The sequence below is a fragment of the Crinia signifera genome, chromosome 2, assembly GCF_055691185.1.
Source record: "Crinia signifera chromosome 2, ASM5569118v1, whole genome shotgun sequence".
NCBI classification, from domain to species: domain Eukaryota; kingdom Metazoa; phylum Chordata; class Amphibia; order Anura; family Myobatrachidae; genus Crinia; species Crinia signifera.
In genome coordinates, this window is record NC_139218.1 from 292,543,127 (window position 1) to 292,687,305 (window position 144,179).

General features: G+C 42.9%; 1 protein-coding gene across 3 annotated transcripts; it reads right to left on the reverse strand.

The window, feature by feature from the left end:
* Positions 1-22,141: 22,141 nt before the first annotated feature.
* Positions 22,142-116,073, reverse strand: NDFIP2 (Nedd4 family interacting protein 2). 3 transcript variants are annotated; one of them, XM_083168807.1, is made up of 9 exons: positions 115,821-116,073; positions 80,413-80,569; positions 76,710-76,837; positions 62,743-62,835; positions 52,538-52,625; positions 43,232-43,356; positions 40,008-40,074; positions 28,682-28,787; positions 22,142-24,216 (listed from the first exon to the last, which is right to left on the reverse strand). In XM_083168807.1, the coding sequence occupies exons 1-8, from the start codon at positions 115,860-115,862 to the stop codon at positions 28,684-28,686; spliced, it is 804 nt and encodes a 267-aa protein (XP_083024933.1). In that variant the 5' UTR covers positions 115,863-116,073; the 3' UTR covers positions 22,142-24,216; positions 28,682-28,683. The 3 variants fall into 3 exon arrangements, with proteins under 3 accessions (XP_083024933.1, XP_083024934.1, XP_083024935.1); XM_083168808.1 differs by having other exon boundaries at positions 62,743-62,802; positions 115,821-116,071; XM_083168809.1 differs by lacking the exon at positions 62,743-62,835 and having other exon boundaries at positions 115,821-116,067.
* Between the last annotated feature and the right edge of the window lie 28,106 nt (positions 116,074-144,179).

The window sequence follows — 144,179 nt, forward strand, 5'->3', positions numbered from 1 at the left end:
ATAATAATGATGATATTTATATAGCGCTTTTCTCCCAATAGGACTCAAAGTGCTTTACCATTGTCTTTACAGCTCAAAATACAAAACAAGCTTAACAGTGGATGTCAGTGAAATGCTTGAGTAAAAAGATAAGTTTTTAGTCTATTTTTAAAGGATTCTACAGTGGGGGCTTCTTGCACTGTGCGAGGAAGAGAGTTCCATAGAGTTGGAGCAACAAAGTTGAAAGCTCGACCCCCAGATGAATTCAGGGAAATTCTGGGTACTGTTAGTAGTCCTTCTTCAATGGATTGTAGTATTCGAGTAGGAGAGTAAGGAATCAGCAGCTGCTGCAGGTACCTTGGGCCTTGGTCATGTAGGGCCTTGAAAGTGAGTAATCCAATCTTGAAAACAATTCGCCATTTATAGCCAGTGAAGGGAGTAGAGAATGGGATTTATGTGGCAGGTGCGGGGCTGGTTAGTTAATAGTCTGGCAGCTGCATTTTGTATCAGCTGCAAGCGGTGCAATTCTTTTGATGGGAGACCCAGGTAGAGAGCATTGCAGTAGTCTAGGCGTGATGATATAAATGCATGAATGACTTTAGGAAGGTCTTCTGAGGGAATTAAGTGCTTGATTCTGGCTATATTCCTTAGATGATAGAATGAGGATTTGATTGTGGCAGACACCTGATGTTTAAGTGTCAGGCCACTATCCAGTACCACACCAACTTTCCGCACATGTTCAGAATTTTTTAATGCTGTGCCCACCAGCATAAGACCTGTCAGTTGGCTATGCTGCCATCTTGTCCTTTGGTTTATCATCGGGACTTCTGTTTTATCTGGGTTCAGTCTTAGCCAACTGGCACTCATCCACACATTAGACACCACTACTGGTGCACTATTTTTTGTGCACTATTCAGGAAAATAGTGCACAAAAAGTGGGACTGTGCTGCTGCTATCTGTGTACTGGTGACTTTGTAAATACCCGGCCAGCGGTTATTGGCCATATACCGCTCTTTCAGGTACTGCAATTTTTGTTATGTCACAGGTTATTTTTGTGCATTATTTCCCTGAAAAAAATTGCTTTTATTGAGAGAATCTCTCTTTGAGAATCTATGCTCAACACCAATTGAACATCTCTGAATATTGGGATAACCTCATGGGAGCATCATAAAAGATACTTTTTTAGGAAAGATCTACCCTGAACCAGTGTGAGTACGGTACAGGCTTTCCCTGTATGCAGTAGTGGTCTCTAAGGTGATAGTTACTACACACCATCGGGGACCCCTGACCTGCAAAAGATACCTTGATGCGCATGGTCGCCCTCCACATTGTGTGAGTGATACGCAGTTATATTATTGGGATACCATTCTTGCTCTGATTGTATAGATATTCTAGTCATTGCTACTTTTTCTTTTCTTCAATCCCTCATGAGAATCACTATGTGAATCCCCTACCATTGGATCCGTTTGTACTTAGATGGCTTGGAGGAAGTATATGTGGACTAATAAGATTCCAGCTCCTACACACATATTGGGTGAAATTTAATAGGATGAGAGATTCCGAAAGTGAGATATTTGGTAAGAAATCTCCAGTTTTTTAAAGCGGCAATCATTTGCACTTCAAAATCTAACTGGCTTTGCAGCATAAATAATTGCTGCTTTAAAAAAAACCGTGGAGATTTCTTACCAAATCTCTCACTTTCAGAATCTCTAATCCTATTAAATTTTCCCCATTGTTTCTTTTTTCCTTTAAACAATATATGCCAGTGGTTCCCAAATGACGTCATTAAGGCACCTTAACAGTCCAGGTTTTGAGGATATCCATGCTTAAGCACAGGTGATTTAATTATAATATTGGTCAGTTTGATTATGCCATCTGTGCGCAAGCAGGGATATCTCTAAAACCTGGACTGTTGGGGTTCCTTAAGGACTGTGAAAACCATTGGTATTTGCAACTTGCAGATTAATCAGGGTTGCCTACCTGACCCTCTCCTTCAGGGAGAAAATGCTCTGTTCCTACACTTCCCTGGTAATGTATGATTGCCATCACCTGTGGGGAGCTAGGTCATTGATTAGAAAGGTGTTTCACCACAGGTGATGGCAATCACACATTACCAGGGTAGTCCAGGAACAGAGCATTTTCTCCATGAAGGAGAGGGTCAGGTAGGCAACCATGAGATTAATGTCACATCACTGTCATACAGAATTCTGATCTTATATTAAATATACTTGTGAAAATATTTGTTTGAGTACAGTAAACAATCATCAGTGATAACATTTGATGTGATGTGCTTCTAGTAGCAATGAGCGTCATATAGCTTAGGTGGTTATTTATAGCTGATTAGTGTCAGTCAATTAGCAATTAGTTTTGAGTAATCTAGAATAAATGAAGACAATTAAAGTACAGAGTTAACTGGTTACTTGGACTACTGCACATTAAAATAATTTGTTACACATCATAAAATCAAGTGTTGAGGCTCATTAAATAAGTGATTTGTAACTATGTTTCATATTTTTTCTTCTGTCACTTTGCAGAAGGAACACAGACACTGTACAAGAAAAATCCCAATTCTGCCGGCAAGAGATTCCTTGGTCCCTACACTGAACGTCATGTGCTGCTCGCTGAAGGATTTACACAAAAAGTGTAGACAAAGAAGCAAATGACTATGCATGCTCTATTTTTTATTTTAGTCCATACCATACTTAACATTTCTCTAGATATGTGAATAACATACGTTATAGCATAGGGATCAATTCTACTTCACTTTTTCCTGTGTGCTTTCCCTGTATCATCATTCCATCTGCAAAAGGAATTGCAAAATAGAAGCTTGCAGAGCACTTATTTACATGAGCCTTTATTTTGCTCTTGTCAGAGACCTCTACATAACTGTATCTAGGGACCATTACTAATAACCAATTAAAAGTATCTACTGACAACATGTGTTCTTGTTTCATTCTTTTTAACACATTTCAGCAGTAATGATGCATTAAACAAACAGCTGCTTTGATTAGGACTATGTATTGTGCCTTGTACCAAAACACACAAGTGGTTTATAAATGATTATTTTTATACTTTAAGGACCGTTAAACAGAATAACATAACATACAACATGGAATCAGAAGAGACCTATATGTGAGGACATTTGCCACATATCAACAGAATTAGAAAACTGCTGTATTAGGAAACTGTACTCCTACGACTCACAGATTTTGTCAGTGCTGCCATTTAAGCCTTTGTGGAGAACGCGGAGAGTTTGTGAGACTGATGCCGAGCTGAACATATGCGTAGCACACATTGCATGATGCACAAACTCAGCAAATGAGCCCATACAAATGTGAAATGATCTGCATTTACAACCATAGAGATAAAACAGAAGTCTGGAGTATGTTCTCATCTAGGTAAGGTTCAGTTAAGACATATTAATACAAATGCATGCCAGCTTGTAAGCATATCGTTTGCACCTACTATAGTGCAGGTACAAGTACACAGAGATCACAACTGGCAGTAAACCGCAGAGGTGGTCTACCATAAGAAGCCATTCAAGCCAACAGTTCTGCATATGTCCAAACATACATATATTTATTAACATGGTTATTTCCATTTTCATCCAAGGTTGGATGGACTCTCCGAGATCTGCAATGCGCACTGAGCTGAGAGGTAGTGCTAATGCATGTCCGAGTCCAGCCATCTGAAATCCAGGAACTCCGGTAAATGACTACAACTGAGATTCAAGAACTCTGTGTAAGACCAACTGGCAGAGGTGGTTTACATGTAAACATATCAGGCATACCCCCTTCTGCCTGTCAATACAAAATAAATTAGTAGAATGCAAAATAAACCTTAACGTCATAACATAAAGCTTACACATTATTGAAAAAATGTATGTAGCATCAAACAAATAGTACACATCATATTTGATATATGCAGGACACCCTTCAGACCTTTCTCAAAATATATAACCGCTCATATATTTTCTATTCTTATTGCAGATATTGTAAATAGTCCAAAATTTGGGCCAAGCAAAGACAAGTATAGACAACCATAATGTTCTCATAGGCAGGCCATAACCAATTTTGTGCCCACAGTGCCCATAACGGTCCCAGTCCGTCACTGATAATTACATAACAGAAGTCCCTTTTTTGGTGGTACACAGCAGTGTACAATACACAAGGCTGGAGTGTCCAGACAAAGGGCCTTATTCTAGTTCACTCTTTCTGACAAATGTCCTGACATTGGCAAAAAGGGACATGAACTGTCAAAACGTGGTTGTGAATTTGACAATTCACAGCCATTTCCGACAAAACAAATCCAACTTAAAAAAAAAGTCGGATCTGACAGCCTTCAGTGTTGTCTGTAATGGCAGAATTGCTGTCCTTAATGACAGCATTGAATAGGCGAGTTCTCCTTCTGCTCATATTTATGGTGGAAACGCAGGTTTGACCTTAGCTTGAAATTTGACTCAAGATCTAGAAAATGAACTTAGAGCGACCTTAAATTTCTTCTCTTTGTTTTCTCTTTGAATTTTACGTTAAAAGCTGATATAAAAATAAATGTGTCTAATGACAAACAAGATACACACTTGAAATCAAAATTTCCATCCAGAACTTACATAATCACAGGGACACAGATGGGACAGTGGGATTGCGGGATGTGCTTTGATTGACAAAAGACCAGCAGAAGTAAAGGGACAAAACCCTCCCCAGCAGGCATTGTGATAAAGAATAATACAGGGAAGGGGCTTTCTCTCCAGAAGAGCAAGGTCATCCAAATGATAGGAATAAAATAAACAATGTTTGTGAAGTGCGCTTTTCAAAAGCATTGTGGGCCTCCTGCTTCCATGGTGTTTGCAGTGCCAGGAATGTTTGATATCTTGCTCTTTGAAATTATGATATATTCATCAGTTTCTCCTGTATACTCATGAAGAAACTTTCTAAACAGCATCAAAGACCAAATCAAAGGGCCAGATCGGAGGCTTTTAAAGGTAATAAGGGATGTTCAAACACAGAACTGAGTTTAGATATTTTCAGGCGTCCATAGAATGAAACTCTGCAGGAAATAGCGTGAGAAAGGATTTCAGTGTTGGATTGCTTGCTGCTTATTATGAATGATGCTGCCTAACTCATTATGTGCTTTTTTTTCCTTTACTGGTTTGCAAGGACACTGAGCTGTACATGAAAGGACTGTAAGCTGAAAAACATGTCAGTCTTCTCATCAGTGAAGAAAAGTACAAAATGAGCTAATTTTCTTTCTTTTCCTTTTGTGGCGGAGGTAGCTCTAAATACCTCTGAATAGCTAAAAAGGCTGGTTGTTTTCTGAAACAGGGTCAAGATGTCTCTGAACCCCAGGTAGCGGTCTGGTTTTCATCCAATACATCTGCATGTGGCACACATCAAGGCCAGAGAGGACTTATATGTTGTGCTGTGTTTGTTGTGTTTTACTTTAGTCCTTGGTGTCTTCCTTATAGTACTGAATCCAGAACAACTAAGATAGAAAAAGTAATCCAGTAGGGAAACAACCAAACATATTATTTATTTATTACCAGTTATTTAGATAGCGCACACATATTCCGCAGCACTTTTACAGAGGATATCTGGCCATTCACATCAGTTCCTGCCTCTGTGGAGATTACAGTCTATGGAGCTAATTTAGTATAGCCAGCAGAAGTGTGAAAATCGCAATCAGGTGACTTCTGCACATGTGCAGTGGATGCAGTGGGCATGCTCGATATGTCAAACTGCGATCGCATCCCAGATGGATGCAATCACAGTTTGATTGACAGTGGCAGGTAACGACAGGGTGGCGACATAGCATGGAAAATGCAAGCATGTCCGGACTGTTTTCGGGCAGCTGCGTGACGTCACACAGCAGCTGCAACCCAAACCTTGGCAGCGGTGCACCTGCCTCCACAGCATATTTTGTTGGGAGCCAATTAACCTACCAGTCCGTGCTGCCAATATGCTTATATGTTTAATTTGTATAATTATGCCATACATTAAAAAAAAAAAAGAAGCGCTAATCAAGGAGATTAAATTAAAACTTGTACAAGTCAATAATACCTGTTTAACAATTCTTCATGTAGAAATATAAAATGTATTAAAAGTGCTAAAACTAGTTTAAGAAAGAATACTAATTTAAACACAACTGTGTAGCACAGCATGTAAATATGGTATAAACATACATATGGGAGAACCCAAACTGGAACATGTGTGTTTGCAGATTACTAGAAAGAAAAGGGTAATGGGGCCTATATACGTGGCAAATTTTGCCTATTTTCTAAGCGATCTGACTAGATTTGACCAGATCGCTTCGAAATTAAGCACAAATCTCTGTGGGTGTAGGGCGTATAGCAATAGGGATCTGCTATTGCCGGGCTGGATATGCTTGAAATATCTAAACATCACCTGTGTTCTCTCTATTAAGAACACAAACTGTGAAAGATCGCTTAGCACACATCGCTGGTGAAGCGCTGGATGCTGAGCAATCTCTGCTGAGTGATCTGAGCTATGGTAGATCACTCAGCACAAAGCTCCCGTCGCTACTTGTGTAGGCCCCCATTATCTCATAATAATACAGATGCCACTGCTTAGGGTTCCATTCTCAACAGATTCCCAGCTGATGAACACTAGATGGGATATCTTCATATATACAGTATGCACAGATCTCCTTATTTATTTATTTACAGTTTTTTTATATAGCGCAGCAGATTCCGTTGCGCTTTACAATAGTAGACCGTGATAAAACAAACTACAGGTAGGTAACAAAAGACAGACTTGGAGGTAGGAGAGCCCTGCTGAAAGCTTTTAATCTATATCTCCTTCCCGTGTTTCAATCCTCACAGAAGTGGTTCCTTCAGAAGCTAATGAACGAATACCTATTATTGTTTCCCTATGTTGAAGCTATAATCTTTTTTTAGTTATCTGTGACTCTTTCTTTTCCTTCATATATTTTCCTACCTCTGGATATTACTTATAGGCATATTACCTCAGATATACTCCTGGCCCCTAAGTCAAATCCCCAAGATCTTGATCTGATTAATGCGCAAATACCTATTCATAATTATATCCATTATAGTGAGAATTGTCCTGGTGCTTATTCCATTTTCAGAATGACAGTATTTGCAATCCTTATACAGTATGTGTCCACACATTTCACATACTTTACTCTTGCATTGCACTGTGCCACTCGGGTTTGGCTTGGTTTGAGTGTGCTGCTCTTGGTCATCATTATTAAGCACAATACCTTAGCCATTTTTCCTTAATTCTAGAAACATAGAATTTGACGGCAGAACCACTTGGACCATCTAGTCTGCCCCTATTTTTGTTACCTCAAACCATATTTGATCCTTTTTCTTTGTGAGGATATGAATATGCCTATCCTAAGCAGGTTTACGCTACTCTATTGTATTTGCCTCTACCACCTCTGATGGGAGGCTATTCCACTTACCCACTACCCTTTCTGTGAAGTAATTTTTCCTCAAATTTCCCCTGAATCTCACTCCTTCTAATTTCAGTTAATGTCCTTGTGTTCTGTTGCTCCTCTTCCTGTGAAGAATGTCTCCCACCTGTACCTTGTTAAAACCCTTGATATACTTGAAAGTTTCTATCATGTCCCCCCTTATACCATTGTTTATGCAATAAGGTTTTGAGGCTTTCTTGTTCTTATCTCATAGTCCAGTGGTCCCATGTGTGCCTAGGCACCCAAGGGTGTCATGAGGCTCTTGCAGGGGTGCCTCTGTATGGTGGACAAGAACGAAATCAAATTATTTATGGTCAAAATGAGAAGCAAAACCAGTGATAGTGGTTGCCAATTATAAAACAAGTGGACAATCAGAAACACAATTGTTCATCACCACATAACTGATCCTAAGGATGATATATAGGCACAATTTACTTAATTTTTTATTTCTTTCTAGAATTTATCAATGAAAAAAACTTTTATCCTAAGGGTACCATGGAAATAATTCTCTAAAGCAGTGGTTCCCAACCCTGGTCCTTAAGTACCCCCAACAGTGCATGTTTTGCAGGTCTCCACACAGAATCACAAGTGCTATAATTAGCTCCACCTGTGGAACTTTTCAAATGTGCCTGAATAATGAGTGCACCTGCCGGGTGAGCTGGAAAACGTGCACTGTTGGGGGTACTTGAGGACCAGGGTTGGGAACCACTGCTCTAAAGCCCCATGACTGAAGAAAGTTTGGGAACCACGATAATAGTCAAAAGACAAGACTACATCTTAGCCAACCAACTGGACTTACTTTTGGGAATACAGAACGAAGACATAATCATGATATTGTCTTGTAATACCTCCACCGATGCACAAGCACTTTTCTTTGCACTCTCAATATAAGCATACAATTTATTTATTATTTTTTATTACTTTTATTATCTATTAAACTCCCTTTTAAATATATTTTGGCATTTAATTACCATTTTATATCTGCACATTACCACACTGCACTGAAAGAAGGGTCTCGGAAGGAACACCAACGGGAGGGGAAAATCTAGCAACATCCAAACAAATTCTGGTAAACCCACAGCTGTGAGAGGGAGAACATCCGAAAGATCCCCTTTTTTGATGAGCTAATAAAAATCACCTCTACTGAAATACAAAAGTATTACACTAGAGAGCGCTGTTTCTCACTTCTTTCCAATATATATATATATATATATATATATATATATATATATATATATATATATTTATATATATATTTATTAGTGGCAGAGGCAGCATTGTTTCACATGAAGGTAATGTGGAACAACAGACTTTATTTCCATCCAGTGTATGGGATTCTTTGTCACAATATAGATACCACACACACACACTCCATGAAAAGGATTTTTAATTCTTGGCAACATTACAAAACTTCCCTTAAAATGTATGCATTTAAAGTACATTTAAAAAACTAGATTTTTACATTAAAAAGAATGATGGGTAGATTTTATTAAGGAGCAGGGGGGTTTAAAAGGGCAAAATTACTTCATGCAAAACCAGGATTTCAAGAGTATTTCACATTTATTAGATCTTTTTTAATCCAGAACCTTTAAAACACTGCTTAGAAAATATACCCCAAAGAGTCAAAGCAATGTACAGTAGTGTTAAAAACAGCCGTGCAATTCTGTCATATACTGCTGGAAGTGCCAAGTGCAAATCTTGCGCCTGATAGCTCCATTGCTCTTGCCATTGCCTGTGGGAACCTCAGCTGTACATTATATGGGTCAATCGCCCTGATTGCCCTCTTTGGATCCACTACTGGTGTGGGTGTGGCCAGCGTCATGTGGGCCTTTAATTTTGTACACTATCATTCTCAATGTCTCCCAACATATATACAGTAGAAAAGAGTCTGGCCAGTTGGACACCACCATGCTGTTAACTTATGATAATGTGCCTATTTTTTTATAGAGGCCTGGCACCACTGTCCCATCTACCCCATTGTCAATCTCAACCTGTTTGGATGCCTGCATACATTACAATTAAACGCATTGGACTCAACAAATCCCCTTCCTTCTCCCAATTGCAGGTGCAGGAGCTGGTTACTGCTGCTATCACATTAGTTTGATCTATAGTGGAATGCACAGTAGGACATAACTAAAAACCCATATACAGCAGAACATTGCAGTCCTTGATGACTTATGTACATAAACCATACACGTTCTAGTGCACCTGCATTGAAAAAAACAAAAGTAGAAATGATCAATGCTTTGTGTTTGATAAATATACAAAAAAAAATAATAAAACCAAATGCATAAATTTTACAAGCCTCTAAATATCAAATATTCCAAACTGATAGAGTTTCTATACCTTTCTAAGGTTTGCAGGTTTAGGTATAAAATGAAGATTTCTACGATGTGAGCTTACACAGACAGCTCCTAACATTAAATTACACCATGTTAACCTTATGTCATTTGTTGGTGCTTCTGAACAAGGATTTATTGTGAGGCAAACCCCTGTAAAAGGCAGTTCTGGGAAGATCACCAATTACTTGCATAGCAGGAGTGTCTTCAAACGGCCTAACGCAGCCTGCTCACAGCGGTGGATTCATTTCATTAATGATTTCCTGTAGAATGAAGATAAACTAAATGAATGCAAACAAAGCTCAGACTCATTTACAAGGATGTGACAGTCTGAAACACAAAGTTTTACACCAAACTATTAAATATCTTTCATTACTAATTACGTTTTATCTTCATTACATTCTTTCTTCAGTTAAGCCCAACAGTAACCATGCATTTTAGAAATTAAAATGTATTTCACTTAATAATTTCATGAAGGATAATTTATGTTTGTCAATATGTATATTATAATCATTTGGTGACAAGATGAAAGCTATTTTATTAAGTGTTACAACAGGTGAGCATTATTTAAAGCAACACTAATAAAATTACATTATTTATTTATTAACAGTTTCTTATATAGCGCACACATATTCCGCAGTGCTTTACAGAGTATAGTTGAACATTCACATCAGTCCCTGCCCCAGTGGAGCTTACAATCTATATTCCCTACCACATGTACACGCACACACAGATATTCTAGGGTTAATTTTTGTTGGAAGCCAATTGACCTACCAGTATACTTTTGTATTGTGGGAGGAAACCGGAGTAAACCCACGCAAGCATTGGGAGAATATACAAACTCTGCACAGTTAGGGCCATGGTCGGTTTTGAACCCATGACCTCAGCGCTGTGATGAAGTAATGCTAAGCATAACACCATCCAAGAAATTAAGAAATATCCATTAGAGATATCAATTATGATGGATTTGAACATTAGTTTCAAAATGAAAACAAAGACTATAACAGCTGGCACAGGTCCTGCATATTGGCGCATCGGTATGGTATCTATCGATTGTCATCATCAGTGGCGTCTCCAGAGGTGGGGCTGTATTGCATTCAAAAATTGAAAAAGGGGAGGCCAAGCTGGCGATGTTTGGCAGGGTTTGGAGTGGCAGTTGGTGTGTCTCTCCTATTGGAATTGTGGACTGCGCTGTAGTCCTACATCTGGGGCTTCCACTCGATGGCTTACCTTGCAGAAGTCAGAGGTCCCATGGTCCTGCAAACACATAGTTCTTAACCCCAACTGCAGAACACCAAAGACAAGGGGAGAAAAGAGGAACAGTGGGATAGGAAGGAAAATCTCTGCACAACAGCTAGTACTCAGTCTGTATTTTGGAACATTTGCACACGGACTCTCATCCAAAAGTATCCGCCATTCTAATAAAAATATAAATGATTCCAGAATACTGTAACTACTTATTAAATTACTGGATCAAATTTTAATATGATTTCATATTCTGAGAATATTGTGTACTTGACTTTATGGTAAAGTTGGCCTTTGCCTTCTCTAAGAGAATGCAGATTAGTATATATTATATGCTCCTTTTAAAGTTTAAGGGCATTTTTCCGGAATTTATAACATTACTATTAAAAGTGAAACTTGAATGCTCTAGTCTAATATGATTGTGGGAGTTCAATTCAGTCTGTCCCCCTAAGTGTTTCCAGAACAATTGGGCAAAGGTTCCTGGAGGCACAGGACAAATGATGATGTTTACCTGCCATATAAAGTGTTATTGGGTGCAGTTGAACATTGCGGCAATATGTCATACTGAATTGAATTTCCCTGTGTGTATATCTTTGTCATTTATATAAACATAGAACAAGAGATAAGGTGTATACACAAAGTGCTCGCTATGAGCCTTAATACCATACAGAATCTTTCAAATTGTATGTGATTCCTTTTTCAATAGTCCAGACCAGATGGAGATCTGAAATGATAACCACCTCCTAACACAGACAACTTGTGTGGGGGTGGGATGACAGAAAAAGGCAAAAGTGCAGATTATCTTTGGTAAGAAAAGATCTAATAACAAGTCCACACTTACAATAGGTAGACGGTTAAAACAGCATTGGAATAATTTCCCATATGGCAAAGCAGCAACTGGTGAAGATGGAAATCAGGGCAGGCTCAGTCCAAGGATCCAGGCACAGGACTGAGCCTGCCCCGATTTCCATCTTCACTTTGGTGTTTGTACTAGAGCTACACGCTATGTTTATCACGCACAATTGTCACCACCTTCTCTATCTTTGTACCATTTATATAAACATACTGTACTAAACCATTCAATCCCATTAACTCTGTATAAGCTTTCCCCCAGAAATGTGTATGTGCTTCTAGATATTACTCATTAATAGAAAAAAGAAAAAGCCTACAACTTCTTTAGCATCTCTTGGGAACCTCCAGTGCCCATGAATGTTTAGCTTAATGCAGATGTGCTTCGAATGAACATTGCTTCCGCTAACTTGTAAACAGCAGCGATGCAAAAAATATGATAATGCAGCAGGAGGCATAGGATCACTTGCAACCCCATCAGCCGGCTGAGTGACCCATGGACCACAAGCTGGCCAAAATATGTCCTACTAGGAGGCCATGAAGTCTCAGTCTTAACGGAAGACCTGGCTTCGACACTCCCTCAAAAGGCTGTCAGTCACTTGAAGTTTACAGCCTTTTGCCTCCTAATGCGCAGTATGGATCCTGCACATCGGAATGCCCAGTGCTGGTTCCTAAATCAGGCCTGCCGTGATAAACTCCCTCACCTTTATACCCACATTTGATAATAATACTTTTTGGGAACTTAGCAAAGAAATCTAATCCCCTATCATTATATGAAGCAGATATCATAGCGGACAGCTCTAAATATTATTGATATAGGTTATCGGCTTGAACTCAATATTCCAAGAATTTGAAAGACTGGGTTGATTTTGAGGTGGCAGAACCTTCACCAGTCAATCAGACCAACTCTTTCTAACCAATGATTGAAGAAAGTAAAAACAAACAAATGCAGCAAAGAAAGTAAAGAAAAGAAAAGCTGCCAACCTGCTCTTCTCATTATTTTAATTTTTGGGACCACACTATAGATGAAACCTTTTAAAATCATGTGTGTTTTGTTCCCCATTACATATAAACTTTTACAAGTATAAACCCCTATACACTTGTTGCCCTTATACAGAGAACACAGTGTACTATAGTGACAAGTGACATATCTCTTTGCATGATACATGAATTAAGTATTTTCTGAGCCCTCTTTAATCCCCAGTTGTAAGAAATGATATACAGCATTGTTGTACTTTACAGAAATCCTTATCATCCTAGGTAGAAGTATGAGTTTCTAGCCTTCCTTTAAGAAATCTGAGCATATTGTGAAGAAGTCTTGCCTAGTACTTAAAATCCCTATAACAAATATTTTATTTCTTTTTCCAAGCGACGGTCTTCTGCGTCTTATAAACCAACCATATAGTCACTCTGTGGTTATAACTCAGACATATGAAATTCTCCACTCTGTTCTTATCATCCCCATAATCCCACAAAGGCCCTAATAACTCGGCACTCTACACTGTAACGGAGCCATGTTCCTATATATTATGTTAGACTTTTGTTAGGTCATTTGAAACAAAGTCCATAAGTAAGGAACACACATCTGTCAGGGAGTCCCATCAGTCTGAAAATATTTCTTCTGGGCCTATTTTGTAAGTCATATTTTTTTTTTCCTTTCAACTGACTTTGATTATTGTGTAGCATAGCAAATACAGTAGTTTATTTATTGTAGACATTTAGGAAAATATCTGCTTTATTCTGTCCTCACAAGCTAAGGTTTTAAATCTTTACTTGTTGCTTTAACAAAAGCAGCACAGCCTCTATAGTTATTTTGTTTTTTTGCATTTTAAACCACTGGCAGGTCTTCATAAGGGTTACTAGTCAGCGGGTGTTGTGGGATCTGCCTGGTTTTCTCTGCATCTTCATTTCTGACACCCCACTGTGGCCATAACAGAACGTTCATACACGCTGGCATTACAGATCGAGAAAACCAGGAAGTTGCCATTCAACTACTGTAATAAAAACCTCCAAGCGCACAAGTGACAAAATACAGACAGTTCACATGTTCTTCTTACATTTATTATTTAAATATGGAATTTAGGGGAAACACAAAAAAGCTGCAAGTAGAGAGGAGGGTGGAAAAAAACTGCAAAACCATTGTATTTATTTGTGGTTTCCATCACGTCAATTTTATGGAGTACCTGCAACACCGGACATTTAGGCAGATTTATTTTTGGGGTCAACTCCATGTAGCACCTTAAATTACTGTAATCAGAACACTAGGGTTGACACACTGGCAAAAACATTTCAGGTCCACACAGTCTGTGGTTTGTAAATTAACTACTGGCATTGGGTAATATACAATGTATACAATGACCAGCATATTTTGAATGAATAGGCCGAGTGAGCATTCCCTATACCACTAGGTGGGAAGTTGGGTTCTCTACCTATCGCATGTATTATAGATCGGCTGTAGGGGAATCGTAGCCTAAAATGTTGCTATTGTTGCTGCTCAAGCGATAACCATTGCATGAGCTTGTGGACTGAATTAAGCCACTTGCATGTCTGTACAGTAAGTTATCTCCCGTGATTACACAGCCTTCAGCGACTGTCTCATGCCTTCTAAAGAAAACCCCAAAAGAGTGTTTTCGCATATGAGGGAAGAGGTGAGTTTGCATGGCAATGGCTTCTGCAGCAAAGTGTGGTTTCCACCAACAGTGCAATTACTAACTTTGCCAATCCATAAAATACGTCACTGGTGATATATACCTTCAACTATTTGGCTGTCATTTCTTTGTTTTTTTCCAAGTCTCCTATTTACAGTATATATTTCACACTTTATCATGCATATTTACACAAGGTAATGTAGGTACTGCTTGTAAGAACGCCCACTGAATTCACAGCACCACTTATTTGGTTTATATTTGTTTTTTGTTTATAGGTTAGTTTTATTATTGTAATTAAAAGTATTTTATTATAATAATTAAATACAAGAAAATACTTTCAGGTTATTGTTAATTTTATTTATAATTACTATAAAAAGTTTGGTCGGTACTTGTTCCTAGAACGGCGCCCACTAAGCTATTTGCTTAGTGGGGTATTCTGCGCAGGGAAATCGTATCGCATCACATGGGCCATTTTAGTGCCATGTGATGCGATTTTTGAATATTAGGTATACAATAATATGATTGTATGTCATAAAATTAGGTTTTACACCCCCCCCCCCACTATCTACGCCACCCCGAAGCGAGCCCCGCGAGGGGCAGCGGTACGAGTCCTACGAGTTTTTCATACCCCCACTATCCACGTCGGTTTGGAGTTGATTTTATATAGTGTGGCGAGTGCAGCGAGCCACCGAGCCCGAAGCGTGGCGAGCGGACGCGGAATACATGTAAATTCGGGGTGGCATAGATAGTGTCATACAATGATATCATTGTATAGCTAATGTAATGGCATCGCACACCCTATAAAATCGCATGCGATTGCATGCGATTTTGCGGGAGGTGTGATGCGATGCGATCCCCTGGAGCACACAGAGCAGTGAATAAATTACATTAAAAAAATCACATCGCATCGTATCGCACGGCACTAATATGGCCCATGCGATGCGATTTCCCTAAGTTTGCGTACGTAGAAAATCTGGGCGCCGTTCTAGGAAACAGGTACCGTTTGGTCTATCAATGCGTTAAGTAATTTCTAGCACTATTAATCATCTCTTTTTAATGCTTTGCTTTACATATTGGGACGTAACATCCCATTATTTCAAATGTCACCTTATCACGAGAATCTTGCATTTTGTGCCGGAAACCACTGGGAGGACTGCTAGAATGGCGAACAAGCAGAAAAAATATCAGTGAGACACCAGAACAAGCTAATGTACAGTATTAAGGCCCGATACCAGGGGTATTCATTAAACAATAAGAGGACTACAGTAGTTACAATGGTATTTGGTCATGTGTAAATGATAAGAACATAGATGTTTTATGAGTATTCTGTGTGAGTTCTGGATGAATAAGAAAATTAACAATGGGACAGAATCAATAAACAAATTATACTTAAGTGGTGACACTTACTAGAGGTACTATTAAAGAAATTGTGAACCTTTCTGCACTGTTTTTTTTTTTTTATATTAAACACTACAAACCCCAAGAGTTTAATTTGCATTTAACACGACACTTGGCTAAAATTCTTGGTTAGTTACACTCTCCAGTACTAGTTTCTTATTTTGCCATAAAATGACATGGTATTTCTTGCTTAGGAGTTTAGCATGTCTGTACACATGAAATCCACCACAGTGGGTGCATCATTTACCAAACACATCTTCAGCTGAGCATACACATGTATTCCAATCAGAAGGACTTCACCAGAGGAGACCTGCTGCATTTCTAGCATAGAAAGGTGTATGCACCTTAACATACACTAACTATGAATCTTTAGAATGTGTCAATTAGGATTTGAGGGCATGTGTTCATAAATACTTGACCAGTAACAATAATTGCTTCTGTTGATGAATCATAAAAAATAAATGTTTTTTTAAAAGGAAGAAAAGATATATTATATATATTTATTTGCAGAATAAAGCATAATTCCAGGACTAACAGGACTAATATTGTGCAAAACGAAACGGTTTACAGGTTTACGGTGTTTCGGCCATCATTCCATCTTCAGGACAAACAAGCAGTGTGTATTTAATATATTTTATCTGGAAAAACCCATAATCCAATTTACAGAATATTGCTATAATTCACATGCTGCGAATACTTATGTACATGTGATTTCTTAGTTTTTACGGTACTTGTTTCCTAGCACGGCCACACCGATTAACATCGGGGTGGTCGTGTCGGAAAAATCGGGTCGATCGCATCGCATGCGATTTGGTCGCATGCGATGCGATCGTCGCGACCGACCGATTTTGGACCAGTTTTTTTTTTTTGAATTAAATGTAAATCGGGTCCATGGGACCCGATTTTACATTGGATTCAATGTAAAATATTCCCAACCCCCCCAAATGTCACGGCGTACACCCCACCCCACGATAGACGCCAACCCGAAGCGTGGCGAGCGCAGCGAGCCCGCGAGGGGCGGCGGTGCGCGTCCTCCGACCTTTTCATTCCCCTACTATCCACGTCGGCGTGGAGTTGAGAATAGAATAGTGTGGCGAGCGCAGCGAGCCACCGAGCCCGAAGCGTGGCGAGCGCAGCGAGCCCCGCGAGGGGACGCGGATACCTTCACAGGTAAACGCGTCCCTTCGCGGACTTCACAGGTGTCCGCGTCGCCACGGACACCTGTGAAGCCCGCGAGGGGACGCGTATAACTCTGAAGGTATCCGCGTCCGCTCGCCACGCTTCGGGCTCGGTGGCTCGCTGCGCTCGGCACACTATTCTATTCTCAACTCCACGCCGACGTGGATAGTAGGGGAATAAAAAGGTCGGAGGACGCGCACCGCCGCCCCTCGCGGGCTCGCTGCGCTCGCCACGCTTCGGGTTGGCGTCTATCGTGGGGTGACGACGGGGACATCTAAAATGTGAAATGGGTCATATTGGCCCATTTCACATTTTTCACATTTTTTCAGGATTTCAATGTTAAAAATCTTTTAACATTGAAGCCTATGTAAAAATCGGGGGCATCGCGTCGGGACCTATGTTAATGGTCCCGACCGACGCGATGCCCCCGATATTTTACCTTTCCCGACACGATTTCAATGTTAAAATATTTTTTAACATTGAAGCCTATGGGGAAATCGCGGGCATCGCGTCGGTCGCGTCGGGACCATTGTTAACGGTCCCGACCGACGCGATGCCCCCGATATTTTGTCCTAGCCGGCCAAATGGACCTGATTTCAAAGGAAATCGGGTCCATCGTATGGATCGTGTACCTTAACTAAAGGTACACGATCCATAAGATTTGTGGCCGTGCTAGGAAACAAGTACCGTTTTTACTTTTAAGAATTTAGCAAACATTAAAAAAAAGTTTTTTTTTATTTCAACATACTCAGCCCCAAAATGGGGTTTTGGACATTAATGTCCATATCAACTGTAACTAGGTCTACAGTATTGGAGCATACATACAGTGAGATATGCACTCTTTTTCTATTCGATTTTTCTTATAGAAGCAAAATCAAATAGAAAAATAGAAATATGAATAGGAATCAAATGGTTTTTCTACATTTGATGCAGATTTGATCCAAAACCACGCTCCCGTGTAGTATAAATCGAATATAAAAATAGTATTGGCAGCCAAGACTATATAGTAGAAATCTTATAGTACGTAGTGCAAATCTAATGTGTTCAATGCAGCATTCGATTCGATGCCCATCTCCTGCCTGAAGCCAGTTTTGATCTAATCGCAAATCGAATGCACATCAAATAGAGAATTGAATAGAAAATAGTGGAAATCGAAAAGGAGAGGAAAAAACTTCAAAGCAGGTCAAATAGTCCATATTTAATAGAAATCGATTATAAAATGGAATCAAACCGTGTGTTCAAAAAGTCACACTATGCACAGAATGTTTCAACAAAACAATGTTTTATTGAATTTTACTTAGCACATACAATGAAAATAGAAACATAATAGTAGTATTACAGATGAGTTTCAGAAAAAAAAGTGCAAATCAACTGAGCCTTTCTTCGGCAATCCAAAATGAGTTAGTAAATATGGTCATTGTTTGAGAACATTTACTTTTTAACACAATGTCAGCTTGTACATGTACATCGGAGTTCAGAGAGAAAAAAAAAAACAGAACACAAAATAGGTGAAATGTCTTTTTTCTCCGTTTCATATTGACATATGCATCTGTCCAACTGGAATAACAGACAAATAGTAGCACGGGCCACATTTTACAGGGGCTGGAAATTGCAGGTAAATGCTCACTGCCCCATAGGGGGCAGTGAGCCTTGGCAACCCTATGCCAACCCTACCTTGGCAATCCTATGCTACTGAAAGCAAGGTTAAAAAAAAAATCAATGTATATCCAATCAGAGACAGGACTTACTGTGCAGAGAAATTGCTCCAGATTTCACGTCCAGAACTATTCTTCAATTATTTCACTTTTTTTCTAGTACAGTAACAAAAATAGATTCCACATAAAATGCAGGAATCTATGGGCTTCAATAAATCCTGAGAGTGTAGACTCAGGAGCTTAGTTTTGAAGGTTGATTGGACAGCGACAACTATAAGCCACTTGGTAAACCTCGCGGTTAACAGGCTAAGCCCCATGATGTAAATTAAACCTGATTCAAAATGCAAATAATTAAATTTTTAGCAATCATTTAAGGTTTGTCAGGTATTCCTCCCTCTTAGTAGGTTTACTTTCACATTCTGACAGTCTCCAGATGCTATTGTTTCTACTGATATGCAGACATAAGTCTCTACAGACAGCAGCTTAATAAGAGATCATAACAAAATATATATTATTAAAAGCGCACTTCTCATTCACTGAAAACATTTTGATGTACATTTCGTTTTGTTGCCACACATTGTCACATTTTATTGTAACCATTTTCTTTGATGAAAAACAAGCATGTTTGTCAAATGATATTAAGTAGTCACTCTTGCATAAACCCTTTTCCCCATTGTACATGGCAGGATCTCTTTTGTAATGTAGTGCTGCAGATTTTCAGCACTACAAATAAATGTATTGCCCAAAGCACTTAAGGTGTGTACACATTAGACCAGGGGTGGCAAACCGGTCCTCGAGATCTACAAACGGTCCACGTTTTCCAAATCACGTAGCTGGTGCACATTCCTTCCTACTATAGATCCACAGGTTGCCTGAAAAACGTGAACTGTTGGTAGATCTTGTGGACAGGTTTGGCCACCCCTGCATTAGACGATAAAATAAATGATATGCACGACATTGAACACCGCTAACAATATTTTAGTGCATATAATCTAATGTGTGCGCATTATATCGTTACCTATGTGTGCACCCGCATGTTGTTACATGCAACTCAATTCTGACAATATTGTAGACAACAGCATACTCCTGGATGTGTCCACTGAACGATACCATGTGTAGCATTGTTTAGTGGTATGCACTATGTAGTTTGTCAGGAAGTACCAGGCAGTTAAATTTAAAACGTTAACGGCATCACATTGTTTGCGGTGTGGTCTAATGTGTAACCAGCTTTAGACACAAAACATGGTTATTCATATTAATGAAAATATAATTTTTAGTTAGGAGACTATGGTCATTCTGATTATGTATTGTAGTTCTTCTTCCATTCCAAGCTAGAGATGATATTTTATGTAGCTCTTAAAAATGAAAAACGTTCCCTTTGCAGAATCACTTCTTCACACAGACTATATAAAGAGTGACAACTCCTACAGGCATTATTTTTCATTGACGGAGTTATGGCTGTTTTAATGTGTAAAAGGAAGACAGAAACACCACATTTCAGAACAGCTTACAATGTGAATAGATTTAAACACGTATAATTAGCTGCTCGCTTAAAAAAAAAAAGTCAGATAAACATGAGAAACAATATAATGCAAACACAAATCAAATTTACACAAAAGATAAGCATTGGACTTTAGTGCATATATTTTAGTATTGTTTATAGGCTATGTATTTCTTGTGGTAATGCATAGATTTGATGCTCCATGTTGCATTACTTGATATCACAGATAAAAAAAAAAAAAAAAAACGCAAATAATATACGTATAAATTATCTTGAAAATTTAAATGACATAAGCACAGTCCAAAGATGACTGCATACTGTATACAGACATAAGTGGAAACCATTCATCCTAATGTTACAGCTGGCGCTATTTTGTAGAGATGTGCAGGTTCGGATTTTCCCGGAACTCAAAACGGGATCTTATTGGCTATCGGCTGTCACATGTTTTGACTCCAAATCATGTGACAGCCGATAGCCAATAAGATCCCGTTGTGAGTTCAGGGTAAATTCGAGTAAATCCGAACCTGCACATCTCTACTATATTGGAGTCTTTAATTCAGGAGCAGTGGGCTGTATGTCCATACAGGTGTCAATTTATGGTCAGTTAATTAATTGAATTAGTTGTCCAAATTGCCGTATTCATGGGCAACTTTAAAAAGTTATACGTTTACAGATTTGTCTCACCAATATTTAACTGCAAACCATTATATCTGTATGAGTACAGATGTAAAGAAAGAGGTAATAATCAATACATTCTAAAAAAAAAAAATTCTCATCACCGAAAGGCCCATATTTTATTATCGTTTTTTAAAGCACAAACTAAGATTTTCAAGAAGTATATAAAAATGACATGCTAGTGTATGCAGTCACAAATCATATCAAGCATTAAATAATGTGTCATTCAGGCCCAGTCACGTCCCACCAGTTGTTCATTTTAATAAATAAAAACTATACTTATCACACTTCACAAGATTACAGTTAGTATCAATACATCCAATAATTCTTGGTTCATAATTTGCTATGTTTATTGTTCAACTTCCTGCTAATTAGTAGAATTTTTAAACATATTCATCTAAGGACTGTTCTGGAGGCACTTCTCAAAACTCCACAGAGAACCAAAGAAACAACACAGCCTAACCATGAGAAGGAGGTTAGGTCACACAAACCGCTCTGACTTATGAAATAACATTTCCCATAATTCATAGAAAACTGATCATAGAACCAGCTATTGGTAACATAACTGTGTTCAAGACGCTCAGTCAGAGTGGGCTTTCCATGGGCTGTACTTTACAGAAGCAAATGAGGTTGTCCAACTAAGGGGGATATTCAGAGCTGATCGCTGTTGTGCAAATACGCAGGTCAATCAATTATAGAATGACCATGCACATGGAACATAGTGCGCAAACCCGAGGCCAAACCGCATCAAAATTCAGCGATGATTTTTTTCGAGTCCCCTCACAGCTTGAATGACAGAAAGCCGCCGTTTGTGGTTGGTAACCGGACGTCTTTTGGGAGTGTCAGGAAAAACACAGGTGTGCTCAGGCATTTTCAGGGAGGGAATGTGACGCCAACTCAATCAGCCGGTCGCAGAGTTGTGGTAGACTCAGACATACTCACACTTGCACAGACTGGAAAATCATTGAGTGGTGAGTGAGTTGTGTATGGATTTGAAGTCCAGGGCAGGATTTCACTCTGTCTGGGAGGTGAGTATCTGATCTCAGGGCTCCGCAAATTCGCACAGAAGCCATTAGGTCTGAATAAGTCAAACAGATGTGTGTCTAGAAATGTCTTCCTTGAATTTTTTTATATAAATAAAAAAAAAATCCTCTTATTTACAGTTAACTGTCTGTTACACTAGAAGGCTGAAAAAAGGCTAAATAAAGCAGCAGGGCACTAGATCATTAGAGATTTGTAATGAATTAGTGACAAAGGGAAAAAACCCATACACATAGGATGCAAGCCTATATCTATTCCAGTTGCAATACATTGTTTACCCACATCACACACAGCCACATCCTTGGCACATCATTAGAAGGCAAATTATAATTCCTATGACTTTCACCAAGCCATTGGGTCGCCTTATTCACATTATGCAAGTTTGTCACATCACACAAAACAGCCATTTGCAATCATGTGCAAATTAGCTCATTAGTGTGCAAGGGATTAGGAGATCATATTAAGTTTTCCAGAAATAGCATGTGAAACCGCTTAAGTCACATTAATAAAAGTTCTAATTAGACACTATCCAGGAATACAATACATTATATTAACATAATGTACATATGCTTATCCTTTACAGAGGACAATACACTTAGCTCCATCATACTGGATTACATAGTATTGGCATTTGCGGTGATCCCTCAGTAAAACACTAAACATGGGCATTACAATGTTTTTACACATGGGGCGATTCAAGCCGTATTTCTAAGTGATCTGACCAGATCGCTTAGAAATTAAGCACAAATCTCTCCATGTGTACAAACTATAGCGATGGCGGCCATTGCCAACAGAGATAGATAGTGCAAGCACGGTCTATCCTGCTTAGATTGCAGTGTTTTGCCTAGAAGCAAAACATTGCTCTGCACAGATATCTCAGCACACATCACTGGTGCATCACATGTGTGCCGAACGATGTGTGCTTAAGGCAGCACGCTCAGCACGGGGCACCCGTCACCCAGTGTGCACTGGGCTAGAAGAAAGTGTTAATAGTTTTGTCCATTTAACTGGTAAGAGATTGGGAGCTTACTTAGAGTACAGTCCGTCAATGTTTTAATGTGTAACGCTCCATTGCCTGCTACGTTAACTGGTTTCTGTCCTTCAGAATTCCCTCAAAGCACTCTGGGGTATATGTACTAAACCCTGGAGAGAGATAAAGTACTACAACCAGCACTGCTTTTCAAACACAGCCTGTAACATTGTAGTTAGGAGCCGACTGGAAGGCACTTTATCTCTACAAGGCCTATTGCATCTTCTCTGATACACTTAATGTGATTTGCTAATATTCTGAAATCTGAAACTACTGTTTGTATGTGGTGCTTGGACAGTAGCTTTGTAGGACTAACTAGTATGCCGCCTGGTTTAAAGGCTTAATAGCAGACAAGGGAATTTGCTGAACAAAATTAATTGTTATTTTTGTTCCAAACAAGATTGGCAAAAACGCAGTCTACAATATAGTACTGAGGTATTCTAGAGATCAAGACACTTTGGTAGGAGGAGAACACACTGTTGTTCTAAACCACTGTACTGAAAGTAAAGATGCATCCGATACTTAGGGAAGGTCCATTTGGGAAGTGCATTTGTTCAAACTTACAGATCACAAGATGATAAAATGATATTGAGACCACAAATGATTATATGGCACATTTTATACAGTATCAATTACCTTTGTTCTAGTCATTCATACAAAAAAGGCTAATGTTAGTAAAAAATAGACATTATTCATATTTAAATTAACTTTGAGCTAGTGTTTGGATAGAATGAGGGCAAATGGTCATATGAAGATGCATATTTACAAGGGGGTTGGGTGGGTTATCTGCAAAATGAATGTTCTCCTTTACGGTAAATTCTAGCCATGCTGAAGTTTACACAATGGGAATAGTATTCTGCGGTCTAATCCAAAAGAGGTTACCACTGCAAACATTTGCTAATGAGAAAGAACAAAATGGGCAGTACAATAAAAACTTGCATCTATCCACTGATGAGTTGGAATGGGAACAGGTCTAACATGCTACACGTCTATTTTTGCTCCAAAAACTGTCCGTCTTGTAGAGGATTTGGGAAGTCCTCCATTTGCCACATGTGCAATGATAAAGGAGATATTTACACCGATATTTTATGAAGATACCCAACAAGAGCTGCTGGGATCCAAATGACTCATTTATTCGTATAGTAGTCTTCTATTCATGTGTGTTCTTGTACACCTTGTTGATTCACATTGGTAACATAAAGGAATGTCTGCTTGCTTTTGCCTAAAAAAAAAAAAAAGAAAGATGGTCATTTAAAAGCATCACAAACCTGTGATCAATATTAAACCATGCCTTGTAAATGGTTGCTCCTTTAAAAAAAAGTTTGAGTCCCGAACAACTATTGAACTTGGACACTATTACATTCGCCCAATGTAGCAGTCGACCACATTCTGTTTCAGTGGTAAATGTATTAGGGTTAAGGGGGAAATGTGGTATCAGTGCATGTTATATGCACAGATACTACTTCTTCCCCATGTTTGACAGCAGCGGTACGTGTGAACAATGGGATATTAGCATAGCATCATGGCATAGGGCCCCCATTTCATATGCAGATACAGCCATAGTCGCACACAAAATCTAAGCATGCCGAATATCATTTTAATCAGCAATGGCTGGATGTGTATCCCAGTGGCCTAGCTTTGCGAATTTAACACGTTAATGGAAAAAGTGGCATGAAGAATGCTCAGTGCTACCAAGTCATATCACAGCTTAACATGACTAGAACCATACTTCCCAACATGACCCTCTCCAGGAGGGACACATTTTTCTGCTCCTGCACTTCCCTTTATAATTGCAGTCACCGGTGTTGAAGCACCTTTCTTAGCAATTTACCTGTTCAACACAGAGGAGGCTAATCATACATTAAGAAGAAAGTCCAGAAACAGAGCACTGTGTCCCTCCTGGAGAGGGTCATGTTGGGAGGTATGTAGAATGGCTGTTTAATGTTCACTGAGGCTACATGTATGTGGACACATCTGTAGGCAACGCAGGAGATATCAGTGATATCTTACCTTGCAGCCCTGATGCTGTACATAGTCCCTATTCATTAGTATGGAGGTCATCTAACTCCGAAAGTTTTTAGAGTTTCACTATGGGAACCTGTGCCATCTTTCTATAATGGGAAGGAGGTCTCTGAGTTACGAACATTTCCATCTACCAAAGAGAATACAACTTGCAGCAAGAACGATACATTACTAATAACAGCAGCCTTTGAGGCTAAGAATTGTGGGATGTGTAATTTGTGTCTTGTGACTGAAGGGAGACTAATTTAAAATTGCTCTGTTAGTTTATTAACTGCAACTTGTGTCAAAGAGATACATAACAAAAGGGAGCTAGATGGACTACAGCAAAATCATAGGGATGCATTAAATAGCTATTCAAACTCTTTATCCAAAATCAGCAGCAATTGTATATGCCATTTGTTGCCTGCGACTGAAAGTGGGCAAAGTACTAAAACAGAATTATAATCTGCCATAAGTGAATTAAAAAACAGGCGAGACTGAACAAGGAAAGTATTTGCACCACCACTACTATTATTTTGTATATTATTCATTTTAAAAATAGCCTTAATGATTCAAGCAAATCTCAATGTGGGAATCAGAGGATAGCAAGGCCAATCTAGGAGCCCATCTTTTACTGAAGATAAGCAATCATTTGAATAGAAATAACTCCCACCTTTTATTTCAGAAGCTCTAGTACACCTACCTTTACATACTACCCGTGGCAATCAAATAAATTCTGGTTATTATTTTGTAGGATGAAATAGAAAAATATACCTAGAATCTGATTGGTTTAAGACAAAATAGTGAAAAAATTCTATGTTTTTGACTATATCGACATATCTCAACAGGAGTCTCAACATATGTTACACGTCAACATTAGAACATGTGGACATTTTGGTGCTGACATATCATGTCATATTCTCAGGAAGTGTTATGGAGTGTCTACATGGGCCAATCTGGCGGCCGCCGATATCGATGCGATATTGGTGCCTGCCGGGACCCGGAAGGAAGGGAGGAATGGTGCGGCGGGGAGACCAGGGGCCCTGCTGCATTGAGCATCAAGGCACTCATTCTGACATACTAGAAATAGGGGCATATTCAATCCCAGGTCACAACTGTCAGGACATCTTGACAGTCGTGACCCTGGCCCTTTCCACGTGACTGTTATTGGATGGCCATGGATCTTTGAGATATGGTCGTGATCTCGACAATCCATGGAAGTTCTCGGCCAGACTGCTTTTAAAGTTGGGTCCTTTTTGCCAAGATGCCTCTTCAATGCTGTCGGGAAAGACAGCATTGAATAGGCACCCTCCGCTATTTCCCCCGTTGGAAATAGCGGCAAAGGATTGAATACCCCCCATAGACCGTGCTGCACAGTCTTTTTCTACATTCGATTTTCATGCAGTGGGGCCGCACATCGAGATAAAATAGGGATCAGGTGCAGCATAGTGCTGTGCGATTTGCACTATGTGGTACGTGATTTTGACTAGTCAAAATCGATAATGCAAAACACCCAATGGGGGTTATTAAGGTTGATTTGTAAAAGCAAACTCCTTCTTTAATGGCCGAAACCATGTGCACTGCAGATTGGGCAGATGTAACGCGTGCAGAGAGTTACATTTGGGTGTGATGTGTTCAAAGTGAAATCTACAATCCAGTGTAAAAATAAAGCAGCCAGTATTTACTCTGAACAGAAACAAAATAACTCCGCCAAATGTAACTTTCTCTGCACATGTTACATCTGCCCCACTTGCAGTGTATATGGTTTTGTCCGTTAAAGGAGTTTGCTTTTGCAAACCAATAAGAATCACCCCCAATGTGTACACAACATTATTCTCAATATGTATAGATTTAAAAAATGCACTAGAATTGAAACCTTTTATGACACTTAACACATATTAATTTGGACAATCAGGTTCAGTTTGAAGGAAACTCCATAGAAATAGTTGCTAAGGAAAAAAATTGCATTCTACGTGGCATTAATTTTACATTTTACATTTATGAAATAGAAAGAAATGTTCAATTTGTATTAGTAACTTAAATTATAATTTTGTCCCTATGGGAACCACTTCTGAACAGAAAGTACATATGTGTCTCTCTACATTACGCAAAATGCTGCTGCAAGTTTGGTAAAATAAAAACATTAAGCAAATAGCAATTGAAGGAACGACATGGAATTAAGGGTGTCTGATGAAACTAAATCTAATTTAAGATTTTATAGAAAGCATTTAAAATGTGCATCAGATGTCAGCTAATACTAAAAAGCTAAAAAGAGGGTTAAGACATCTGGAACATCTTGCACTGATTAATAAGCCTGCCTGGCAAACTATTCGCATGTTTTATAGATTGTGGGTCTACATGGCGGGCTGTATTTTTATATTAAACTAAAGGTTCAATTAACCAAAAGTTGCATGTAGATATTCCTCTACAAGAGCTTGGCCAACTTCTGGCTCTGCAGCTGTTGTGAAACAACCCTTACCTGTATACTCTGCCACAGCTTTAGCATTTACTAACTGCAAAACTGTGGCAGGGCATGCTGAGACTTGCACTTTCACAAAGCTGGAGAACAACAGTTTAACCAGGTTTGATCTACAATTTCCTAAACTAAATCCTTTTAAATAACCTTTGCTTCAAAAATACTTTTATCCAATTTTTTTTTTTAAAACGACAGTTTCCAGAATGTATATTTTTTCTTTTTTTGCTAAAAACCTACTGGGGAAATGATATGTAAATTGATTGCTTGCCATTTAAATTCAGTGCATGAGATCGTACACAAACTTGTTTCATGTTTTAAAACCTTGTTTCATCTACAAATAAAATATATGTGTGTGCATTTCATGCGTGTGTACAACATAAATGCAAGATACCTCATTGAAATATAAAAATAATCTGTTATATAAAATGCTTCTGGTCCTGAGCATTTTGGATAAGGGATATTTAACCTTTACTACAGTATATATTTGGATAAGGGATATTAAACCTTTACTACAGTATATATTTGGATAAGGGATATTTAACCTTTACTACAGTATATATTCTAAAGATCAGGAATATCATTAATTCCGAAGAAAGATATGTTCAACATCTGTATGTTCACTATTTATCAAATATAGTTCAGAATGAATTCATCCACTTGTATATATACGCTACATCACATAGAGTATATGTCAACACAGAGTTTTAAGCTTATCATGTGCATTTTTTTTAAAGACTAATACCCCGTTCTCACTGCAGGCAATTTCCCGGGTCTAGCATGTCCACCCGGAAATGTGCCTTTTAACACAGGTTTTTTTTTGCAGTGTGAATGGGTCGCATACCCGGATCTCATACACGGAAAAAAACCTTATTTTTACCCGTGTTTGAGATCTAGGTATGCAGACACGGGTTGACCCGTTCTCACTGCGTAAAAACCCGTGTTAAAAGGCAGATTACCGGGTAGAACTTCTTCACCCAGGAATTTGCCTTGCTGTGAGAACGGGGGGTCCGTCCCTGCAGTCCCTGGCATTTTAATGCTGGGTAAAAGCCGTGTATATCCCACTCGCAGTGAGAACATGGTATAACTGAACAAGAGGTTCTGAAAAGAAAATGCAGCAACATTTTCAAATTTTCACAATTTACAGAAAACATTTAGTACACGAAGTGTACAAAAACACAATTTGAAGACAAATGAAAACATGGGTACTTACCTCTAGTACAAGAAGAAAAATCTTGTTCTGTGAGCAGCTGCCATACTTTCAGACATGTTTCGCACTTTGAGATAATTTACAAATCCTCTAAAGAACAGCAACAAACCTAAAACAGTACAAAAAAGATAACAAAATTATGCACAGCAATATTAAATATACATCTTTTAAAACTAAAATCAAACTAACTTATTTTTTCGGGAAGAGCGGTGTTAAAAAAAAAAATGTAATACACCATTTCACACTGCCATCAATATACAGGGCTATTGCATGTGAATGCGCAGAAACCAGTGACATTGTGCATTGTGAAAACACCCAGTTGAATTAAGATGGGTCGATCAATCAAGCATTTCAACTCGGCAGCAAGCAGGGTTTAACATGGTTCGAATTGGAAAACAACTAATAGACCAAAACATTATAAAAGTGGTAAAAGCACAGACAGCATACAACATTTTCTGTGCCACAAAACTTCCTCTGACCTTCTGAAAAGCCTCTAAACACAATGTATCTTCATATCAAACCCTCTACAAAGACAAACCACAGCAGTGCCTACAAAAGGTATTAAGGTTTTTTCTTGTACTGGAGACCAGTACATGAAAATTCAATTAGCCATGTAGGGACTTGTAAATCTGAGCAGCAAATGTGGAGTTGTAAGAGAAGATTGGTCTAGTTGTGGCATTGAAGATAGAATTAAGTAGAGATAGATGGGATGGGAAATGCCAGTTAGCAGTAAGTTGCAGTAGTGAAGAAGGAAGACTAAGGGGGTATTCAATCTGAGGGTCAGGGCAGTCGAGCTAGCTCGACCGCCGTAACCCAGTCCCGTTCTTGGTCAGCTCGACCGAGAACATGCAGGCAGGATTCAATGTCCCGCCTGCTGGGGAACGAAAAGGGGGCGCGGTCGCGAGTTGCGGCGGGGAAGAGGTGAGCTGCAGCCGGCAGCTCGTCACTTCCCGGCCGTTCTCGGCAGAACGAGCCCGACAGCTTGTGATATCGGGCTCGTTCTGCCGAGAAACCCTGCTCAATGCTGTCAGGGAAGACAGCATTGAATAGGGCCCGGCGAGCATCTCCTCGACGGGAGATGCTCGCCGGGGATTGAATATCCCCCTATAAATGGTTAGAAATTTGGTAACACCTTGGGTAAGAAAAGCTTATGGTTCTACAGTATTTGTTAGGGTGGAGGCACAGGAATGGTGGAATAGACTGGATGTAAGAAATAAAGTGTACGGCATGTCCTGTGTTGGACATGTTGAGCGTTAGGTAGCACTTTGACATTAATTGGAGATGACAGAGACAGTAAGTTACACAAGACAGGCCAAAGGAGTAGGGTAGTTAGAATGGAGAATGTATACATAGAAGCAAATTGGAACTCCATGAGTACAGGGCCTTATGGGACCCCCAACAGGTAGTGGTGATGGAGGGTAGGATGTGCAAGAGGTGAACACACCAAGGAAGGGTTAAAAAGGGACAGAAGGAACTGAACCAGGAAAGGCCATGTGAAGGGAGTGCGGAATTACTGGGAACATGGAACACAATCTACAGCTACAAAAGCTAGAGCTACAAAATACTTCTACATTTATCCTTCTGTAATCATAATTAAGCAAACATAATTTTCAGGGTCGGGTAAGATTAAAAATGTTTTGAAAAATAAAATGTTACATTTTCCTACCATTTAGTTATTGTTGTGTGTTAATAAACACAACATAATCTGGTCTTTCTTATAAATATAGATTTTTCAATTAGAAAGGATACAATTTCAATCCCTCCACATATTGAACCCACATATTTCGCAAAGAGTTTTTTACGTGGAAAACAAGAGAATTTCATTTCATTGCTACTTTTCTCATTAGCTACAGCCTGCTAAAGCATAATAATGTAATTTTTTGAGGTTAATGTGGCCAGGAGTCACTGGGCGGTATTCAATGATGATTTTGGCGATGTGCAGCGAATCCTGTTTAGGATTCGCTGCACATTCGCCACTGGTCGCCGCGTTCCGGAGCCTCGCCGGCTCCAGTATTCAACAAGTCAGGGGCTCGCTGCCCCTGACCGGCGAATTTTAACTCCTGCGGCGATGCCGCAGGGAGCCTGAGGACGGTGGCAGGCAGGGAGATGAAAGTCTCCCTGCCTGCCCCAGAACGTTTGTGGGGGGGAGGTGGGCTCCCCGGGAGCCAGGCAGCACAGGCTGCCCCCCGGGGGTCGGGTATATTCACTACACCCGATCGTGCATATGTAATGATCGGGTGAAGTGAATATATGAATATCTAATGAGCGGCTCGGCTCCGGCCCTCTGCTGGCTGGTCTGTGTAAAAAAAAAATATATATTCATGTGCTTACAGCACATGAATAAAAATAGCATGCCCCGCCTCAGAATAAAATTCCTGATTTTTTGACACCAAATGTAAAAAACAAAACACTTTATTTTAAAAGTTCACATTTCACTTCACCATAAAAAGATAGCGATTGCTACTCGGTGAATCATGGCGAAAAAAAACCTTGAAATGTATTCGCCATCTGGTCATTGAATAGGGTGATTCACTGTTTTAGTCAAAAATTCGCCTTACAGCACAAAATCGCCATAAAAACCTGGCGAATCAGCCTCATTGAATACCGCCCACTGTGTCATAGTAGAGTTAATTAGTATTAATGAAAAGAACAAATCATTTTCAGCACCTGATTTGTTTTAAGAAAACAAATAATATTTCTTTGATGGAGAATACATTTTCAAGGTTTTACAGAGTACTGATAACTAAGCAATTTAAAAACATGCATTTATTATTCAAAAACAAAATGCTAAATTAAGACAAAAATGAAATGCAAAAAAACTGAGAGATTTGACTTTTCTATTAAATTCAGAGGCCAGAAAAAAGTTTTTCAAAATTAGCAGGAAAAGAGTAGCGAACCTTAACAAAATTATCCATATATAATATTAATATTCTAGTCATAGGATTTCAGTAATAATACAAAGTGGAACATTCTATGATGGTTATAGTGACAAAATAAACCCACATATTATAAAATATTGCCTATGAAATAAATGGCGATTACCATGACAACAAGAGAGGATGCTGCTTAAATTCAGATGCAGACTGAATAAAGAAAATGGATCCATTCCTTTCAATGTAATGACCGTGGACAGATTAGAAACAGGTGTTGGTCAGACAGCAGATTAAGAAGGTTAATGCAATATTTCCTAAATCATCGTTATGTGGGGTAGATAACTTTGTAAAAAGTAATCTTGTTAAGTGCAAAGGATTGAGAACTATTATTGCTAAGTAAATATTCAACAATATATTTTTGAAGTAAAGCTGATACAACGGATGTGCTGTGATCTGGAAGCATGAAGGCTTTTTCTATGCCTGGCTGAGCATGGCATAATGTACTATGCATTTCAAAGAACAGTTTCCTGACTCGCAGACCACCATACAGCCTTAGGGGTCTGTAGCACTCTTGCATTCCCATGAATGCTGTTTTTTGGAAACAACGATATATGAGCAGAAATAATCTAAAGTTTAAATGAAGGAATGCTGCAAGCAATACATGTCAAAGTAACATTCTAGAAAACTTTTAAACTGATATTGCCTAACAAATGTATTTGGCCTGAGGCAGTTTGTATACTGTATAAGTTACATATAAAACAGCAAATTCCTTATTTGTCGCATAAATTTAGTTAGAAAAAAATAAATAAAAGGGCCACATCTTGGAATTTACTACTGATACAAATAGAATCGATGTGAATACGATTAACCCAGTTGCCCAAAGGCAAATTGGAGTCTAGTGCCCACCCTTATTTAAAAAAAGATAGCTAAGGCTCTCAGCCTGTTTACAGACTGTAGTGATTTGGCATGGCTCTAGCTACACTGTGTGACAACTAACAATGGCTGTTGGGTCAGGGTCAAATCACCCATCTGCATTATGCATAATCAGCGTTCACTGGCTTGCTCCATCTCATAGTCCAATAGCGGGGGTGGATGAACCGCTGCTTGCTGCAGAGCAGACTGAGCAATATTTGCCATCCTGTGCCCAATTGCAGGTGTTAGCAGGGCTCCTGGGACACAGTTGATTAACTATGCATCATCATAGTGTGCTGCAGAGCTCCATTGGAAGAACAGCAATCACACTTGGATCCCACTGTGAATCATACAGATGCTGCTGTACATGCAGGTGCCCCTTCAGGGCTTGAAGCCCGGACGCAGGCCATTGCCTCTGTAAAATCCACTATAAGACCAAGACCTCACCCAATTTTTCCAATATACTTAGAAATATGCAACACACTTGCTAGTTTTTGAAATTGGTAAAGAGATGGAGCACCCAAGCCCACTGTATCTTTAGTCTGTGCCCTCTGCATTATTATATACACATGAGGGTTTGAAGTCTATTAACATTTTGGTTGAGCCGTTTTCACATTCATTATTTATTCAGGAAAATAACTAGTAAAGTGCATTGTGCAGGTAGAAAATTAGAGTAGACATTCATGATGATTAATACACTGAAGTGCCAAAAGTCATGGGATAGCAGTATTTTATGGTAACGGCAGGTGTTATCATTGTACTGTAACATATTGGAAATGCCCACACCTACATCAGATGTAATCTGACATCTTGTGATCAGTTTAAACATCAGCGAGGCTGCCGATGGTAAAGTCAGGGGATTTATCATACTTCAAACGGGGCGTGATAGTGGGTGCTCGATGGATGTGGACATTCAACATTTCAGGTTTGTACTGGGAATACTTCATGGAAGACATTACCACTTGCAGTGGACAGAATTGCCTATGATAATAGAAAAGAAACACTGGCTCAAATCATATCCACATTCAATGCAGGTGGTAGCAGACGCATATTGAGCAGAAAAGTGCAGCTTTCTTTAGCTTCCATGAAATATGAGAGCAAAAACACCCATCAGGAGTGATCCTGATAACACTAAGAAGCAAGACATTGCTAGTTGGACCCTGAAAGACTAGCAACATGTGGTGTGGTCCGATGAGACATGGTTCCAGTTTTTTTCAGGCAGATGGTAGGGTCTGGATATGGCGCAGACCACATGAGACCATGGACCCCCAGTTGTCAACAAGGCAATGTTCAGGCTTGTGTCGTTTCCATAATGTTTAAGGTGTGTTCCCCCGGAACACGAACAACTTAAAAAAGTGATCAAGTGGATAGTGATACACAACAAGCTCCTAACTGTCATGTTACAGACTGGGCTTGAAAAATAACAGATGGGAGATGATTGGCTGGTTGTTTATCACTCTCCACTGTATCACTTTTTTAAAGTTTAGTACATCTGGCTCACTGAATGGTAGCTGCTATTTTGCAGTCCTTGGTAACCATCTGCAGCCCTTCACAGACTTCATGTACCAACACAAACATAGAATATTCCATCAGAGTAATGCGCTGTGTCATTAGTCAGACATTGTCCAGAAATGGTTCAAAGAGCATTCTGGAGAGTTCATACGAATGTTGTGGCCACCTCTTGCCCAAGATAAACCAATAAAACATTATTGGGAGTGGTAGAGCGGTCCATTCACACCCAATATTCTGCATCTACAAAAATCATGGAGCTGTGGGAAGCTATACACACACACAGCATGTGTCAACATCTCTCCATGAGTTCTCCCACTCGCTTGTGGAATGGATGCCACATTGACTTGCTGCACTTCACCATGTTTGAGAGGGTCCTAGGCACCTATTCCATTACTACTGGCACTTCACTGTGGTACAGGTGTGCCAGCAACTATTCATGAGCCAATGAGTACTCGTCTGATCCCATGGACAGATAGCAGGTGATTATATGCAGGCTTATCCAACTTTGATGTAATGTCCTTAAAACAAGTAAAAATGAGGCTCAGTAGTATGTGTGGCCTCCATGTACCTGTATGACCTCCCTACAATGCCTGGGCATGCTCCTGATGAGGTGGCGGATGGTCTCCTGAGGGATCTCCTCCCAGGCCTGGACTAAAGCATCCGCCAACTCCTGGACAGTCTGTGGTGCAATGTGGCGTTTGTGGATGGAGCGAAACATGATATCCCAGATGTGCTCAATTGGATTCAAGTCTGAGGAATGGGTGGGCCAGTCCATAGCATCAATGCCTTCGTCTTGCAGGAACTGCTGACACACTCCAGCCGCATGAGGTCTAGCATTGTCTTGCATTAGGAGAAACCCAGGGCCAACCGCACCAGCATATGGTCTCACAAGGGGTCTAAAGATCTCATCTCAGTACCTAATGGCAGTCAGGCTACCTCTGGCGAGAACATGCAGGGCTGTGCGGCCCCCCAAAGAAATGCCACCCAACACCATAACTGACCCACTGCCAAACTGGTCATGCTGGAGGAGGTTGCAGGCAGCAGAATGTTCTTCTTGGTATCTCCAGACTCTGTCACATGCTCAGTTTGAACCTGCTTTCATCTGTGAAGAGCACAGGGCGCCAGTGGCGAATTTGCCAATCTTGGTATTCTCTGGCAAATGCCAAATGTACTGCATGGTGTTTGGGCTGTAAGCACAACCCACACCTGTGGACTTCGGGCCCTCATACCACCCTCATGGTGGTATGTTTCTGACCGGTTGAGTAGACACATGCACATTTTTGCCCTGCTGGAGGTCATTTTCCAGGGCTCTAGCAGTGTTCCTCCTTGCACAATGGCGGAGGTAGCGTTGCTGCTGCTGGTTTGTTGCCCTCCTATGGCCTCCTCCACGTCTCCTGATGTACTGGCCTGTCTCCTTTTAGTGTCTCCATGCTCTGGACACTATGCTGACAGACACAGCAAACCACCTTGCCACAGCTCGCATTGATGTGCCATCCTGGATGAGCTGCATTACCTGAGCCACTTGTGTGGGTTGTAAACTCTGTCTCATGCTACCACTAGAGTGAAAGCACCGCCAGCTTTCAAAAGTGACCAAAACATCAGCCAGAATGCATAGGAGCTGAGAAGTCTGTGGTCACCACCTGCAGAACAACTCCTTTATTGGGGGTGTCTTGCTAATTGCCTATAATTTCCACCTGTTGTCTATTCCATTTGCACAACAGCATGCAAAATTGATTGTCAATGTTGCTACCTAAGTGGACAGTTTGATTTCACAGAAGTGTGATTGACTTGGTTATATTGTGTTGTTTAAGTGTTCCCTTCATTTTTTTGAGTTGTGTATATGTGTGTATATATATATATATATATATACCCCCACACATATACATACGTACATACACTTTCTACAGAACTGTTTAATGAGTAGAGCAACAAGTAGAGTGTAACACAGTAGTACGTGGTACATGTCAAGCACAGATTTAATTGGGGATGCTTCTGAGACAATAATGGAAGTGTCCACATTTGACATTGACTATTTAGCAGCCAGGAACTAACACCGCAACAAAGAAATGTCAATATTTCATACCTAAAGAAAGATCTAGATGAGAAAAATGTACTGCATGTCACCACAGTGAGGATTCAGTATGGACCTCTGACTACTATGACTTATGATTGCATGAGAAGTGACCACTAAGCACCATAAAAACAATACCACAAAATAGTTATGCATATACAGGTGGTTGGTGCTTTTTTGGAACTTAATTTTAGTTCGCCATTTGCCAAAATATACCAGATACTCAAATTTGAAGGGGGGGGGGGGGGGGGGGGGGTGCCTCATTCATTATATTGAGAGTATTTGCGACTAATAGACTTGCCAACTACTGTATCGACCGCCATGTGTCTAATACTGTACTAATCGGATAGTTAATTATGTTTTACATTATATTAACCCTTTGAGTGGCAAGTGAATTTGTCAATATGCAAACAAAATTTTTATTCGTCATAATGACCTGCATTTTTTACCTGATATAGGAAATATAATCTTTTTTTACACAACATTTTTATTTGAATTCATTAACAAAAGCAAAGCTGACATTTTTAGCTGATATTTTGTGCATCTCTCATAGATGTTGGCACTTAAAGGGTTAAACACTATATTATAGTTTTATTTTAGTTTTTTACAGTGTAGCAATCCCTTTTTAAACATTGAAAGGCTTAATGTAGGCTAACATATAGTTTTTTTCTCCACTATAGAAGCACGTACAACATGTTGTGGCAGTAAATGCATAAAATTGGTCAACATATACTGCCGGTATATATTAAACATATAATTGTTTATTGGTTTAAGGTAATGATGTCATTGCTGCAATTAAAGCACTATAGGTTGTATTTGATATAAAAAGCAATCATTTTTTATTATTTTGTTAGGTGTTGCAACTCTACAACAGGTAGGCATAAAACAGTAAACAGCATAAACACAATTCACAACAGTAAAACTTCAGTGGACTACAAAACAAATACAAACAAAAGATTTAAATTAAAGGGGCAAAGATGAATAAAAAGAAACACCGATTGTCATTTGAGCTATAGAGTACATAAAAAAACTCATGTTTCATCTGCATTAAACAATACACATAACATACTATATATGCCTGATGATGTGTACAGATAGATCAATACTATTTCGTTTTTCTAACTATAACCAATTATTAGTAACAACTAACTCTTACGTTTTATTTTCTGCTTTCAGGATGCAAGGACACCCAAATTCAAATATCTAAGATATAAAGACAGGAGCCAAGCCTCAATTTCTGCTATATGTAGTTTATAGAAGGAAAGTGACATAATGTGTAAAAACTTTTCATTTTTCATTTTAACAGCATTTCGAAATTCACTGCATGCTGTACATTTCCTGGCAAAAGCAGGTTGTATAACTTGTTTAAAACATATAAAAGTTCTCATGAATGTGTTTTATTGCCACTGAACTATGACTGCTATAAAGATTTTATCTTTTTTTTTTCTATTCTAAGGATAAGATATGCCATATGCATCTATCTTTTTGATTGGGAGCAGACATTACAATACCCACATTGATGACACTAACAATGTCAAAGTAGACCAAAACCTATTTACATAAGGAATGCGTTTCCCTGCTTGCGGAGTCCTGCACAGGCCACAATAGCGCAAAAATCCAGAAGAAGGGGACAAAAGTAAGGGACCAGAAATGTCTAAGTTGCACAACATACTAACAGCAAATATTGGGGCTATTATAAAAAATAGTTCATAGCACAAGCGATCTGGAGCGTATGTTATACAACTGCGTCCCACCCATTACTTCAATAGTACTTCCTCATCTGTAAACCAAAATACCCACCCTTACATTGTACAATAGACAATGTCAACCTCCCCGGAACTTTATAACATAACAATCAGTTGCCCTCCACAGTAAGGAAACCATGGTTCCCCATGCCACTCACAGTATGACAGCCATGGTTTATTCCCACTTTACGCAGTAAGTATCCATGTAACCATCATTCCCACATTACCCCACTATATCTCCTATACCCTCAAGTATAAAAGCCAGAGTTCAATGTACCCTGAGAATATAGCAGGGTTCTCCTCCACTCTCAAAACAGTTAGTGTGCCCCCTCAACTCCCAGTATAACATTCAGGGTTCAATTCCAGTCGCAGTATAACAGTCAAGATCCTTCCTCCAATCACAGTAGAACAATCAAGGCGCCCCATCTACTCCCAGTATAACAGATACCCATTTCAACTCCCAATATAACAATTAGGGTTCGATTCCACTTGCAGTATAACAGTAAAGGTGGCCATACACACGCAGATTTATCTTTAGATCTGTCTGGTTGGAACAAAAACATGGTTATGGATGAGAGCAAATGACAGTTGACCATTTGCTTGGAAATGCTGGAAAACTGCCACTCATCCATAACCATGGTTTTGTTCCAACCAGCCAGATCTGAAGATAAATCTTACTAGTGTATGGGCACCTTAAGGGTTTAATTCCACTCACAATGTAACAGTTGGGATTCAGGGCCCATACACATTATGTGATATTGTGCATGATTGTTACAATTTAGTTCAGTTTGATATTGTATAATGTGTCGTAAGATGTGCACACCTGTGCATCATCTAATAATCCCGCATGCAGACTTGATGGTAAGATATTGGGTGATGCTATGCACATATTATGACCTTATGTCACATTTTAAAGTGTGTACATAACAGATCTAGTGTTCCTTCTAGGAACTTCGGCGGGCAGGGCGCCACTTCAAAGGGGGCAGCATGAAGGGGATGGTTTAATAGAATCTGTGATCTTTGAAGTGTTCTACAAGTGGAAAACAGTGTGTGTGTGTGTAGTCAACAAATACTTCATCTTTTCCCATCCCCTGTAATTCTCACCTCTAGCTATTGCACAAATTATACCTGCTGGATACAATTGAATAGCTTTGAGCACTTTATTTGAAAGTTAAAAGCCTGCAGTTTATTGAATTGACCCCATACATAGAATTGACCACATATAACAGCTGAGAACCATAGCTTTCCCGCCTTTGCCCATACAGCTTGCACAACTTTCAAGCTAATACAGCTTATACAATATAATACTATACTTACTTACAGCATTAATCATTGTGGATATTACACTCAAAATAATATTGGGAAAAAACAACAAAAATATACTTGCACTAAAAAAAAAATAAAAAAAAAATGCCCTTACAGTCAATCTGGTAGTACCCTGCAGCGTTTTTAAAAAGGAATGGTCAATCCTTAGAAATGACAAACATAACAAACAACATATAAAAACTGCGCTGCGGACAGCCTTAATAGAATCAGTGTTATATAATCTGGCCAGTGAACATTTTAAAAAATAGTGCATGGACATACATAAATAAACTAACATAAAAAAGCGATAGTTATTTGGTTAGCAACTAAGAGGTTATTAAAGTGCCTTGTGATAGGTGTTAATACTGTAGTCTAATTCCTTTTGCTTTGTTTTTGTTTTTTTATAAAAAGCATGCATATTAGTTGCTATTGGTATGTTAGTAAATGAAAAAAATACTTTTATTATTATTATTATAACGTTACCAGTCATGACTTGTCTGGCCAGACAAAGAAGGTACCTCTGTAGGTCCTGTTTAGTGGCGTTCCCTGGGTAGTGTGATTTAGTGCACACAGCACGGCACTGCTTTGCATGCTGGGGGAGCAAGCTATAAATAGCTTTCTTGATGTATATTCAGGTACCAATGAGAGCCTCCTGGTATTCCAAATGGATATTGGAAATAAACCGATAAGTACTGGTTTTAAACGATGACGCGTTACCCAGCCTCCTCTCCGGTATCAGCGGATTCCTCAGATCGATCTGAGGAAGTCGCTGTTATGTAAATAACAGATTTAGTCTAGAAACTATCAATATAAAAGTTGCATCTCATTCAGCACACACATACACTAATCTATGAATGCAAATAATTAAATGTATGTGAAAATAAAATATTTTACTCCAAATGCCAACTTACCAAGCACCAGAAATATCCACCAGAGCCAATATTGTCCATTGAAATACCCAGTAAAATAGTCCGAGAACTGAAAAGAAAGTTGAGCAGAGTCATGAACTGATATAGGCAGAAACATCCAATCATATTGCTTTGCTTGTAGCTATAAAAACCCTAACTCTAGAGTTCCGTAGGACTACATAAACATCTGTTCAAAAAAACTCAGTGTTCCATATTCAATCTTGATGCCTATGGAATTTCTATTTCAATTTGGCTTCCAATATGCTTGGGACCCCCACACAAAACGGTGTTCCAATATAGTAAACAGTATTGTTATTTACTGTATAGTGGGACCACACACTTTTTGCCATCTACATTCCTGCCTTGTCACTCAACATCACACTTTAGGCCCAGAAGATGCTATAGTTCTGTCCTACTGTATATTAATTAGACACCCAGAAAAAAGTATACTCCTTTTACCTGTATCAGAATGGTATGTACAAATGGCCCCTGAAAAGAACAACTTTTGATCTTTGCTAAATCCCCATTGCTATATACACTCACAAACCTCATACTTATTAAAGTCTTCATTATCAAACTATCTGCGCCTGCATTTGGTTCCCAGCAGAGAGCAGAACATGGCTAAATGAACCTTGAAGTAGCGGTTCAGTCCTGTTACAGGCCACGCTAGCTAGCTGTGTTCTCCTTGCGATAAGGCAATATGAATAGGCACACTGATTGCTCCTGCAGGAGGCTGTATACTTCACTGATAAAACTAACCATCAAAAGTCTTTAGTATTCATCATTCTCAATATCCAATTTGTGAATGGTTTTTGTTCTCGGTCTGTACAAATTTGCTTTAAATGAAATATACGCAGTACAGAACACCAAAGATTATATAATCTGATTTAGTTGATACAGTTTGATAGAGGTTTTATTAATATGGCTGGATAGCTGTTCTAGCCTAAATGAAAGTGCCTGACGGCTTTAGAACGTCCTTGGTGCTGTACGGTCTTGTGTAATGATAACTATGAAAGCAGCAGAGAGGTCTCACATTGCTTATTACAGTTTGGAGCAAATAAAAACAAAAGATGCAACTGCACCCAGATTACCATTCTGCCTTGTAAGCGATGCAAATAATGTTCCTCTACTTGCAGAGACCATACTGCCCGGTGTCACATGCAACATAAAGATACTGAGAAGCTTAATTTAGCACACTGTAAATTACAGCTGAGCTATAATGCACCTGTCTCCCAACTCTGTAAATCCAGGTACCCACTGGGCGATTCACCGCACCTGGTGATATCGGACAACTACATCGGTAGTGTCGAGGGAGTCACGATATAATGCATAAACACTAACCGAAATCAGTAATTATATCAGTCAATGATGTCACCTGCCCCCTGGACTAGATTGCATTGCATCAAAAAACAGATGGGATGCGATCTAATCCAAATTGCATACAATAATTGTACAGTGTATGGGCACCTTAAGACAAATAACTTAATTTACTTCTTCTATACTGGTGGAGTGTCCGCTGAACCGACTAGTCACTACAGAAGGACAACGACCTTAAGGCCCCCATACACGCTGCGATAGCAGCGTGCAATGCAATATCGGCTGGATCGCATCGCATTGCAACGCATGTGTTTTGCAAGCGATGCGATCCGCAGGCAGTACAAAAAGTATGTGCATCACATACTTTTTGGACTGTGCGATGCCTGCAGGAGCGCGCATCGCATCGCAAGCTGCTATCGCAGCATGTATGGGGGCCTTAAGACTAGTGTGTAATGTGTTCTGCGGAAGAAACAATCCGTGACTGTCCATCAGCACCACATCAGCCTTTGTATCCAGTTCACAAGTTACCTGAGCACTAAACAGTGATCCCAGCAGCCAAGCATTAACTTACTATTTTATTACTGCGGAGAGATATGGCAATTTTTAAGGAAACCCATTCTTAAGGAGTGGATGGCTGTTATTTAACAACAACAACAAAATCTAAAATAAAAGCTGGCTCTTATTTTATAGACCATATCAAAATATAATCTTCTGAAATCTCTTTCTTTTGAAGGAACATAGGAAATCTAAAAAAAATAAACTGGTAAATGCACTCAACCATTGGGTTTAAAAGTACAGGCCACACCCAATGGAGGGTGTGGGCCTAACCTATATTAGAAAACTGCGTAGGACTATTTGGGGCCTTTAACTGTTTTGTGGATGCCCATTGGAGCAATTAAATTGTTGCCCCACTGGGTGCATAACTGGCACTAAAGTACTGGTTTGGGAGACTGAAGGCATGTTTGGGCATTCAAAGTGAAAGGTTATTGCATATTTCAGCTCATTACCTCAGGATACTGTAAGCTGAAATGTGCTCTCGCATTGGCTAAACCGCACCCAAATGGAGCAACAACTGAATTGCTTTGTCGGGCACCATATAGTGACAGTCGTGGGCAGAAAAATGTATCATGTACATATATAGCCATGCTCATTGCCCCAGCAACTCTGATATATTACGCTGTGTGCGGTCTTATGCTTTTCATTGAGCCGCGGGAGCGTGAGGGCATGTTTGCGCCTTTTGCCCTCATGTCACACGTGCGACATGGCAAATACTCAACGAGTGTGGCTAGATCTATATTATGTATATTTAATATAATCTATTGAAACTTTTTCAATATAATAGCAAACTCTAATCCTTACATGCTGGAACTGCTGCCGGTCTTTCTGTCAACCTTAATGTTATACATTGCATTAATAACAGGCAATATCAGTGCATTGGGGAAAAAAATGAGATACATTGCATAATAATAACAACTCGCATCTATATAAGTGCTTTCACTATAATGCCAATTGCCTTGGCATATTGTGTGCAAGGACAAACAGCTTATCCAATAAAAGTTTCATAATCAAAATAGGACAAGCATATTTGTATAGACAGTGCATACATGCTTCAATCCTAGCTAAACCCCTGCCATTTTCATGCCTAAGTACAGACTTTTCCAGAACACTGAAGAGAAAAAGAAAAGAAATAAGAAACCACGGTGAGATGATTGGTGCAACAGTGACACCCAGTGGCAGAAAAGATGTATTACCTGTAAGTGTATGAAGCAGATACTCATTACTGTCATATAAAGACTGCAGCATTTTGTAAACAAAACTACATAAAGTAGCATGTGGATGAGTAACAAATTCACCAACAGAAATTGTAAATACACAGCAAAGCCCTCCATACACACACAAAAACCACTTACCCGCACAATTAAAATCCATTTGATAAGTGATAATCCAAATCCACAGATTGCTCCGTAACGTCCTGCAATTGTGTTGGTTATACAGAAGGACAAACAGAACCCAATCCAGTTGAAAATGAATGCCACTAGAAAGAGAGGAATAACTTAATAGGTGGCCACTAGATCATGAGGATGATATACAATAAAACATGTACAAGGACAAATGATTGTATGACATTCTTAAAATAAGTGGATTCAAATATAGGGGGTTGATTTGATTCCTTACACGTAGTGATGTGCTTTTGGGGCCCCTTCCATCGTGCACTACCAGAAAATGCATGAGGTTTGGCTACCGTATGTATGAAAGCAAATAATTACATGTATGCAGTAGAACCCAGCAGATGGCATGTGATTGATTTCCCCTCTACATCTCACAAAGCTGGACTTTCCAACAGATGTAGCACAGGAGCAGGCAATGTGTGGTACTCCAGCTGCTAAAGAAATACAAATCCTAGCACACCCGGTCACTCTTTTGCGGTTAAAGAATGCTGACATTGTGGTGGGGCATGCTGGGATGTGTAGTTTCAGAGCAGCTAAAGTGTGACACATTGCCTACCTCTAGGGATGCCAATCCCAGGGCATTTTTTCAATCCCGGGAATCGGGATTGAAAAATGCTCAATCCCGGGATTCCCGGGATCCCGGGATTGGCATGCCTAAAAAAATAAATGCCCCTGTACCCCCCACACTAACTGACTCTTGGGGAGGGGGGCAGGTGGCAGCGGTGTGTGATGCGGGTGGCCTGGCGACAAGCAGGTGCCGGGGCCACACACTTATTTTTGGGGAGTGCCAAGCGGGGGAAGCAGGCGGCAGGCGACTTCGGTGAAGAGGCAGGCAACTGCGGGAGGCCCGGCGGCTAGCAGATCCGACGGTGGGGATGTAGTGCTACTGCCTGCGCAGCGTGACCTGTGACCTAATCACGCTGAGCAGGCCGCACGCCGGGACGGGGACAGCCGGGCAGCGTCTGAGCGAGTGCTCAGACGCTGCCCGGCATTAGACTGCGCATGCGCAGTCTAATCCCAAAATCCCGGGATTGGATACTCCAATCCCGGGATTGAAATCCCGGTCATTTTGGGGCCAAATCCCGGGATCCCGCCGATCCCGATCCCGGGATTGGCCACCCTACCTACCTCCAATTTAGGTAACCGTGGGCCTGATTCAAAGCAAGAATTGGTGCACCTAGACGAAACCATGTTGCACTGCAGATGGGGCAGATTTAACATGTACAGGAAAATTTGGATTTGAGAAGGGTGTGTCCAAACTTTAATTTGTATTGCAGGGTAAAAGTAAATCTGTACAATATTTGTTTTCTACATGCAAAATAAGCTGCTAGTATTAACCTGCATGCCAAAAAAATATATGTAGTTGCATCCCTTGCATTGCAATGTGGTTTGTTCAGGAACCGTTACCTGCTCTTTCTGACTTGATTCCCAAAATAAAAAAAATCAGGTCTAGATTTGGAAAGGTCTCTTCCAACTGAAGGAGAATATACAATCTATCAGTGTAAAGCCCTGAACACAAAGGGTGATGGGAGCCCCATGTTGAGCGAGATGCTTAAGCACAGATCGCTCAGCACACATCATTGGCACACATGCAATGGTTTCGTGCTGAGCGATCTGTGCGGACCAGTGTTCTCTCGTGAGAACACAGGCGATTTTACTCAATTTTGACTGCATGCAGTCAAAATGTATTCAGGCAATGGTAACATGCGGGACCGTGCATCAGCGTTGCAATGGCCTGTACACTGTGCGGCCTGTGTCAGCAATTGCACCCATATCATCAGGGACAACACTCTCAAGACCACCTTTGATAAAGTTGCATTTGGGCAGCGAAATAAGTCAATCCAGACCTTTCATTACAACCCACAGCCATCATTTACACAGACTGCCTATCCAGCTGGTCCAGCACACCACAGAGAAGATTTCCTAATACGAAGCACCTTTCAGGACATCAACAATTCCTCCAGGAGGGCAGGTCATTGTAAATTGTGGATGTTTCTAATGAGCTCCAATTGTGTTTCTATTAAATTGTTCACCTTTTATGACATCTCATTCTTGTACATATCATTAGTTATGCTTTGAGCGCAGCTATTTTCTTGGTTTATATGTTTTGTTTACTGTTATAGCAGCCCACTCACTTCAGTGTCCAAAAAACTTCTTTGAGTAGTAACTTTTCTACATCTTCAGGTGGATTTAGTTCTTTGTGGCCAACTCCTTTCTATTGAATGTAAAGAGGAACCCGTTCTGATCTGTCTCCTTGCAGTGGTCCTCTCTGGTGCATGCATAAGCACTTACCTCGCCTTGCAGTGTAAACAAGCCCGTTCAATTCAGCAATGTTCCAGTACTTTAGTGACCTCTGCGAGTCGGATACTTCATTATTAGGGACCAACCACCCCACCATAATAGTCTCTCAAGTCTTATTCCCTCTTATTGTACAGGCTTATCAAGTGCTGAAATGTCCCTCTTATTGTACAGGCTTATCAAGTGCTGAAATGTCTCCTCTTCCTGTGAATTACAGATCTGACATTTTTTGTTCTCTGCACGGTCACTAGATATCTTGCACTATATTGTACATCTATGCCACAGTACACTGTTACTACGCATACTACGGTGCTGTTTAAACATTTAAAAAATAACCTTACTGATTAGAAACCATCACAACATGTAAATATTTGCTTTTCCTTCATCATCTCAGTTGCCCATACTGCTTGGTGGCATCTGTGTCTGATCATGTCTAAAGGGCCCCATACATCAGCAATTAATTGTGACAATTTTCAGATATGGAGATGATTGCCACAATTAATTTTAGATGTGTGGGCTCCCCCTTTTGGCAATCAAAATCGCCAATCGATTGCTTAGTCAGGTTTTTAAACATGTTTAATAATCTGGTATTATCTGCAGATCTTTTTTATATGTGTGGGCATTCCCAATTCGTCTTCTTCATCTATTTACATTATGAACAGCTGAAATGACAATCGATTGGGGCAATTTCCAGATATGAAGATGCAATTTTTAGATGGGAAAAATCTGCCGATCACTGAAAAAGTCTGTAATGAGTGGGCAAAGTCGGATAGATTGTAAAATCCATTTATCTGGCCAAAATATCCCAATATCTGAAAATCCATAAATTGTGATTGCTGATGTATGGGGCCCATAAGAAAGGAAGATCTGATTGTTTGGATTTAAATTAAAAAAAGCTGTTTAAGAAGTTTAGGTTTAGCACGTGCTTGGATGGCACAGACTGGACCTTATTTTTCGGATTGGAGGTCGTTGGTCAATTGCACTATATAACATGAAAAATAAATATATATGTCCAGGGGATTGTTGCCTAGACATGAGAAGGTTTGGCCTAGATGGACTGAATCTGTATATGCCGCTTCAGTCTGAATGGTAAGGATACCCATACTAATAATTGGGTAAATTATCATTTTTACTGCATCAGTTTATATAGCGATGATGCGAATTGGTCACTCTATACTACATAAAATCATTATTGCGAGAATGTCTTTCCACTTAACTAAATAATCTTTACCTAGGAACAGGACTGGTTTGGATAACATACTTACAAATTGAGTTTGTTTATTTTTACCCTGAAAGTACCCCCTTTTATATATACATTTACTTTTTCTTTTTTTATTTCTTTTATTTTTTATAAATTTAAGTTTCTGCTTGATTGATATGTTATAGTGTGTAGATAAAATCAAAATACGCATAATATTGCAAGAACATTTACCTTTATTAAATTGGAGTTCATACATAGATATGTTGTACATTCTCAATGTTGCAATGTCATGTTTGTAATAACTGCATCGATTTTTATCCTCAGTATTTTATAATATGAAATTATCTTTGTGTTTTAATAAAATGACTCCAGGTTTAAAAGTCATGGACATCACTGATGGCACAGTTAGGTTGGCATGGTGCAGAAATGGCTTTTGAATATACAGGAAGAAAAATTTGACTTTATAAGTCAAGTAAACATTAAGTACATGCAGTACATGTAGCACTCACATGTTCTTCAGCTCATATACTGTAGAGAGAATATTTACATCCACACCAGTAACACATGAGCCTTATTTACTACTGGGATGTTACCCACTGGTGTTAAGAATACCAATGACTTTTCCCAGATAAAGGTCTAAAGCAGGCCAAACAATTAGGGAGAAAGACCATGTTATGAAGGTCATCTGTCCATTTTAGAGTGCAGCCAGTAGATTGTTATATAGGAAAGGAAATTGTATATTTTATACTGCCAATGTATTTAGTATCACAGTGTACCTATACACAGCACTGACAGCTAATCAGATGACTGAACAATGCACACAGTTCCCATTGTTTTATAGCCTGTAATAGGCGAAAGCACCACTAGAGGGTGACTTTACTCTACATTCCTCACAGTGAAAAAAATGTCCTTCTGCAATAAGCTCGCCAAAGTTAACCGCCATTTTCGCAGCTAATTAAATCTGCACTATAGGGCTCACATCACAATTTTTAAGACAGTGCTCTGGTCACCGATTACAGGAAACGTTAGTACTTGGACTGTTACAGTAAAGCAATGGGCATGCAGCCTAATGTAATGTGTCCATATGCTTGATGCGGCAGCACTGGGAACAAAAATTGATTGGTGGAGTTCAGCACTGAGCACCAGACAGAATGTACTGAAACTTTTTGTAAGTTAATTATGATTTTTAGTGCCCCTATCATTCCCTTTACCCCACGCCAGTTCTAGCAGGTTACTGCAGTATGCGCTTGCTCCTGGTGCCATGGACACAAGGTATGCCTCGGTATAGATTAGAGATTGTGTGGGCTCTTTTCTAACTTTACGGTGAGAATCCCTTGCTATGCAATTTAAGATTCCAGTTCTTTGAAATCTTTGCTAACTCTGTACTATTTACATACAATTCATACAATCTGCATTAGATTTGCACTATACAGGTTGAGTATCCCGTATCCGAATTATTCCGAAAACCATACATTCCAGAAAGTGAACAACATTTTTTTTTTTTTTTGCTAAAAGCACTACTGGGGACATGATATGTAACTAGCATTACTGGGGACATCTGTAACAGCACTACTGAGGGAATGATATGTAACTGGCACTATATATGTACAAGACAATGATTGCTTGGCATTTAAATTCAGTGCCTGAGATTGTACACAAACTTTGTTTCAGGTTTTGAAACCTTGTTTTATGCACAAATAAAATATATATTTGTGTTTATTTCATGTGTTTGATGTATATGTACAACAAATGCAGGATACTTCAAGATACATCATTGAAATATTAAAATATTCCGGAATAATCCGTTATCCAAAATTCTCCTGGTCCCAAGCATTTTGGATAAGGGATACTCAACCTGTATAGTCATTGCTGCCCTGTCTATCTGGGTTCCGATTTGTGCTGTCACAGGAGTACGTATCAGGAACGCAAGGTAAAAAACCTGTGCGATCTGCATACAATCTGCATGCGATTTTGACTAGATATGTAAAATTTCACTGTGTTAATGTGAATTACACTACTTGGCCAATTTGCATTTTAAAATACTCGCTACTAGAGCATACTATTAACGGACATACTTCAGATAAAAAAAAAAAATCAGATCCTGTAATTACAGCACATCACCAACAGCACATCACCAATCTCCAAATTACCCTTTATTGGATTATGAACCGTTCACATGTATAGTTTATCAAGCATTCATTAATGCACTTCACGGATTTCACTGTGATTGCTCCCTAGGCTAGGCTAAGTAAAAAAAATTTATTCTGCAAAATGTTAAATTGAGGGTGCTTCCCGGTGAGGAATGTCAGTATAATGCAAACCTTATTTTGTATTACTGAAACAATGCAGCAAGAGCTTTTGGTACATTATGTATATACTATTCTATTTCATTATAAATATGAGAATTCTCTAAATAGGAGAAGTACTCCAAAATACAGCTCTACAGTATACAGCTGTCAATTTCGCAAGCAGAACAAGAGTTTTCTGCTACATATGCTTCACCTAAGGTTCCCACATACTATCACTTGGCCGATTTTACTGCAAATCATTCACGATTGCCAATGATATCAATCCAATGCGCACTTCCGCGGATCTTTAGCTACTGAAGGGAAGATCAGAAGATGCAGCTGAAAATCTTTGGGACGCAGGTATTTGGGTCTTCGTTTGTTTGGGTATTTGGGAGTTGGGGTGCTCAGGTATCAGGCGGTTGAAGTGCGGGGGCAACTTTGGGCACGTTCGGATGCTTAGTCGCATTTGGTATTTTGCATTTCAGGAGCTTGGATGCTCGGATATTCTGGCAAGGGTAGGTATTTGTGAGTTGGTGCGTTCACGTCATCTTCGGGCGCTTGGGGACTCAGGTTCGTGGTGCTTGGGTGTTCGGGCGCTTGGATAATCGGGTGTTCGATTGCGTTTGGCGTGCATTTGAATGCTAGGGTATTCTGCCGATTGGGCGCATTCAGCATGTTTGTGTGCTCGGGTATTTGGGTGCACTCGAGCCCTCAGGTATTGGGATGCACGGGCATGTTAAGGTGCTCGAGTGTTTGGGCTTCCAGGCAATCGGTGGAATGAGCAACATGTGTGTGTGTGTTTGGAGGAGCGACGACAGTGCACACCTACATGTCTGTGACATGCACGGAAATCTTCGGGGGAAGCTAGTGCCAGCATTGCAGCTAAAAGCACTACTGGGGACATGATATGTAACTGGCATTACTGGGGACATCTGTAACAGCACTACTGAGGGAATGATATGTAACTGGCACTATATATGTACAAGACAATGATTGCTTGGCATTTAAATTCAGTGCCTGAGATTGTACACAAACTTTGTTTCAGGTTTTGAAACCTTGTTTTATGCACAAATAAAATATATATTTGTGTTTATTTCATGTGTTTGATGTATATGTACAACAAATGCAGGATACTTCAAGATACATCATTGAAATATTAAAATATTCCGGAATAATCCGTTATCCAAAATTCTCCTGGTCCCAAGCATTTTGGATAAGGGATACTCAACCTGTATAGTCATTGCTGCCCTGTCTATCTGGGTTCCGATTTGTGCTGTCACAGGAGTACGTATCAGGAACGCAAGGTAAAAAACCTGTGCGATCTGCATACAATCTGCATGCGATTTTGACTAGATATGTAAAATTTCACTGTGTTAATGTGAATTACACTACTTGGCCAATTTGCATTTTAAAATACTCGCTACTAGAGCATACTATTAACGGACATACTTCAGATAAAAAAAAAAAATCAGATCCTGTAATTACAGCACATCACCAATCTCCAAATTACCCTTTATTGGATTATGAACCGTTCACATGTATAGTTTATCAAGCATTCATTAATGCACTTCACGGATTTCACTGTGATTGCTCCCTAGGCTAGGCTAAGTAAAAAAAATTTATTCTGCAAAATGTTAAATTGAGGGTGCTTCCCGGTGAGGAATGTCAGTATAATGCAAACCTTATTTTGTATTACTGAAACAATGCAGCAAGAGCTTTTGGTACATTATGTATATACTATTCTATTTCATTATAAATATGAGAATTCTCTAAATAGGAGAAGTACTCCAAAATACAGCTCTACAGTATACAGCTGTCAATTTCGCAAGCAGAACAAGAGTTTTCTGCTACATATGCTTCACCTAAGGTTCCCACATACTATCACTTGGCCGATTTTACTGCAAATCATTCACGATTGCCAATGATATCAATCCAATGCGCACTTCCGCGGATCTTTAGCTACTGAAGGGAAGATCAGAAGATGCAGCTGAAAATCTTTGGGACGCAGGTATTTGGGTCTTCGTTTGTTTGGGTATTTGGGAGTTGGGGTGCTCAGGTATCAGGCGGTTGAAGTGCGGGGGCAACTTTGGGCACGTTCGGATGCTTAGTCGCATTTGGTATTTTGCATTTCAGGAGCTTGGATGCTCGGATATTCTGGCAAGGGTAGGTATTTGTGAGTTGGTGCGTTCACGTCATCTTCGGGCGCTTGGGGACTCAGGTTCGTGGTGCTTGGGTGTTCGGGCGCTTGGATAATCGGGTGTTCGATTGCGTTTGGCGTGCATTTGAATGCTAGGGTATTCTGCCGATTGGGCGCATTCAGCATGTTTGTGTGCTCGGGTATTTGGGTGCACTCGAGCCCTCAGGTATTGGGATGCACGGGCATGTTAAGGTGCTCGAGTGTTTGGGCTTCCAGGCAATCGGTGGAATGAGCAACATGTGTGTGTGTGTTTGGAGGAGCGACGACAGTGCACACCTACATGTCTGTGACATGCACGGAAATCTTCGGGGGAAGCTAGTGCCAGCATTGCAGCTCAGCCTGGAAAATTTTGTGGCATACAACCGAAGGGGTTCAAATTTTTCTGAAATCTTAAGATAAAGCTTTGTAAAAATGTTACTATTTGCACAAAATCTTTTGTCGAAGATTTCAAGGGAAATCTTAAGATCACAGATCTTTCTAGTGTATGGGCACCTTTACAGATTTTACATTTATGTGCTTAAATATATAAATGTAAAGTATGTAGTGAAGCATATGAAGCAGTATAAACTCTTACTTGTTCTGATTTAGAAAATGATAATTTGATGCTGTGGCTGTTTATTTAATTAAAATGCAAAAGCAGATCATACATTGCTCAGATAAATCAAAAGACACCCAAAGCTACTATCAAGCATCTACAAGTACATGAATCTAAGGGCCTGATTCAGCCCTGATCGTAGAGCGGTGAATTTGCAGGCCTAGCAATTATCGGACAATTGCATATGCGCCCGGTCTGCAGTGCGCATGTGATAGCTGTACGTGCGAGTAAAGCCAGCTCGCAAGTTGAGCGTTGGGGGCAGTATGCCGTGGTTTGTGGGAGTGCCATGGAAAACAAAGGCGTTGACTAGCTGTTGGGAGGGAGCGGCCTCCTTTTACTTACACCCATTGTAGCGCCTAGTCTAGACTTACTCTGTGCTGTGAACATGGGGGGAAACCATTCAATGGTGAGTGAAAAAAACAAAAACAAAAAAAAACACGCTTGTATTTTAGATGTGCCAAGTTAAAAGTCCTGACCTCAATTCTATTGAGATGTTGTATCGGGACATTTGCAGAGCTGTGCGAACAAACATATGGCTTTGTTTATAATCGAACCATAGCAGCCTTGCAAAGGACGTTTTTGACCAATCAATGTGAGCAACTGAAGCTCTTACCGCAAATTATTACTTCAACTTAATGCTGCTAAAAGTGAACATTACAGGAAAACATACAGGATATAGAAGACTTACTAAAGAAAGCCAGCATGAAGATTCCATCATTCCCCACTCTCAGCTGGTCTGCATCACTGAAGTCATCCCTTGGTGGATATTCTTCTTCCTATTTTAATAAGTTGAAAAAGAAAAATATATGAGAGGTGCAAAATTATTAATTTATAATAAAGATTTTCATTGTATGTGATCGGTATTAGTCATCTTTTAACACATGTCTTCATTTTATCTAGCCTAAATGTAAAGAAGAATATCAATTTGCCAATAGTTGGCTTTTTATGAATTACATTTAACATATCAGGGAATATTCAATCTGCCAAAGGGGGAGATGGCTGCGGGGTCCTATTCAATGCTGTCGGCCACGCCCCCTTCTCATCCCGCGGCAGGCAGGACATTGAATCACGCCTGCGTTTTCTCGGTCGAGCAGACTGAGAACGGGACAGGGTCACGGCTGTCGGGCCAGCTCGACAGCCGTGACCCAACATTGAATAATATTCTGTAGTCACCAAAGTTGTCTGTTTTTTACTAGGGTCCAATTATCTAAGAGGTCAGCATGGAAGTTTTAGTGCTGGTATTAGGTCTTCACCCAGAAGCCAATCAGAATGGCAAGTTTTTACCTCTGGAACAAGTCTGCTATTTGCGTTGTGACATTTAAATATTGCTAGAGCTAAAGCTTCAGGCAAATGAAAAAATAGAGATAGCATTTAAAATAGGCCAAAATATGTTCATCCACTTAAGCCCACCTACAATAAACAGGTTAAATGAAATTATTAAATTATTAATTCAATTATGTTAAATTAGGCTGCTGTTTGGAAAGCTTCTCTATCCCAAATTTTATTATTAGTGGTATGCAATAACAGTATACCGGAAATATAAATCATAAGATAAGTGAATTAGGGGGCGATTTTGTACTATTTTCTAAGCAATCTGACTAGAAAGTAAGCACAGATCTCTCCGTGTCTATGCACTGTAAGTCAAAATCTAGTCAAATTGCTTAGCAAGTGACTGCAAATCTCTCTGTACAGAATGAAAGATAGTGACCGAGCTCTCTCATTCTGAACCACTACCCGGCCTTTTTTTGCTTAAGCAAAATTGCTTAGCACAAATCTCTGCATGTGTATGTGCTCTCCATGGGACACCAGGAAATCACCTATCCTAAATAGCTTAGCACACGTGTCTAAGTGTGTATGCCCCTTAATAGTTTTTTTTTACTATTAAAAACCCAAGAGTTCTATTACTAGAGGTGAGCTGCAATAAACCGTGTGATCCCACAAATACTGTCTAGTAATTTAAATATAAGAAAAAAAATCCTTCAGCTTTAAAAAAAAAAAAAAGATGGAGGGGCACATAGCAGTCCACAGAAGCATCATTGGCTGCGTCTACTTTAACAGAAATACTTCAACCCAATACATTCAACAGACCAGCCTTCTTTGCAATTCAATAACACAGATAGTTTTAAGGGCAGTCACTAAAAGAACTGGATGTGGCACAGGGACATGTCATACTGTGGCGGCTGGAGATGAGTAAGTGAGCATGGCATGTTCAGATGTCCAGTCACTGGGTGGATTCAGCTAATCAACAGCCAAAACAGCATGAAGAATTTCTGTTTACAGTTCTATCCTTCAGCGCATTGACAGACTCTAGTTCTCATTAGCTATGGGGGTGCAAACACAGGTATTTTACATTCTGCTTTAGATATCAGCTAGGCAAGTTATTAATTGCCACACTTTCTTGTTACTCTAATATAATCAATATTTCATTATTGAAACACCTTCCAAGTCTCGGTCAAGTAAATAAGATGATTTCCTATAAAAAGCACTACACTCTTATTTGACCTACAGATACACTGAAAAATAAAATATGCTTTATTACAGAGCAATAAATTATATATACACAAGTAGACTAAATACTTTAGATATCAGGCTAGATAATTCATTATGAAAAAATACAGATGACAGAAGTCAGAATCCAGATGCCAGAATCTTGATGCAGGGAATCCTGTCAGGTAAGCTGACTTATGTTTCCCCTGTCCTCCCTTAACCCTTTAGGGCCCTACAGACATAGCGATGTGTGTAGGGTGATCTAACTATGCTAAATTGGGAAAGTGCTGCGCCGCTGTCGCTCAGCACACAGCGCTGACAGCCCACACACAGTGCGCGCTGACAGTCTCAGTGTTCTCTGGTGGAGAACAGTGGTGACCAGCGAGACTGATGGACACTGACTATCAATCTCGGCCAGCGACAGCAATGCGTGGGGACGTGCTATAGCCCCTACAAACACATACACACCGATGTAGGGGCATTTTGTAAGTGGTGAAAATGCGATAATATCTGCATGTGTGTAGGCCCTATTTCTCTTTGCAGACTAATCCTACTGCAATTCAAGTGCTTAAATAACAGGATGACCAGAAGATTTCAACTCCTTTAATACCGATTTTCAGACATTTGCTTAGAAGAGTGGCAGCGTGGTGCTCAGAATGCCATGTTATTGGCTGGAAGATGCTCATAAGCATTCCAACACAAATATCTATGGCAGTCTATTTCAATAAAAAAAAACAGAAATGGGCACTGCTAACAAAATACAAGTAGGCTATGCGAATAAAGCAGCGTAATTCAAGTAATATGTAATAAACAGTAGGTAGGTTTTGGGTCATCTGGACCCTTTCTCAAGTTAAACACAGACTGTTACTATACTACAGTAGTGCTGCTGTTGAATATATACAAGTATGTATACACGCATGTACTGTAGATAAAGAGTTCAGACTTTTTGCGGATACTCGTCCTATACAAAGTCAAATAGAACTTTGTGGATTTGTCTTTTTATGATATTGGGTATTATTGGGGCAAGAACTAGGCAGCAACAATGCGAGTGATGAGAATGGTACTGATGTGTGGGAGTGTCGTGGGCGTGTATCTAAAGCTTCACACAAGTCATGCATACAGGGAAGGTAAGGCTGCTCCTGATGGATCTCTTGTACCTAGCTGGTGAAAGTGCAGGTAGTAAGGACGACTGTGCGGCAGATGGCATAAAATCAGTGGGTGGCTTGGCTTCCCACTGGCAAACTCGTTTTCATGTATTAGAATAAGGGAGTAACTCAGGCTTCCATGGCTGCCCACAACTACAGCCACCTGGACTACAACTCAGTATCAGCCATAATATGAAATAATTGGAGTAAAAACTAGAAGGGTCATCTGATCATATGCATTACTTATACCAAACATTTCTACCTGCTAATGTGCTGTCTAACATGGGTCCTTTCCTTGTGTAGAAGGGTCAATATTGTCAGATCAAAGCATACCATACCTTCCTGCATAACCTAGTACCGAGGCCGCAATCCCTACCTACCACTTTATGTCCTGGCCATCCCTTAAATGCTCACTTCTTGCCTTCAGGCTGCCTTAACTGCACCTCATGTTGCCTGTCTGTCTCCCCTGCCTCTAGACTGTAAGCTTCTTGGAGCAGGGCCCTCTTCCCTCCTGTTCTCACAACCCTCTTCTCTCGCACATCAATTACAGCTCTCTCACCAACCTAGGATCCATACCTTTCTCACTTGTGTTCATTGCTTTATACCGCTGACAACTTGACCCTGGTAACATGCAGACAGCTCCTCCACTTCCCTATATCTCAGCTGTTTAGTCCTATGTACCCTGTATTGTTTTAATTATGTGACCTATGTATCGCGCTGTGGTGCCTTATAAATAAAATGTAATTATAATCTTCAACCCTGGTTTTTACCTGGTAGAAATGCTTGACCTGGTAATTTGCTTTCCTGTGTGATGGGGGAGGGGAAATCAGGCTGAGAATGGCAAAATGACCCAGTATTCAATGGCTGTGATTTAGGGATATTTCTGTGTGAAAGTGGCATTACATAACATGCAAGGTGGTACTGTTGGGAAAAGATAGCTCACACACCTGATTACCTTTCTCCATAAGCATTTTCTAATAATGGTCAAAGTCTAAGTAAACAAATGTGTGGAAGCTATGGAGTGTTTACTCTTGTTAGTTAGATTTATATGTGATTACACAATATGTATTCTTATCAGCAATGCAATTAGAATACAGACGGACCAATTTGTTGGAACCTTTAGAGCTCATTAAAACAAGGCTTCATTAGCACAGCAAAGTGATGACATTAAAAGCTATAGTCACAGAATAAAGATATTAAACTGTGAAAAGAGATACATTATTGCTTATTCTCCATTCTAAAATGGCCAAGATAGATTTGTAGGTAACCCCCAATTTCCCTTGACCTTCTGGTTGAACAATATAACGTTGCACTCTCTGCGATCTTACAAGTGACGCATGATAGATCATGCGTCATTCTGGCATTTGATAGATCAGATACAGGTACACAGATATGTCCACATACATCTAGCCTCCTTTAAATAGCATTTCTAGTAGCACTGGACATCTGCTTTGCACCTTTACACTTCACAGGTGGGAGCATCCTCCGTCCCGGTCCCCCTTGTTGCGGGCTCGCACTGAGCTATCTCCAACCCTTCCAGTCTCCAGCTGTTCCAATTCAGACTTTCTTTCCTGTCTCCCATTGCTTGTCACCCTATCTCTGTCACGCTCTGCCTCTCCGTTACTCTCTCCCTGTCACCCTATCACCATCACTCTCTGCCTCCACGTTACCCTTTCCTTGTCACCCACAGCTTGTCATTCATCTCCATCACTCTCTGCCTATCTCTGTTGCCCTCTCAGTGTCATTCACTGCTTGTCAACCAATCTCTGTCACTCTCTCCCTCTCGATTACCATGTCACTGTCGCCCTCTGCTTGTCACCCTCTGTCCATCACTCTCGGCCTCTGCTTCCCTCTCCTTGTCACCCACTGCCTGCCACTTTCTCTGTCATGTTCATCACTCTCCCTATCCCCATGTCACTGCTTTCACTCACTCTGTTCCAACCACAGCCTCCTCCGCACCGCCGACCGCAGCATCCTACTCCTCCAAACTGCCACAGATCACAGCCTCTACTGCCGACCACAGCATCCTCTGCACCGTCGATTACAGCCTCCTCTGCCCACCAGCTGCTACGGACTATAGCCTCCTCTGCACTGCCGCTGAACCCAGCGGTCTCCACCGCACCACCGCCATCAAACCCAGCCTCCTTCTCCAGGCTGCAGATCACAGCCTAAGGTAAGATAATCATACACTACTGCCATTTTCTCTCCTACAGCGAGAGAGAGAGGGAGAGAGAGAGAAAGCAGGGAGCGTTCTCTCTCTCTCCCTCTCTCTCTCGCTGTCCTTGAATTTTGGCTTGCACCGTGTTGCATAATGTGTAAGGGGCACTAGTACTAGATAGTATAAGGTGTCCAACAATTGTGGTGTATAATGTGTATAAGGGGTATGTGGTGTGGTACACTACACTTAGACACACCCCTTTCAAGTGGCCACACCCCTTTTCTGTAGCACACATAACTACTTCCTTTATTTCTCCATACCCCAACTTTTAAATTTCCACTGCGAGCACTGGTTATACCTATATTCAGTGTGTGTCTGCATCTGTTTCTAACTAAGAAATGGAACATTAGTGTTTCCATGGAAAACATGAATGCAGCTGCAGTCACACACACACTGAATAAAGGCATGGTGTATATAATTTTCATCCACTGAAGCTGCTTGCTCCGTTTTGCAAATAAGATGCATTTTATCGTAAAAAAAAGTTGCAAAACAGATGCCCTGTGCTACAGTCACATGGAGCTCATGCATTATATAGCATAGATGTTCAGTATATGTAGATCTTCCATAATCACTGCATGATATGCTGAATATTGCTGGTGGGATCATCAGATTGAACTGCATGCATGACCAACTTGAAGATGCGATGAACAACGATTGGGATTGCATGGTAATGCGTACACACTGGAAAATGTGAACAATTTGAATGCCCCACACCATTATAATCTGCCACATCCAGGGCCGGCGCCACCACTAGGCAAGGTTAGGCATTTGCCTAGGGCGCCGGCCACTGGAGGGCGGTAGTGAGCCGGCCAGCAGCAGTAGCAGAAGCAGCAGCAGGAAGCTACGTCGCTACCGCAGTCTGCAGAGGAGAGAAGAAGCAAGCTGCCTGCAGGACTTCTACAGAGAAGTGTGCAGCTATTCCCCCACCCTGTCCCCCCCGCCGGAGCCCGCCCGCAGGCGTGGATTGGCCATTCTATTTAGCGGGAACTTTCCCGGGAGGCCGCTGCTACTGTGGCCGAATTAGGCAGCCGGGACAGCACAGAGCATAAATATACAGCTGAGCGGAGGTGGGCCTGCACTACAAGCAGGCGGCCGGCAGCTCACCTCAGGCTCAGACGCTGAGCAGTAGCCGGCGTCAGCCCAGTAAAGTCCCTGCTATTGGCTGCACTGCAGTGCAGTCAGACATAGTGGCCGGCCCCCGCCTCCTCCCACCCGCTGTTCTCCTCTGAGAACCTGAGACAGTGGCACGCTAGTCTACTCACACAGTGTGGACTGCAGAGCCGGCCCTAGGCATATGCAGACTAGGGCTGGCTCACCTTGACAGGGGCAGTGGCAGTTTTACGCTGACTCCTCAGTCTGCGCCTGTCAGGTCCTGCGCTTCTGCTTCCCCTGTCCTCTCCCAGCCGGCTTGATCATGGGTGCACGGGAGGGTTTTTTCCAAAGGGGGGCGTGGCCACGAGGGTCCGTGATTAGGCCACGCCTCCTCTTTGCCTGGACCTGGTGCAGCTCTGCCTCTGCTGCTCCCCTATGACTGGCTGCTGCAGGTGGCTCTGCAGCCATAACATGGACCCCTGTCATGATGGAGGGAGTCATCAAGATGGAGCAAAGTATCCCAGCCAGAAGTGGAAGGTAAGGTTTGTCAGCGTATGTGTATGTGCCAGTGTATATGTGTGTGTGTGTGCCAGTGTATATGTGTGTGTACAGTATGTATCAGTGTGTGTGTCAGTGTGTGTGTGTATGTGTAAGTGACTGCAGCTCCCCTGCACCCAGGACCACCATGAAGGTGTTACAGACTGTAGCATGGGCCTGATTCAGACCTGATCCGATGGGGACGAATTTGGCCCCGTTTCCGATGGGGATCTGCGCATGCGCGAATATGCACATGTGCAAATCCCTGTGCAAATGCCTTCGGTGAGTATCACACTCGCCGAGGCATTCAGACTGGCTGGGAAGGGCAGAGGGCGGTAGCAGGGAAATGCCCAGCATAAAATCGCTGGGAGTTCCCCTGTGATCGCTGGCATGTCGTTGCCTGCGTGGGGTGGGCGGCTGACGTCAGTGCCCACCTCCTTTTTGGCCATCTCCGGCCAGGATAAAATAAAGTATAGACTTACTTTTATCCACGAATAAAGGAAAAATCATTGGATAGTCAGCGACCGGCGTTCGGCCATTGGGAGGCAATCACATTCGCTAGGCTGCGAACATACACAGCCTAGTGAACAGGTCTGAATAGGGCCCCATGTCCAGGAACACAGGGGAACCGCAGCATGCCAATGATCCCTCCAGTGAAATGCTTCTTTGTTAGGATCACTGCACCATGGCAGCGCCTGCAACACAGGAGGAGATGAGCAGTCAAGGGGAGCGCAAGCACCACCCTAGTACAGCACTTCCCTCCAACCACCGACATCGATCCCTCCCCTATCATTACTTTACTCATGGTAGTGGGACATCACAGACCACCTGGGCTGGTGGAAGCACAGAAACAGAAGGGATGTTTGGCTGTGATGGACATGATGCTGCAAGTACAGGTTATACAGGGATCTCAGGGGGGGGTTGGGTGTCAATGGCAGCTATTTCTTTTTTACACGGTGGTGCTTCCTGCCTCTATTGGGGGGGGGGGGGCGGTATCCTGTAGGTTTGCCTAGGGCGCCTAGATGCCTTGCACCGGCCCTGGCCACATCATTTAAAATTTTGTGTTCCCAGCTTAAGAGAGAATTGGATTATAGCGATATTTTAAACTAAAGGCTTTTTAAATTAGCATCACACATATCTTCAACCTTCCTATTAGTCATTCAAATGAAATAGAGAAAAGTAATCACTCTGCTGTTTGGTATCACCATGTGCACCACAGTGAACATGGACCAGAAAAAGCAAAGAAGAGAGTGGTCTGAAGAGTTCAGGAAGAAAATTATATAGACAAACATGTTAAAAAAAACAGCTTTATGTTCTTGTCACTACAGTTGGAAATATTTAAAAATTGCAAGTCCAGGAGACTGAAGCCAACCACTGTGCAGGTCGCTGCAAGAGGAAAATTTACCACAAATTAAAAAGAAAGATAGTAAGTAAGGAAGAAAGTGAGCTAAGGAAAGTTCATCTTATATGGCTTCCTAAGGGATATAAGCTGAACTTCAATGTCAATGTATACAATCAGTATCTAATCAAACCATCCAGCGCTTTTTAAGTAACAGAGTAACAGAGGGGCAGATGTATTAAGCCTTAACAAGAGAAAAATTCAAGGGTGATAAAGAGAGATAAACGTCCAGCCAATCAGCTCCTTACTGACTTTTTTCAAACACAGCCTGTAACATGGCAGTTAGGAGGTGATTGGCTGGATGTTTATCTCTCTTTATCACCCTTGCATTTATCACTTGTTAAAGCTTAATACATCTGCCCCAATGAGCTTTATGGAAGACGACACGTGAGCGCTCCACATTTGAAAATTGCAGCATAAAAAAAGCTGATATATGCTACAATGCAGAATGACAAGCCACAATGCTTCTGGCATAAAGTCCTTTGGACAGAGAAGTGAAAACTGGAGCTTATGTGGTAAATAACATTAGCGCTAAAATAAGAGATGGAATAAAAGTGAAGCTTACATAGAAAAGAATACAGCGCCTAGTGTGAAAAATGGAAAAGACTCCGTTACGTGTTGGGGCTGCAACAGGATAATGACCCAAAACACAGATATAGAAGCGCTCAAGAAGGGATACAAACAAAAACAATGGACTATTCTGAAATGCCCTCCAATGAGCTCTGTTTGGAATCCTATTGAACGTCTATGGAAAGAGTTGAAACATGTAATCTGGAGACAGCTGGAGCAGTTCGCTCCGGAAGGGTATTTGGATGGGTGACAGACAAAGTCTCTGTCGACAGTCAACAGGTTGACGTGTACAATGTAGACATTGACAAAATGTCGACATACACAAGGTCAACACTGACCAAACTGATGTCCACCTTTTCCATGTCAACATTTTGCTTGTGTAAACCTTGAACATGTTGACGTTTTATCAATGTCGACCTTGTAGATGTCGAGCTTTTGGTGTTGACCTATTACACTACCTTTCGACAGTGCACAAGTCTCATTGAGAGATACATATATTGCTTGCTTACAGCGATTGCCTCAAAAAGTTATTCTATTAGGTAAAGTATCCCCTGATTTTTGTCCATGCCATGAAGTATGTTTCCATCACAAAGGAGTACTTATGGTCAAAAAACATGGGGCCAGATTCAGAGATGGACGTAGTTCACATCGTTCTGGTCTAATACGGTAATGCTACAGGAGACATCTACGGAAAATACATGCCTTCTGCAGACATCACAAGTGGTGCATCCTAAGAAGAAACACTGGATTATCTGTAAAACCATTGGCCATAAGATTACTTAGGTTGGCCCTCGTATCTCCATTGTAGAGGCCGTAAATCTGCTTTAGTGGACACAGGACCCTGCTTTGGAACTCTAAAAATAAAAAAAATAAAAAACACTTTTCAGAATGGAAGCAGGTGCCACCCCATCGAAAATGCCCACATGAAAATTGTACATAAGAGCTAAAATGTATAGATTAGATGAATGTATTGAGAAATGTTGGAAAAAGTCCTTAAAAAATAAAATTATTGTTTGGCTAAAATAAAAAAATGAGTCAAGCTATTCTAAAAATCCTGAGGAGTGTCCCTTAAGCAATATAAATGCTTTTATATACACACAGAACTCAATATACTAAATATAATTCTGTGTTTTACACACGTAGATCAGGATTGTTTTTACCATCCTCATAAATCAGATTAAAATTGGTGTTGCTTAAAGACCATCAAGAGGTCATCATTTAAATTGTGTGATTCACTAACTCACTGTACAGCACATACATTTCCTTATACTGAAGGAAAAATACAGAATCTTAAACAGTGGCATGACAAAGTACAGCATCAGCCTGCTGCAATGTGCAGAGGACGATTTATCACCCAAGATCCTAATAACGGAGGGAAACAGGAAGAAAAGTTCACATCTCAGCATGAAACACATAGATATCAAAGTCTAAAATTTGTTCCATACCTCTGAAGGGCTGAGGAATATTTCATCAAACAGACTTCTAGACTCTCTAATTTGGCCGTGCTTAGCATGAAAAACAAAGACACAAAACAAAGACTGAAGCAGAGGTGTTAGGTCATCGGCCAAGAAGAAAGTCAACATTTTTACCAGTTTCTCTGCCTTTAATTTCACAATCAAATTAAGTTATAATACAGTTATGGAAGCAATTCTTCAGAAAATGTGAAAATAATTTGCAAAAGAAAAAGTCACAATTTCAACATGGTAAAACTTTCATACTGCATAGTGACTGCACAAAACGGTCATCGTAGAGAATGGATAAGTATAGATGCAGAACTACAGTACATCTCCTATCCTTGGGCAGAGGTAGCCAAAGCATTCTCTGTTGATCATGACAGCGGACCCTTCGCCAATCACCATTCTTTTTGGGCTAGCTATGCTAATTTGTATCAACCTCGACCTGCAATTGTACAGCCAAAAGTAAAGTTGCTGATTTGATCAATGAAATCACTGCATGGTGTGGGGTCAGCTGGTGACCATGTGCACAACTTCATACAGTTAATGGCTGCCGAACCAAAATTTGATCCATCCATCATTATAAAGGCAGAATGATTTTTATGATGGTGCATCGGCAGGTTAAAATATTTGCATAAAGAGTTATCTATTCCAACAACAAAATAAGTAAATAATGTGGCAGATGAAAAAAAAAGTCCTAAACACATAAATAGAAAAAGGTCTACAAAGTAGAACACTATATAGGCCATGTATACATTAAACACTTTGATTGAACATATGATTTGGACTAGTTTGCCATAAAAAAAAACAAGTAAAAAAAAAACACAAAAGCAATCTAATAAATAAGAAAGCATATGACTATCAAATGTGTTAAAACTAAACTGTGACTGAGCATAACTGACTGTAGCAGCTTTCATTTTGAATTTGTAAAAGCTCTAAAGCACTCGGGCTCATCAAACGCTGCTCATTATCTCACACTAGAGGAAAGTATCTCATACTGTGTAATTGAGCTTGGCCCACATACTTAAAATGTCCAACAACACTTCTTGTGTGCTGAAATGGGCAAATAGAACAAGATAGAAGTAAGTACTGTTCTCTCACATGACATAAAACAACATTACAAGATAACAGAGTTATGTGCTGCATAACTCCAACTGAGTCAAGGGAAACACATATGAGAACAGCATGGTTAACCCCTTCCTGACAGAGCCTGTTTTTGCCTTCCTGACAGAGCCCTTTTTTTCAATTCTGACATGTCTCACTTAAGTGGGGATAACTTTTTTTTGCTTTTACTTATCCCAGTGATTTTGAGATTGTTTTTTCGTGACACATTGTACTTCAAGTTAGTGGTAAATTTTCGTCGATACAGTCTGTGTTTTTTTGTGAAAAATACCAAAATATCGTGAAAAAATGGAAAATTTAGCGATTTGCAAAATGTTAAATTTTCTGCTTGTGAGACAAATAATCTTACCACTCAAAATAGTGAATAACTAACATAGACCATATGTCTACTTTATGTTGACATCATTATTTCAACTTCCTTTTAATTTTTTGGGACACTAGGAGGCTTACAATATGAATAGCAAATTCTCAAATTTTCAAGAAAATTTCAAACACTGATTTTTTTAGGGACCAGTTCAGTTCTGATGTGACTTTGAGGGACTTGTATGTGAGACACCCCCATAAATGATGCCATTTCAAAAACTGCACCCCTCACAGTATTCAAAACAGCATTTTGGAAGTTTGTTAACCCTTTAGGTGTTTCACAGGAATTAAAACAAAGTGTAGGTGAAATTTCAAAATTTCTTTTTTTTTGCAGATTTGCAATTTTAATACATTTTTCTAAGGAACACAGTACATTTTACTAGAGAAATGTGACTAAAAATTGATTCCCCCAATTCTTTTGTTTTCATAAATATCCTATATGTGGCCCTAGTGTGCACGGTGACCAAACCACAGGCTTCATAATAGAAGGAGCACCTACTTGATTTTGGAGCCTCCTTTTTATGAGATTATTTTTTAGGCACCATGTAGGTTTCTAGGCACCATAACATGCTAAAAGTTAGGAACCCCCCCACAAGTGACCCCATTTTGCAAACTACACCCCTCAGGGAATTCAGCTAGGGGTATAGTGTACATTTCAAACCCGCAGGGGTTTCACCAATTGTGGTACAACTGGGCAGTGAAAATGAAAAATTATTTTTTTTACACAAAAATGCAGTTCTGGCTCCAAATTTGTCATTTTCAGAAGGTATGAAGGAGACAAAGCACCCCAAAATCTGTGCCCCAATTTCTCCCGAGTACAGCAATGCCTCACATGTGACCAAAAAATACCAGTTGGGTGCATGGCAGGACTCAAAAGGGAAGGAGTGATTTTTGGATTTTGCAGCTCAGATTCTGGTGGAATTTTGGTGGGTGCTATGTCGCATTAGCAAGACCCCCCCAAGCACCAATACAGTGGAACCCCCCCACAAGTCACCCCATTTTGCAAACTACACCCCTCAGGGAATTCATCTAGGGGTATAGTGTACATTTCAAACCCCCAGGGGTTTCACCAATTTTGATACAAGTGGGCAGTGAAAATGAAAAATTACATTTTTTTACACAAAAATGCAGTTCTGGCTCAAAATTTTTCATTTTCAGAAGGTATGAAGGAGAAAAAGCACCCCAAAATCTGTGCCCCAATTTCTCCCGAGTACGGCAATGCCTCACATGTGACCAAAAAATACCAGTTGGGTGCATGGCAGGACTCAGAAGGGAAGGAGTGATTTTTGGATTTTGCAGCACAGATTCTGGTGGAATGAATGGTGGGTGCTATGTTGCACCAATACAGTGGAACCCCCCCACAAGTCACCCCATTTTGCAAAGTACACCCCTCAGGGAATTCATCTAGGGGTATAGTGTACATTTCAAACCCCCAGGGGTTTCACCAATTTTGATACAAGTGGGCAGTGAAAATGAAAAATTACATTTTTTTACACAAAAATGCAGTTCTGGCTCACAATTTTTCATTTTCAGAAGGTATGAAGGAGAAAAAGCACCCCAAAATATGTGCCCCAATTTCTTCCGAGTACGGCAATGCCTCACATGTGACCAAAAAATACCAGTTGGGTGCATGGCAGGACTCAGAACGGAAGGAGTGATTTTTGGATTTTGCGGCTCAGATTCTGGTGGAATTTTGGTGGGTGCTATGTCGCATTAGCAAGACCCCCCAAGCACCAATACAGTGGAACCCCCCCACAAGTCACCCCATTTTGAAAACTACACCCCTCAGGGAATTCATCTAGGGGTATAGTGTACATTTAAAACCCCCAGGGGTTTCACCAATTTTGATACAAGTGGGCAGTGAAAAAGAAAAATTACATTTTTTACACAAAAATGCAGTTCTGGCTCAAAATTTTTCATTTTCAGAAGGTATGAAGGAGAAAAAGCACCCCAAAATCTGTGCCCCAATTTCTCCCGAGTACGGCAATGCCTCACATGTGACCAAAAAATACCAGTTGGGTGCATGGCAGGACTCAGAAGGGAAGGAGTGATTTTTGGATTTTGCAGCTCAGATTCTGGTGGAATTTTGGTGGGTGCTATGTCGCATTAGCAAGACCCCCCAAGCACCAATACAGTGGAACCCCCCCACAAGTCACCCCATTTTGCAAAGTACACCCCTCAGGGAATTCATCTAGGGGTATAGTGTACATTTCAAACCCCCAGGGGTTTCACCAATTTTGATACAAGTGGGCAGTGAAAATGAAAAATTACATTTTTTTACACAAAAATGCAGTTCTGGCTCACAATTTTTCATTTTCAGAAGGTATGAAGGAGAAAAAGCACCCCAAAATATGTGCCCCAATTTCTCCCGAGTACGGCAATGCCTCACATGTGACCAAAAAATACCAGTTGGGTGCATGGCAGGACTCAGAACGGAAGGAGTGATTTTTGGATTTTGTGGCTCAGATTCTGGTGGAATTTTGGTGGGTGCTATGTCGCATTAGCAAGACCCCCCAAGCACCAATACAGTGGAACCCCCCCACAAGTCACCCCATTTTGCAAACTACACCCCTCAGGGAATTCATCTAGGGGTATAGTGTACATTTCAAACCCCCAGGGGTTTCACCAATTTTGATACAAGTGGGCAGTGAACATGAAAAATTACATTTTTTACACAAAAATGCAGTTCTGGCTCAAAATTTTTCATTTTCAGAAGGTATGAAGGAGAAAAAGCACCCCAAAATCTGTGCCCCAATTTCTCCCGAGTACGGCAATGCCTCACATGTGACCAAAAAATACCAGTTGGGTGCATGGCAGGACTCAAAAGGGAAGGAGTGATTTTTGGATTTTGCAGCTCAGATTCTGGTGGAATTTTGGTGGGTGCTATGTCGCATTAGCAAGACCCCCCAAGCACCAATACAGTAGAACCCCCCCACAAGTGACCCCATTTTGCAAACTACACCCCTCAGGGAATTCATCTAGGGGTATAGTGTACATTTAAAACCCCCAGGGGTTTCACCAATTTTGATACAAGTGGGCAGTGAAAAAGAAAAATTACATTTTTTACACAAAAATGCAGTTCTGGCTCAAAATTTTTCATTTTCAGAAGGTATGAAGGAGAAAAAGCACCCCAAAATCTGTGCCCCAATTTCTCCCGAGTACGGCAATGCCTCACATGTGACCAAAAAATACCAGTTGGGTGCATGGCAGGACTCAGAAGGGAAGGAGTGATTTTTGGATTTTGCAGCACAGATTCTGGTGGAATGAATGGTGGGTGCTATGTTGCACCAATACAGTGGAACCCCCCCACAAGTCACCCCATTTTGCAAACTACACCCCTCAGGGAATTCATCTAGGGGTATAGTGTACATTTCAAACCCCCAGGGGTTTCACCAATTTTGATACAAGTGGGCAGTGAAAATGAAAAATTACATTTTTTTACACAAAAATGCAGTTCTGGCTCAAAATATTTCATTTTCACAAGGAATGAAGGAGACAAAGCACCCCAAAATCTGTGCCCCAATTTCTCCCGAGTACGGCAATGCCTCATGTGTGACCAAAAAGTGGCAGGACTCAGAAGGGAAGGAGTGATATTTGGAGTTTGCAGCACAAATTCTGGTGGAATTTTGGTGGGTGCTATGTCGCATTAGCAAGACCCCCCAAGCACCAATACAGTGGAACCCCCCCACAAGTCACCCCATTTTGAAAACTACACCCCTCAGGGAATTCATCTAGGGGTATAGTGTACATTTAAAACCCCCAGGGGTTTCACCAATTTTGATACAAGTGGGCAGTGAAAAAGAAAAATTACATTTTTTACACAAAAATGCAGTTCTGGCTCAAAATTTTTCATTTTCAGAAGGTATGAAGGAGAAAAAGCACCCCAAAATCTGTGCCCCAATATCTCCCGAGTACGGCAATGCCTCACATGTGACCAAAAAATACCAGTTGGGTGCATGGCAGGACTCAGAAGGGAAGGAGTGATTTTTGGATTTTGCGGCTCAGATTCTGGTGGAATGAATGGTGGGTGCTATGTGGCATTAGCAAGACCCCCGAAGCACGGTGAAATTATGAACCTAATATTCCATAGATGTGTGGTATAATTTAAAACACTCCTTTATACATAGGCCGGGTTTGTCGGGGCAAGTGTCACACTGGAAAATAGTTTGCTTTCTTATTCCCTTTTTATAGCAAACTTTGCACCTTTTTTGTGTCCTGCCCTTTTTTCCAGTGGAGGGGATTTCATCAGGAAAATGCTGCCCTGGTACAATACGGGGGCCAGTACTAGAAGTACTGGGGCCCTCTGCCTGCTGGTTCCCAAATATTAGGCCCTTTATGACTTCCTCTTGAAAGTGCATAAATGTCCCCCTCTGGCCGGTAGAACGGAATAGCACGTAAGCGTTATACAGTGCCATCTGGATGATATACACGGCCACCTTCTTGTACCAGATTTTTGTTTTCCGCAGGGCACTGTACGGCTTCAGTACCTGATCTGAAAGATCCACTCCGCCCATGTACCTATTGTAATCCAGGATACAATTAGGTTTTGAGGTGTGGGTACTGGTACCTCGTACAGGGACGGAGGTGGTACTGTCTCCGTGAATTGTTGTCAGTATAAGGACATCCCTCTTGTCCTTATATTTGACCAACAACATATTTTCGGTGCATATTCCCCTGCTTTCACCCCTTCTCATTACTTGGGCAATGTGCGTTTTTGGGAGGCCTCTTTGGTTCTTGCGCACAGTACCGCAAGCTGCTGTACCTCTTGAACCAAGGGCCTTAAACAGGGGGATGCTAGTGTAAAAGTTATCCACATAGAGGTGATAACCTTTATCCAGGAAGGGGTGCACTAAATCCCAGACAATTTTCCCACTAACACCTACGAGGGAGGGGGGGCATTCTGGCGGTTGAATTCTTGAATCCTTCCCTTCATAAACCCTAAACCTGTGGGTGTACCCTGAGGTGCTTTCACACAGTTTATACATTTTTATGCCATACCTTGCCCTCTTACTGGGAAGGTACTGGCGGAATTTAACCCTTCCTTTAAAATGTATAAGGGACTCGTCGATACAAATAAATTTTTCAGGGATGTACACCTCTTCAAATTTGGCACTGAAATGATCAATGACCGGCCTGACTTTGAATAGCCGGTCAAAGGTGGGATCATCTCTGGGTGGGCACTGTGCATTATCGGTGTAATGTATGAATTTAAGAATTGTCTCAAATCGAGTCCGGGGCATGGCCATACGGTAAAATGGAGTACTGTACAGAACATCTGTACTCCAATATTGCCTAATTTCTGGCTTTTTTACTATGCCCATATGAAACACCAGACCCCAAAACGTCATCATCTCTACTGCATCTACAGGGGTCCACCTAGCAAATGATGACGTGGGGTTTTGAGCAATAAACTGCTGGGCATATAAATTAGTTTGGTCCACCATTAAATTTATAAAATCATCAGAGAAAAATAATTTGAAAAAGTCAATTTCTCTGAGACCTGTGGAATCAAATTGGATTCCTGGCATGGCCAAAAACTCAGGAACCTGGGGCTCAAAATTGTCTGGTGGTGGGGTCCATACTAGATCAATTATTGGGGGGGGAATCTCAGCTGATCTACGGGGGCGTCTTTGAGGGGGTCCCTCATCAGCAGAGGAGGAAAAGGAGCTTAAGGCAAATCCTTCAAATTCCCCGCTTGCATCACTGGCTGTGTCAGAGTCAGAAGCAAGCATGGCATATGCCTCCTCCACTGAATACATTCTCCTGGATGATTGGGAGGACATTTGGGAGGACATTTGGGAGGACATTTGGGATGCCATTTTTATTTTTGTGTTACCGGTAGTGAAATGTTTCAACACGTGTATAGTGTAGGGGGGGGCACAAACTTTATTTCAATCCGGGGGGTATGTAGTGTGTAGTGTGTATGTGGTGCAGAAAAAAAAAAAAATACTTTATACCAATAAAAAAAAAAAAAAATGAAGGGGTTAAAAAAAAAAAAAAGGAAGGGGTTAAAAAAAAAAAGGTCCTGCGCCAAAAATTGAGCACAGATGTTGGTCAGTAACGTCTGTCACTGAACAGCGCTCAAAGGCAACAGGAATTTGATCAAAAAAAAAAAAAAAAATAGATCAACCCTGTGCCGAAAGAGATGATCAGTGATGTACGTCACTGATCAGCGCACAGCGGCCACAGGACACCCACAAAATCACAGTGTGTGTAAAAAAAAAAATTAAAAAAATACCCCACAGCACACACACAAAAAAAAAAGGTGATCAGTGATGCGACACTGATTACCAGTGAGGTGCAGCAGGTGCACAACCTTTGGTGCAACTGACAGGTATATATAAAAAAAAAAAAACCTCTGTACCCCCAAAAAAGTTGCTGATCACCTCAGATATAGTGATCAGCACAAAAGGCGGGGACAGCAGACACAAAATTTAGCACTCTCTATCACTATCTCTCTCTATCTCTCTATCTCTCACTATCTAACACTATCTAACACTCTATGACACTGCAGCAGCAGCACTCACAGGTATATCTATATATAAAAAAAAACCTGCGCCCCCAAAAAGTTACTGATCAGTTAATTTATACTGATCAGCACAAAAGGAGGGGGCAGCAGTCAGTTATATAAAAAATATATAGCACAATCTGTCACTATCTCTCTCTATCTCTCTCTATCTCTCTCTCTCTATCTCTCTCTATCTCTCTATAACTATCACACTGCAGCAGCACAAAATATAGCACTCTGTCAGTAGGCCTCTCTCTCTATCTCTCTCTCTCTATCTCTCTCTCTCTATCTATAACTATATCACACTGCAGCAGCACAAAATATAGCACTCTCTGACACTATCTCTCTCTCTATCTCTCTCTATCTCTCTCTATCTCTCTCTATCTCTCTCTATCTCTCTCTCTCTATCTCTCTCTATCTCTCTCTATCTCTCTCTATCTATCTCTCTCTATCTCTATCTATCTCTCTATCTATCTAGCTAATACTAATACAGTGCAGCAGCACAATATCACAGTATGGCACAATTATTGCACAGGATCCAGGAAGCAATCAGCAGCGATCAGGTAAGTATTGCAGCAAGTATTTCTGGTCAGTATGGCGGCAGGGGGGTACGGTGACCGCACTGCACGCTTTCCAGACCGGAATGGCGTCTGCAGTGCAGTCACCGTTAGTTTAAATCTCCCTCCTTGGCTGTGATTGGTCCGTCGGTCCGACGGACCAATCACGGCCTTTGGGGGCGGGCGGGGTGAGGTGGGGTGACACCAGTGTCACCCTTACACCCCGCGGTGATTGGTGCTGTACTTTACAGCACCAATCACCTCTGATCCCGTGTCACCGGCGAACGTTATTCGCCGGTGACACAGGAAAACGCTGTGAATGGCTGTTCACACTGAACAGCCAATCACAGCGATCGCCGACGGGGGGGCGGCATCGCAGCCCCCCCGGGGCATGCACGGACATGTCTGCTGTCAGGGACAGCAGACATGTTGAAACTGTCACCGCGTCTATAGACGCGGTGACAGTTTAAATCCATGACGTACATTTACGCCATGTGTCGGGAAGTGCTTCCCGACCATGACGTAAATGTACGTCAAATGTCGGGAAGGGGTTAATATACAAGGGAAACACATATGAGAACAGCATGGTTAATACACACACACACACACCATCCCACAGAACACTACCTTAGCACAAATTGCTGAAAAAGTTAATACTAGCTATGTTAGAGAGGCGACATACAGTGCATTGTTGCGAATGGGTCTGGGTAGCCACAGAACGGTCAGAGTGCCCATGCTGACCCTTGTACATTGACCAAAAGCACCTACAATGGGCACATGAGCATCAGAACTAGACCATGAAACAAAAGTGTGGACTAGATCTGATGAATCACATGAATGGCAGAGTGCCAGAATGCCCAATGGGAAGAAAACAAGCCACCGGAGGCAGGGTGTTACTCTGGGCAATAGAAATGAGAATGACTGTGCAGGAACCTAAGGCGCTGTGATGTTGTGATAGGGTGTTACTTCCCTGGGTAAATATGTTGGTTCCTTCTCCTCTGATTCAGGGTTGTTTTTAAAAAAAATATGCAAGAGAAAAAGAACATGCAGATCCTCGTATAATACTGATTATGAAAATCCGTGCCTTATTCAGGGTAATAGCAAAACAGATTATGCTGGACGTATGCTATGGGGAATGTCGTCTACAATTAACCACTCACAAAAGAAAGGTGGTGATCATGCCATTCCCAAATGGGAATGATAAAGGGTGGAAAGCTCAGCGAATCATGCAAGGAGATGCGGTCACTAACTGTGGGTCCACATGCTTATGTTTTGACATGGACACCCAAAAAAAAAAAGGAAAACCGCATGTCGACCTTTTCACATGTCCATCTTGTGCCAGTACTGATTTTGCTGTCTACCGAATAACGGTCAACCCAGACGCATATCGACCCGTTTTTTGCTAGTGAAAATGCTAAATCCCAGGTCGACTGCCATGAAGTTACCTCGGTTGGACCCAGGATGCTCCCCAGTCCAGGGGCAGTGGAAACAGGTAACCCGGGTCCCATTCACTGCAACACAGATTTCGCTGCTGCCTGGCTTTATTCCGAGTCAGGGCACCAGTTGAAAAGGGTTTGCAAGCTGGTGTGACCCAGCTTGCAAGTGGAAAAGGGGTATAACACACCTTGCATCCACCTAGAGTGACAGGCTGTATGATCCTGCGGGTGTCCAGTATAGTTTATTCTGAATTTCCACTATACCTGCAAAGCCCTTCTCAGCAACAGACAAAAAAGTGTTGAGACAAAATACTTGGGTGTAAATATACCTAGCAGACTGTCCAAACTATATAGCAGTAATTTTGAACCTATTATTGTAGGGATAATCAAACAAATTGAGGCATGGAGATCTCTTCCGCTGTCCCTGATCCGTCCCTGGGAAGAGCGGCGGTCATTCAGTCTATCATATTCCCAAAGCTGTCATACTGTATGCAGATGATACCGGTGCGAATGTCAAGGGCTGATGTGAAGAGGGTAAATGCAGCTTGCTTTAGATTCATTTGGGCAGAAAAGAAACCCAGGATAGCAAGAAATAAACTATTTTAAAACTACAGAAGGAGGGCTTGGGATGCCGCACTTGAAGTCCTTCACCAAGTCGGTATTTATGAGATACATAATGGATTGGATGCAGGGGTCGGACCAATACACCCCACCTGGAGTCTGAATTCCTCCCTACGCTGTCCACGGCAGCTTTACTACACGTGTTTTGTTCTCAGATACTCATAGAATATGGGTAGATATTAATAAAAAAACTTGGGCGTAGACACACACTTTCCCGCTACACCACATTCGTGGGCAACCCAAGTTCCCAACCGGGCGCCCTAAACTCTACTTACTTGATGTGGAAGAAAAAGGGTATTTTGGCAATAAAAGATGTGTTTGACCCAGGGGGACATTTATTAGCCTTTCAAGACCTAGTGGCAAAATACTCTATTAGTAATGCTGATTTCTTTATGTACCTGAAAGTTAGGCACTTTATACAAACTACTGTATGCCTCAGGCGATGGTCTTGGAGGGAGCTCAGGACCCCTTGAAGGCCGTTTAGACTTAGATACCTATACCCCACTTTGTTGCCAGCGACCCCTGATACTGTTTGGGAGGGAGTGGCTGGCCTGTGGCACTCAGATGTGCCTTCAGTCACCTCACCAGAAATTCTGACTAGGCATCTAGAGAAAACAATGAAAATCTTACAAATCGGCCATGCTACAAGAGGTACACCTGAAGACCCTGCATAGGGCATATATTTTGCAGGCACAACGCAAACATTATGTACCAGGGGAGTTGGGTTTGTGTTTGAAATGCAAAGGCGCTACCTCCACCTTCTTCCATAGTATGTGGGATTGTGGTAAGATACGCAGAAATTGGAATAAGGTCATTGGATTTATCAATGGGATCTGTAATTTACGTCTAGTTAAGGATCCCTTGGCTATGTTAGTGGCAAATTTCTCCAATTGGAACCTGGAGGGAAGGAAGAGAGTGCTAAACCCGCTTCTAACAATGATAGTAACGGTGGCAAGGAAGGTGGTGCTGCGCTCTTGGACATCCCCCTCGGCACCAATGGTGGCCTCGGTAAAATCGGAGTTAAACAAGCTACTTTACTTTGATAGACGGGCTACATTGCCTGATATTGGGAATGGAGTGAAAGGGTTCCATAAAAAGTGGGGAGTATATGTTGACTCATTAGATTCAACTGTGAAATCGCAGATTCTCAAGATATATGAAGGTACTACATGGGGTCAGGGCAAAGCCACAGGAAGAAAAGTCCAATGAAAATCAGTGGTGGCGCGGCACCTACTCAGTGACAGGCCTTCTGCACATGTACAAAGCAGGCCCCTGTCACTGGGCTTGATTCACTGTCGTTTCACTTCTTTCTGTCACACACTGAGATCCTGTACCCACTGCCTGTCACTGCTTCTCAGTCTGTGTCAGTCTGGTGCCACCAATGCCTGTTATCATAGCGGGCATTGGCAGTAAGGGGATTGGTCATCAGCGGCGCAGGGAAGTGGGCATCGGCAGCGGCATTAAAACAGTGTAATAAAAAATAAATAAATGGCCACGGCCAACCAATCACGCCTCGCTGCGTCACCACCCAGCCCAATCGAGCTGACTATATTAGCCAACATGAGAAAGGGGACAGGTAGTCTGAGGAGGTGCAGAGAAGAGCATTTGAAGACGCTGAAGTCCTGGGTGGTGGCGGATTGCAAAAGAGCTTAAAAGGCCGTAGCCCCAGGTGAAGAACAAAGATGAAGATACCCAAGCCCTGGGGAGATAGAAGCCATACAAAAGAGCCTAAAAGGCCACCAAACCTCTTCACCGCAGAATCCCTTGGGGGGCAGGGACCCCCTGGTTGAAGAAAGAAGATGCAGTTTAATTTTGGGGGGAAATCCATATTCTTATTTTAATATGTCCTTTACAGGGGTCTAAAAAAGGCACCAGCAAGCCTTTGCTGCCCCGCATGCCGTTACCTGTGGTCCTAGCATATGGGGCATGCTTGTTGGGACCTGTAGTCCTACTGTAAATGACAATATTAAATTTTTCAATTTAATTATTTGGGTGGGTCCCCACCTCCTCAAGAACTCCCAGCATGGGCTGACTAGTTAGGTTGGATAACCTGAGAAACTCATGTTGCACGTTTCATGTTTCGACCTTTCCAGTGGTGACATTTTGTCACTGTTGGACTAGTGCATCTTTACATATGGACCTAGATCTACCTAGACATGGTCTGTGAGCTAATCCACACCCATATCTAGCCATACTATCTTTTTATAGATAAACATCTTGTCTGAGTGCTGGGTAACTAAAGGCCCCAATACACTAGTCCGACTTGTCCTAAGGTCAAGTCGGACCAGTTTGCCCTTGAGAGCCCTTGTGATTTATTGCATTTATATCCCCAGGGAGCTGGCAGCAGTGTCTGTACTAGGACATGGTGGGAGAATAAAATAGTGTGCCGATTGCAGAGTTGCACTGTGCCCTCAGTGCAGCGAGGGAACCTGGTGCACTGATACGGTGTCCATGTTGACTGTGTCGACATCCATGTTAAAAAAAAAACTGAAAACCCTTGTCGACCTAATGCTTTTGTCGACCTAATGACCCTGTCTACCTAAGGCAATGTCTACCTTTTCAGGTGTCAACCTAAGCCCATGTCGACTTTCAGTGGCAGACCCAATGCATGTCGACGCTATGACCCATACACCACTGAGTGATAATCATAGTGTGATCTGAATATTGTTCAGTGCATGCCCATCTTTATTTATAGTACACAGGACTCTCAAAAGGCCCATATGAACCGAAGATGTTGGCTACTGGGTTTAATTAAATTGAACGTTTAAATAAAAGTGGATATATTTATTTAGTTACAGTTTCTTATATAGCGCAGCATATTCCATTGCGCTTTACAATTGGAAACAACAGTTTTTAAACAAACTGGGTAGATACAAACTGACATGGAGGTAGGAGGGCCCTGCTCACAAGCTTACAATCTATATATATTATTTAATAGACCTATAGTGTATTCTCCCCTATTACATACTTGATGAAATAGGCATACTGTATTAGGAGGTGACTAAATAGGGTGCTTTGAAAACCGGTCCAAAAAAGAAAAACCAACAAAGCAATAAAACGTGACTGTGTTAAGACAATTTAAAATGATCATTACGGTGTGCATCTTCCTGTACTATGCACTGCCAAGCCAATTATTTTATTTTTTATTGTTTTTGGAGTTAGTGTTTTACATTGATAACATCATACACTTTTACTTCCCAAGCTCATTGCAGAACTCTAATGTTATGTATGAGTACAATTGTATACTCCTTAATACATATTTTTAGTTTGAAACAGTACACTTGAATTGATGCTGTAAGTTGTAGGTACAAAAAATGAAAATGAATAAAAAAAATAATAATCTTTGCTCACCCTCTGAGCCGCTTCAGCAGCTGCTGCTGCCATTGCTGCCGCTTTAGCCTTCTCCGCTTCATCATAAGTTGGAAGAGTAGTTGCTACACTATAGGGAGGTGGTACAGGGTAGAACTCATTGTGCGTTTCTGTCAATAAAAGAACACCGTAAATTTTGATTTAAAAAAAAAAAAAAAACACACAACAGAGAGACAACTATACTGCAAATATAAAAGAAACACTGTGCAGTGGTAGAAGAGAAAAAAGATGAATAAATGTATGGCTTTTAAAAACAAATGGTAGGAACTTGAGAGACACAGACAGGATTCAGGCAGGTAATTTCATAATTTTAGTTTTAAAACAGAAACAGAAGGGAATGATTTATAAGAATAATTACTGGTAATAAACGGATCATTGTTAAAATAAAATGAAATAGTTAGATGCCAAGTAAAGAAACAATGTAGAAAGTCTTCAAAAATTGGAATGCCTACTAAACAAAACATTATCTGGAACAACTGAATCAGCCTTTTATGAAGCTTTCTTGGAAGAGCCCAACTAGTGCCGAGCAATTCTCTGTTCGCTAACTAATGGTAAGAACATTCACAAAGGCCAGCCTAGATCTGCCAGTGTCATTTATGTATCATTAGGAAACCGGTCTCCTGGTAATAACACCATGGACGGAATAAATCGTCCCTTTTCCACAATCTGATTCACACAATAGTAAATTGTCTACAGAATGATTTGGCTCTTCTGGTGTCTGAGATGCGCTTAGTAGAAAGGTTCTCCAGCAGGACAAGCTTGCTGACCAAGTTTATTAATCTTGCTATGTGTCATGAGGTTACCTGTACCCAGGAATAGTGCTTTTTATTCAGCGCATCAAAATAACTAGGCATGTAGAAGTAAAAAGGTAGACCAGAAAACATTGCATTATGGGCCCGATTCAGACCTGTTCGCTAGGCTGCGTACACTCGCAGCCTAGAGAACTGGTCAGCGCCGCCACGCAGAACAAATGCGCCCCACACACACACAAACATTGTTCAATTATACACATGTAGATACTGAAAAAGCTTTTATGGGTCCACTATCTCGTCATTTTATATAAACCCGGCTTTTATGATCTTGTCTCTCGGGACATTCCGAAAGTCGGAATCCCAGCCAATTTCGACAACTTCGAACAGTACATCGACAGTCGGTATTCAATGTACCGTCTAAGAGGGGTATTCAATCTAGGATCACAGCTCTTGATCCCTGCCGACAGCCGTGATCCTGGCCCGTTTGCGGTCAACCCGACAGCTGAATGACAGACGCGATTCAATGTCCTGCCTGCCGATCGGCGCAAAGGGGGTGTGGCTGCGAAAACAGCCCTGGATTGTCGATCTGCGGCTGGGATCGCGACAATCCACGGCCGTTATCGGCAGAACGGGCCCGACAGCTTCTAAAGTCGGGCCCGTTCTGCCATGATCCCGCTTCAATGCTGTCGCTAAAGACAGCATTGAATAGGGAGCCGCCGCTATTTACCCCGTCGGAAATAGCGGCGGCACATTGAATACCCCCCTAACTGTCTAGTGACAGAAAGTCCGTAAATTGTCAGAAATGGCTGCGGATTGTTGGAAGTGGTTGCAAACTTGACAATCCGCGGCCGTTTCATACATCTGGAGCCTTCAGTGCTGTCTGTAAAGTCACCATTGAACAGGTGAGTGCCGTCGTGATATACAGCCACAGATTGTATACTCCCTTTGGTCTCTAACATGTGCTCCTAGATTCTAAGACATAGATCTTTCCGGATTCCATAATGGTGAACTAGAATGAACTGCAACCTCAAAAAGCAGACTGCAATTGTTTGACACCTGTGTGTCATGGAGTTATTATTATAGTACTAAATGAGCACAAAATGGGTCTCATTGTAAGTATGTTTGGTACTTATGTAATATCTGGGCTCCCGTTTTTCTTATGAGACCGTGTCCCCTCGCCACGCTTCGGGCACGGTGGCTCGCTGCGCTCGCCACACTATATAAAATCAACTCCATGCGTAGTTGGATAGTAGGGGTATGAAAAAATGGGGTGCATTTAACATGGGAGCCCAGATAATACATAAGTACCAGATGTTTTAATATACTATAATGTTAGGTCACATAACATATTGTATGACTATTTATGGGGATGCAGTTAATATCCCGGCGGTCGGGATCCCGGCGTTCAGAATCCCGAACGCCAAAATACCGACATATTCTCCCTCCGTGGGTGTCCACGACACCCCTGGAGGGAGAATAAATTAGTGTGCCGAGCGTAGCGAGGCACCGGGCCCGCTGCATGGCAAGCGCAGCGAGCCCGCAAGGGGGGGCGATCCACGTCCCCCCCTTGTCGGCATTTCGGCTGTCGGGATTCCGGCGTCGGGATTCTGAACGCCGGGATCCCGACCGCCGGGATTCAGTACTGAATCCCTATTTATGCCCATGAAATGTGTTTTTTCCATTAACACATTTGTTTAAAATGTTTTTAAAAACTCTGCTTCACTAATTAGGACCTATCCACATACTTTAAACGTGTACACTGCATAAGAATCTCACAAACGAATGGTAGATGTACTATAATAACCTAATCCACTGCTTTGGCAACCACAGTCATATCTGATGGGTGAAAAAAATACAAATCATCATGAACCAGGGTTTCCTGGCTCAGTATAGATTAGGTTCCTAGAACCTGCTCTCCTGCCCATAACCTACATAATCTGGCAGACTTGTGTGCCGATCTTCATATCAGCTGCTGGCTGCTACCTGGGACACTCCCTTATCTGCTCTATCTTCTACTGGGGAATACCGACGGCTTCCTTCCGCTACTTGCGTCAGCTGCAGCTTCCGCGTGCTGTTCCTCCGGAAGACACAGTCACTTCTGGGCTGCTGGGTGATCTCCATGGAAGAGACTCCTGCTCTTGGGGCTGTGCTGCTCTCAAAGCACTTCCTTAGTGCTCTGATTCAAGCTTCAGGTTTAATTTTGTATGGGTGGGACTACAGCAGGCTCCATCTTGACCATGTGACTAATATCAGCAGTTTCAGAGCCTGCTATTGCCCTCCAGCATATCTTCATGATGAGACTGAGTTCTGATATATACAAGTGCTGGTTCGATAAGTTTCCCATTGTAAGTGCACAGAGTGCCCAGACCAGTGTAAATAAAATTAATACGGTCACTCTGTGTCTCTGGTGTAGACTGTTCCTAGTAGTTATGTGAAGCCAGGTACTGTAGATAGACAGTGGGAAGGTTTCCCTCCCTAAGACTGATCTGTCAGTGCCACTCTTATGTGAGGGATATGCTGTGGTGGTCAGACACAGCTGCTGTAGATACCATATAGCCATGGAGAATGGTATACAGTATATGACATCTATGATAGATGGACAACATATAGTCACGGTTTACCATACAGCGGGTGATATATACAGGGCACCGCTGCATGTAGTGACCGGGACAGGACAGGAGCCTTTAAACTTTTCTCTGCTATTTAGGACTGGCACTTAGCTCAGTAAGGTATGGTCTACACCAGGTACACAGAATGACACAGTACTAATCTTATTTACCCTGGTCCGGGGACATGAAACGGTGAACTTACAAATCACCATTAATAATAGCCTGAAACGGTTATACAGAAACTATAGGTACTTTCTATACATTTACTCAGGAAGCGATGTTGATGCATATTTACCCCCCAAATCACAGTATTACCAAACGTACCTGTGTCTGTGGGAGTCTCCACAACAATGCTGCTGTACGGAGGTGGAGATGCATCTACTGTAGATGGTGCTAAAGTCTGGGCAGTCTGAGAAGCTTGGGAGGAGGTTGATGGCTGTTCTACAGCTGAGGTTTCAGATGAGTCATCCTCATTCTCAAACTAAAATCAGAAGGGGGAAAAAAATCAACTATTAAAAGGAATTCAGGCGCTGATATTATAATTTTATTAATACATTTATATTGGATGAACACAGCCACAGATAGTTTATTATACTCATGAGATCACTTTGCGATTTCCCACGTACAGAAAACAATAAAAATGTTATTTAGAAACCTCTGCGCTACTTAAATAGACATAGAAGACATGAACAAATAAATACAAACATCTTATTTTATAAATAGGGTAGTATAGTGTAGTGCTGCAGCAGCGGCACTATACTACAGCAGCTCCAACAGCAGGAGAGGTAAACCGCAAGTCGGCCCAACCACACTTTGATCCCCCGAAGTGGAGAGAGGGGAAGGTTCAACATTGTTATAGTGAACTGTGCTCAGCCTGTCTCCCAGCGCTCTGGTGGTGAACTGGGAAAGTAACCATTCACTAGAGTAAAGGATTTGTGAACATTTTATGCATTAAATCTAGATCTAAATAAAAGGTGTGTACACACGCTACAATTTGCTTTAGATTAGATGTCCGATTAGATTTGCCATTAGATTTGGCATTAGATCTTTGCATTAAATTTTGCATCAAATGTCGATTTCGATATAGAATTCGAATTACATTCAAGGTACAGTGTGCACATTCGATTTACTGGATCAAATTCGATATTTCCTTGCCTGCACAGTCTATATTTATTTTCGATATCGAGAAAGCAGGTGCACGCATCGAATCGAATGCAGATCGAAAACCATTCGATTTTGATTCGATTTTGCTTTTATAAGCAAAATCGAATCGAAAACCTGTCAAAATCGAAGCGTGTGTACACCCCTTAAGGATGATTAATCTATTCATTATCGAGCCACCTCTTTTGAGTCAATAGAAGAAATCTAATCAAATTGAGTGCCAGATCAAATCAAATGGCATATCGAATCGAATGCCACATCTAACCGTGTGTACACACCTACTATCTCTCTTCTTTATATAATACATGGCTAATGTATGGCCAGTGACAACTCAACAGATCAAATGACTCCTTAACAAATAAAATGAAAGCAGAAGTACAACACGATAAGGCGCAAACATGGCAGTCACAACTGCTGTGCAGAACAATTAGCCCCATGTTTACTGATCATTTAAAAAAAAAAAAAAATACAAAGAAGTGACTGGTGAAAAAGTGCCAGATGACTGGCCAGGCAGCGAAGCTTCACATACTATCCTTACAGATCCACCATGTACGAGTTGATGATTTCTGTAAAGGGATAAATGACCCCTAATGTATGTCTGTTCCTAGTATGCTCTGTTTAAAGGTGTGTACACATGCATTGATTTACTTTCGCCTATTCCACCCCCTTTCAATTTGGCCTTTGCTTTTACATCCGATCTGCACTTTTGCATTCAATATCGATTTAGATATCAAATTTGGTTTACACATTCAAGGCACAGTGTACACATTCAATTGACTGGAAGGTATTAGATATTTCCTTTCCTACACAGTCTATCTTTCTTTTCGATATAGAGAAAACGGGGCCGCGCATCGAATCGAAAGCATCTTAAAATCCATTCGATTTCAATTCACTTTTGCTTGTATAGGCAAAATCAAATCAAAAACCTGTCAAAATCCAAGGATGTGTACACCCCTTTACATATAGACAAAAAAAAATCCACACACCACCACCACTTGGTCATTACAGTAAAATAAACACGCAGCTAATTTTGTTCCCCAAAATGCATATTTGGTTGTACAAGAACAAAATACAAAAATACCAAACTCATGCTGACCCCAAATATAGAACCATAGAATATGACGGCAGATAAGAACCACTTGGCCCATCTAGTCTGCCCCTTTTTGAAACGTTACCTCAAACCATATTTGATACTTATTTATTTGTAAGGATATCAATATGCCTATCCCAGCATGTTTACATTACTCTACTTAGGGATGGCCATCGACTATTGATGTTCCCAAAACATCGATAGTCGATAGTGCTTGATGTTTTGGGCAACGATAGTGGATGGCCAAATAGTTATATGCCATCGATGGATGACTTCCGATGGTAAAAGATGCATGTGCAAAAGAAACTTAAACTGGATTGATGGCTAAAGTTTCTTCTGCGTATGCGCACGGACCCTGGCCAGGCAGGCTGCCAGCAGCGACCCCTCCCGTTGCTCTGCACATGCGTGGCTAAGTGATGGCAGAAACCATCAATGGTGTGAGGTAGAATGGTTTATAGCCATCGATGGTTCCTGCTCTAGAAGCAATCGATGGCAACCATCGATGGGGGATGTACCGATGGCCATCCCTAACTCTACTGTATTTGCCTCTACCACCTCTGATGGGAGGCTATTCCACTTATCCACTACTCTTTCTGTGAAGTAATTCTTCCTCAAATTTCCCCTGAATCTTCCTCCCTCTAGTTTCAGTGCATGTCCTCGTGGGTACTTGTGGAGTATCACGGCTCCCATCGTATGGCATCGTATGCCATATGTAGTGGCATACGATGCAATGTTTTACCGATTTTTTAGCATTTTTGTTTAAAAATCGTATGCCATCGCATGGCATCGTATGCCAAATGTAGTGGCATACGATGTCATACGATGTGATACGATGTTTTACCGATTTTTGAGCATTTTTGCTCAAAAATCGTATGCCATCGCATGGCATCGTATGCCAAATGTAGTGGCATACGATGCGATACGATGTTTTACCGATTCTTGAGCATTTTTGCTCAAAAATCGTATGCAATCGCATGGCATCGTATGCCATATGTAGTGGCATACGATGTCATACGATGCGATACGATGTTTTACCGATTTTTGAGCATTTTTGCTCAAAAATCGTATGCCATCGCATGGCATCGTATGACATATGTAGTGGCATACGATGCGATACGATGTTTTACCGATTTTTGAGCATTTTAGCTCAAAAATCGTATGCGATCGCATCGCATGCCATAAGATGGCATGCGATGCGATGGTACCCGATTTTGCACTGAAATGCATCAGAATGCATTGAAATGTGTATTAAAGTAGTGAAATGCCCCCAAATGCCATTTTTCATAGTGCACCACCCCCACTATCAACGTCAACCCGAAGCGTGGCGAGCGCAGCGAGCCCGCGAGGGGCGGCGGTACGCGTCCTACGACCTTTTCATACCCCCACTATCCACGTCGGCGTGGAGTTGAGAATAGAATAGTGTGGCGAGCGTAGCGAGCCACCGAGCCCGAAGCGTGGCGAGCGCAGCGAGCCCCGCGAGGGGACGCGGATACCTGTGAAGCCCGCGAGGGGACGCGTATAGCTGTGAAGGTATCCGCGTCCCCTCGCCACACTATTCTATTCTCAACTCCACGCCGACGTGGATAGTGGGGGTATGAAAAGTTCGTAGGACGCGTACCGCCGCCCCTCGCGGGCTCGCTGCGCTCGCCACGCTTCGGGTTGACGTTAATAGTGGGGGTGGTGCACTATGAAAAATGGCATTTTGGGGCATTTCACAAGTTTAATACACATTTCAATGCATTCTGATGCATTTCAATGCAAAATCGGGTGCCATCGCATCGCATCGCATGCCATCGTATGGCATCCGATGCGATCGCATACGATTTTTGAGCTAAAATGCTCAAAAATCGGTAAAACATCGTATCGCATCGTATGCCATCGTATGCCACTACATATGGCATACGATGCCATGCGATGGCATACGATTTTTGAGCAAAAATGGTCAAAAATCGGTAAAACATCGCATCGCATCGTATGCCATCGTATGCCACATGCGATGCGATGCGATTTTTAGCATACGATCTGCATACGATGCAGGTCGTGGGAGCCGTGATACTCCACAAGTACCTCCTCGTGTTCTGTTGCTCCTCTTCCTGTGAAGAATGTCTCCCACCTGTACCTTGTTAAAACCCTTGATATATTTGAAAGTTTCTATCATGTCCCCCCTTTCCCTTCTCTGCTCTAAAGTATACATATTAAGATCTTTTAGTCTTTTCTGGTACGTTTTGTGATGTAGGCCATGCACCATTTTAGTTGCCCTTCCTTGTACAATCTCTAGTGTATTATATCCTTCTGGAGATATGGCCTCCAGAACTAAACACAGTACTCAAGATGAGGTCGTACCAATGACCTATACAGTGGCATTATTACTTCTTTCTTTCTATTGCTGATACCTCTCCCTATGCAAACAAGCATTTGACATTTCTTCTTCATTGCTTTGTTACATTGCCCATACTCAGCTTATTAATGGGGCAACATGTTTTTGGTAAGTTTAGTGTGGTTGAAAATGAACAATTTAAACCTAGTGGATGGTAGGATATGAAATACCCCCTTGTCGGTACAGGACGACTCAAAATAAGTAAAAAAAACATGCCAACCTTTTGATTGTTGACCTTCCCCACGTCGACCTTACAGCTTGTAAGCCAAGTGACCGTATCCAACCAGAATAACCCTAACAGGCCCTATTTTCGGTCACCTTGAATACAAACATCATACATTTGTAAAATATTTCTTTTCATTTTTATGTTGTTCAAATAACATGAACATGATAAAACCAGACATAACGACCTCCTGAAATCGGTCCTGCTCTGGACACAATCCAGTCACTGCTCTCGTACACAATCCATATCAGGGTTTTACAAAGAATAAACACTTCACACAGAAGGCAAAACTGGAAAGACTGGCTTTACTGTACACAAAGATATGTTACTTACTGCCACCCATAACAGTCATGAATAACAGAAACAGATTTGTATCTCTAGATCCAGTTACTAAGGGGTTTATTCTAGTTCATTCTTTCTGACAAAATCCTTCTTAGATGGACAAAACCATGTGCACTGCAGGGGGGGCAGATGTAACTTGTGCAGAGAGAATTAGATTTGGGTGAGTAATTTTGTTTCTGTGCAGGGAAAATACTGACTGCTTTATTTTTATACTGCAATATAGATCTCACTTTGAAGTAAAACCCCACCCAAATCTAATTCTCTCTGCACAAGTAACACCTGCCCCACCTGCAGTGCACATGGTTTTGCCCATCTAAGAAGGATTTTGTCAGAAAGAATGAACCAAAATAAGGCCCTAAGTCTGTACAACGACAAATGGCTTGTACATTTTACCAACAGAGTACATATATAGGAGTAACAAAATTGTTAGATTTACATGGGACCCATACCCTCCAACATGGCCCATTCTATTAGGTAAAAAATGCTCGGTTACTGGACTTCCCTTCCAGTGGCAGTTGCAGAGGAGGGGCTGCAGCACAGTCCAATATTCAAATAGGGGAGCCACTTTAAGCATCACTGTCCTGGACTCACTGGCAGTTGATGTGACCCCCTCTGAATTTTGGACTGTGCTGGAGTCCAACCTCTGTAACTGCCACTGGCAGGGAAGTCCAGGAACAGAGCATTTTGTACCTAATGGAATGGGTCATGTTGGAGGGTATGGGGACCACTGATGGGACAAAGTAATGCTGCTTTCAGACCGCATAACTGGCTTTGACCCTGTATTTGGAAACGTTTCCAAAAACGGGTCTGCCAGATAAAACCCCTTTCACACCGCAGCACTTAAACGGTATATTACCGTTTAAGTGCCGATTTTTTGACACTGGCAGACCCGTTTTTGGAAACTTTCCAAATACAGGGTCAAAGCCAGTGCAGCCTTCAGCCCTCCCTCCGTGCAGCTCCCCCCCCCCCCCTCGCGTGTCGACCGAGAGCATGTCGACGCCCCCCCGCGCATGTCGACGCCCCCCGCGCGTGTCGACGCCCCCCCCACCCCGCGTGTCGGCGCCCCCCCCCCCCCCCGTGTCGACTTACCCCGTGCCGGTACCTCCGTTGTGGACTGCAGCTCAGTATGCTCGGAAAGCACTTATGAAAAAAGTGTCTTCCAGAAAATGGCTGCCCCATAGGAAACCCTGTTTAAAAAAACTGTCTTCCGTATGGGGGGCAGCCATTTTCTGAAAGACACTTTTTTCATAAGTGCTTTCCGAGCATACTGAGCTGCAGTGCCGGGAACCACAACGGAGATACCGGCACGGGGTAAGTCGACACGGGGGGGGGGGGGCGCCGACACGCGCGGGGGGGTCGACACGCGGGGGGGCCGTCGACACGCGCGGGGGGCGTCGACACGCGCGCGGGGGTGTCGACACGCGCGGGGGGGGGGGGCTCCAGTGCTGTGAATACTTAATGAGCGCTCATTAAGTATTCACTGTGCTGAATTTAGGACCCAGCTCATTGGCTGGGTCCTAAATACCGTTTCTGAGCCGATTTTTGCGCTAAAATACCGGTTCAGAAACGGGTAGGACCCTGCATTTTAACCGGTTAGAAAAAACGGCATTTTCTAACCGGTTAAGTGGGACTGGACCTTTCAGACCGCACACATTACCGTTTTAAAACGGTAAAAAAACGGCAATTTACCGTTTTAAAAGTGCGGTCTGAAAGGGGCATAAAAGGCAATAATAAAAACAGTATTTTCATTAGTAAATGTACAACAGTCAGGAAGTGCCATGTCATACCCCTTTCACATCGCACTTTTAAAACGGTATATTGCCGTTTTTTTTCCATTTTAAAACGTTTAAGGCTGCAATGTGAAAGTGCCAGAGTTGGTTAACCGGTATTTCAACACGGTTAAAAAGCAGAGTCCTACACGTTTTAAAACCGTTTTTTTTGCAGTTTGAACAGCTCTATTTCAATGGCTTTAAACGTGTCCCTTGGGGGTTAAACGGGTTGAATGTTTGAATGGTATTAAATGATTTTTAAAACGGTTTTCACCTGCAATGTGAAAGGTCTCAAGGCTCTGACCCGTTTTAAAGTCCCATTTAAGAATACCGTGTCATTACCCATTTTTGCAATGTGAAAGCAGTATCAGATACACTTATTTAGTCATATAGCAAAATATCCATGTGAGAGTCTTCAGCTAGGAATTCCAGCACTGAGGAGAGTTCTCACTCTTCCCATCAGCTGCATCTACAAACAATGGGGCTGTTTAAGAGATGGACTCTTCTTTACTTTTTCACACAAGTTTCTAAGTTTTAGGATCTGCGCATACTCCTAATCTGCACTGGACATGTACAGATCTGCTCCTCTGAGTTTGGACGCAGTGTTGCTGCAGATGGGTGAGGGACAGACTGCAGCCATTTGGGGGCTTGGAAGGGGTGCACTACAGAATACATGCGTGTCAGCCCAGTATTCTGGGGGTTCCAAAGCCAGTAGCACAGGCCCCGGCAGCATAAATCTGCTGGACATCCTGAGTAACCTGAGGGTTTCTCAGATGTCCAATTGAAGGTGATTCCACGTCGGAAATAGCGGTGGCACATTGCATACCCCCCTTAAATCTAATACTCTACCATTCTTTTTTTTTTAATTGCGTTTTTATTTAGTTTTCAGACATACCAAAAAAGAAAAATACAATACAGTCAAAACAAAACATCACAGCAATACAATAATACATTAATATCAAGAGTCGTTACTACACAGTCCAATCTATTCAAATTGGCTCCCCCTTCCCGGCCAACTCGCCCTGTACATACCCAAACTGTTACTTCCCTCCCCATTCCCCCTCCCTCGTCCTACCCCAAACGGAATCTCATCCCCTTCTCTCAGCCCCCTTTCCTCTTACATCACCCAGCCCACCATTCCCCTTCCTCGACTTGCGGCGATCTAATCCCGACCACCATCCTTCACATCACTCCCCACTTACCCCCGATCTCCTAGTACCCCAGGCCCTTCCAACCGACAGATCCATACTTTATAACCTGTGGTCAACCATCATCAAATTTCCCCACATATAGACGGCCAGGTTTCGAAACCTCCATAGTCAAGTCTTACGCAAGGGGTGATATAGGAGGGGGAAAAAAAAAAAAAAAAAAAAAACCCCACCAGCCCACCAATTATAGTGTTAAACATCCAATGTGTCCTTGTGTACTATATGAAAAGTAACTCATATTCGACCATACTAATTTCCACTCTCTCTGGTATGGACTAATGTGCTACTCTTACCTTGTGCCCATCCCCCCCCCCCCCCCCTTCTGCAAGGCTCCACAATAGGAGCACCCCATCCCAAACTTATCATACTAATCTACCATAATTCCGCTTCTTCCCCTACATATACCCCTGCCATCTTATTGATGGCACTACACCATGCCAACTATCCTCAACCCTAATTGCCCCTTACCTACAGATTAACTTTCCCTAATTGACCGTTCTTCTATCTAACGTGACGCTTGTAATCCCATTAAGGAAAAAAAAAAAAAAAAATTATATCCCCATCCTAATTATTCCCATGCTTGTCAATTTGCCCCCACGGAATTAGAGACCTTAAAATATCCTGAGTTATTCCAGGGGCCCCATATTCTCTGGTACTTGACATAGGATCCTCTAGAAGCAAATACATATTTTTCATGTTCACTGGTCTGGTTGACCACATTAACCCATTCTTCAAACTTCGGAGCCAAGGGGGACATCCACCTACGGGCTATTAACACCTTGGCAATGGCCGCAATGCAACTTGCCAACTGCCGCGACTCCCCATTTACTACGGCTTCCTTCCAAATTCCTAACAGCAGGTTCATTTTAGTTAAAGCTGCACTCGGGACCCCTATCTGGGCTAGCGTTTCCCTTACCTCCCCCCAGAAACTGCTAATCTCCCTACAGCTCCAGAGTAAATGATCAAATGTAGCCGGCCCTTCTCCACATCTAGGGCATCCGTCGGATGCTGACCCTGAAAATTTTTTCAGTTTGACCGGGGTGATATATATCCTATGGAGGATATTGAATTGGACCTGTTGTGTACGCATTAAATTAGTCGATTGACGAGGACTAGCCAAAGCCGATCTCCACCCATTTTCATCCAACTGTGGGATGTCTTTGTGCCATTTGGCCCTCAAGGCCCCCATCTCCTCAATTTGAGAGAAAGAATGAAGATATTGATACATTTTAGACATACGCTTCCTTTTTTCAAGTTGTTTTATAAAAATTTTACATGGGGCCTCCACCACCTCCCACCTTTCTACCCTGTCCCCTAGGGTCAAGGCACTTCTCACTTGGAGATATCTAAAAAATACTTCTTTGGGCAAACTAAATTCTATTTGCAACTGAGAAAAGGATTTCACCCTCCCATCTTGGCACCATTGACCAAGATTCGTGATACCGTACCCCTGCCATACTTTCCCAGCCTGTTGTTTTTTAAGTTCCTTCATTCCAGGCAGGGACATGATAGGGGTGTCCGGGTCCAGACCCTCGGCTTTTGTTAATTTGCATGCCCATCTCCAAACCCTAACCGCTTGACTGATCAGCGGAGGGAGATTTCGACAAAGCCCCTTTACAAACAATCTCTGTAAAGGCGAGAAGTCTGGGTCCACACCCTCTACCAAACTTTGTAGTTCAAAGGGTGCCTCCTCAGGCTTAACCCACCCGCAGTTTTGCACCATCTGAGCGGCCATATAATACAGTTTAAAGTCAGGGAGGGCCAAGCCCCCTTTTTCCCTGTCCCGACAGAGAATATCCATTCTCACTCTAGGCAATTTGTCCCTCCAAACAAACGAGGATACTATACTCTTTATCTTCCTAAAATATTCGTCCTTTATGAAGACAGGGGAGTGTTGGACAATGTACAAGAATTTGGGCAAAATTGCCATCTTTACCAGATTGACCCGGCCAAGCTGCGAGATCTGGAGTCTTAACCAACTCCTACATTTCAACTTAAGGTCATTAATAAACGGGAGCAGATTATCTGAAATAAAATCAACTGAATTCCTAGCCACCACAATTCCCAAATACCTAAACTTCCCCACCAGTTTTAATTGGGTATCCAGGACGGGGCTTATCCCCCCGTTATTTCCTAGCTGGATATAATTGGATTTACCCCAATTCATTGTTAACCCGGAGTATCCCCCGTATTCCTGAATGTATTTTATCACCCTTACGAGATCACCAGGTACTGCCAGTCCAACCAGCAGGTCATCTGCATATAATGATACTAAATTCCTACTGGGCCTGCCTCCCCCAATCCCTCCCCCCAGGGCCGCCCTCAGGACACACGCCAGCGGCTCCATCACCACCGCAAACAGCAGTGGGGATAGAGGACATCCCTGACGCGTGCCCCTGGAGAGAGAGAAGGGGGGAGACGTGTACCCATTAATGGTCACTCTGGCCTTAGGATTTTGATACAACAGTGATATCCGTTTAATATACCTTTCCCCAAACCCAAACGCCCGTAACACCCTCCATAGGAATGGCCATTCAACTGAGTCGAACGCCTTGTTCGCGTCAAAGGACGCGAGCAAGGCGTCCGACCCCCCCAGTTCAACCCCCTGAAGGTAGGTATAAGCCCTTCTAAGATTAATCAAAGTGGACTTCCCAACCATGAAACCGGTTTGGTCAGGATGAACCACTTGATGTATAACTGACTGAAGCCTGGTTGCCAGAATTTTAGCATAGATCTTAGCGTCAGCCGTTATGAGTGATATAGGCCGATATGAATCAACACAAGTCGGATTCTTCCCACTTTTGGGGATCATTATTATTGCGGCCTCAGTCATTGACTGAGGGATACACTCCTCGGCCTCCATATGCTGAAACATCTTCAGCAAACGCGGGCCCAGTTTGTTAATATATTTCTGATACACCTCACCAGGAAGCCCATCCAACCCAGGGGCTTTACCCCCTGGGAAGGAGTTAACTGCTTCCTTCACCTCCTCGACTGTCAGGGGGGCCTCTAATATCTCTCTGGAGGAGGGCAACAGAATTGGGAGATCAAGCCTTGCCAAGTACTCGTCAATTTCAGTATCACTACACTCTAACTTGGATTTATACACTTCTGCCAAATGCGTAGAAAAGAGCTCTGTAATTTCTGGGGTCTTGATCACCACTTCACCTGATTCTAGTTTAATCATGGGAATAATATTAGATGGGCTGTCCTGCTTCATAAGGTGGGCCAGGAACTTCCCTGTTCGGTCGGAATTTGCATACCACTTATGAGACCCGACCCCCAACCGCCGACAGGTCACCTCCTGCAAATGCTCCACCCATTCCCTTTGGGCCGAACACCACAGAGCCCTGGCCTGATCGGATTTACTTAATAGAAAGACATTCTCCAGCTCTACCGCTCTAGCTTCCAGATCTTTAGCCCTTTTACGGTTCACGCATTTTAAGTGTGCTATCCTTTTAATAAAAACCCCTCGTAGATAGGCCTTAAACGCGTCCCAAACTACAATGTTAGGGGAGGACCCCGCATTTCCCTCGAAAAACTCCTCTATCATAGTCTCTGCTCCCTCCTGTTCACCCATTTGCGCTAGCCAATACGCCTGTAATTTCCAGTACCTATACCCTATCGGGGCCTCAAGATCCACCTCCATTACCACCGGGGAGTGATCAGAGATTCCACGCGCTTTATAGTCTACATATTTAATTAAAGTAAGGGTTTTAACTGAGACAAGAATCAAGTCGATCCTGGAGAATGCTTTATGAGAGGAAGAATAGCAGGAAAACTGCTGCGCCTCAGGATTTCTCATTCTCCAAGGATCTTTCCATCCTATCTCCTCTATTAACTCTAAGAACTTATTCCCCTCACTACGGATTTCCTTCTCGGTCCTATTCCATCTATCCAAGCGTGGCTGGAGAACTTTATTAAAATCCCCCAAACAAATTACCATGTTGTCCGGAAAGGAGGCTGCAAATTCCACAGCCATTCTTACTACATCATAGGAGAACGGGGGAGGAATATACACTGCAAGAATACAAAACCGCAGGTGTTCAATAGCGCATTCTAAGAATATAAATCTACCCCCTTGATCGATCTTTACAGCTCCCACCTCGAAAATCAGAGACTTCTTAATAAGAATCGCCACCCCACGGGATGATGAGGAGAAGGGTGCATGGAAGTTATGTCCAATCCATGGACGTTTTAAGGAGCCTATTCGATCCTTAGTAAGATGTGTCTCTTGTAAACAAATGATATCAGAGTCCAAACTCCTGCATTGCTTCATGACAAGAGCTCTTTTTATTTTACAGTTTAACCCTCTCACGTTCCATGTCAAAAATTTAACCATTTAGACTATAGAGTGAAACGGGGACATAGACAATCAATTTTTTACATTTAACCCAACCCATCCGGTTGAGACACCCTAGCCTTTTTGGACTGAGCGAGTTGACCTGGCCCTTTTGGAGACAAGCTCCTACTGACTTTTATCTTAATGCTGCTGTGAAACACAAAAAGCAAAACAAACAAAAACACATGGACCCACAATAACAAACCTCCCTTCCCCCCACCCCCTCCCTGTATATCCACACCCCATGGTATACCTATTCCCCGATCTTCCATCCACACACACATCCCTTACCCTAACACTCACTCCAGAGGCAATTTACTAATGACCACCAAAGAAGCCCACCACCCATCCCCCTCCCCCCTGCATCCCACCATATCCGACACGGATCTATCTTGGTGGAGGAAAAAGAGCCACAAAAGAAAAGTAATGAAAAATAAAAAAATACACACGCAAATTATTAGCTCAGTTTCCCCCAACACTTCCCCTTAGCTGTGCTCCCAGGTGCCCGCCCCACGTCCTGTACCCAAAGCAGAATATCACAGACCAATCCCAGCCCGTATTCGAGACCTAATATATTTCCACCCAGTGCCCTAGACAAGCCCTGCCACTCTCACCATGAGACTTTTATCGAATCATAAACATATTTTAGTTTGCCAAAACCTGTTTTCTTCCGGGATAATTGGCATCCAGCCAACTAGCTGCCTCACCCGGAGTGAAGAAAAACTTCGTAGCCCCATCCACCACCACTCTCAGTTTTGATGGATAGAGCATGGAATATTTTAATTCCAACTCCCTGAGACGGCTCTTTATTTCCCGAAACTTTGCACGGTCCTTCTGGACTTCTAACGGGAAGTCTGGAAATGCAGATATCCTGCAGCCATTATAAGCAAATTCTGCCTTATCCCTAGCCAGCCTTAACACAGTGTCCCGGTCTTTAAAGTTTAGGAACTTCGCGATCAGAGTCCGGGGTGTACCTCCCGGGGGGGGGGCCCGACCAGGAATACGATGCGCTCTCTCGATCACAAACTGGGCGGAAAACGCCTTGACCCCAAGTATCAAAGTCAGCCAATCTTGCAAGAATTTTTCCGGGGAGTTCCCCTCACATCTTTCTTCAAAGCCGATAAACCGGATATTATTCCGCCTGAGGCGGCCTTCCATATCTGATAATTTATGACGAATTTCAGACATTTGGCCACTCATGGTTTTAACCTGGGACTGAAGTGGGCCGACCAAATCTTCCACAGCTGAAATTCTAGTCTCAGTCTCCGTGACTCTCTCACGAAGCGCTTGAGCATCATTTCTAAGCAGAGAGATATCGGATTGCACTTTATTAATCTGCTCGAGAAGACGGGTCTCACACGTATTAATCGCCTCAAGCAATTGTTGTAACGTAACTTCAGGTGCTGGTGGATTTTTACTTTCTTTAGTGGGGGTGGATAATGGGGTACTTGACTGTGTACTGTTGCCTGCCTGTGACCTGGCGTATTTCTCCAGCCTGGCCGCGGCCGCTGTCTGGCCTGTTTTCCCCATGCTCCAAACAATGAGAACAGGAGACAAACAGACTGTCGGATTCAATCAGTCCCTGGCAGTTTACCAGTAAACCGGCCCCACTGCTGCTCCTGACAAGATTAACCAAAGCAGGCTTTATACAAAAAAAAACAAAAACCAAAAAAAATAATCGAGAAAACCAAAAAAAAAAAAAAAAAAAAAGGGTCCCGGGCCGCGGGGTGATTATGTCCACTGATTCCTCTTAACGTATGGACCAAGGATTAAGCTGCTATCCCAGCTTTTCTCTATTAGACGTTACTTATAGAAGTTTATGTACACGTGGTGCCGCCAGTCCGCTTTTCAATAGCTATCCCGCTATGTACCCTCAGCACGGGCCCCAACAGTCTCTTCCCTCCCAGAGGGTTACAGTGGGGTCCCTTTCCCAGCGCCTGCCTCTCACCCAGGTCCGGGAAAAGGGCTTCTAGGTACCACTTGTACGTGGGCTGGGGTTAAGACCGAGAGCCCTGCCTTGCTGTTCCTTGGTGCCTTGCACTCCCTGGGGAGCCCCAGCACCTAGTGTGAATATCTGACCCGCTGTGACAAGCAAGGGCCCCAGCAGTCTCTTCCCCCCTCGGGGTTCAGATTGGGACCTTATCCCGGCGTCCTGCCACACACCCAGAGCCGGGCAGCAGTCTGTTTATACTGGGGAAAGTTCACATACGTCCCAGTGCCCAGCAGGTTAACTAAATACCTTCAATGCAGTTCTCATTCACCCTCCAGGGACACTGTATCCACACTGCTGGGCTCTCTGGCCGGCTGTGGCAGCACCTCCGTCTGTGTACCAACTGCCGGGGGAGGCAGTCCCGGATCGCTGCGCCTCACACCCGCAGCGTCAGGGAGAGCGGACGGGATGATGGTCAGCCGTCCTCGGCAGCAGCTGCGTCTGCCACCGCAGCCCCCCGCCGAGCTCGCCGGCGTTGTGTCCGTACACTATGGACCGGCACCACCTCGGGCACTCTCCCAGGCCCCCGCTGACGTCACTCCACCCGGCGTCTTCCGCCTGTGCTGCACAGGACCCGGCCCTTCTGAAAACGGCAGTCAAGTCACGGCCAGATCACCCAGGTACTCGGCGTTCTCTAGGGCTTTCCTGAAGGCGTGGGGACAGACACCATCAGCGTGGTGTGCAGGAGGGAGGGTAGGTGCAGACTCTCACTCGCGTCCTGCCGTGGTCACGCCCCCCGATAATCCTGCCAATACTCTACCATTCTACCATTCCAAAACATGTAAAGAAAAGGGAGAATGGAGGTATTCAGCATCCTCTTCATATTTGTATTAATTTGTGCAGAAAGGAAGCCGCTATGCTGACCGGCCAACCATAGAAAGACATTATAAATATGCAGCTACAAAAAAACGGATTTAATTGCTTTTCTTGACAAAAATGAACTACTGAACAAATGATCTAAATGCCTTTAACAAAAATAACCATTTAATGTAATATGCCTTTAAATGACATGATTAAACTCCCCATAAGAATTAAAGAACAGAAAAGCAAAGTAAAAAATGTTGTTTATGTACAAGAATTAAAAGATTACTGCAAAGCCTCCACTCAATCTACTTGTAAATACAAAAAGCTCCATACAGACTTGTGATAAAACTGTAGAGCACCAGACGATGAATTAAGTTGAAAGCCCATTAGCAGAGCTAACAGAACGAGCTCCAAAACATCGGTTTGTGCTCAGACTTCAGCTATGTATGTATTAATCCAATTATTCCTGCACAATTACAAATATGTCACCATTAGCTGTATTCAATTACTATTTTATGTATGGTCAGATGTCGTTTTGGTGACAGCAAGAATGAGACCAGAGAATATAATCCTGGTTCCTCTAAATAAGAAGATACAAAAGAGGCCAACACAGAACTGAGGGCCTTATTTTGGTTCATTCTTTCTGACAAAATCCTTCTTAGATGGGCAAAACCATGTGCACTGCGGGTGGGGCAGGTGTTACTTGTGCAGAGAGAATTAGATTTGGGAGGGGTTTTACTTCAAAGTGAGATCTATATTGCAGTGTAAAAATAAAGCAGTCAGCATTTTCCCTGCACAGAAACAAAATTACTCACCCAAATCTAATTCTCTCTGCACATGTTACATCTGCCCCACCTGCAGTGCACATGGTTTTGTCCATCTAAGAAGGATTTTGTCAGAAAGAATGAACCAAAATAAGGCCCTAAGTGTCACATAGGACAGCATGGGTAGACATTGGAGAAGGAGCTGAGAGAGTGGAAGCACAAACAGCTAGGCCTTATGCTCCTGCCCTTTATCCCTCTCTCCACCCAGCATGCAGTGCACTTTGTACCTCGTAAATGACCTTCAGAGTGTAATAAATAAAATGGTGATAATATACATTAACTGTGTACATAAAGTTTCTAAGACCTGTTTAAACTTTGTAAAGAAAAAAATAATCAGTGTCACCTTGACACAGCTCACACTAGTTACTGGGAAATAGTGGTGAAAAAAGTTTTCCTTGTTTGTTCTTGTGTATATCTATTAGTCCCTAGTGTTAGAGGTAAGGGACTATGGGGCCCACTTACCATGCAATATTTGCAGCTAATTCCCCAAAACACCTGCTTCCGATGGTTAGCCACAAATATTATGTATCCCTTTAATGTATCTAGGAGGGAAAGCAGCAGGAATCTCCGACCCCTGCTATGATCCCTCCTGCACCGCTCGCAGCCGCTTCCCCCATAGGTTTCTATGGGTGTTTTGATGCTGCCTGATTTACCAATATCAGGCAGCATTGCATCGTTTCCTGGGGTTACTGCCATTCTGATGGTGGTAGCCCATTTTAGCCTATGGCAGCGGCTCCTAACTGCTGTGCCGTGGCACATTAGTCACTAGTGTGCCATCAGCGGTGGTCTGGTGTGTCGCGAAAGATGCGCTGCCCGGAGGCGTAACAATGGTGCCGCAGACCACGCGGCGGTTTGGGGGATCCAGTGCCAGCGGGTTCTGTGGCAGGTGCCAGCTCACTGACATACAGCTGAACTGACAGCTGCACTGCAGCCAGGTTGGGAGATGCCCGGCAGCAACTATCACTGTACACAGAGCCTATTGGCTTCTGTGCACAGGATGGGCTGGGACAGGAGGGGAAGCAGCTGCCGCGGCAGCCTTTAACAGGGGTGTTGGAATGGGAGGGAGGGGGCAGCTTGATTTACCCAAACGTGAAGGCACCAACACTGAAGGCCATGTACCATGTACAGCCCTTTTTCACATCCTGTCCAACAAACAGCGGGATCAAACTAATTAGATGAGAGTTTGTGGAAGCCAGTTTTTTACATGAAAGGCGCATATACCTGGATCACATAAATGCACACACCAAGGAAACAAATCAAGTAGAAATGCCAATTCCTGTGACAGCCCCTTAGGTTGACACTGGAAGGTCGACAAGGACTAAGGGGGAGATTCAATCGCCGTCGAGCATCTCCCGTGGGGGAGATGCTCGACGGGCCCTATTCAATGCTGTCTTCCCCGACAGCATTGAACAGGGTTTCCTGTCAGAACGAGCCCGACATCTCTAGCTGTCGGGCTCGTTCTGCCGAGAACAGCCGGGAAGTGACGAGCTGCCGGCTGCAGCTCGTCACTTCCCGGCCGCAACTCGCGCCCACGCCCCCTTCTCGCCGCTCGGCGGCCGGGACATTGAATCCCGACTGCCGAGCTCCAGGCGAGCTCACCGAGAACGGGACAGGGGCACGGCTGTCGCGCTAGCTCGACAGCCGTGCCCCTGACATTGAATACCCCCCTTAGGGTCAACCGACAGAAGGTCGACACATATTTTAGATTTTTTTTTAGACATTTAGATCTAGATGTCTAGTTCTGCACATGTCTAAGTGTACAGCGGCCCCTCACATCACTCGCTACGCTTGCAATGCTTCGGGCACACTATTCTATTCTCTCTCCATGACCTAGGGCATGAACGACCACCTGTTCTGGAACCAGAGTGGGGGGGGGGGGGAACACATGTGTCGACCTTCTGCATTGTCGAACTTCCGCAGCACCAACTTTTCCAAAAATATTTTCCAAATATTTTTTTATGTATCTCCATTATATCTATCCTTTCTATATAGTTCTACATCACTCTGGGCCTGATTCAAATAAGGTGGCAAAGTGACTGTTGTACGCAAAGCCAGTCAATGTTTTCTGCATTAGCCTGAGCTCCAGCGTGCACACGCAGTGAGAGAATGAGGGGTGAGTCGCAGGAAGACAGCATTTCAGAGTGGTAATGGGAAGTGGTTGTACAAATGCAGGCATTTCCTGTCCGTTCAGAAGGCATTTTCTGAGCAAGCATAAATTAGCAGCTACAATCTCACTTGCTACTGGAGAGCTCTCTGCATCAGACAACAGCAGCTCAGCCTACGCATATACAGGAGCACTTAGATTGTGCGACAGACGTTTCAGCATTATACACTGTCAGATATAAAAGAAAAGACATCAGCAGACATCCCTATGCTCAGATTAGCTTCTGTCCATTTTAACATAGAATCGTAATTGCAAGAACAACCACATCTGAATCAGGCCATTGTTTCAAATGTACTGTTGATGAATTTGTACATAGACCAGACAATATGCAGGTAGACCATACAAACAAGATTGGTACGAAATCCCGGCCCGGTGCCTCGCTACGCAAGGCACACTAATTTATTCTCCCCCTATGGGTGTCGTGGATTTTGACCGCCGGGATTTCAACTGCATCCCATACAAACTAGCTATGACAACATAGTAAGGAGAAAGCAAGAACATACTGAACTCAAGGGAAGTAATATTCAGGGCTATAACTAGGGTGGTGCGGGTGGTTAGATTCATATTATTACAATAATTATCCGCAGCAGGTGTGCGGCTCCTGATACTTGCATGCAGTGCTGTAGCAGTCCTGGCCGATCTGTTTGAAACCCACCTCCCCCTGGCTCTTACAGTCTGAAGTGATAGACGTCATTACGTCTCTTCAGAGTGACTACCGCTGGGAAAACTGAATGGTAAAACCACCAATGGCCCAGCGCAACAGGAGAGATAAGCAGTACAGCAGGTTCCAGGGGAGGGAGTAAGTCAGCAAAGGGGGCATCTGTGGAAGTATCAAGAGATGGAAACAGTCAGCACATTGTATATAGTACGTCTTGTGACATTGGCTCATTACTGAGGACATGACCCATCCTTGAGATCTCTATGTATTCTAATGGGACAAATGAAATAGGTTGCAGGTCCCAATTCACTCTCCCTCGTATGGCTAGAATTTTTTTTGCCACAAATTGAATATGTCGAAACCATTCGTAAGACAGCGATTTATTTTTCCACTGCTGATCGCAAGCGTTGTGTAGCCCTGGACTTACTCAGTGGCTGCAATGAATTCAGCCTAATCAAGGCCAGAGGGGAAGTCATACACTTTCCCCTAAAACGCTTGGGCACATGTGCGTCTTCCCTAGGAATGTCTTAGTTTGAGTTGTGCCTGCGTTTTTCTTGACACTCCCATTTCATGTCAGCTTCCTGTCAATCACCTTGCGAACGGCTAGCTAAGAAAAATAGTATCAGGAATTCATTGCTGGAAGGCATTGTGAATGTGCATTGCAGGCCAGATGTATACGAAGTGTATCCATTATCGCCCATTGTGCTAATGCGCACAGCAGCAGCAATCAGGTCTGAATCAGCCATTTACCATTAAAGGGAAAATTTGTGGCCAATTTTAGAACAACATGTCCACCCCTGATACCCACAGTATCTAATTTTTTTTTTAATTGGCTGCAAGGTTTTTAGAATTAAAAGATTTGCCTTGAATGTTCTAATATAAATAAATAAAAAAGAACGTTTACCTACATGATGCTTTCCAGTTGAATTTCCTGCCTGCTACTGAAATTCTCTCCTATGTTCTTCTGTTATTACCCAATTGTAAAGCACAACATAATATCAGGGGTGCCGAGAGAGGGGGGGAGCAGGTACAATTTACCCGGGTCTGTCAGGGGGGCCCTGGTCTGGACACACAGGTTTTTTTTTTTATTTGGTGGCAAGTACCCCCAACATGACCCATTCAATTAGGTACAAAATGCTCTGTTCCTGGACTTCCCTGCCAGTGGCAGTTAAAGAGGTTGGACTCCAGCACAGTCCAAAATTCAAAGAGGAGCAGTCACATCAACTGCCAGTGAGTCCAGGACAGTGATGCTTGGGGTAGCAGTATATATGACCCCCCCTTTTTGAATATTGGACTGTGCTGCAGGCTCACATCTGTAACTGCCACTGGCAGGGAAGTCCAGGAACAGAGCATTTTGTAACTAATGGAATGGGCCATGTTGGAGGGTATGTGTAAATCCTTTGCAAAGAGCATGAAACCCCTGGCAGAGCATGTAAATCAGGGCAGACAGGTTAATCCCTGTCAGAGAATGTTAACCCCTGGCAGAGCATGTTAACCCCTTAATATGCAATGAGCATTACGGTGTGTGGCATAACGTGTAATGAGCATTATGGCATGTGGTATAATATGTAATGGGTGTGTGACATGTGTAATAGGCATTACAGTGTAAATTGTTGTACGTGTATCCACCTTGGAAGCAGTGGCGTAACAACGGGTCCGTAGAGTGTGCGGGAGCTCCGTCCGTGGGGGCCCCAGGAAGTTGTTGTACCGGGGCCCAGGATTTCTCTTGGCGGCCCTGTATAATATACTGCGCTATATAAGAAAAGTTATTAAACAATGATAAATAATATGATTTATATGGCTGTTCTTTTAGTAATTCAAAATCAAAGATAATTTATTATTACTTACAGTATCGTCTCATCAACTATCAGAATACTAAAATGTAATATATATCAATATTGCTGTCTGTGGTACCAATTTGCTGATATAATTATGGTAAAACGTGGAATCTATACAAAACGAACTGTATAAATCTCATATACACATGAGGAGACGAAGAAGCTAATTCAGCATTTATCATTTATGTAAGAATTTGCAGCAGACTGTGAGAAGAAAGCCATTGAGCAGAAAGAAAAAGAAAAGGCCCCTTTGCTAAATTGCAAGAGTATAGCTAATGGATCACTAATTGCAATCCACACGCAGTTCCTGAACCAACAGTTTTTGCCATTTGTGCAAGAGTAGGTCTGAGGAAGTGGCCACAACTGACATCACAGACCCTCCGAGAAAACAGCTGGTTTCCACCCCAAAATGCCAGTTTTCTTTTAGGGGTATATTCAATCTCGGGCCACGGCTGTCAGGCTGGTCCTAAAGCCATGACCATGTCCAGTTCTTGGCCAACTCGAAAAAAATTAATTGCCGAAAAGGGGCGTGGCCGCAAGATACGGCCTAGGATCATCGAGCTGCGGCCGGGATCTCGACAATCTACGGCCCATTTCAGCAGAACGGGCCTGACTGCTACTAAAGTCGGGTCCGTTCTGCCGAGATCCCTGTTCAATGCTGTCAGGAAAGACATTGAATAGGGCCCCACCGCTATTTCTCCCATCAGGAATAGCGACGGGAGATTGAATACCCCCCCCCCCCCTTAGTCAAGCTCTGGCAACATTGCGTTTATGATCCATATGCATTTTCTGTCATATCTCTTCGCACATGCACATGTACAGTATGCATGTACAGTCATTTGATAATCAATCGATTTATGGATTCTCTATTTAGCAATCCATGTTGGGTGGGTTGTGGGGGAATAATGGCTTCTATCCTGGTAGAAACGTCCACTCAAGCAGGTTAGCTTAGTCAGAGGCTTAACAGTGGTAATTTTGCAACATTATTTTCCAGCATGCCTCAATGTTAAATGAATTGCTTTCAGGGATCACCCTGGGATCATAATTGCATATAATAGTAATGCATGCATAGGCTGAACAATCCATTTTCCACCAAACCTTCACTCCCCTGCGACCAATCTAACAAGAACCAAAATAGGCACTGTCCAGGAGAGCGGCCTTTCTGCCCTGTATCCCTGTGTCTTTTCTAGTCCATTTCCCACAATCTCATTTACTAGAGTATGTACATAAACATCCCCATCCTCTGCTCACTTGTAGACAACCTATGTGTGTTTGGCACAATCAGGTTAACTAAAATAGGATGCCATTTAGTGGGAAAACTGAGGTCTGCATAATGATGCAGTACATATATATATATATATATATATATATATATATATATATATATATATATATATATATATATATATATATATATATATATATCAAATCCAATAGTGTTATGTAGCGCCCTATACAATTGATCTAGATACTTCCAGTCTTTCCTTTATGATACAATTACCATCAACATTTTTCAATATAAAACATTTATTAAAACATTTAAAACAAAAATGCAAATGCAAGTTTTGAGACAAATTTTCTAATACAGACGTATTCTTTAGATTTACAGATCGTGGTGATTTTCAAAGGTTACCCAACGCGTTTCGTCTCTTTGTGAGACTTCATCAGGGGTGAACAATTTAATATCAGATCTTAATAGATCTTTTATCGGAAAATCTTGCTATTTTGCAGTAGTACAAGGTCCGTTTAGAGGTTCAAATTTTTGACTTAATAGGTCTTTTATCGGAAAAAATCTTGCTATTTTGCAGTAGTACAAGGTCCGTTTAAAAGGTTCAAATTTTTTAGCTCAAATGGGTAGAGGAGTAAATTCCTGGATCTTTCTATTCTATTAAAGACCCTTAAGCAATGGGCAGTTGCCCGTACTTGCAGCTCGAAGAATTATAATTTTATGTACCATTAATGTATCTTTATTGTTCTTAAATCTTAATTTGAATACAGTGTATAGGGTAGATCTTTGAAAAGTAGTCCCCTTATATAATTATCTGGAGTGTACTCCAATTTCCAAAAAGTTCCTCAAGGATCACAGGAGTGAAAGTGTGGTCCCAAAAAACCTTTTTAGCTCCTATAGATGTGCTCTCTCACAGGAGAGAGCACATCTATAGGAGCTAAAAAGGTTTTTTGGGACCACACTTTCACTCCTGTGATCCTTGAGGAACTTTTTGGAAATTGGAGTACACTCCAGATAATTATATAAGGGGACTACTTTTCAAAGATCTACCCTATACACTGTATTCAAATTAAGATTTAAGAACAATAAAGATACATTAATGGTACATAAAATTATAATTCTTCGAGCTGCAAGTACGGGCAACTGCCCATTGCTTAAGGGTCTTTAATAGAATAGAAAGATCCAGGAATTTACTCCTCTACCCATTTGAGCTAAAAAATTTGAACCTTTTAAACGGACCTTGTACTACTGCAAAATAGCAAGATTTTTTCCGATAAAAGACCTATTAAGTCAAAAATTTGAACCTCTAAACGGACCTTGTACTACTGCAAAATAGCAAGATTTTCCGATAAAAGATCTATTAAGATCTGATATTAAATTGTTCACCCCTGATGAAGTCTCACAAAGAGACGAAACGCGTTGGGTAACCTTTGAAAATCACCCCGATCTGTAAATCTAAAGAATACGTCTGTATTAGAAAATTTGTCTCAAAACTTGCATTTGCATTTTTGTTTTAAATGTTTTAATAAATGTTTTATATTGAAAAATGTTGATGGTAATTGTATCATAAAGGAAAGACTGGAAGTATCAAGATCAATTGTATAGGGCGCTACATAACACTATTGGATTTGCTATTGGTTGTGGATCTCTCTAGTAGGAGATCAAGTGTTATAAAGCGACCGACTCTATTTAGCGCAAACTCTAGAGATATTGTGTACTATATATATATATATATATATATATATATATATATATATATTTATTAAGTAGGTGGTACTTGTTTCCTAGCACGGCCACAATCTTCTTGGTCGTGTGCCTTAACTTTAAGGCACACGATGCCCACGATGGACCCGATTTTCTTTCAAATCAGGTCCATTTTACCGTCAAATGGAAAATCGGGTCCATCGCGTCGGTCGTGTGCCTTTAATAAGGCACACGACGCGACCGACGCGATGGACCCGATTCTCCATAGGCTTCAATGTTAAAAATATTTTAACATTGAAGCCTATGGAGAAATCGCGTCCATCGGGTCCATCGCGTCGGTCGCGTCGTGTGCCTTAACATGGCACACGAAGCGACCGACGCGATGGACCCAATTTCTCCATAGGCTTCAATGTTAAAATATTTTTAACATTGAAATCGCGTCGGTCGTGTCGGTCTTGTGCCATTATAATGGCACAAGATAAGATGGACTTGATTAAGTCCATCTTAACATAGTAATCAATGGGAAATGGGCCAATATGGGCCATTTCTCATTGTATATGGCCCCGTCATGCCCCCCCATTGTAAACGCCACCCCACTATTGACGCCAACCCGAAGCGTGGCGAGCACAGCGAGCCCGCGAGGGGCGGCGGTGCGCGTCCTCCGACCTTTTCATTCCCCTACTATCCACGTCGGCGTGGAGGTGAGAATAGAATAGTGTGGCGAGCGCAGCGAGCCACCGAGCCCGAAGCGTGGCGAGCCCCGCGAGGGGACGCGTATAACTTCACAGGTATACGCTGCGCTCGCCACGCTTCGGGCTCGGTGGCTCGCTGCGCTCGCCACACTATTCTATTCTCAACTCCACGCCGACGTGGATAGTAGGGGAATGAAAAGGTCGGAGGACGCGCACCGCCGCCCCTCGCGGGCTCGCTGCGCTCGCCACGCTTCGGGTTGGCGTCTATAGTGGGGTGCGCTGTACGCCGTTAAATTTGGGGGGGTTGGGAATATTTTACATTGAATGCAATGTAAAATCGGGTCCCAGGGACCCGATTTACATTTCATAAAAAAAAAAAAAATCGGGTCCAAAATCGGTCGGTCGCGTCGATCGCATCGCATGCGACCAAATCGCATGCGATGCGATCGACCCGATTTTTCCGACACGACCACCCCGATGTAAATCGGTGTGGCCGTGCTAGGAAACAAGTACCAAGTTATTTATATAGCGCACACATATTCTGCAGCGCTTTACAGAGAATATTTAAAACATCAGTCCCTGCCCCAGTGGAGCTTACAATCTATATTCCCTACCACATGTACATGCACACACAGAAATTCTAGGGTTTATTTTGTTGGGAGACAGTTAGCCTACCAGTGTATTTTTGGATTGTGGGAGGAAACCGGAGTACCCAGAATAAACCCACCCAAGCGCTGGGAGAAAAAACAAACTCCATAAGGGCCATGGTGGGAATCAAACCCATGAACTCAGTGCTGTGAGCACTGGGTGCAGGGGATGCAGCTGCTATGGGGCCCGGGCCCTTGGGGGGGCCCATAGCACAGCAGGCATCCCCTGCACCCTTTTTCCTTATTAGTGCCGCTCGCTTGGGAGTGTCAGTGGTGCCTCTGCCCCCTCCCCCGCTACCAACGATGTGCTACATATGAAGGGGAATGTGGTGGTCCGGCTGTTGCAGCCTTCCCCCCTCTCCCTTCTTTGATGCTGCCGGGGACTGACGTCACTATCTAGTGACCAGCCCTGGCGTGACACACGCTGTGCTGCTTACCTGGCCCTGGGAAACAGGAGACACGGAGCTGTCAGTGCAGGAAGACTCGGCACTGACAGCATGAATAATACTGGTAAGGGGGGACAGGGTTAACTGTGGGTCGGAGGGGAGAGGATGTGAATAGGAGAAACACTGTGTGTGTGTGTGTGTGTGTGTGTGTGTCTCTCTCTGTATGTCTCTGTCTGTATGCCTCTCTCATACCTCCCAACTTCTGTGTTGGGGAAATAGGGACAGAAAAGGGGGCCAGGCGTATGCAAATGAGGGTGCGGCCTATGCTAATTAGCCGCGACCTAATTTTCATACGAGAATAGACGCTGTGCGCATGCGCACAGCGTCTATTCTATTAGATTGGGGGGTCTCCCAACTGCCACCCCCCGCAGCGGGACAATGGGACAGGACCCGAAAATCGGGACTGTCCCGCTGTAATCGTGACAGTTGGGAGGTATGCTCTCTCTGTCTGTCTCTCTCTCTCTCTCTGTATGTCTCTGTCTGTATGTCTCACTCTCTCTGTCTGTCTGTCTCACTCTGTGTCTCTCTCTCTCTCTCTCTGTGTCTCTCTCTCTGTATGTCTCTCTCTCTCTCTGTATGTCTATCTGTCTCTCTCTCTGTCTCACTCTCTCTCTGTCTCACTCTCTCTCTCTGTCTCACTCTCTCTCTCTGTCTCACTCTCTCTCTCTGTCTCACTCTCTCTCTCTGTCTCACTCTCTCTCTCTGTCTCACTCTCTCTCTCTCTGTCTCACTCTCTCTCTGCCTGTCTCTCTCTCTCTCTCTCTCTCTCTGCCTGTCTCTCTCTCTCTCTGTATTGCTGTGTACATGGGGGAGATATATTGCTCAGCCATATATTGCTGAGCAATATATGGCTGAGCAATATATTGCTCAGTTTCTACTTTACATCAGCGACCAGAGATGGTCACTGATAAAAAAGAAACTGCCGGGGGGGAGCATGTTCCTGCGACCAGCGATCACCACAGGGGCAAAAACGGGAGCGCGCACCCGGCGATATATCGCCGGTGCACACTCCCATTGCGGGCAATATGGTCGCTCAGCGACCATATTTCCCGCGATTTTGCACAAAATCGCCCCTGTGTGTAAGCACCTTAAGTCTCTCTCTCTGTATGTATCCCTCTCTATCTGTCTGTCTCTCTCTGTCTATGTCTCTATGTCTGTCTCTCTCCACCTCCTCTCATTTACTCCCTCACCACCATGTCTCTCCTCTTTTTCTCCCTCTCTTCTTCTACAACCCCCCCCCCCTTTACACCTCGGTCCCTTCCATATAATCTCTCTCTATCTCCCTTCCCCCCCTCTCAAAATTTTGCTATGGGGCCCAGAAGGTAGTAGTTACGCCTCTGGCTGTGAGGCAGTAATACAAACCATTACACCATCCATGCACAAAAGGTATGTTTCACAATAGCCCCTGTCAGTGTCGGAACTTGTGAGTGGTGAGCCCAGATGCAAAAATATAATTTGTGCCCCCCTCCCCCACCCCAACCCAAGTTCATAATATACAGTACTGCAGTGAGTGACAGGGAGAGGCAGAAAGAGGGTGACAGGGACACTGCACCTTCTGCACCAATGGTAAAATTAAAGGCTGCATGTAATGCTTCCAGAGTCCTTGTTCTCAGCACCCTGACCCCTTCCTTCCATCTACCTCCAGGGCCCTTTGGGGGAAGGGGCGCTGGTGCTAATAGTCAGATCTTGAAGTAATATGCACAGTATGCAGGAGTTATTCCACACACTTATACTGCCCTGTTACTTTCAGCTGCATGCTGTGGGCAAACTATTGCTCCAGAGTATTAAGCTTCTGATGTCTCTCAGAGCAGAGCAGTCCCTTATGTAAGGTCTTTTACCATGCAATACCCAAGTGTACATATGCACAAACAAGCAGGTTCAGACATAACATAAACCTCTGAAGAATTAAGGAATTTGCCAATGTTAATTAGTTAAAATAAATTAGGGAGTGGCATTTGTGCCTTTAAGTCCTGATTCACTTTCTGATTTAGCAAAACATTTACAAAACATTACTTTCACAAGGATCAACTAAAGGTCCATACACACTGAGCGTTTTATGCCCGTTTTAGCAATTTTCCTGGGGGTGGACGACAACATTCCATACTGGGACGCTATGGAAAGCCATCCACTCTGCTGCTCATCTGCTGGTAATACAGCCGGCCCAGCGATGATGCGGGAGTGCGCATCAGTGCTCATTGCTTATCGCTGCCCCGTACACACCGGGCGGCTTTCCAGCTGAAAGCATGCTCAGACAGGTAAACTGAGCTGCTTTCAGCTCAGTCCACTGTGTGTGTGGGCCTTTAGGCATTTCCCCAGATTAAGGAATATATACAACGGTAGTTGCGCTACAGAAGATGAATTCAGGTTGTGCAATTGATAAAGAAAGAACTAGATATTAATAAGTAATAACACTTACAAATTGTCTGTGCAGCCTAATAAAGAAGAATAATGAAATGTTAATTCATTGCGGCTGATTCAATTCCCACTTAAGGTGGAATTCAATGTGTGCTGATATTTTCACCAGTCGACAACCTGCATTGTCAAAACCAGATGATGAATTGTCATATCTCTCCGCCAGTAGGAAAGATTGAATAGGTCAAATTGAACTTTGACATAGAGCGGTACTTAATCGGGGATTTTGGCTGTCGGAACATCCCAACAGTCGGAATCCTGTCCCATTTTCGCCCAGCTCGCCAGATACTAGTCAGGCGGAATTCAATGTTCCGCCTGTTGAGTGTCAAAAAGTGGCATTATAGTGGGCAAAACGGCTTTATGTTGTCGAAAAATGGCCATGAATTTGACAACCCACGGCCGTTTCCAACAAAACAGATGCGACTTGTTTTAAAGTTCTGTTTTGTCAAAATCTGCCTTCAATGGTGTCGGAAACTGCAGCATTAAATAGGTGCTGGACGCTATTTTTCGTCGAAAATAGCGGCCGACATTGAATACTGCCATTATTCTGTTTTGTTTCATGCATTTATATTTTGTACATTTTTATTTATACTTTCTGCATATACAGTAAGTGTAGTCAGGTTTAAGTGATCATTAGGTACATATTAAATCCTCCAAGGAGTCTGTCTGCTTCAGGATTACACTTGAGTGCAACAAACTATAAAATGTATGTAATGGGTCTGTGAATAACCTTTAACGTTCATTTACCATATAACTCTTAGAAACTGTGTAAACCTTTTTTTCGTGTTTCAAAGGACCAAACTAATCATAAGGGGGAATGGTGTTAGCAGCGGTGCTTTACTGCTGCCAATAGGTTTGCCAGGGGCTATCCTATCAGCCACGATGCTGGCAACCTTTTTCCGCTACCTGTACCCAAGGCACGCAAAGCAAAATCCTTATAAGTAGCTACTGAATCTGCGGTAAATCATCGGATTGTGAACATATCCTTATAACATGTATTTTCGGGCTATCGCAGGTCCATTTTCAGCCGTTAATAACGATCTCTAATTGGGTACTACAAAAATGACCATCGGTCATTAATCACTATAGCAACCCATTTGTATCGGCTGAAAATGCATTGGGGCTTATCGAACATCATCAGAGGACTTTTAAGAAATCTGAGGAGTTTGCACAGAGTATACAGACTTGTACATAGTTGCTGTTATGGGTTATTTTCACATATATTTTGTTTCCCTTTTTACTGTATTTGTAGCAACAGGCATTTTTATGCCCACAGATGTGTGCAAGTACATACAGGTTGAGAAAAATGCTCGGGACCAGAATCATTTTGGATAAAGGATTATTCTGTATTTTGGAATATTTTTATATTGGAATGAGGTACAGTATCTTGAGATATCTTGCATTTATGTTGTATGAGCACATCAAACACATGAAATACACACAAATATATTTTATTTGTGCATGAAACAAGGTTTTAAAAAATGTTGTGTACAATATTGGACACTGGATTTGAATGCCAAGCAATAATGTCTAGTGTTCCTCCTAGGAATTTTTTGGGGCAGGGCGCCGCTGCACGGGGGCAGCGCAATGGGGGCTGACCATGCCCGCCGACATCATCATTGTAGGCAGTCCAGGGCCGCCGCGTCACTAAAGGAGGCTTGCCGGGGCCGCCGTGTCACTAAAGCGGGCGTGCCCGGGTCGCCGTGTCACTAAAGCGGGCGTGCCCGGGCCGCTGTGTCACTAAAGCGGGCGTGCCCGGGCTTCCTTCATCGTACAAGGGGGTGGACCTGGCCCCGCTGAAATCCGTGACCTGCTGGGGAAGCCTAGCGCCACTGAGATTGCGGTGGCTGGAGCTTCCCCAGGCACAACATTAAGTCAGGCAGCAGGCTCTTTTAGCGGGGCGCTGCTGTAGGGCGCTTTTTGCCCTTTAGAAATAGGGCAGGGCACAGCGCCCCGCTAAAAACAGCCTAGCGGGAACACTAATGTCCTTGCACATCGTTAGTGCCAGTTACATATCATGTCCCCAGTAGTGCCAGTTACAGATGTAGCCAGTAAGTTTTTAGCAAAAAATAAATCATACAAGTACATTTTGGAGACTATGGCAATCGGAATAATTTGGATAACGGATATTAGGATAAGGGATACTCAACCTGTATATAGCTTCCATTCGCATTAACAACCCTTCCACATAACACATAGCGCTGGGTGCTTTTTTTCCCACTTTTTCCAATTAATATACATCTTATTCGCAAAAAAAAGTTAAGTAAATAGGTTACATAATCAGCTACTGGATCTGCATAAGAAGAGCTATGTTATAGTGTTTTCTGGAAAGCGCTAATGTTCTATTACAGCTATGTTACAGTGTTTTCTGGAAAGCGTTAATGTTCTATTAGGTCAACAACGTTGGGTCGGGTCTAGGTCGACATGGGACATGGTCGACATGGGTTTAGGTTGACATATGCATTATGTCGACATGGGTTTTTTCACTGTTTTTTTTACCCGAATGTCGACAGTCGACATGGACACAGTTGTAAGTGAACCACTTTGCTCGCTATGCTTCAGGCACGGTGCCTCGCTGCGCTCTGCACACTATTTCATTCTCACACCATGCCCTAGTGGATAGTAGGGCATGAAATACCGTCTGTCGGCACAATGTCGGCTCCAAAAATAGTGAAAAAAACCATGTCGACCTAACAACCTGTCGACAAAACCCATGTCGACCTAGAACCCTGTCGACCCAATGACTGTCGACAATATGACCGTATCCCATTCTATGCGCTCAATTTTGCCATTAAGCAGCATTTTAATGGAAAAAGTCACACGCAAAGACGCCCAGTGCTACAGAGTCAAATGGGGCTCACAAGTTATGTATAACGCGTCTTGTATCACATGAAGGATAGCCAGAGGATAGTTATTGTTCAGCAGCCAGGCCCATGGGACCCCGCTGCAGCGTGAATAGATACCGTGTGCATGGCATCTATACACATTGACCAGGGAGCTTTGGGGGGGGGGGGGGGCAGCACCTCAGTAGGGGCTTCCCCCAAGCTGATGTCAGGTTGGCAGCCCCGGCCTGCCTACATTAGTGACTTCAGAGGGCCCAGGCCTCCTAGTTCAAGGTGCCCATTTTCCCCTCAATTCTGCCCTGCCGGCATCCTGGAGGGATCACTAGTAGCTGTGGGCCTGATTCAGACCTGTTCGCTAGGCTGCATACATTTTCAGCCTAGCGAGCAGGTAAACGCTGCCCGTCGCCTTGCCAAATGTCCACCTCCACCCCTCCACCGAATCCGCTCACTAGCATGCAATTGGATACACATCCGCTCACATGCAGCCGCATGGGAGAAGAATCTAAACTGTCAGTCTAGACTGACTTTTATTGTGGCCTCCGATGGCTGAATTTGGGACAGGTGCTGAAGTTGTGTTTCATAATACATAATTACATGTGTGTTTGAGGTCTCATTAAATTGTACAGAGCCTTTAATTAACCTTTTATGTAACAATCTGACTATGTATCATGACTATTTTCTTCTTTCCTGCCTAATATCAGTGGCTCTTTATACAAGGAGGTTATAGAAGTAAAATAAATGATACAATGTTTGCATGAAATAAAATGTAACCACCAAGTCTAGTGACGTTATCTAGTATAGAAGTACTAGATATTGTCACCGCACTGGTCTCTCTCCTTATACCTCTATCTCTTCAGCACTCCCACCTTCTCACCTCTTCTATCTCCCGTTTTTATTCCCACATCGCATTCCCATATCTCCTTTTTATTTTCACATTGCAAATGCCGAGTCGCACCAGGGATTTGGACAAGGGTCCGTTCCAGGAACAACCGGCCATTTGTGAGGTGAAGCTCCTTGCAGCAATCCTGCAATAAGCTGGGTCGCTGATGTCATCAGGGGGTGGGGTGGAGGATGCAACGCTTGGAGCGGACGCTGCCTCCTTCGCATAGTGTGAACAAGTCACTCGATCCAGGTTACCTATTCACACTGCCCAGCAACCCGGGTCTGACCTGGGTAAAACCGTTCTTTCAACCTGGGTCAGACTGACAGGTTGCTGGACCCAGGATTTTTCAAAAAGCCCTTTCACACTGCAGAGTGTCCCAATTATTTGTACAGTATGAAAGGGGTATTTCTCTCTTCCAGCTCATCTGGGTATTTCTCTGATCAGCCCTTAATAATATTAATATATAGAGCACCCTTAGCATTACATTTGTCTTCATTTTTGCTACACTGCATTGTATTGTATTGTATTTTTTTGGTACGTCCTTACTTCTTCTCTTTCTTTGTGCCTGTATGTCCCTGTATGGCTTTATCCTTTATTTATTATTTATTAACAGTTTCTTATATAGTGCAGCAAATTCCGTTGTGTTTTACAATTGGTCAAGCAGATAACACAAAACTGGGTAATAACAAGTAGTGTTCATTCTAGCACCCGCTATCTTTGAAAATCCATGCAGTTCCTCTTCCCTGCCTGTGGTGTCGCTGTCTGCTGTAGTGCTTCTAGCACAGTGTGGTCTGTATATCAGCACTGATATGCAAACCAGACCTGTGCTAGAAACACCACAGCAGACAGTGGCACCCCAGGCAGGGAAGAGGAACTGCATGTATTTTCAAAGATTGCGGGTGCTAGAATGAACACTAAACAAGCAGTAATAGTGGTAGGATGTTCCTGCGGGCAAACTTATAGATATGCATCTTAAGTCATGCAAAATGTTGTGAAATTGTCATTGGTTGAATTTCAGTAGGGTGTTTCTGTTCATCATAGGGTGATGTGTGATGACAAAGTATGGGAAATAAGACTGGGGGATGTATATTTGCATTATTCCCGAATTCTCGGCCCCCAATATCGTTCACCAGGTCCCGCTAAACATGCAGCTCATTTGGCTATATAGCCAAGTTAACCTGCACGCACAGCAGGCATCATCTTTATCGATGCGCAGGAGTGAGCATGGTTAATGATATTGAGTGTACACACTAGACGATATATTGAAAGATATCGCTCAGAAATCCCTTTCTAAACAATATCTTTTACTATCTCCTCTAGTGTGTATAGGGAGATAGATAGATAGATAGATAGATAGATAGATAGATAGATAGATAGATAGATAGATAGATAATTTCTGCTCCTTGGTTTAGGGGCTAATGTTAAACATGTAATCATTGATAGCTAAAGGGATAAGGAAAAAGTTCACTTGAGCTCTTTATTTCATAGGATCTCAAACATATCAGGGGGCAAATGAATAGTGACAGATTGTTAGAAATCAAAAACAAGAGAAATATATTTTTTGTAAAAATATAAACCGCTACATCCTTGGGCCACAGAACAGCACAGGAGAAAATACTGATGTGATACTGAAATATTAATGTTACATAAACAGTATCTATAGTCTGCTGTTTGTTCATTATTTCACTGTGTGTTTCACTGTGTAGTATACTGACATTTTACCTATATTGCTGGGATGCCTTGACTACACTATGATCCACTTAGATGAGATTTGGTCAAATATTACTGACCTTAGTCATGTTAAACTGGTAATAAATCTGATAATTAGGCCACAAGATAGCACTGTCCTACTGGAGAGAAATTACTGAAAAGGCAGCATACAACAGCGTCCATTTCTGTGATATCAAAATAAAACATGACAAATAAGGTTTGCTGTGTGCACACAGGCCAGTCAGAAAGTACATTTTGCTTCGCAGTACAAATATTTTTCATAGAAATTGCTATACCTGTATAATGTTTTAGTACTGTCAGTTTTATAAATATTTGTAAATTGTGTTTACTGTACAATATGGAAAGAAAACAATCCAAAAATGTGCAATATACATAATTCACTCTTCTGTCTTATCGTAATAGACTACACCCCATCCTCAGGCATTGTATACACAGGTCAAAGTATGAAAACAATCAGTGTTGCAAGTCCACAGAACTACAATTTACTAGTAATACAGGAGTTATTGCACATTCATTCTTACTCATACATAAATTAATTGATGTAAAGACCAGAATGGAAACACTTGAAACAGGCCAAAACATTTCTAAACTTAAGCTTATATGTGACCTAAAATATAAAAGTTACATATTTTAGTTTATACAAAAAATAAATGTACATACTTTATTTTAATCAGAGACTCTAATATTATAAGCTATAGCACATAAACAGAACAAAGTACACACCATTACACCAAGCATTAATCATAGCCTGCATGTAGTTGTACAGAACACAAATAACCTATAAACAAATCATCAAAATTAGTATAAACGGCTATTTGTGTGTTAGAAGACTTTAGTGCAAGTGTTCACAGCTCCAGCCCTCAAGTACCACAAACTAGTCATGTTTTGTGGATTTCTTTAAGCATATAAAAGGTGCGTTACCTTATGTTGCTGGGTTAGTAATCATCCAGAGACAAATCATTAAGAAATGACCTGTTAGAGGCACTGGAGGGTTAAGATTGAAACCCAATTATTCAGGATAATATTACACAGCAAACACTTTTGACCAGGTCGGGTGATAATTGGAAATAAACAGAAAAGTGTTATACAGTAGTTGTTTTAAACTGGATGGGCTGTACCAATACAGACACAAATTATACAGTCACATAGAGAGCATGGCTGTATATATACCACAGGGCACAGTAACTGCACAGCTGTGTATACCACAGGGCACACAGTAGTATAAATCACAGGGCACAGCTATATATAGCACGGTGCACAGTTTCAGCACAGCTGTATAGAGCATGGGCACAGTGGCGGCTCAGCTGTATATAGCACGATCCACAATATCAGCACAGCTGTATATAGCGGTTTCAGCACAGCTGTATATAGCACGGGGCACAACGGTGGCACAGCTGTATATAGAACAGTGCACAGTGGTGGAACAGGTGAATATAGCCGGGAGTACAGTGGCGGGGCGGCACAGCTGTATATAGCAGGGCATACAGTGGCAGGATGGCACAACTGTATATATAGCATTGAGTACAGTAGCGGGGTGGCACAGCTGTATATAGCAGGGGGTACAGTAGCGGGGTGGCACAGCTGTATATAGCAGGGGGTACAGTAGCAGGGCGGCACAGCTGTATATAGCATTGGGTACAGTAGCGGGGGTGGCACAGATGTATATAGCAGGGGGTACAGTGGTGGGTGGCACAGCTGTATATAGCAGGGGGTACAGTGGTGGACGGCACAGCTGTATATAGTAGGGGGTACAGTAGGTGGGGCAGCACAGCTGTATATAGCAGGGGGTACAGTAGCGGGGCAGAACAGATGTATATAGCAGGGGGGTACAGTGGTAGGGCGGCACAACTGTATATAGCAGGGGTACAGTAGCGGGGCGGCACAGCTGTATATAGCAGGGGGTAGAGTGGTGCGCGGCACAGCTGTATATAGTATGGGACACTGTGACAACACGTCTGTTTATACCACAGGGAACTGTGAGAGCACAGGGCACGGTGACAGAACAACTGCATAAACCACAGGGCACAGGCATCTTACCAGAGCCACACACTAAGCAGCTGTGACCAACGTAATAGCATTGACACCACACAGACACAATAGGTATATACAACACCACTGACAGTTACTGACACAACGGAAGTACTGACACCACACAGACACACACACACACACACACACACACACACACACACACACACACACAACAGAGAGCTGGTCATCACCGCGTCAGTCACACACACGGGGAGGATGCTCCTGTCACTGACTGTGCACAGACAATAGCAACGCATTGCAGCGGGCCCACTGCAGTGTCCCCACACTTCCACCCGTGACATCACACACCCCACGTCACGCTCACCACTTGGTATCGGTTGGCAGCTTGAAGGTACTGATGATCCATGACCCACGCGGAAGCGCCCAGAACCTGTGCCCCGCTGCCTACACACGGCGTACGGCTGGAGCTGGCTGGCTGGCTGGCTGTGTGTTCGGTGCCCGGCGCTGTCTCCCTGCTCTGCACTGCCGCCAGCCTCCACCAGGGACCGCACCGCCTCCCGCCCCCGATCTCACTTCCGCACCGCCCTTTGGGCGTGGCCAGTTTCGGGAGGTTTGTAGCCGGTAGGGATGCCCCAGCCGTTGTCATGGATGCGTGAGATCGGTTCCATGGGTGGCCGGGTGGCAGCAGCCGGGGAGTAATGGGAAAGGAAAGCGGGGACGAGATGCAGCCATGTCTCCCCACTGCATGCCCTTCTGTAACGCTGCACTGTACAATGTCTTCATGGCATTCATGTGACTGCAGCCAGCTCACATCAGCAGCCAGCGCTGCATCCACTGGGCTTCAGGGTGGGACCTGGGTGCAGTGGATCCCCACTTACTCGGAAGGAATTACTTTGGTGCTAGTGGCCAATGGAGAGATGCGCCGGTAACCTGTCCCTCCATAACACAGTTGGCCATTGACAACAATTTTTTTTTTTTTTCATTTGATGCATTCATTTGAAGCAGGGATTGCAGTGCTTGTCACTGAGGCATGCTTCTTTGGTTAGGTCTAAATTCAAGTGGGCTAAGGGACCTCCTGACGTCACAGGGGAGAAGAGGGGCCGGAGAGAGTAGGAGCAAGGTTGGAATAAGGGGATGCGGTCATCTGTCAGAATGAACTTAGGTCTACAGTCATTAGGTCGACCCCACTAGGTCGACTGGCAGGAAGGTCGACCTGACTTAAGGTCGACATGGGCCAAGGTTGACATGACTTAAGGTCGAATTTGCATAAAGGTCGACATGAGGAAGGTCGACTGGTCATAAGGTCGACATGGGTTTTTCACTGTTTTTTGAGCCGACATGTGCCGACAGGCGGTATTTCATGCCCTACCATCCACTAGGGCGTGGTGGGAGAACAAAATAGTGTGCCGAGCGCAGCGAGGCACCGTACCCGAAGCATCGCGAGCGATGCGAGGGTCCGATTCTCATTGCCAACTGTGTCCATGTCGACTGTGTCGACATTCGGATCAAAAACCAGTGAAAAACCCATGTCGACCTTATGACCAGTCGACCTTCCTCATGTCGACCTTTATGCAAATTCGACCTTAAGTCATGTCGACCTTGGCCCATGTCGACCTTAAGTCAGGTCGACCTTCCTGCCAGTCGACCTAGTGGGGTCGACCTAATGACTGTAGACCTAAGTTCATTCTGACAGATGTACCGCTTCCGGAATAAGGGTCCCAAATGGATCCTTGTGGGCTGGCTTTGCTCGCCACGCTTCAGGCAATGTGTTTCGCTCCGCTTCGTTCGCCACCTGGTTATAAAGGCAACCAGTGGTGGCAGGAGCGGATTGTCCATTATATCTACCGGGAACTTTCCCGGGAGGCCGACACTACAGAGGCTGCCGCCGCCGAAAGTTGCGCACAGCCACACTATGGGGTCGATTTATGAAGCAGTGATTGGCCGGTGATAAAGTACCAAGCACTTTATCACTTCTTGTCCCTTATCACTGCTTCATAAATCTACCCCTGAGTCTGACACAGTCACTGACAGGACAGCACAAATATACAGTGACAGGCTGAGGCCGGGGCTGCTCAGCGGCAGGAGGCATCGCCCAGTCCCTGTGTGCGGCCCTGCCTCCTCTGTCTGTCATTGGTGGGTGGCTGCCATCAGAGATAGTGGCCCCGCCGCCTCCCACCCACTGTTCTGACCACTGCACTGCATGTCCCTCCTCCTGCAGTCTCCACAACATCGACCATGCCAAACAATAATCAATAATGCCATGATCACATTCACATAATGTATAAAATAAAAATATGAGTGAATCCCCGATCGGCGGCAACGACGCACACAATGCCCTGTTAGTTAGTACTGTTAGCGGCCCGCCTCCTCCCGCCCGCTGTTCTCCGGGACTCGGTCATTCAGAGAACAGCGGGAGGGAGGAGGTGCGGCCGCATATAGTAGCGTTGCCGCTGATCGGGGACTCATGTTTTTATTTGATACATTGGGGCAGATGTATGACCATTTGATATGGGGGAGAAGGGGTATCAGCGCACGTTATGTGCAGTGATACCACTTCTCCCCCATGTATGACGGAGCCAGCGTGCAGTAAAGGACAGGGGCGCATAGCGCCCCTGTCCATATCGGCGCTGCTATCTAAATGATAGCAGGCCGAAAGTATGAACGGTCAGCATCGCTATGTAATGTGTATTGAGCATAACAGCGTGTGCTGTAATGTGTACTGGGCATAACGGCGTGTGCTGTAATGTGTACAGGGCATAACTGCGTGTGCTGTTATGTGTACTGGGCATAACGGCATGTGCTGTAATGTGTACTGAGCATAACAGCGTGTGCTGTAATGTGTACTGGGCATAACGGCGTGTGCTGTAATGTGTACAGGGCATAACGGCGTGTGCTGTAATGTGTACAGGGCATAACGGCGTGTGCTGTAATGTGTACTGGGCATAACGGCTTGTGCTGTAATGTGTACTGGGCATAACGGCGTGTGCTGTAATGTGTACTGGGCATAACAGCGTGTGCTGTAATGTGTACTGGGCATAACGGCGTGTGCTGAAATGTGTATTGGGTATTACGGTGATGTGATCCTGGTTGGTGTATATAATGTACTATAGTGTTTTCTGGCATAACGGCGTGTGCTGTAATGTGTACTGGGCATAACGGCGTGTGCTGAAATGTGTATTGGGTATTACGGTGATGTGATCCTGGTTGGTGTATATAATGTACTATAGTGTTTTCTGGCATAACGGCGTGTGCTGTAATGTGTACTGGGCATAACAGCGTGTGCTGTAATGAGTACTGGGCATAACGGCGTGTGCTGTAATGAGTACTGGGCATAACGGCATGTGCTGTAATGAGTACTGGGCATAACGGCGTGTGCTGTAATGTGTACTGGGCATAACGGCGTGTGCTGAAATGTGTATTGGGTATTACGGTGATGTGATCCTGGTTGGTGTATATAATGTACTGTAGTGTTTTCTGGCATAACGGCGTGTGCTGTAATGTGTACTGGGCATAACGGCGTGTGCTGTAATGTGTATTGAGCACAACGGCATGTGCTGTAATGTGTACTGGGCAAAACGGCGTGTGCTGAAATGTGTACTGGGCATAACGGCGTTTGCTGTAATGTGCACTGGGCATAACGGCGTGTGCTGTAATGTGCACTGGGCATAATGGCGTGTGCTGTAATGTGCACTGGGCATAACGGCGTGTGCTGAAATGTGCACTGGGCATAACGGCGTGTGCTGTATTGTGCACTGGGCATAACGGCGTGTGCTGTAATGTGCACTGGGCATAACGGCGTGTGCTGTAATGTGCACTGGGCATAACGGCGTGTGCTGTAATGTGCACTGGGCATAACGGCGTGTGCTGTAATGTGCACTGGGCATAACGGCGTGTGCTGAAATGTGCACTGAGCATAACGGCGTTTGCTGTAATGTGCACTGGGCATAACGGCGTGTGCTGTAATGTGCACTGGGCATAACGGCGTGTGCTGTAATGTGCACTGGGCATAACGGCGTGTGCTGTAATGTGTACTGGGCATAACGGCGTGTGCTGTAATGTGTACTGGGCATAACGGCGTGTGCTGTAATGTGTACTGGGCATAACGGCGTGTGCTGAAATGTGCACTGGGCATAACGGCATTTGCTGTAATGTGCACTGGGCATAACGGCGTGTGCTGTAATGTGTATGGCCATAACAGCGTGTGCTGTAATGTGCACTGGGCATAACGGCGTGTGCTGTAATGTGCACTGGGCATAACGGCGTGTGCTGTAATGTGTACTGGGCATAACGGCGTGTGCTGAAATGTGTATTGGGCATAACGGCGTGTGCTGTAATGGGTACTGGGCATAACGGCGTGTGCTGTAATGTGTACTGGGTATAACGGCGTGTGCTGTAATGTGTACTGGGCATAACGGCGTTTGCTGTAATGTGCACTGGGCATAACGGCGTGTGCTGTAATGTGTATGGGCATAACGGCGTGTGCTGTAATGTGCACTGGGCATAACGACGTGTGCTGTAATGTGCACTGGGCATAACGGCGTGTGCTGTAATGTGTATGGGCATAACGGCGTGTGCTGTAATGTGCATTGGGCATAACGGCGTGTGCTGAAATGTGCACTGGGCATAACGGCGTGTGCTGAAATGTGTACTGAGCATAACGGCGTGTGCTGTAATGTGTACTGGGCATAACGGCGTGTGCTGTAATGTGTACTGGGTATAACGGCGTGTGCTGTAATGTGTACTGGGTATAACGGCGTGTGCTGAAATGTGTACTGGGCATTACGGTGATGTGATCCTGGTTGGTGTATATACTGTAGTGTTTTCTGGCTCTTTCCAGAGAGAGGCAATGTCCAGTATCAACATACAGTATCAACAGCCTGAAGTTGAAAGTGTGTAAAGTCAGGTTAGTGCCAGACAACCATGGGTCCATTCCCATTTTACAGTCTCACCAACAAACACAAGTTAATATTGATGAATCTGATATTCAGACACTATTGAGACTTTAGTTTAGACTGTCAACAATGTATCTAAGTATAGTGATGCAGTAATCCCGCCTACTGTTATGTTGGCTCCACCCATTATTGATTTGTTGCCGCCCACATGAGGTCACTTTCAGAAATATTCCAGGGACACTTTTAGTCCCCAATCCACCCCTGAGTGGTGGCATGGATAGTGAAGGAGCAAGCCCCCCCTCCCCCCCGGCCTTACTCCTCCCCCTGGGCGTGAAAGGTCCTCTAGTGCACTACAATTTAGCAACTACCATGTTATGCTCCTCACTGACAAATGTTCACCCTATATGTTTTATGATTAGAGGAATGTTTGACTATGTCCAGTGGGACGCGCTGTGGAGACCATGCTGCGCTCCATAGGACAAAAAATATATCCCACTAGAGTGACAAAAAGATATTGGGGCAGATGTATTAAGCGTTAACAAGAGATAAATGCAAGGGTGATAAAGGCCCTTATTCTGATCGGTGCGTACTTTCACAAATTCTTACGGAGCGGGCCGCACGCAACGCTATGCGGACATCGTCCGTAGAAACGCCCATCGAGCCTCCGCATTCGGACGGACTCACTCTTTAAGAAGAGGGCGTGTGTACGGACGACATACAAACCTTGCGTGTGCGGTGGACACGCACAGATTCGGCACAGTCTTACAGCGTAAGCCCGGTCTTACCGCGTCAGAACGTACGGGAACCTGGCCGTACGCACCGATGCGGAGTATTTACGCTAAATACAACACTATTTATCTGAGCACAGACAGCGATCACATGACCCACTTATGCAATTAGGCAACCTCATTAAAAAGTGCTTGTTTTCTATTTGAATCAATTAAATCCTAATACATACTGAACCAGATTACTACTACATTCATTACACACATTAACCCTTACAGCATGTGAACATAACATACATCTATATACAGTATGTACATTTTGCTAATTTAAAAGAGTATAAACAAGTTACACATATACTTTTCCATGTAAACAAAACACACAGACAACTTCGAACTGTAAGAAAATATTTATTAAAATGACAATTTTTTGATGAAAAAAAATAATGTAACAAATTAAATAGCTACATCAAGCAGCTGGTCCAACTCCGCCATGACCTGGCGCATGTGTTCTCTTATTCTTAAGAGGGCCCCACGTAGACCCTCTTCTGCTTGGGCTGGCTCATCTGTGGACATAATAAAAAGGGTCAAATTACTAATGATATTCATGCATACATTTGACATAGTCATACATAAACTTTAAACATGCAAGGTGACAGGTGTGTGTGTGTATATATATATATATATATATGTATATAGACACATATATAACTATATATATGACACATACAGCTGTACATACATGCATACATCCTAGATGGAAAGCCTGTTTTTTCCCCTCTACCCTTTACTCTGTAGAGCACCTCACAGTCATAGTGCTCCTTCTGAATCCAAACCCACCCATGACTAAGCTCTGAGAAGCATGTCATGCGCTGCACCAATCCCAACTCATCAAAAAGCGCTCAGTGTCTGTTATATGATGGAGCGTGGCATGGGACTTAGTCCACTTTAAGGAATGCTCAGTACATTTGTGCAATCAAGCATGGCTTGCCTGCTGATGGTCTGCTCCATAAATCATTGTCATAATGCCAGTTAGGTGAAGCTGCAGCACTAACCCACTCCCATGCCCAAAATCATTACTAAGGCCAAATCAACACACAATTATGGTGCCAACCATACATGCAGACCGCAGGGGGTGTTTAGCTAGAGAAGGGCCGAGGGGCACTGACCACTTGTTACTCCATTCTAAGCCACGCCTGTCCATACTCCATTTATGTCATACTTAATCTAGTTTGGAAAGATCAATCACCAGTAAACTCTACTCACCTATATGAGGCTACAGATTGTATGCTTGCAGCAGGGACATGTAACCCTTACATGAGCAAGTCATCCCTTTCTTCCAGGATACAGATTAACTACACAGGTTCAGTGGCTCTTAAAATCGACCTGAAGGCCATCCGCACAACCTGTGTCATTAATATGTGTCCAGGATGAAAGGGATGGTTTGGCCACCCTATATAAGTGTGTCTGTTGGTACCCTGTTTGTTATCTGAATTTATAGTTTTAAAAAACACAATTGAATCATCAGTGCTACAAAGCAAATAGTAGATGACAAAAGGAATAATTAATCCTTATGTATACATACCAATTTCGGGCGCCTGCACGACCTCACAGGCCTCCACCTCCTCCTCTTCTTCAGGGGCCTCCTCTGCTGGCACCTCCTCCTCTGCTGGCAGCACCTCCGCCTCCACAGCCCACACCTCCTCCTCCACTTCCTCTGCCACCTCCTCCGCCACCACTTCCTCCGCCATCCCTTCCTCTAAAACCACCTCCTCGGCCCTCGCTTCTGCAACCTCCTCCTGGGCCACCTCTGCCTCCTCCCGGGCCTGTCTTGCTCGATCCCGTGCTGTGTTTGAGACAAAAAAAAGTGCCAATTAGGGGTCATTTGGACAGATGTATTAAGCCTTAACAAGCAATAAATACAAAGGTTATAAGTTGAAATAACTGTACAGCCAATCAGCTCCTTAGTGTCTTTTACACAACACAGCCTGTAACATGGCAGTTATGATGTGACATTTGGCCCATTGTAAGCATCACAATCAATAATCCTACACAATGACATATTTTATCACCATTACAGGGTGTCAAACAGGAAGTAGCACACATATAGTGTATGCCATGTTTAACTCATGATCAGGCTGGTTACCTTATTGGCTTAAATAAGGTCATGTAAGCAATCATGTACAAATGGCCATTTAATGTATAAACACTCACATCTCGCAATCCTGGCCCTGATTTGCTGGAGCAAATCTGGCTGCCGACGCCTCAGGTCTGACCATCGCCGCTCCAGCTGAGCGATGGTCCTCCGCACCTGTGTGCGGGCGTATATGCGCCGGCGGGCCACCGCATAAGCATTACGCTTTTGCCTGTTGGTTATAAATGGGCCTGCCCACCCCAGCCTGGTCTCCATAACGGAGACCAGTGTCCTCAGCTCCGCTGGCGAAAAAGGTGCTGCTCTGCCATAGGCCGCCATCTTAGCAATGGCACAATTCAAGCAATCATGTCCTGTCATTGGTTGATCAGAGTGATATTTGGTATTAACTTTATTGTTCATTTTGACAGTAACAGCGTGTATGCGCCACAACAGATGGCTAACCCATTGCATCGCTAACCCACACTTGCTGTACCTTTGCATAGTTGAGCAGACCATGCCATTACTTACTGTCTCCTAAACAGACAGTGTAAAATAAGTTGGAAACCCATTATATATAATCTATTACATTCACCAAACATGGGTATAAGCAACAGGTGAAATAGTCTACATCACTAGCCACTTACACCTAACTCAACAAGGTACTAAACAGCTTTATTATAGTGAAAGCTATACAGCAGAAACATAGCAAATAGTGCCAGACCTTTTCCCAATATTAGGCCATGGTGCCATGTGTACACTTACCTTCTACTGGCCCACACTAGAGATGTGGAATTATTTATTTATTTATTAACAGTTTCTTATATAGCGCACACAGATTCCGCAGCGCTTTACAGAGCATAGTTATAATCAAAAACACATAACAAATTACAGTACAAGACAGTTTCGGACAAGTACATGGTTAATATGGATAGTTGCACCAGGGGACAGGACACTGAAGCAATTATCAGGGTGGCAAAGGTTTATATATTCTAAGAAAGGCACATAAGGAGAGAGGGCCCTGCTCGTGAGAGCTTACATTCTAAAGGGGAGGGTTAGACAGACTGGGGTGACACAGAAGGTGAAGAAGTGAGCTTAGACAGGTTAGGTTGAGAGATTGTCAGGTTTTATGCAGGAGGGTGGGAAGAGGTAAGCTTAGTCTTTAATATTTTAAGTCTAAAAAAGTGCTGGGTCATCCAAGAGTAGACAGCAGAGAAACAGTTGGCGATATGAGTGAGGATAGAGGGAGAGAGATCAGGAAAGGATCGGTAGATTTTAGTATTATCAGCATAGAGGTGGTAGTGGAAGTTAAGTGAGCAAATAAGCTCACCCAGGGAGGACATGTAGAGATAGAGAAGAAGAGGGCCAAGAATAAAATGTTGGGGGACACCTATTATCAATGGAAGAGCAGGAGAGCTAAAGTCATTAGAGGTACAGCTGTGCATTTTTAAAACAGACAGTGCATATGCAAGCAGAAAGAGTAATATTCAAAGTTTTAGCAGTTAAGAGTTGCACTTGTGTTGATTGTAGTTTCCTTCAGTTTCTGTCCAGTTTAAGTCCAGGCTAAGTCTAGGCGACAGTGTGCGGTTGTATATTCCTACTTAGAATCTTCCTACTTTGAATTCTGACAAAATTTCTAAAGCCAGATTTCTATAGCCAGCCAAGGCTTAGTCAGCCTCCAATGTAGCTAGCATTAAGCCACATTTTGGAGACCTTTCACATGTGATTTGGATGCTAGCACTGATTACTATTGCCTAAGTGGTGGACTGGATTTACATATGGAATGGGTATTGTCATTTGTACTACATACCAAACAAGTGCTCAGTACAGATGTACATTCACATATACATTTCATGTGTGACCTCAGTTTTATTTGGTCATTGGAGTACAAATCTGCAATTACCTACTAAATCAGACTTACTAAGTTTGCCAGGTTTTTTTTTTTTTTTTTTTCGCAGCTAGGGACATGGCCTATGCGCCGCACGGTCGACGCGGCCGTACGGAACGCGGCCGTACGGAACGCAGGGTGTCGCTGATGTACGCCAATTACAGAAATAGGATATAAAGGTGTGTTAGACAAATGCAATGTTGTTGCAAACATGGCTGGCTCAGATTCAGAGGAAGACCAGGTGTTGCAGGACCTGTTTGGCAACATGGACTCCAGCACCACCTATGTCCCCATCAACCCAGACCAGCCATTGGGAGAACAGCAGCCAGATGGGCCATCTACATCAGGCCAATCGGCAGCTGGCCCATCTTCAGCCTCAGCAGAATCATTGGGAACACAGCAGGTGGCTTCCCAACAGAGTAGCCTGCCCAGCACTTCGAGTACAGCGACAGGTGGCCGTGGCAGTGGCGGTGCCAGTGGCCGTGGCCGAAATAGGGCAACAGAGGAACCAACCACCATAAACATGGCATTCGAAGCGCAGGAGCTTGACATCCTGGTGCCCTGCGCACGGGATTGGATCGAGTGTCCACAGGACCGGTTGACACACACAAGGAGATGGAAGATCTGGGAGGACATAACGGCGGAGATTAATGCGGTGGCTCCACAAGTTCGTGAGACGGAGCATGTTAAGAAGAGGCAAGTTCATGTGTGTTACATTTGAGCAGTACAAGACCAGTAATGTTTACTTTAGATGTTAGATGGAGTTGCTAAATGGGCGGTCACGTTGCTTGGAGGCACAGACATGTTTGCCATGTCATTTAATTGATAGTTATTGTAGGGTGAGTGTGAGTGTATCTTCTAAGGGTTGGTTTTCAAATTTAATATAATGTAAGTTTGGTGTCATGAGGCACATGTTGTAATCTGTTGCAGATTGCAATGGGTGCTACAGCAAACATGAGGAGTGACATGTATTAATATGTAAACTTTGATTGCAGGTGGCACGACTTCAAAACGAACCTCAAGAAGAAATTGACCCAGCGGTGGGAACACAGCCACACGTATAGTATAAGTATAGTATAAGGGCCACCCAGGAACCAGTACACCGGAGCTCTGGGGGAGGTATAAATAATTGGGAGCTGCGGCCTCCAGCTGCACCTTGAGAAAGACCGATTACGGTAGAAACGCGTTGGTGAGCAGCTGGAGACCGGAGTTCTGAGAGGAGACAGCCACCAGACACAGGGGAGGAGTGCCGAGGGAGATGTTTGCAACCTCGGGCGGCTTAGTAAAATCATTAGCCGGGGAGAGACCACATACCAACAGTGGAGCATTGTGACATATAAACATCCTTGCCACGACCCTGCCAGACTGCGAGCGCAGGCAGATTCTGACAGGAGGGAGCACACCTGTTATCAGCGATCCGTGCACCTAGCTCCAGGGTCTCTTCTGTTTTCCCTTACCACCAGGAAAACCAAACTAGCACAGGGAAAACCCAAAGGCTAACCACAGTGGCAGTGTGGCGCCTAAGGGAAGAGTACCAGTGTGGAAAAATCCTGTTTAAGATCAGTGGATTTAAAAGGTGAAAAATCACATCCCCCAAGAGGTCCGGTGAGCTGTAAAATTTTCTCCTTACAAAGAATTTTTTCCGATGTTTTTTTCATGTGTTTGATGTTTTGTGGATTTTTTATATATTTTTATTGGATTGGTCTGATGGTTTGATCCATTTTTTTGCAAAATGAAGTGACTAAATTTTTAAAGATAACGGAAATCACGTGGCTTCATTTTGGAGAAATTGTTTCCCTACAAATCCTACAGATTTATTGAATATATTATCCCTGCGCTGTGGTCAGCCCGTTTACATGTTGTTTTTGCATTCTATTTTGAAAGTGTATTGGGATTGAGCCTTTCCAATTTGGGCTAAACAGCAGCAGGGAAAAAAGCGCTTGAGACTGTTTGGACTACCTTTTTCCTTAAAGAGACACCTCTGGGGCTGGCCCCATGCCATCAAAGCTGAAGCTCACCCCCCTGGAAGAGATGGCAGAGTGCTGCATTGCAGTCGAGGATGTCCGGGGGGTGAGCACCATGGACAGCGAGGCCCCTGCGGAAGTCATGGCTTCTTTGCTTGAAGGTAATTATTTGCCATGCCATAAGTAGCTGGTTCTAATTTTGCATGGAATGTGTTGTAATTGTAATGTTCTCTTTCACCAGCATCCCCACCGCTTGGTCAAGAATCTCTTGAGGAGGTTGAGGAGTCTGTGCCACCTGCCACCAGTACCAGGCCCGTGCAGCAGCAGCAGCCACTGACCGAGGCTGAATTGACCAGGTGGGTGCAGGTGCTTTCCCATATTCAGCAGCAGGGAGAGTCGGCATCAGAGCGGGTGCGTAGGACCGAGGAGGTCTTGCAGGGTTTGGTCAGCAGCCACCAGAGTATCGCTGGGAGCCTGCAGGCTATGGCTGCCACCCAGCAATCAATTGCTGCTAGCCTGCAGGTGCTGTCTGATCAAGCCCTGCGGCAAAATGACCTCCTCCTCCACCATAATGAGCTTATGGTGGAGCTAGTTGCCAGCAATAGGGTCCTAATGTCATCCGTTTCTGGTGCATTCCCACCATCAACACTCCCTGCTGCCAGAGGGGGAAGACCATCCACCCCCTCACCAGCATCTGCTCCACCTGGGTCACCATCTGACCGTGGCCGTGGCCGAAGAGCTGCTGCATGTGGCAAGGAGCCTGCCAGGGCCAAACGTGCCCGCAAATGAACTTGTGTCCGCATTAATCTCCACCCTTATGTCTTACCAAATCTTTCATTGAGCTGTGTGTGTCAGCTTCCTGTGTCCAATTCCGTGCAGAGGGTACCCACATTTGCCCTCGTTTCGAATGTCATGTTTGGTTTCCCTGTTGCCCTGTTTCGGCTAGCATTACTGTCTGCTGTACTTGAAGTGTTGGTGCTATACTTTTGTTGTGAAGCCACCTGATGTGTTCCTAATGATTCTGCTGTGGCTATGTATGTCTACAATACATGTATTTATTATATATTATTTACTTTTATTCCTGCAATGGTACCTTTTAATTTGTGACAGTTTCTAATTTATTTTATACGTTCATTTAATAAATGTTTTTTTGTTTCCCCCAAATGTGTGGTTTAATTGATACATGTAGAAGTGACATGTGTATTTGTATTATTAATATTAAGTTGTGTTCATTATTTGCAGTGTAAAAGTGTGTGAAAAGTGCTGCATATATGTGTGTGTTTAGTAATGTTCCATTTAAGCTGCAATGGTTCCAATTGAAGCAGTGACAAGCGTGTAATTAACAAGTAATGAGTAAAGGAGTGGATTGTATTGTGTTCAGCTGACAATGGTTTCAGTGATTAGGCGTTCCGATTGCCTAGCGCATGACCGAGTGGTGTCCGCAAAGCAATACTTGCTTATGGACACCGCATATTTCTTGCTTTTTTGTTCGCGTGCATTCGGCGTGCTGTCCGAATGCACGCCTACCAAAATAAGTGCACTCCCCCGTGTCCGCCCATGTTTCCGCCCAGTTTAGCCCACTTTGAAACTACGCCCATATTTCACGAGTGATTGCGGTGCACATTTCTGTATGGTATTAGTGAGTACAAGTACGTAGACCATGCGTGGCACATGCGCATAGTGTTCCCCACGCATGCGCAGACGGCTAAAAAACGCCATCCGTAAGAATTCGGGAAAGTAAGCACAGACCAGAATAAGGCCCAAAGAGAGATAAATGTCCAGCCAATCAGCTCCTTACTGACTTTTTCAAACACAGCCTGTAACATGGCAGTTAGCAGGTGATTGGCTGGACGTTTATCTCTCTGTGGGGTAGATTTATTTATATTCATTAGCGAGGCGAAGCAGAAGGGGACACAGACAAGATCTACTAAGATCTTGGCGCCGAAGCGGGGGAGCGCTAACTCCCCCCTCCAGAGATGACCCCTCCAGCTGAAAGCGCGCCAGTTAACATTGACGCGCTGTCTCCTTCCCCCCGGCCGACTGGACTGCGCATGCGCGGGATCTCGCTACTCACGCGAGATCCCAGAGCAGCTCAGCGGCAGCAGCAAGGACAGCGCTGTCCCTGCTGTAGGTATAGGGCATCGCCGCCTGCAGCTGTCGAAGTCGATAGCTGCAGGCGGTGGAACGGTCAACGATGCTGACCGTTCATAAATCAGGCAGGGGCGCAGCACGAAATATCCTAGCTGCGCTATGCCTCCTGCCCCACACCGCCGCCGATAAAGTACCCGGCCAGCAGGTGTGATAGATCAGGGGATAGCGCATATTCCCCTGATCGCCATATAATAAATCTCCCCCTGAATCACCCTTGCATTTATCACTTGTTAAGGCTTAATACATCTGCCCCAATGATATTAATAATATGGATTATATAACTTATTTGCCTGTTTCTATCGTCCAAACATAAATGCTATCCTCACTATATTGATTGTATTACTTTGTCTAGACTACATGTCCCATGATGCCCCGCAATGACTTCCTGTTGGATACAACACGTGGGTGGGAACCTTTGTTCATAAATTCTTGGTGGGTGGGGGACACCCCTGAAGTGTGTATCGACAGGAGGATTCCTTTGGCAGACTTCCGGGTGTCAGAGATCCACCATCTCAAAGTGCACTCCACTTACCGGAAGCCGGAACGCGGCGTGCGTTCCAGCAACCAGAAGTGGGGCAGTATATATAGTTTTTTTCGATCACTATCACCAAACACCAATGTAGGTTTATAAAAACTGTATATTATATATATAAATCAGGTCTGCCTCCCATATAGAATATTTTTTTATACTGTATATATGTCTCAAAACTATTGTAATACCATCTTATCAATACTTCTTTTCAATCAAGCACTCCACCACCCCCCTTTTTTCTTCTTTGTGTATAATTTATGGGAACTGACCTTCCTTGTGTGTCAGCAGCTCTCCCTCTTGCTCTGGAATCAGATGGCCAGTTCTGTGTAGCTCCACCCCGCATTGGGTCAATGTAGCTCTGCCCCCACAATGTCAGTGTAGCTCTGCCCCCCCCAAGTCTGTGTAGCTCCGCCCCCACTGAGTCCCCATGAAGCCTGAAGAGTGCTGTGGCCTGGCAGGCAAGATGAGGCAGCCTAAATAGAGGTGGTGAGGGACCAGACCACCGGAAATGTACCCAGTGGCCCGGCATCCCAATCCCCCCCCAATTATGCTTGACAAAGGTTTATTAAAGAGCTAAATGTTGCAATTTCACAATGCCGTCTTGAAGTCCTGTGAGCCACCGATCATCTATGCTTGCTACATGATTTCTATGGAGATTGGCTGTGTGTGTGTGTATATATGTGTATATATATATATATATATAATCCAGAAAGACCGGTACTCCAATATGATGTTACAGCAGACTCTGACGCCCATCCAAAGTGATAGCAATATAACGATACAAGTCCAAAGCTGGATGTCACTCAGAGATTTCCAAAAAAGGTTTTAAAGAGCGCTTGGTGCAAAAAGATTATAAGGAAGGTGGTTGTGAAATGGGGATGGAAGATGGTATGGATACTGAGTGGTACCTGTGGAAACAATGGTTAGTATACGCAATGTTTACACCCTTTTGGGGAATATTTGGCGGCTTCTGTTTAAAAAGAGTGTGTCCAGCTTGCTTTCCCTGTATGACCCTACCTCTCCTCCAGTTCGGTGTACCTCTTTCTGGTGTTTCGGTAGAGATAACATCCAATGCTGGGGCAGCCGCTTGTTGTTAGTTGCGGCTGTGTTGATCGTGGCTGTGGTGCCGGGCATCCAGTGCTGGGGCAGCCGCTTGTTGTTTGGTTGCGGCTATATTACACGTGGCTGTGATGCCCGGCGTCTTCTCCCGTCTTCTCCCGCCGAGTACCAACCCCAAACTCAGAGATTTCCAACAAGAAAAAAACAACTGCAATCAAGTAGCCAACATTTCGGGGACCTACCCCTTTTTATCAAGGCCTCTTGATAAAAAGGTCTTGATAAAAGGGGTAACTCCCCGAAACGTTGGCTACTTGATTGCAGTTGTGTTTTTCTTGTTGGAAATCTCTGAGTGACATCCACCTTTGGACTGTATATATATATATATATATATATATATATATATATATATATACACACACTTCAACCCCTGATGAAGTCTTTTTCAAGACGAAACGCGTTGGGTTTTTATAACTTTGTTCTGAACAGAAACATTCAGATGTGAATCACGTAATTTTATTAAAAACATCCGATTTTTATCATTATCAGTTGTACATTTTTATTATCAATGGTTGTGCACTTCGTTTCGGTCTAAAACTAGTGGTGAAAAACTATTAGGTGGTGGATAACTTGAGCGCTCCCAATACACTCCATATATATATATATATATATATATATATATATATATATATAGTGACATCAATTGCTGTCAGTCAGGTGACAGTTCTGTCTGTGTACAGATGGAGCCACTCTCATTTATGCCGAGCGCTAACCAGATTTCACTAGCTGGTGAGTGCTGGCGGAGGGCGGGCTGCCGGACAGGGACGCATTAGCGTCTCACTCGCTCGTGCATCCTATTGCCTAAAATGGGGAGCATGCGTGTCTCGTGCATGTGCACCCCATTCTGGTGCACAGCACACGACGGCATGGGACAGCTGATTAGCACGTCGGGAGCCACTCTAATGAGAGCGTCTCCATCTGTATACAAATCATTTTCTCTACTATACTGGTCTGAATACCATTCCACATTTACAGATTTGTCCATGGTCATTATTGGCAATAGCCTTGGCAATCGTGATCACAGCCTAATGAGGTGGCAAACAAAACTCAACAAAAAGTCAGTTGTTTGGGCATTACAAACAGAACTTTCTACAGCTTTATTTGCTTTATTTTATTTGTCCGTAAGGTACAGATTTTTTATTGCCACCAAAAAAACAAATGAAATAACCTCTTAGCCATGTTTGAAACACCGGTTTCACACCGCACAAATAACATGGGTCCGACCTAGGTCACTGCGCAATGTGAAAGGGCCTTTTGAAAAATCCTGGGTCCAGCAATTAGGCAATTCAATCCGGGTTAAAAGAAGGGTGAATGGATAACCCAGGTCCCGTTCATTCTATAGAGAAGAGGCAGCATCAGCTCCAAGCGATGCCTCCACCCCCGTCCCCCAGTGACGTAATGCTGATAGACGAGTCCTCCCAATGACATCAGCATATTGCCGGGTCCCTGTGGGAGATTCAGCTTGCAAATGCAGAGTCGCTCCCATGTTCTAATCCGTGATTCGACCCGGCATTTGTGGTCTGAAAACAGCATAACTAACTTCAGCTAATTAAACAGTGTCATGTGCAGTCATATTTATGAATGATTTCTAGTAGAAGGTTATAACTTATAACTAGAAATAAATAACCAAAAGAGATGAAATAACTGATCATTGTAGAGAGTTAAATACTTATTACATATTAGAAAAGAAGAACATTTGCCTAGGTTATGTCTACTCTAGACCTGACTTTGCACCAAAGGTAGGTAACCTTTAATCCTGAGAAGAGTTCCGTGGAGTTTCAAATTGTTAGAAAAGTTGGCTTCGATTTTTCATGAGCACATTCAATATTTAGCAATGAGTTTGAGCAGGCTTAAGATCAAGTACCATTTCACTTGCGTGAATGTATAAACATCTGACTATATAAAGATGCTCCAAATGATGATGTTTTGTAAATATGGTGATTGGCGCTACAGTCAATCACTGAAGGCTAGATGTATAGGCATAAAATCAGTATCACCCATAGCATAATTTTGGTCAGCAGTGTGCAGTTTGATAGAATAAGCAAATAATTAAAAAACAATGATGCATAATATAATATATAATTTTCATTCCAAATTAATCAACAAAGTTTTAATGACAATCATCTGTGTAAAATGCATTTGCTTTCACTAGTAATAGGTTCGTTTGATCAGAATAACCAAGAACAGGGGATTCGGCATTAATGAAGGAGGTGAAAGGAACATATTTGCAAGGGGAAACCTAATGGTGTCGACCCAATGACTGTCGACCAACATGCTGGTGACCTAATGATCCATACCTTTTGCAAGATAGAGCAGAGCGTTCTCAACAAAAAAACAATACATTTTTCTATATTCAGTCCCCCTGGGCTGTAAAAATCACAGAAATTCACTTTTATTGACTTTAAATCTACTTTCCTTAAACCTTGAGAAAAGTACACAGTATATTCTCCGATGTGACTCTATACTGATGATAGACATGCTGGACCACACATAATAGCTTGTACCTTGTGGATAATACAGATTTTAGCCGCAAGATTTAGAGAAACAATTTTTTAAAACACAACCAACCTCTTTAACAGTGTAAATAATTGCTGCCTATAGCCTCTGAGACAACTGTATTTTCCATCACCCACACACTGTTACACTTAGGGGGGAATTCAACTGATGGCTGGATATTTGAAAAGAAGCCATGTCACAGGGTTTCTCCCTAAGCTACACTTAATCAATGCAGGACTGATAATGAGATGCAGTGATTTCTATCGAAATGTCCTTGAAGATTCAGCCAATAGATGAGGATGTCACCCAGATCACAAAATGCTCCAATCAGTGGTTGAAGTAGGAAATTAGACGTGGGGGTATGAAAAAAAGTACCTCTCACCCCCCCCCCTCCCCCCTGCAGCTCTCACACTGTCCTTCCCTTTCTCTTCCCTGTACCTTTCTCCTGCCTCAGGACCACCCACTTCCCAGCATTCCCCTGGTCCTAGGGACCATCACCGAAGATTCAGGCTTACACATATTAGTAAGGGAGTGTCTACAAATATTAAGCATTCTTATACACTAACATCACACACCCCAGTACGTTACTCCCATACTCTCACACCAGCACCTCACTCCCATGGAAGGAAGGCTCACTCAGGGCCCTGGTTTTATCCTTACTCAGGAAGCATCATCCTGCCAAGTGGTCAATTTGCACTCATCATTTGCATGGTGGCTTAGGGGTGAGAATGAACACGTTGATGTGGAATACCAAGCACTGGACAACTAACATTATGCAGCACTGAGTCAGCCCACTATAGCTGCTCGCCTCCTGTTCCACCCACCTGCAATTCTGATTGGCAGATGGCTTTAGACAGATAAAGTGAGGGGTTGTACCTGCTTCTTCAGTCTGTTCCACACTGAGCATAATTCCATACACAGAACGTGGGTCCCGGAAGCAGCAGGTCCATTAGTTGGAGTGTACAGCCCTGGAGCTGGCCCTCTCACTGTCCTGTCCTGTTGTGAAGATTCGCACCCACGATCACATAGGACCTTATTCTGATTAACTCCCAAGGCTGCAAAATTCGCAGTGCTGGCCACCCCCCGCATGGCTGCGAATGGATGATTTACATAATCATCCATTCGCAGGCGCGGAGAAATCATTTGATGATCAACGACCAGCGAGAATGCACGGAGGACCGAAGGGATCCGAATGAGGTCCATAGTTTAAAGTGCATGGGTTGCAGATGTGAATATGGGCACTTGACCATGAATGTACACACGGCAATAAAACAATCATGTGTGCAAATTGCAACAACTATGATGAGTACAGCTACATCAAGCTTATATTAGAGATTATTATACTATTATAAAGTAATAAGTAAATACCACTGCCTCCTATAGCCTCCCATCTTATTGCCTTTATACATATTGAAGCCTAGAATCAATGTAATAAAGTATCTTCACCTCTGACATTTGCTTTACATTCCTTGAAGGGTTACTGCAATAAACACATAGCATCTGGTTTCAGGTAGCATCTGAACTTCTTGTGACATTTTAAACTGATTCCCGTCACTTCATATTGGATCCATTGCATTCAGATTATATATCAGTTTGCAAGAGAACACAAGGACCCCAATAGGTTTCTTTATTTAGAGACCAATTCATTGACATCGTCCTAGGCAACTTCTATTTTTAATTTAACTGAATATTAAATCCCCCCTCCCCACCTTTTTCCTGGATGTGTTGAGGCTCAGATGTAAAATCTATAACAATCTTTAAAATGATTTGATGATGAATAAAAACTAAAATGTAATTGTCTGTATACTTTTAAACAAAAAAAAACTATTAAACAAAATATATATATTTAAAAAACTAAACAAGTTGTACAAGGAGATTATTGGTGAGACAGTCTTCCTGTCTGTATAACTATTAACCCCTAACTAGGGTTGGCCATCGTTGCCATTGCCATCAATGGTTGCCATCGATGGCAATTCTGCAACTGGCCATCGATAGTGCTTAACTATGCAATGGATGACCATCGATATTTTTACATATCGATGGTCATCCATTGTATTTGATTGATTGGCCTGTGGGCCAATCAGAACACAGTCAGCGGGGCTTCGCGGGTGTCGGAGCTATGCTCCGTGTCCCGGCACTTTGAAGAAAAAAAAAGCAAAACATCATTTTGCTATTCCATCGATTGAGGGAAACCATTTCATACAGATACTTACCTATGTTGAGCCCGTAGGCAGCTCTACGTCCATCCATCCGTCCGTCCGGTCTCGCCAGGTCCTCCTCCGGTCCGCTTCGTTCAGGCCTAGAAGCCTAGTGAATCCTGATTGGCCGCTAAGTGCCACTAGGTGAGGAATAGCAGCATTCTGGAGGAGGAGACGAAGGATGTAAACACATCCCGCGTCTCCTGTCAGTTCGCTGTATCAGGTTTTTCGGTTTATTTTTTGCCAAGTCCTGGATGCTACTTTGGAACAAAGCAGACCAATCTACACCGGAGGACCTGGTGAGTATGGTTTCCCTCCACAGGTACCCACAGGATTTCTTCAGGAACGGATGGACAGATGGACGTAGAGCTACCTACGGGCTCAACATAGGTAAGTGTCTGTATGAAAGGGCTATGTATGTATGGAACAAAGTTGTATTTTTCTGGTGTGTCAGTGTGTTTATTTAACTATTTGTATTGCTGTGGAACTACAAGTTCCAGCGGGCCCTTTCAAACCGTTCAATGGCCCTTATTCCGATCTGATCGCAGTACAAATTTGGGTACTTGTTTCCTAGCACGGCGCCCTTTGGGGTTGATCGCATGCCTTAAGTTAAGGTACTTAAGGCATGCGATCGACGCGATGGACGCAATTTTCTGTCAATTACCAGCTTTAATTGCCGGTAAAGACAAAATCGCGTTGATCGCATCCATCGCGGCCCATTATAATGGGCTGCGATGCGACCGGCGCGATCAACGCGATTTTCCCATAGAGAACAATGTTAAATTAGTTTTAAAGTTAAAATCGTGTTGATTGCGTCGGTCGGATGCCATTATAATGGCATCCGATGCGATCGACGCGATCAACGTGATTTTACATAGGGAGCAATGGGAAAAGGGCCAATATGGCCAATTTTTCAGTGTATATGCCCCCTCATGGGTATTAAGTATGGTTAATGCCCCCCCATTGTTAACACCACCCCACTATTGACGCCAACCCGAAGCGTGGCGAGCGCAGCGAGCCTGCAAGGGGCGGCGGTACGCGTCCTCCGACCTTTTCATACCCCCACTATCCACGTCGGTGTGGAGTTGATTTTATATAGTGTGGCGAGCGCAGCGAACCACCGAGCCCGAAGCGTGGCGAGCATAGCAAGCCCCGCGAAGGGGACGCGTATACCTGTGAAGTTATGTGCGTCCTCTTGCGGGGCTCGCTGCGCTCGCCACGCTTCGGGTTGGCGTCAATAGTGGGGTGGCGTTAACAATGGAGGGCCATTTCACCCATCAGGGGGGGTTTGCTATGAAAATGGGGGGTTTTGTGGCTTTTTACATTGAAATCAATGTCAAATTGGGTCTCAGGGACCATTTTACATTGATTCCAATGTAAAAATCACATCGATTGCGTCAATCGCATCGCATGCGATTTGGTTGGCATGCGATGCGATCGACCCGATTTTTGCTGCCCCGATCAATACAATTAAAATCGGTGGCGCCGTGCTAGGAAACAAGTACCCAAATTTGTTCTCAAAATGGGCAAAACCATGTGCACTGCAGGTGGGGCAGATCTGCAGAGAGAGTTAAATTCGGGTGGGATGTGTTGAAACTGAGATCTAAATTACTGTTTAAAAATAATGCAGCCAGTATTTACACTGCACAGAAACAAAATACCTCCCACAAATCTAACTCTCTTTATACATGTTACATCTGCCCCACCTACAGTGCACATGGTTTTGCACATTTTGAGAACAAATTTGTACTGCAATCAGAGTAAGGGCCAATGTCCATTCGATTTTGATTCTCACGTGTGTACACAACTTTTAAGTGTTGTAGTAACATGGCACCTGGGGAGTGGGACATTGATGAAGCCTCACTGCTCCTACCTGGGGAGGAGGAGATCAGTAGTAGCAGAGGGCTGGACAGAGCTAGGAGCCAGCCGGAGAAGGGCATCTTCATCCCTGCTAGTATGGCTGCACTATGAGCGGCAGGCATGGCACTGGAAGGGATCAGTCCAGGGCCAGATTAAGGTCTGTGGGGGCCCTGGATAAAAAAAATTGTGGGGCCCCCCTCCTCTTACCACCACCACCACCAGCCTGTCCTTATATACTAGTACCAGGTGCTAACACTTCCCTCATTACTAAACCAGATGTACTGTTCGAACCACTGTCCAGCCGCCGCAGGGACCTCCTGCCCGGACCCTGCTGTCTGCCACCCACCCGCCACCCAGATTGGAGTGTGGGGGCCCCTGATGTGTGGGGGCCCAAGGGCGACTGCCCCTGTCACCCCGTGGTGGATCTGCCACTGGATCAGTCCATGCTGAGTGCTTCCGGGACCTAGACACAACAGCAATTCCCTCTGTCCTCTCTTGAATCTTGGGGATTAGTACAAGCGTACCAGTAGTAATCCCCAGCTGTAAGCATGCAGAGCAGGGATATGTCTATTTGGTGACATACAATGTGATTCCTGGTAGTTGCTCACTAATAGCTCACTAATGCAATTTACATTTCAGGAGAGTAGACAAGTTTCATTTGCTCAGGTTCCGAGTTTATTTCAATATACTCATAATAATAATAATAATAATAATAATAATAATAATAATAATAATAATAATAAGTTACTATTTTACTTTTTTGTAGCTTTCACATCACACTTTTAAAACGGTATATTGCCGTTTTTTTGCCTTTTAAAACGTTTAAGGCTGCAGTGTGAAAGTGTCATAGTTGAAATACCATTTAAAGTTAACTGGTATTTCAACACGTTTAAAAAGCAGAGTCCTACCCGTTTTAAAGCCAATTCAGAGCCGTTTTTTGTGCTGTCTGAATGGCACTGAAATGGTATTTAGTAAAAAATAAAGGTTAGAGCACTGTGATAGGCTGTCCCTTGTCTTGTGTCCCTTCCCTGAACCAGGAAATAAGCTGTGGGTAGAAACGTGTTCAGAGGTTAAACGGCTTGACTGGTGATGTGAATGGTACTTAAACTGTATTTTTAAATGGTAATCTGCTGCAATATGAACACTAGACCCGTTTAAAATACCATTTAAAATTACAGTTTTTCAAAACGTTTCAAAATGTTTTATGTGATGTGAAAGCTACATTTAAGACATCTACAGTATAAAGTCATTAATACAAGTAATAAAACATTAGAAAAGACAACAATACCAATATCTTCGAAAAGTCTGAAAATGTTCTTATATAGAGGCTGTTTCACGTTGGCTCACTGAGCAGTGTAAACGCCGCCCACTGGGCTTGCAAATGCCTGCCCCTCTTTGCCAAACATACGGAAAATTTGAATGCGAATCGATGTGTACACTCACACATCCATTCGCATGTTCATGTACGGGTGAAAAATCATTCGATGGCCGCGACCAATTAAATGATTGTGCCACCTGTTCTCAAATACAAGTCAGCCTAGAGTAGACAAACTTTTATTTGCGAGAGTCTGGACGCAGATGGGGTGGGCAGCTGTCGTCCTGAGACATTAGCCACCCACCCCGTGCAAGCCTGCGTTCACATGGGGATGCCCAGTGTATTTCAGGGCACATCCACCGTTGTTTTGTGGGAACACCCAGGAAATGTTGGGGATGCTCCAGCCCTCTGTCCGCACTGCTGTGTGCGAATGTCTCGGTGAGTGCATTACTTGCCGAAGTCGTTTGGACTGCGGTACCTACATATACGTATATCTGATGATATGCATGCGCAGACCCGCAACATCGGACCCCGATGTGAAGACAGCTCTTTGTGAGCCAACCTGCATCAGGGCCATAATTCATATTTCATATATATATATATATATATATATATATATATATATATATATATATATATATATATATATATATATATATATATATAAAAAGGTTGTATGTAGACCTGGCACTTCCCCAGCTAGTCACGGACCCAGGTGCCCTCCGGAACAGTAGTGTACCATAGGCGAAGAAGCAGACAGCGGCACTCTGGGAAATTTTCAAAAGCGTGTATTCAAGCAAAATTAGCATTCCAATGTTTCGGGGTATAAGTCACCTCTTTGTCAAGTTGAATAGTGCAGTATTATATTATATTATATATTATGCAGCATATATTACAGGTCGAGTATCCCGTATCCGAATATCCATTATCCGAATTATTCCGAAATACGGACATTCCAGAAAGTGAAAAAAAAATTTTTTTTTTATAAAAACTCACTGGGGACATATGTAACAGCATCACTGGGGACATGATATGTAACTGGCACTATATATGTGCAAGACAATGATTGCTTGGCATTCAAATTCAGTGCTGAGATAGTACACACATTTTGTTTCACGTTTTGAAACCTTGTTTTTTGAACAATTAAAATATGTTTGTGTGTATTTTATGTGGTAATAAAATATATTTGTGTGTATATTATGTGTTTATACAGCATAAATGCAAGATACTTCAAAATACATCATTGAAATATTAAAATATTCCGAAATACGGAATAATCCGTTATCCAAAATTCTCCTGGTCCCGAGCATTTTGGATACGGGATACTCAACCTGTTTATTAGGGTGGAGTAAAAAAACTTAAATTGAGAAATTAAAAATCGGATAGTGTGGGAAAGTTGTGACTTGACCTGAATAAGAAACGTGCAAAGGCTTTTTGATCTGAATCAACATCTTCTGTTCTGGCAAGAGGCCTGAAGTGTCACTTTTTTGGTGAAAATGACGAAAACTGTGAAGATGCTCCAATCTAGTTAAAATTATGTCAGGATGTCTAAAAGTGGTTTATTAATATACTTTAGCTTAGTAAAAGAGAGTAAGAGCTTGTCGTAGTGCAAAGTGACTGACTTTGGCGGGAGAAAAAAATCCCTGATAAATGACCCATTTTCATGGTTTCAATTTTCAATTGTGATTATGGTGTTTTATTCCGAAACATGTTTGTTTTTTTTTTGGGGGGGGGGGGGGATGGGTAAATCCCTTTTGTTTGCCTTTAATAGAATAGTGCACCTATGTGTCTTTACTGAATGCTCCAGTAAGTTCAGTAACAATGCATTACACTCTGTTCTTCACATGTGTGTGCGGGAACTCAGTGTGCAAGGGTGGGGCAGGCGGGGTGCGGCGGGCGGTGTTTCAATGACTCACAAAGCTGAAAAATTTGCAGCTTTGCGAGTCAACCAGAATAAGACCCACAATGCAATTTGCAAGTTATATCTTCAATAAAGATAATTAGCTTGGCATAAGTACTCCGTAATGAATCCATGGTGATGCTGCATAATCAATTCATTATGTAAACGATATATTTCTGAAGCCTTTTAAGCCCTCGTACAGCGTGGCATATATTTTCTGCACAGAAATCACATTTTTTATGCTATTGAGCTAATGTCTATGAGAATACATTCTAAGGGTATTACAGAATGGAGATTAATTATGATAGTGCCTATACTGTATTACATTGTTATTTTACTTTTTGAAATTCATTCATCTAATAAATACTTAGCAACATTTTTAAGTTGCAATTGTAAGTGTAATTACTTATAAATATAAGTGGCAGATATATATAATTAGTAGTCATGATGACCTCTGGTGGCTGTAGGGCAATGCTTTGCCATACATATGCAGAGTTGTGCAGATACCTGGCTGGTTAATGCCGTGTTCTCACTGCGAGTGAGAAAGACACGGCTTTTACCCGGCATTAAAATGCCGGGGACTGACGCGCTGGACCCCCGTTCTCACTGCAAGGCAAATTCCCGGGTGAAGAAGTTCTACCCAGGAATTTGCCTTTAAACACAGGTTTTTCTGCACGGCTCAACCCCGTCTGCATATCCGGATCTCAGACGCGGGTAAAAAGAAGGGTTTTACCCGTGTATGAAATCCGGATATGCTGCCACACTGCCAAAAATCCTGTGTTAAAATGAAAATTCCCGGGTCTACATGCTAGACCCGGGAATTTGGCTGCAGTCAGAACGGAGTATTACTCTTCCTCACATTTTTTACCCAGAGTAGATTCTAAATAATATTTTTGTATTCTTTATTTATTCATTCAATTTCTATGTCATATAATACATACGAGAATTAAATGATAGAATTCAAGAATATGAATGAATATGTGCAGAAAGTAAAATGACAAACATAAAAGCAAATTAACAGATATGAGGCATGCCCTTGTTCTCCTTAGCACAGAGCTGTGCAAAGCCATCCCTAAAGACACTCATCTGCTGGGGCATACACACTGGGCAGCTTTGAGCTGAAAGCTGCTCAAACCTGCTGTTTTGAGCGACTTTCAGCTCAAAGTCACCCAGTGTGTATGGGCCTTTAGGTGCATGTCTGTGTCTATTGGGGTTATTCAGACCTGATCAGGATGTGAATTTACAGGACAGATGATTGTCATTCAACTGTGCAAGCATATGATCGTAGCAGGCAAGCACAAGGCCAACCAGCGATAGAACTCAGCATTTTTTTTGTATTAGAGCAAGCCACTCGCAAGTTGATTGATAGGAATCCAGCTTTTGTGGGTGTCACCCAGACGTTTTTTTGGGAGTGTCTTAAAAAACACAGGCGTTTTCAGGGAGGGCGTGTGACCTCAGCTCCAGCCTCAAACAGCCTGATTGTGGCGCACTGGAAGAGTATGTCCTGGGTTATACACAGTCTGCACTAGAGATGTGCACCGGCCACTTTTCGGGTTTTGGGTTCTGATTACCTTGAGGTTTTGGGTTCTAATGGGTTTTGCCAAAACACCTCCTAAGTGTTTTGTGTTTGGATTTCTTGGGTTTTGGGTTCTGATTTTTTTGTTAAAAAAGCATAAAAACTGCTAAAATCTCATAATTTTTTTTTTTTTGCTCCTACGCTGTATTAACCTCAATAACATTCATTTCCACTCATTTCCAGTCTATTCTGAACAGCTCACACCTTACAATATTGTTTTTAGGGCAAAAGGTTGCACCGAGGTAGCTGGATAACTATGATAAGCTCTCAAGTATGCGGCACAAACACTAGACTGATATGGCACACTTAGCATACCCTCTAGGCTGATACTGCACACCTAGAATTACCCCTGGACTGATATGGCACAGGTAGCATCACCCCTGGACTGATACGGCACATTTAGCATCACCCCTGGACTGATATGGCACACTTAGCATCCCCCCTAGTCTGATACGGCACACCTAGCATCACCCCTGGACTGATATGGCATGCTTAGCATCACCCCTGGACTAATACAGCACACTTGGCAGCACCCCATGAATTATACGGCAGACTTGGCTTACCCCAGGAATTATACGGCACAGATGGTGGCACCCCTGACCTGATACAGCACACATGGAATTAAACGGCACAGATGGCGGCACCCCTGGACTGTTACGGCACACATGGCGGCAGGCATGGAATTATACGGCAGACAAATTCCTGCAGTAAAAATAAAAATGTGTATTCTTTTAATTATAAAAAAGAGCAGCACACCTTACTTAGCAACACCCCATGAATTATACAGCACTCTTGGCTCACCCCTGGACTACAGCGCATTTAACAGCCCTTGCAGTAAAAAAAAAAAAAACACCTTAATTTTATTTTCATTAAAAAAAAGGGCATCTCCCCTGGTCTGATATGGGACACATGGGGCACCCCTGGAATTATACGGCACACATGCGGGCACCCCAGGACTGATACAGGACACATGGGGGCACCCCTGGACAAATACAGCACACATGTGGGCACCCCTGGATGGATACAGCACACATGTGGGCACCCCTGGACTGATAGTACTGGTAGCCAGTGGAAACAGCTGATTGGAATTATATACTGCAATAAATACTGGTAGCCAGTAGCAACAGACTGGAATTATATACTGCGATAAATACTGGTAGCCAGTGGAAACAGCAGACTGGATTTTTATATACTGTGATAAATAATACTGGTAGCCAGCGGCAACAGCAGACTGGAATTATATACTGCGATAAATACTGGTAGCCAGTGGAAACAGCAGACTGGATTTATATACTGTGATAAATAATACTGGTAGCCAGAGGCAACAGCAGACTGGAATTATATACTGCGATAAATACTGGTAGCCAGTGGCAACAGCAGACTAGAATTATATACTGCAATAAATAAAATACTGGTAGCCACTGCCAGTGGCAACAGCAAACTGGAATTATATACTGTGATAGGTACTGGTAGCCAGGGGCAACAGCACACTGGAATTATATACTGCAATAGGTACTGGTAGGCACTAGCCAGTGGCAACAGCAGAGAGCAGACTGCAGCAGACACTTGGCAGTGCAGGGCAGGCAGTGGCACTAGCAGCACCAGTGGACTATCACACTGGCCCTTATTCTGATCGGTGCGGATATTCCCGAATTCTTACGGTGCGGGCCGCACGCATCGCTGTGCGGCAGCGTGCGGCCATCGTCCGTAGAAACGCCCACGTGTCCTCCGCATTCGGACGGACTCACTCTGTAAGAACAGGGCGTGTGTACGGACGACATACAAACCGTGCGCGTGCGGGGGAAACGTACAGATTCTTGCACGGTCTTCCCGCACAAGTACGGTCTTACCGCGTCAGAACGTACGGAAAGCTGTCCGTACGCCCCGATGCGGAGTATTTACGCACAATCCAACACTTTTGTACTGAGTACACACAGCGATCAATTAAATGCTCATCTATACTAACCCACATTCCTACTACA

Bases quoted from the DNA above. Each gene is read 5' to 3' on its own strand.
- NDFIP2 (XM_083168807.1), bottom strand. From the start codon at position 115,862: ATGGATCATCAGTACCTTCAAGCTGCCAACCGATACCAAGTG. The intron at 43,357-52,537 runs GTAAGTCTTCTA...CTCTCTTTCTAG, and splicing joins CTTCATGCTGGCTTTCTTTA to TGGCATTCATTTTCAACTGG. The intron at 28,788-40,007 runs GTAAGTTGGCAT...GTACTGTTTTAG, and splicing joins GTGGATATTTCTGGTGCTTG to GTTTGTTGCTGTTCTTTAGA.